The sequence below is a fragment of the Ornithodoros turicata genome, chromosome 1 (genome assembly GCF_037126465.1).
Source record: "Ornithodoros turicata isolate Travis chromosome 1, ASM3712646v1, whole genome shotgun sequence".
Taxonomy (NCBI): Eukaryota; Metazoa; Arthropoda; class Arachnida; order Ixodida; family Argasidae; genus Ornithodoros; species Ornithodoros turicata.
The window spans coordinates 1359500-1503678 of record NC_088201.1 but is presented as its reverse complement, the minus strand read 5'-3'; the positions used below and the strand labels follow the sequence as shown (position 1 = coordinate 1503678).

The following is a 144179-nucleotide window of genomic DNA, read 5'->3' as shown; positions in this document are numbered from 1 at the left end:
TCCCCAGATCAGTATGCAACGGAAAAGTAAGGAGTAAAATAGACAGTTATAGAGTAAGAGTTTAACACCTATTGGAAGAAGGTACCTGCGCTTGTTTATCATACCAGATACTTTGGGGGAGGGAAGTCGCCTCGAACGTGCCATGATTCGAGGAGTCAATACGGAGGATACGTCAATCGCGGCCCTCTTCCTGATGTCTATGCTGACGTCCTTAAGGAGTCCTTAAATAATCCGCCGTTTGCTGTCTTCCCTTATTCTGTTCCTGCACTGATCATGTCTCCCATATGGGGAATGAAACGTCGAAATGAAAAATTGTTATTTTGTTGCGTCGAGTCAGTGTACAGTTCTTTTCGTCACGACATCTCCTTGGCTTTTGGAACATCTTTGCATAGGCTATCACCTGGCAGAATCATACTTTTGTGCTTTTCCTGCAACAACCTGCATTTGTTCCACATAATCTCTTATTGGCATCATTCAACCATCAGTACCATTTTATGTGGGATCATTTCAAGTTCAAAATAGAAGGCCCAAGGAAATTTACTCGAGGAAATATGCTTACTAAAATCTACAATGTACTTGTCGTGGTACACCTCTCAAGCAGTGCGTGTGTCAGTCTCAACAGCCAATACGGAAGCAGAGCGAGTATGATGGATTACATTATCTCGTGGAGGAGCAAGCATCACCTCTCTGTGTCCAGCCATCGTATCTGCGGCGCAGTAATATTTTGAGAGCTGACCGACTAGATTTCTTTTCCGTCTTAAGTTGAACACTACTATAGTTATTGCGGCGGACACACCGACACAGAGGTTTTGAGATGCACCATTTTGGACATTGTACCTGTTGTTTGATAGCTTCATTTTCCTCTTGCAAGGCCTGCATTCTGTTGAGGTCCTCTTCGTAGCTCAACAGGATAGGCAAGGCTAAGAAGAAGCACCGTCATTATTTGCCCTACTTATTTTCACACGGCTAGTACCCATGCTCTGGTAGACAACGCTGAGGAAGTTGCGCAAGGAGACCATCGTCATGTCCTGCCAGTGACGCGTAAAAAACACCTGGAAAGTGGGATTGTCCTCTACGCCCTTCAGGAACGGGATGGCTGAAACACATTTCCCACAAGTCAAATAATTTCCCACACTGAATCCTCTCGGTTGTGTCCTCACCGAACCACTCTTTCCACTCTGCCTGACCATGGAGCTCAGGAGCCATTTTGTCGAAAAACTCCGTTACTTTGTCCTGGCGACCATTGGCAATGCAGGTGACCACATAGAGACGCAACAGGGCCATCTCCAGCTTGCGCACCGTGGGCAGAAATGTCTGTTCGAGACGTCGAAAGACATGGCTGTCCAGGTGGCACCACAAATCCCGCAGTCCAGCAAGGTCCATAGATTCCATACAGCCAGAGAAATGCTCCACAAGACGGTCGGGCTGGGGAGAAATATGCTTTCCTAATAACAACTCGTCGAAAAATAATTTTTCGGGAGAGGCAGAAAGAAAAAGATGGGAATACGGGATAAACTTTATTTCACTCCAACTCAACAAGCACCTGTCCTTCATCCACTGTTTGACCAGGTTTTACAAAGACTCCTTTCACCTTCCCCATGGCCATGGACACCAAACTATTCTGCATCTTCATGGCCTCCACGACGCATACCTCTTGGTTTTCGGCTACCATGTCGCCCACCCTGACAGCTACGCTCTTGACCAGACCTGGCATGGGTGCACCCACTACTTTACTAAGGTCTGCCTCGGGCTTCTCTGGCATTCGGGCCAAAAACTCTGCTGCCTCTTGGGTGAGTACGGTCACGTCCATCAGCGTCCCCTGGAAGAGAAGTTTCATCGTTCCCGCAAAATCCCTCTGCGGCAGCTGCACCGTGTACTTGCTTCCCTCGACAGACACCCCCAGAAGGGGACTGGAAAGATCGGCAGGAAGGGTCACTTGCAAGGCGTGACCATCCACCTCTGCACAGTACTTTCCTCCGTCCAGACTCTCTAGGATAACCGGGACTTTCTGGTCTTTGGTGGCTACTTGCACTTTCCACGAGGAATGCAACGTTTCTCCGCTGTCTAAAAACTTGCAAGCGTTCAGCTGGTCCTGCACGTAGATGGCAGCTGCAAGCACGACCAAGTGTCTCGTTTGGGTACACGTTAAAGGTATGCCAGAGAAGCCTTGAGGGAACACTTGGGGAAGGTAGCCCGTGTGGATATCACCCGAAACAAAATGGTCCTCCGTCATGATGGTACGCAGCAATGGAATGTTGTGTGTCACGCCACGGATGACGTAGGCGTCCAGAGCTTCCAGCATCGTGTGGCGAGCCTCGTCGCGGCTCTCGCCGTACGTCACCAGTTTGCAGATCATGGGATCATAATAGATGCTAATCTCGCTACCTTCCGTCACTCCGCTGTCGCAGCGCACCTTGGGAATGCGGCTGGGCTCAATGTAACGGTGCAGCCTGCCGATGGACGGCAGGCCAAAGTGCTTGTAAGGATCCTCGGCATAAACGCGTGCTTCGAAAGACCAGCCTCGAAGTGGAACGTCTGCCTGAGTCATCCGCAACTGATGGCCTTTTGCCACACGGAGCATCTGGTGAACCAGGTCAATGCCAGTGATGCACTCCGTTATGGGGTGTTCCACTTGTAACCGGGTGTTCATCTCCAGGAAGTAAAACTTTTTATGCTCATCAACGAGAAATTCCACTGTGCCAGCCGAATCGTAGCCCACCGCTTTGGCTAGTGCCACTGCTTGTTCACCCATGGCTCTTCGAGTGTCAGGGTCCATGAACGTGCTCGGGGCTTCTTCAATCACTTTCTGGTTGCGTCTCTGTATGGAACACTCTCTCTCGTTCAGGTAGATGCCATTGCCGTGTTTGTCGCAGACCACCTGCATTTCGATATGACGTGGCTTAGCTATAAATTTTTCCACCAAGAGTCGATCGTCTCCGAAGCTGGAACGGGCTTCCTCCGTCGAGATGCGAAAGCCTTCCACAGCTTCTTGGTCATTCCAGGCTATTCTCATTCCTTTGCCACCACCTCCTGCTGATGCCTTTATCATGACTGGATAACCAATTTCTCGCGCTATTTTCACGCAATCGTCGGGAGTCTTGACAACTCCGTCGAACCCTGGTATGCAGTTCACTTTGGCGGCGTTGGCCAATTTCTTGCTCTCAATTTTGTCACCCATCGCGTGGATTGCTTTAGAGTTTGGACCAACAAATACGACTCCCGCTTCAGTAAGCTTGGCTGCAAAGTCCATGTTTTCAGACAGAAAGCCATAGCCAGGATGCACTGCATCGGCACCCGTGCGCTTCACAACGTCCAGTATTGCGTCTATGCAAAGGTAACTCTGGCTGGATGGTGCAGGTCCGATACAGTATGCTTCGTCGGCTTCCAGAACGTGAACACTACGAGAGTCAACGTCGCTGTGCACGGCAACTGTTTTGATGCCCATGTATTTACAGGTACGGATCACTCGACACGCTATCTCACCTCGGTTTGCTATTAAAACTTTCTTGAACATGGGCTCGTTCGGGTCGTAGGGGTCTGTTGTGTAAATAGACGTTCTGCGTACAAATAAACTCAGTCCACATTGTGGCCGAAGGTGCCTCCGGAAAATACAGCGGAGAGCCATTTCTGAGATTCAGAGCAGCCAACGTTGCCGTCGCGTTTGCGCATGCGCCCGCAAACAGCGTAAACAACCCCGCAAAAAGAAAAGAATTTTTTTTTTCGCACATGAACAAATTCAAACTTCCTTCTTACATCAAACTGATTTGCACGTTCATATGCGTAACGTATGTTAAAGAAACATCACTTACACGAAAACCTTTGTCCTTGTCTGCTTTGAGCTCTGTGTCAAAAGCTTTGAGAGACGAAGGGAAACCTCGGTAACGCAGGTAATCACGGACGATATCGTCCGCGAACTGTAATGCTGACATGCCGCCTCCGCTACTCTCCTGTCATTTATCCTACCCTACGTGTTGTGCGAATTTTGAAATTGCGCTTTTACTGTGGTGTCGTCAAACCAACTTGTATGATGCTCAACAGCTGCTGTGGGTTTTTCAGTTTACAACGGGATTTTCACACGCAACACCGCCCGCTCCAACAGAGGCGATCCCTACTTTTTATGCCGGGTTATTCATCCAAGCTTGACACGGTTACGCAGGTTTATAGTTTATATCTCAACCGGAAGTACACCGGTTTCCCAGCATGACTCCTTTCTTCACTTCCGTGAATGACGTCACACAGAAAATGTTTGACGGGCTCCTCTGTCTCACGTTAACTCTTATTATCTGTGATGGCAAGTAGAGGACCGAAGATGAGGTGGTCCTACAATGCGTTATTGACACTCCTACCGCTTATACGTTTGTCGCTGTGTGTTTTAACAGGTTAGTAAGTATCATTCTCAGTATTGATAGAAAGATCATTCGCGGCTACTTTTGTAAAGTTGTATTTTGTAGACGTATTCGCGACGACCTATCTCAAAATCTCATGTAGCTAGTATGCATGTGTTACAGTCAAATGTATACGCCATTGATGGTGCCATGTAGTTGCGTTATAAAAAGAGCATCAAACTTAATAACGAGCTTCCGTGCATCAGTGTGCACTTGTTCATCCGTGCACATGTTCGTGTTATAAAACGGAACAAAACGGTGCAAACACGATGATATCTAGAGTTTCCGTTAGTTAACGAAAAGCACCGGGTTAACGTGCTCCGGTAATCCGCTCGAGTGGTCGGTGAAAATGGCTCAACTGCTGTAATGACACAACAACTCGCTGCTCGTGACTATGCAAGTTCGGTTAGATTTGTTTCGTTAGGTTAGGTTTCCCAGGAAGGGGGGGATATATACAATTACATAAGGGTGGCAAATAACCAAGTTGCCTCCCCAAATGGGGTAATAAAAGCTGAAAAAAAATAGGTGGATCTTGGTCCAAACGATTTTGACAGATGATCACTGTGTACTCTCTACGGACACGCGCCACCAGAAGCAGGTTCAGTTCTGTGAGCAATGACCTGCAGTGAGTAAAGAATGTACCGGCCTAAGTACGCAGACGACACAATCGCTTCCAACGACTACCCCGAGTGTCCAGGTTAGTCCCAGAGTGGCGAGTTCCTCAGCCATTCCATCTTCACCGATCAGGACTAATGTAGGGGAACACCACCTCCTCTACATTTGGGGACCCGAACAGCAAACGTCTCAGTCCAGTGAACAGTTCGGCCTTCTGCCATCGCTGTTCCAAATTTTGCACCGGCTTCGATACCGCGCTGCCGAGCATTGAACCCCGGAAGCCCCAATGCCGCAACAGTCATCAGCTGCAACAACCGATTGAGTTGCTCAAGTACTGGTCGCGGCACGGTCTTGATGGCATCCTGCGCATGACGAGTCAACCACTCACCCCGTACAACGAAGCACAATCCCCAACCGCTTCGTGAGTGTCACATTCATGGACCACACCTGTCCCCTAACTAGGGTTCCGCGTTTTCAGTTTTAATAAAAAAACACCGAATACAGATGGACATTCCAAGACATGAGAGGGGGAAATTGCTGCACATGGGGGGGGGGCCAGCAAGTTGTTGATGCAGATCAGAAAATCACACAGAAATACGATGGGTGCGAAAAATGTCCGTTTACTTTTTCGTTAACCGTAAAATGCCACGTTGAAGGAGTGCCGTGTGGGAACTACATCGTGATTTCGATTCGTCGATAACTTCCGGGTAAACCGTGTGCGCGCCAGGAAAAACGTCGAAAGACGCCGATCTTGTGAAAATCTATAAACATAGAAAAAAACATACGCAGAATCCGGCCAAAAATAAAAAGACGTGGAACCCTACCCATAACGTGATGCCGCCCGCCTACCGGTTGCGGTACAGCGCGATTTCTCCCACACTCCCGTGGGGGGCTAACGTTGCCCCTTTGGCTGCCGGTTGCAGCATCCCAGGTGGCGACTTGGACTGTACCTGAGCAACCTTGTCACGTTGGAAGCTGTGACATGTGCGTGTTACTGATGCCATCCTCGCTCACATACGACACAGTCTGACGTGGGTAGAGTAGTGTCCAACGTCCTGGTGCGAAGCACATCCGGGACATTCCATCGTGTAGAGGAACATCTCCTCAACACCTTCCGGTTGCAACTTGAAAAAGGAAAATGAGTAACACTGAAAGACGAAAGTCACTGAAACGGTTAGCCAGCTGTAGGACTCAAACCCAAATCTTCTGGATTACCGGTCCAGGGCTCTACCAATTGAATAAGCTAACACACCTCCCCAGCGACTTCCAAGGGTGCGTCATCTGAAGGGACACGTCAACCACTCTCTGTCTCACTCATCCTCCTTTCGCTCTTACATTTTTGCTTACTCATACACACACTCATACGACGGTATCAACGCAAGCGGCAACTGTTGAACATGAGAGAACTGATGTTCTGAGGCTGGAACAACATAGAAAGGACAAATACATACAAAGCCTCAAATTGCCTAAGAAATTAAGGATGAAAGTCACTGAAAAGGTTAGCCAGCTGTGGGACTCTTTCATCGTTAATTTCTTAGGCAATTTGATGCTTTGTATGTATTTCTCCTTTCTATGTTCCAGCCTCAGAACATCAGTTCTCTCTTGAGTAACACCATCAGGCTTGTTACATTAATACGGTTCTTAAAAAAGTCAAATAGAATAGCCTTCACGTAGATGACGGCGATGATTGGAGAGGCTTCTATAAGTGACAGTTTATGTGGCACTCGAAAACCAGATCCCTGTGGCTGTAACTCGTTAACATGGATAGGGAAAAGTAGTGCCTAAGACGGGGGAAAAGGTTGAAAATCGTTGCCTTCTGTTTGTTGCGTTTGAAGGTGCCATCCACAGACTCGCGCCACTCAAGTGCCATTGGCGTAGTTTATCCAGCACAAATACCGCGACTTACAAGAACGAGCGCTCGAAAATTACCGAGACATCCTTAAAGTTTTTCAATGTGTCATCCAGCGAGCTATCTCAACTCCGAGATGACCTGTTTGAGTTTCTCTTTCTAGCTTTTGGATGGCGAAACAGTGGTGCAACTCGGTCACTTTGGTTTCGCGTACATTGTCGTGGAATGTCTCAAAATTTAAAATATTACCGACGAAAGATGAAAGTCACTGAGAAGGTTAGCGAGCTGTGGGGAACCTTTCTATGTTGTTCCAGCCTCAGAACATCAGTCCTCTCTTGTTTAAAATATTTCCGCATATCTTTTGCGCAGCATCCACCTGTCTAAGCCCCTGTGGTGTCCGAAAAAGTAGTATTTATGCTCAGGTGGATACGAGACGACGTTCACTCATTTTGTTCCGTCTGTGATGATAAGCTGCCTCGTGTTGCAGGAAAAGGTGCTTCCTTCCTTCCTCCTTTTCCACCATCGTAATGATGCGCGTGTCGGAAATCCATTTTGCCCTTTGTACAACATTGCGTTGCCATTGATTTTGTGAGCTGTTTTCCCATCTGTGTAGAATGCTAATAACGGGTCCCATTTGTCCCAGATGAGAGCAACGGCGAGAAGATCTACCCCCAAATCCTCGGTCGCGACAGAAGAAAACGAGACTTGACATCCTCTAATGGAGCGGTACGTTGGCCTCTTTGGAGACTTGGCTACGTACAGGGTTAGTCTAGGGTTAGTCTAGCAGACGTTACACATTTCAATTGCATAGTAAAAATAGGGCTTACCCTACCCCAAGCTTTGAAGACTGATGGCCATTTGTCTCAAGTTTTGTTGGTATTTTTTGTAAACGCTGTGGTCACGTAGGACGAGAATAGAAAATCGAGCAAAATCTCGCCCCATGCGTTTTCAATGGCCAATCTCATGCAAACACCGCCTTTTTTTCTGCCGTTTGCCTCACGTTCACATCACACAGGCGGCGCTGGCTACAACGATGTCACATGCTCCATTCTGATGTTAGGCGCTAATCCTCTTCTTTTTTATGCTGGCACCACCTGTGTGTGGTGGAATGAAATTGAAATTCACGTGGGAGAAAATGGTGCCTTTTGACTGATATGGGCCATAGAAAATGCATAGAGGGAGATTTTGCTTGATTTTTAATTTTTGTCCTACAGGACCATAACACTCAGAAAAAATTCCGACAAAACTTGAGACAAATGGCTACCAGTCTGCGAAGTTTGGGGCTGGCTAAACCCTGTCTTCTATTTTTACGATGCATTTGAAATGTGTAACGTTTGCTAGACTAGCCCTGTAGAAAGAGAGCCTCATAGAACGCTTACCCTAGCTAACGTTGTAGAATGGGTACGTGACTACACATAAAACCTGGAGCAAGGAAAACGTTTTGGTCCTTGTCGTCTGCCTCGCTCCGGGTTTTATGTGTGTTCGGCTGTTACCGTTTGAGATACGTAACAGCTCGCCCTTTTACCGTCAGTGTAGAAAGATAACGTTGTTAAAGTTAAATAATAAAACGTCGTTCTTCTTCAGGACTTGGATCCCAGTGTGGAAATTTCATTCAGTGCATTTGGGGAGCATTACGTCCTGGACCTGCGGATGAAACAAGGCCTGCTTCCTTCTCGGTACTTTGAGAAACATCACCAGAATGATAGTTCTGTCATAATCTACCCCATGCAAAAGGTGTGTACCCCATTAGATTGCACAAATGGAATTCTTGTTGTCCCGCTATTCCCCAAAAACATTTCCACCAGGGATAAATGGGTAGGTTTCTTTCGGAAACTGTGTACCGTAATTGTGTTGTTTTACTGCTAGTAAATATGCCTTCTAGAGTTAATTTCAAAGAGAGCAATGCCACTATAGTTGCAGGAAATAGGAAATATAGAAAAGTGGGGTTGAGGAACTAAACGTTTTTCGCACGATTGTTGAGCAAGAATTAAACGAGACGCAAATAACTGCGAGGGCAGTGAGGCCCTCTAATATAGGTGAGAAATTCCCACTCTGAGAGTGAATTTGAATGGACGAGACCGTGTCTTTTCCAGAGTACGCGCCATTGCTACTATGGTGGCACAGTAAAAGGCTGGCCAAACTCATGGGTAGCAGTCAGCACCTGTAATGGACTCAGGTATTCTCTCACTTTCTCTGCTCTTTATGGCTTTAGTGGCAATGTTCATGCTTGTAGTGGAGTGATGCACGACGGCAAAGAGGCCCACTACATCCATCCAAGCTCCTCGGAGCACTGGCTCTTTAAGGCGTCGAAGCTCAAGGTGAAACCCTGGAAGTGTGGCTTCAACCACACCAGGGTGAGTAGCCAGAATAAACGACAAAGTACACGTTTCTAACCACACGGCTCTACAGGAAAGAAGGTCTGTTGTCATTCAACCCCCCTACAACAGTAACGTCAGGTCGCGCTACGTTGAAATGATCATTGTCAACGATTATAAAGAGGTGAGCTTTCTCAGTGGCTTCCAGTGTTGCGTGGTGCTCCGAGCGACTGAAATGAGAGCCAGGTGCGGTCCTTCCTCGTAACAGATATTGTGTGTTGATCCTTCGTTTTGTGTGCACTCCATAAAGTCTCACAAAGCAAATGCCTTTTGGGCATCTCAATGAAAGAACCCTTTCGGGGCCACAAATTCGACTCTGATGCCCACGTTCGTAATGCACTTGTGTAATGTGTAATCTGTCTTAGTCCGTTTCTCTGCGGATAAATTGTGAAAATTAAAAAAACGCCGCTGTCTAACTTTTCCAATTGGCTATACCCGTGTTTCAGCTCCTTCTGTCAGGCAACGAAACGGTTGAGCGCGGCGTTGCAGACGACATCGAAACCAAGCGAACAAGTGGAACTGAATGCAGAGTAGTCCTCTGCAATGCCGTGTTCAATCGTGTCGCCATCTGACGAAAAGGAGCTGAAACACAGGTATAGCTGATTGGAAATGTTAGGCAGAAAAGGTTTTCTATAATTTTCACGATTTATCCGCAGAGAAGCAGACCAAGTGGCAGTGTTGACATAAAATTTTGGGGCATAATACATCATATAACATTTACTTTAGCTTCCCGACACTGTTTCTATTTGTTTTATCGCCGTTCCAAGCCCCGAAGTTTATCTTGGCGAACCCTGTATACTGAAGAGGTAGTAAGATGTTGGTGCGTGTGAATGGCTGTCAGGGTACTTTGGAGATGCAGACATTGGGAATAATAACCGGAAAACCAGCAACCAACAGTTTTCTAGCCCCATCGATGTCCTTGTCATTTCTTTCTCTTTTTCAAGTACGTGAAAATGAAGAAAAATAAGGAAGCCGTCCTCGATCGCAGCAAACAAATTGCCAACATTGTAAACGCGGTAAGAAAAGAAGAAAAAAAAAAGTCGCTTCTTGAACATTCCTCCATTTACGAGGAATTGTGTGCAGCTGTACGCCCCCCTCAACATATTCATCGCGTTGGTGGGTGTCATCGTGTGGACAGAGCGGGACGAGATTGAGGTCTCCTCCAACGGCGACACGACCCTGACAAACTTCTTGACCTACAGGAAAGAACACCTGGCCCAGGAGCATCCAAATGATAACGCGCAGCTCATTACGTGAGTTTTAATCCAGAGACCAGGAAAAAAAATATTCACTTGACCCGCTTTCTCTCAGTGATACTGTTCTAGACAGCAGTGTAGTTGGGAAAGCCCTGAAGGGACCCATCTGCACTCACGAGTACTCGGGTGGAGTCAACATGGTGAGTCTCATTTTGCTGATTTGAGTTGGCCGAAATAGGTTGCAGTGCCAGAATCGAGTGTGTCTCGCCTTGCTCCTCGTTAGTCAAGCTGAGGCGCGAGAGTTCTCATACATTTTTTATATAGAATATATATCTATAAACCTTCATGGTTTAATTGACAACATGTCTACGCACAAATCGAACATTCCATATCCCAGTCGTCGGATCTTTGCAGTTTTCTCAGTGCATAAACTCTGGATAAAAAGTGTCGATGAACCTTCAACAGGTCTTGGCATGAAAGTGTTACGCTTTGCCATCTCTCAGAAGAGATTTGGTTGGAATTTGTGAAAAAGGCGTTTTGTTAGAAAGTTTTCTCCGTTGAGGCCGATCGCAATCTTCAAGAGCCGGCACACGGGAACAATTTATTTGAAAAGAAACCGGTTGGCATGGAATAGGGAGCTTTGAGGGAGGAATGAAAAGAGGCGTTACTTTGCAGGACCACCACCAGGTGGTGGGAGTGGTGGCAACCACCATGGCGCACGAACTGGGACACAATTTTGGAATGGAACACGACGACAAGGACGTCAAGTGCGTGTGCCCGGAGAAGAGGTGCATCATGGCATCCGCTTCCACGTTAGTGCCCACATGTAGTGTAGTATAGTGTAATTGTCACTCCTCATCGTAACTGGACATTGCAGCAGTCCTCCCAGCCCAAGCCAATGGTCCTCCTGCTCCAAGCATTACCTCCAACTAGCATTCGAGCAGGGCATGGACCAGTGCCTGTGGAACCTGCCTGAAGACATTGTAGGGCCGGTCTGCGGCAATGGCTTTCTCGAGGCGGGCGAGCAATGCGACTGTGGGCCTCCACAGGTTGGTTGCACGTACGAGTGGCTGCGCGGAAAAAAAATTAATGTTTACCGTGTCGTTGCAGATGTGCAACAACGATTGCTGCGACGGGACCACCTGTAAGCTCAAGCCCCACGCTCAGTGCGCCATGGGCGCTTGCTGCGATTTCACAACTTGTAAGGTTGGTATCCCTACAAATGAGTCTGGAACATACTTTTAAATGACATCCCTCGGCAGGTGAAAAAATCTGCCACATTGTGCCGAGACACCGTTACCGAGTGTGACCTACCAGAGTACTGCGATGGCCAGTCTGAGTTCTGTCCTGTCGATGTCTACTTGCAGGATGGAACTGAGTGTGGAAGGGTACGTGCTTCATTTTTCCCCATTCTTGCTCCTTAAAGGGTCCATCGAGAGATTCCCGGGCCTGTTATCTCAAAATATATCCTATCTTTGCCATATTGCATTCAGCATAGAGCGATCACCCGACACACCCCCTGCAAGCAGACTGCCGTCACTTCCATCCTTCGTGCGCTCCAAGGTTGCACCAAGCTAGCCCGCCAGTGGCCCAAGTGGCACGCTCGCAGCCTTTTTTGGTTAAAGGAGCAATGAGGTGACATTTAACGCCGCTCCCTATCCCGCTTCGTCTGTCAAGGTGTCCACCAGGGGTCACCATTGCGAAATAGCTGTGCAATGGAATTTACAAAAAAAAAAAGTCTGAGGAAGCAATTGTAGATGGCTGACACGATGCTCTCGCGACGCGGTCAAGGCTCTGTGCCTCGTTCTTGCTTGGCAGCTCTCGCGCAGCTTCTCCAGGCTTGAGCCTGGAGGGGAGTAGGAGAGGGAGAACATGAGGGGAGTAGCATATGTCCTCCCACTGTACTCTCTTGAAAGGTGTGCGGAACAGAGCCCTCACTCCGTACCGGAAAAGGGGGGTGGGGGTCACCTCAGTGCTTTAATATCTCCGTTGTTCTAACCACTCCACATGGGGAATGCATTCCATATGCTTGCAGAGGATCTCTTCGTGATCCCTTTACAGGGTGTCTACCAACCTGGAAAGCCTGGAAAACAGGGAGTTGTCAGGGAATTTATGTGTGACTGGAAAAGTCTGGGGATTGTCAGGGAACTTGGCCAAAAAGCAGCTGAAGTCAGGGAAAATCGCGCACAAGTGCCATGATGATGTGCGGCGAATCGCGAGTGCCAACCGGTGGTTGAGTGGCTATGCCGCAGCAATGTTACCGCGAGCAGCAGTTCGCCAGTACAAAAAGCTCTGAGGCAGGAAAGTAGAGTAGCCCCTCGCTGATACTTAATAAATGGTCTGTTTTATGAGGGGTCTGGTATCGAAACGTAGGAGCAGGCACCAAGTTCCCGTTTGTTTTTGTCAGGGAATTGGCTCGAAATAATCGGGGGTGAAACCTGGAAAAGTCGGGGAATTTCGAGGCTGCAGTTTGGTAGACAACCCTGCTTTAAAGGACCAATGAATACGTTCCTCCATAAGTATTGTGGTACGCAATGATCACGAAAAAAAGAGGATGTTATATCCTTTCATTCTAATGAGCGAGAAGGCTGTTACCCGTTTCCGTCCTTTGCACAAGCTCTTGCAAAGGACCAACGAATGACCCGCGAAAGAGGACTAGAAAGAGGGAAGTCGCTGGCCAATGGGAGCCATAAATTCCAGGCGCACAAAATATGGCTTCTTTGCTCCTTTACCAGACTGAAATTTTATTTGGGGGTATTCTCAAAATATGCCCATTGCAAAGTGTTTAGGCCCTAAAGGAATGGAGCTAGCCCCCCACCCCATGCCCTTAGACATTTGCCAATGGACCTTTTTCACATCCGCGTTGTATCCTAGCGGCTCTCCAACGAACCATGCTCGGAGGACTAGAACCGGTCCGGAGTGGGGCCTACGAGGTCCCCCCACTGGTCCCCACTTCTGTCGTTCCCATAGTGATAATCCTCTCCGGCGCCTCAAGGTCGTACGCATGCGCATAGGCCATTGTGAAAAAGGTCCATTGGAAACTCCTGGTAAGCTGTTATGGATTGAGTTGTTCTATTTAATAGGTAGAGTTCGTTGGAGTATGGTTGTGGATGGGCTGTATGTATGGGTAGAGGCCATTCTGCCATCCCCAAGAAGGTAATCCCTCTTGATGGTTCAACTCTCCTGCAGGCGCATTGCTTCCGTAAGCAGTGCAAGTCCCACGCGGATCAATGCCAGGTACTTTGGGGCCCCACGGGCCAGGTGGCCGACAGACAGTGTTTCAAACAAAACGAGCAGGGAAATGGTAACGGCAATTGTGGCTACAACCGCATCAATAAGAACTACACCAAGTGCCACAAAGAGTGAGTGCACACACCATCTCCTCGTTTGTGCATCCTTTGCGTGAACGCTGCCAATGCTTTGCAGCGACATCATGTGTGGAACGCTTCAGTGCTACCACTTGAACGAACGCTTGGAATTCGGCATGGAATCTGCAGCGATACAGGGAAAGGTGTACATCACAGACAGGGACAGGTCATACACGTGCCGGTCGGTCATCATCGACCTGGGCCTTTACACTTTTGATCCCGGACTCTCACCCAACGGAGCCAAGTGTGGCAACAACAAGGTATTCCATTAAAGAGACTCCAAATGGTTGTTTACCAGAATGCACCGCACCGACACTAATTGCTTTACCGTCGTACGCATCTTTTTCGTGACTGTCATTGTGATTGTGTCCCAGTTGCAAAAGTAATGCGTTTTACGTATCCCAGAAAACGTGCCATTGAATTAAAATTAAAAACTACGCCACCTAGTATCGTGCGGTCAACAGCACTTGTTCATACTAGGCTTTCGCTACCTCCTGATGTGCATGCGATGTAACCTAAGTGTAATTATGTACATTTTTGCCAAGTGAACTCGGAAATTTGCCAAGCAAAGGTCACTTTTTTACCCCAGCAACATGATGAGCGTGCGGAATTTACTCAGATCCTTGATAATTGACAGTGCTATTCAGGATCTATCCTATCGGGGGAAAAATAGGCGAACATCATGCTTCTTGGAGCACTTGAGTATAACGCGCGAGGACTTTTTGAGCGCAATCGCTGTCAGCCCGACGAAAGGAAACCCAGCCCACAGAGTGATAGTAGAAAAAGTAACAGTTCCTGAAATTGGGAGAGGGAAGGTATGGTCTCAGCCGAAGCCGGATGTGATAAGCTGTGTCTGTGTTATCTCTTTCTACCATGCCGGTATGGGCCAAGCTTCCAACCTCCTTTCGTCGGACTGACAATGATTGCGCTGAAAAATTCGTCGCGCGCTGTCCTCTGGGAGCTCCGTAGAGCGTGAGTTTCAGCTATTTTTTCCCATACGATAGCTCAATATTCCTGTCAATTATCATTAGTTTGAGTAAAATGGGCACGCTCTTCACATTGGTGGGGTAAAAAGGTGACCTTTACTTGCCAAATTTCTGAGTTCAGTTGGCAAAAATTTACGTAATTAAACTTAGGTTACATGACATGCGCACATCAGGAGGTGGCAAAAACCTAGTAAGAACAAATGCCGTTGACCGTATGATTCTATGCGGTGTAGTTTTTAATTTAAATTCAATAACACGTCTTCTGGGACACCTACAGGAGAAATGTACGAGGGGCGTTCAAGTCAAACCGAGACTTTTCATTTTTCGCAAAAGTAAAATGAACTTACAGGCGAGAAATTAGTTTTATTTTTCGACGTAATCTCCAGCTGCACTAATGCACTTGTCCCAGCGTTTCACGAGGGCTTGGATGCCAGCAGTGTAGAAATCATTACCGGGGCGTAGCAGCTATGATCGGACTGCATTCTTGACCTCGTCGTCGCATCTGAAGTGGCGGCCCCCAAGGAATGCCCTCAGTGTCCCATAGAGATAGAAATCGCTGGGAGCGAGGTCTGGACTGTAAGGGGGATGTGGCAGCAACTCCCAGCCAAGTTCCTGTAAGGTGCGTGTCGTGAGATGCGCGGTATGCCGGCGTGCATTGTCCTGTAGGAGGAGGACTCCTTTGGTGATGAGGCCCGGCCGTTTTTGCTTCAGCGCCTTATGCACATCTCTGAGAACCTGTCAGTAATATGCACTATTGATGGTGGTACCACTGGGCAGAAAATCAACATGAGCAACGCCAGCCTTGTCCCAGAAAACTGTGGAAAAATGTTGGATGTTCTCAGGAAGTCTGACACTGGGCTCTGAGCCGCCCCAGCCGGGATCGTCCTGCACTGATGTACGGCCGTCTTGGAACCGTTTGCACCACTCAAACGCTTTGCTGCGGCTAAGTGTATCGTGGCCATACTGAGCCTGAAGTCTTCTGTGAATTTCAGATGACTTTACGCCTTCATTCACGAGGAACTTGATGACTATTCGCTGTTCGATGTGCGCACTCACCTCGTTGTCGGCCATCTTGTCCAGCACGTGTCTTCTGTTTTGCACAAACTTTGAACCACCACGTGGTGAACGCGGATGCCTGTCACGTGTGGAAATGACGAAAAAGAAGTAGCGCGAGCCATTTGTACACTCAGGAGACAGAAAGTCCCGGTTTGACTTGAACACCCCTGGTGTGTTTACAAAATGTAGGGAAAATATTGTTTTTACGTGAGACAACCTAGCATAGCTCTGCTGCACATTGCACGGAGTGGAATTAAATGGGGCCATCATCTTTCAGGCCTGTCTCAACCAGAAGTGTGTGCCACTAGAAAAACTGTACGGAGCAAAATGTCCCTACAATTGCCACAACAATGGGGTGAGTTTGACAAGGGTGGGGACTAGTTAGAGTGTATGAGAGCACAGTGTATGAGATGGTGCAGGTGTGCAACAATTATGGCCACTGCCACTGCATGGTGGGTTTTGCTCCGCCGTACTGCGACTACCCAGGTCCCGGAGGCAGCGTGGATAGTGGGCCTGCGTCCGACCCTTCAGGTACAGCCCCAAGCACTGGGGTGTCAATCACCAGTGTGCCTTTTTTTTTTTCCAGCTGGATACGGCTTCATGGTTGCCATGTACATAATATTTTTGTGCATCATACCCATGGCCGCCATCGCTACGTTTTCCATCTACTACTTTCGGAACCACCTGAAAATGTGGTGGGTGACCAAAGCACGCAAGGCAGCGATCAAGTAAGGCACAAAGTATTTGTCTCCAAAATGCTTTGCTCTTGAAACTCATGCAGTGGGGGATAAAACTGCAGTAAAAGCTGCATATAACTATGGCGGTGGCTAGCGAACTCAAGAGGGGTATCGCTGTAAGAGTACACAGCTCACACACACAACCTGTGAGAGACGCTACAAAAAGAGGCTGGAAACAACAATATGTAGATATTTTGTTTCAAACAGCTGGTTAGTTTTGACTGCTTCTGGTAGCTGCTGAGCTACACAGCACCGTGCTCAAGTGCATACACTGAGAGTCCTAAGTTGGGGAAGTCGGTACATGACAAGTTCACACCACTGCAGCCACGAACACAGACAAAAGGCACACACAAGACAGGACGAATTGCAGTTCGTCCTGTCTTGTGTGTGCCTTTTGTCTGTGTTCGTGGCTGCGACGGTGTGAACTTGTCAAGTGCTTCCAGCTGTGTAATGGACTGTAGAAAGAGGCTGTGTTCTGTAATGAAATCCTTCGAAGCATCGATTGCACATTTAATGGATAGAGAAAAGTCCTCTCCTTCATCAGATGTATCAACCTCGTGAACAATGGTGTCGTGTCATCAGTCACTGCTTATTCTCACCTGCTGTGTTTGAGTCCATGGCATATTTCTACTGCATCAGGTTCTGTCGTCAGTAAATTGAGTGTCATCTTCCTGTATCACTGCGCTGAGATTGGGTGCATCACCGTCCTTGGGCACTGGCAGAACAAACCTGCTTTCAGGAACCATGTTGCGATGGTCGTCTGAACCACCTCGTACCACACCGCATAGAAAAACTGTACAGCCACCAGCAGCATTACTCTAGAATCAAGGACTTGCTGCTGTCGATGTTGAAGATCATTCGGTTGACGACACGCCACTCATACACGCGCGCTTCCAGATTATCTTGCGTTTCACACTTTCCACCATCATCGGCAGCCTCGAAGTTTCTCTTCAACCTCCAGAATCGTCGGAAGTGTCGACTGGATTAAGTTCATCAGCTATTACGAGTTTGATGTCCAGGGCTATTGCGCTTTACGTTTCTTTGGTTGAGATGTTTATTGTTGACTTAAAGCTGACACGCCGAACTAGAATGGTTGGACCACCCGTAGCCAGAGCACAAAGTGATCAGCTCCAAAGAAAACAAAGTATCCAAACAAAGGTTACGTTGACTTAACATTCCCACGACGTCCTAGCATTTGCAGAAACTGGAAACGCATTGGAGCCACCCCAAAGCAATATGCACGCAGCTGTATGTCGGGCATCGCTATCTGAGGACTCAAAATGGCGTGTTCCTTTGTTATCCACTGGTCCTTTCCCTGTAGAAACGATGCATATTTTGATAGTTAAAGTAAAATGGGTCATTGCATGAGTGTTGTCATGAGCAGGTTTGACTGTATTGGCAAACATGTTGAGGAAATAATTTTTCTAGGATTTTCCTAGTGTTTTTTTTTTTTTTTTTTTCAAAATGTCTTTGAACAAAGTATTCTGAGAATCTCAAAAATCTATTATGTTGTGATGCAGCTAATCCTGTGATAAGATAGGTAGTGAAAAACAAATAAAAACAAACAAGAACCAGAGTTTATGCGGGGACCTAACCTAGCAATTTGACTCCAGGACCCGTGCACAGCAGTTATCCACTGGCCAAGGCTACCATCCGGCACCAAATAAAGACTCGCTCAGTGCAGCCCCCCTGCATCGTAGCAGTTTTCGAGACGTCGAAATTTCTCGTCCCGTCCTCCAGAGCACAAGTAACGCTCGCGCTGCACCACGGCCCACACGGCCGGCGCCGCCGAGACCAACGGCCCCGAAGTCTGTCTCTCGTTCGGCTAGTCAACGTAGCACGGGAGCATCCAGGCCTGTGCAGCCTCCTCCTGGCCCACCCTCCCTCTACGACGACTGTGCCGTGCCGCCTGAACCGCAGTACGCGACACTCGCGATGCCCGGACCCACTGTGTCGGCCCTGGCTCGACGCTTTGAGCAGTCTGCGGTCAGACTAGAGAGGAGACCGTACGATGCCCCAGCTTCGTGAAGCGCTCAACGTGTGCGCAGAAAAGCATCACCACGAAGAACAGAGTGCCCCTCGTTATAAGAGGGACAGCAACAACAACAAGCAAGAGTGCATGGCTGGAAAAATCATTTTATTTATTTGCATTCTTCATTCTTGGCCACAGTTTTTGTACTCTGTTAATGTAACCAACAACTCTGCTTCAATGAGGCCAAGAGACATTGACGAATGACATTCTCCGCGTGACTATGAAACGAGAGGATCTTTGATTTTCTGTAGCATGTTGTAAGGTGGAAATTTTTTGTGGAAGGCTTTTTAATGAGACAAGCACAAAATAATGTTCAAATTAATTGAAATTCGTTCCTCGAACAAAGAGTTGCATTAACTTAGTTGAGTACCACTACCTTTTATATGTGATGGCCAATGTTTATTTGTCAATGCCCCTAGTGGATGTATGTGTGGCCAGCACGCTTCAATGCAGATGTGCTTTCACTACCTGCCTGAGACTAGCCAATTGGGATATACCTCACTGTGCCTCATAGGAAATACAGTATGTGATTTGTTTTTTCTCTAGCTGTGTCATGCATGTACATACAAGAGGCGTCAACTATCGTGAAAGTGAAAACTAAATTTAGTTCTTGCCCTGCTAGGAAAGTATTGGAACGTATCAGAGAGCAAATAAATCTGCTTCGTTGATCACGCTAGTGAAACTACTCTTCCACTTGTTCCAAATGAATGCTGTGGTTGGAATAGAAATTTGAATATGTTTGGCAAGCTGGTTGATTCCAATGAGATTCCCGCATGCTTTGAAAGTTGCTTCGATTGTCTCTTTACACAAAGATTAGATTGTTCTAAACGTAGAATGCCGACAACTGGAGCAGTGAAAAGTTGTAACTTGCATCACATTGCGGAAATGTGCGTCATTACGTATATGGTCTCAGTTGGCCAAATGTTCAATGTAGCTTCCGGGGTCTTATTGTTTTGCGGGGTTTGAATCAGGGGCGCCGTCACGAGGGTGGCAGTTTCTTTCCCCCCCACCCCACCCCTGGATTCACCAAGCAAACACTGCCATTGCAACACAGTCACAAATGATGCCTTTCTTCCCTCTACGTTCTTGAAGCGTAGGGTGTCTGAGACAAGACAATGTAGTTGCGGGCACAGTCGATGTCCAGAATTAGATCCCGTACCGTGCAAACCCCAAACGTCCTTGCTTCTCTCCCCTCAAACGGAGACCACCCCATACCAAGTGCCATTCTTTCAACTCCTCTCTCTTGCGTATCCATGAAGGACAAGATGCCCGTGTTTGGACAGATTACTGCATTTCTAAATGTCAAGCCTAGAATAATTGCCCTGTTCCAAATCAGCCTCATACCTGTTGTACGCTCAGAGCTCCTTACATTCCATTATTGCTCAATTATATCTGGTCTTAGTTGCTACCTGTATTGAACCGGACCCCTACGTATTTCGATTTAGAGACTGAATCGGCTGTTTTGCATGGTATACAGGGTGTCCCAACTAAATGCGGACATATTAAAAAAAACATATGTATGTATATATATATATATATATATATATATATATATATATATATCACATTTTTCGAGATAGTCAGTTGCAATGTAATATATGCTGAAGGGCACTGCTTAAGAGGGCACCAGCAAACTCCTAGGGCAATGTCCTAATTAACTTTCAATAATTTTTAATTATAAAAGCTACGAAGTTGTCCCAGTGAACATCTGGTCCCTTTGGTCACCTGATACCGTAGCCGTTTTCAGAACAAAAATCCGTTCGATAGATCGTCCGCAAAAAAATTCGTGAAAGAACAACATTGTTTGCTTTATTTTGTTCATTGCGCATCTTCGGAGACGCGTCTTTCCTTCACGCCTAATGTGGGAGGGTGAAAGAGCACACTACAGCCCTCTTAAGGAGTGCCCTTCAGCATATGCTATGTTGCAACTGACTTGATCTCGAAAAAAGTGATATATATATATATATATATTATAAAAAAATCTGTTCGCATTTAGCTGAAACACCCTGTATAGAGAGGTTATTCCGGTTAGAGATTATGAAAAACCATGCACCCCGATTTCTTACCGCTCAACTCGAATTTTAGTGCCTCCCGGATTGTGCCAAGATATCCATGACGGTAAAATCCAGAGACTGCATAGGTCAGCATTTTCCTAAGACAACAACCCCCGCACCGGCTCCGCTGTCTGGGGTTTTTCCTGGGTTTTCTGGCAAACCTTCCAGACGAATGTTGGCACAGTTGCTCTGAAGTCTGCCCAGGACGCATACTAGTACCCCGCTCCTTCCTCTCTCCATCTGTCCGCGTCTGTACGCCGCTCAGAACCATGGTTGCTTCTCGGCACTAACGCAGGATTTGAATAAATTTAAATTCATTCAACATCACGTCATGATCGTATTCCACACAGCCCATCACTGCCATCACCATCTTAAACCGTCACATCATAACTCATCATTCAACTTCAGATCCCATCACCGTTTTGAAGTTGAATGATGGATTCTGAAGATGAAATACCGATGATGGGTTCTGCAGCAGTGGGCAGAGTGTCTCAAAATTGTACTTGAAGTAAAGTACCAAGTACCTAGCACCTGTTGTACTTTAAATACAGTACAAAGTCGTTTGCAAAGTAAAATCAAGTTATATCCTTTCATAATGCGTCAGAAACAAAATCTTTGAGATGGCTTCCTGTGCTCCTTTAATACTGCCGTGGGCACCTGCAAATCAGACCCATAGCAGATACCTTTATATCAGTAGCAGTACACATTTATCGTTTAGTCCACATACGCCTTCGCATAAGTAACACCCACGGCACATACGCGAACATCATGCACCGGATAACTTTGTCAACATCAAAACTTTTTATAAGGACCTCAAGACCCATCACATCAACTCATAGCCCTTCAGTGAATCTCATATTCTTCTCCATGATGTGATAGTGAGTGAGGTCGGTGAAGGCCTTCATGAATGAAGGCGCCGACCTATGGACCACGGACGACGAGAACAGGAACACACAGACGAAATCTCACTATCAGCTGAAGTTTAGTACAAAACCGAGCGTAAGGAGTGGCCAAAAAGCTATACTATACTAATTGAGGAACGTATCCATGTGGGTCTCTTTGAAGGACAGTTTTTCCAAGACGTGCATCGTCTCTAGGCGACAGTTGTCCTCATGGTGTCTTTATACAACGATGCCATTCTTCAGAACCTTTTTAGCAGCAGTGTAGGCTTGATCATGCAAAAACAATCTTAAGGAATCCACTGATAGCGCTCAAGAAGGCGAGGGATACGTAGAGCGACAGTTGTCCTCGTGGTGTCTTTATACAACGATGCCATTCTTCAGAACCTTTTTAGCAGCAGTGTAGGCTTGATCATGCAAAAACAATCTTAAGGAATCCACTGATAGCGCTCAAGAAGGCGAGGGATACGTAGAGCGACAGTTGTCCTCATGGTGTCTTTATACAACGATGCCATTCTTCAGAACCTTTTTAGCAGCAGTGTAGGCTTGATCATGCAAAAACAATCTTAAGGAATCCACTGATAGCGCTCAAGAAGGCGAGGGATACGTAGAGCGACAGTTGTCCTCGTGGTGTCTTTATACAACGATGCCATTCTTCAGAACCTTTTTAGCAGCAGTGTAGGCTTGATCATGCAAAAACAATCTTAAGGAATCCACTGATAGCGCTCAAGAAGGCGAGGGATACGTAGAGCGACAGTTGTCCTCATGGTGTCTTTATACAACGATGCCATTCTTCAGAACCTTTTTAGCAGCAGTGTAGGCTTGATCATGCAAAAACAATCTTAAGGAATCCACTGATAGCGCTCAAGAAGGCGAGGGATACGTAGAGCGACAGTTGTCCTCGTGGTGTCTTTATACAACGATGCCATTCTTCAGAACCTTTTTAGCAGCAGTGTAGGCTTGATCATGCAAAAACAATCTTAAGGAATCCACTGATAGCGCTCAAGAAGGCGAGGGATACGTAGAGCGACAGTTGTCCTCGTGGTGTCTTTATACAACGATGCCATTCTTCAGAACCTTTTTAGCAGCAGTGTAGGCTTGATCATGCAAAAACAATCTTAAGGAATCCACTGATAGCGCTCAAGAAGGCGAGGGATACGTAGAGCGACAGTTGTCCTCGTGGTGTCTTTATACAACGATGCCATTCTTCAGAACCTTTTTAGCAGCAGTGTAGGCTTGATCATGCAAAAACAATCTTAAGGAATCCACTGATAGCGCTCAAGAAGGCGAGGGATACGTAGAGCGACAGTTGTCCTCGTGGTGTCTTTATACAACGATGCCATTCTTCAGAACCTTTTTAGCAGCAGTGTAGGCTTGATCATGCAAAAACAATCTTAAGGAATCCACTGATAGCGCTCAAGAAGGCGAGGGATACGTAGAGCGACAGTTGTCCTCGTGGTGTCTTTATACAACGATGCCATTCTTCAGAACCTTTTTAGCAGCAGTGTAGGCTTGATCATGCAAAAACAATCTTAAGGAATCCACTGATAGCGCTCAAGAAGGCGAGGGATACGTAGAGCGACAGTTGTCCTCGTGGTGTCTTTATACAACGATGCCATTCTTCAGAACCTTTTTAGCAGCAGTGTAGGCTTGATCATGCAAAAACAATCTTAAGGAATCCACTGATAGCGCTCAAGAAGGCGAGGGATACGTAGAGCGACAGTTGTCCTCGTGGTGTCTTTATACAACGATGCCATTCTTCAGAACCTTTTTAGCAGCAGTGTAGGCTTGATCATGCAAAAACAATCTTAAGGAATCCACTGATAGCGCTCAAGAAGGCGAGGGATACGTAGAGCGACAGTTGTCCTCGTGGTGTCTTTATACAACGATGCCATTCTTCAGAACCTTTTTAGCAGCAGTGTAGGCTTGATCATGCAAAAACAATCTTAAGGAATCCACTGATAGCGCTCAAGAAGGCGAGGGATACGTAGAGCGACAGTTGTCCTCGTGGTGTCTTTATACAACGATGCCATTCTTCAGAACCTTTTTAGCAGCAGTGTAGGCTTGATCATGCAAAAACAATCTTAAGGAATCCACTGATAGCGCTCAAGAAGGCGAGGGATACGTAGAGCGACAGTTGTCCTCGTGGTGTCTTTATACAACGATGCCATTCTTCAGAACCTTTTTAGCAGCAGTGTAGGCTTGATCATGCAAAAACAATCTTAAGGAATCCACTGATAGCGCTCAAGAAGGCGAGGGATACGTAGAGCGACAGTTGTCCTCGTGGTGTCTTTATACAACGATGCCATTCTTCAGAACCTTTTTAGCAGCAGTGTAGGCTTGATCATGCAAAAACAATCTTAAGGAATCCACTGATAGCGCTCAAGAAGGCGAGGGATACGTAGAGCGACAGTTGTCCTCGTGGTGTCTTTATACAACGATGCCATTCTTCAGAACCTTTTTAGCAGCAGTGTAGGCTTGATCATGCAAAAACAATCTTAAGGAATCCACTGATAGCGCTCAAGAAGGCGAGGGATACGTAGAGCGACAGTTGTCCTCGTGGTGTCTTTATACAACGATGCCATTCTTGAGAACCTTTTTAGCAGCAGTGTAGGCTTGATCATGCAAAAACAATCTTAAGGAATCCACTGATAGCGCTCAAGAAGGCGAGGGATACGTAGAGCGACAGTTGTCCTCGTGGTGTCTTTATACAACGATGCCATTCTTCAGAACCTTTTTAGCAGCAGTGTAGACTTGATCATGCAAAAACAATCTTAAGGAATCCACTGATAGCGCTCAAGAAGGCGAGGGATACGTAGAGCGACAGTTGTCCTCGTGGTGTCTTTATACAACGATGCCATTCTTGAGAACCTTTTTAGCAGCAGTGTAGGCTTGATCATGCAAAAACAATCTTAAGGAATCCACTGATAGCGCTCAAGAAGGCGAGGGATACGTAGAGCGACAGTTGTCCTCGTGGTGTCTTTATACAACGATGCCATTCTTCAGAACCTTTTTAGCAGCAGTGTAGGCTTGATCATGCAAAAACAATCTTAAGGAATCCACTGATAGCGCTCAAGAAGGCGAGGGATACGTAGAGCGACAGTTGTCCTCGTGGTGTCTTTATACAACGATGCCATTCTTGAGAACCTTTTTAGCAGCAGTGTAGGCTTGATCATGCAAAAACAACCTTAAGGATGACACTGATAGCGCTCAAGAAGGCGAGGGATACGTAGAGCGACAGTTGTCCTCGTGGTGTCTTTATACAACGATGCCATTCTTGAGAACCTTTTTAGCAGCAGTGTAGGCTTGATCATGCAAAAACAACCTTAAGGATGCCACTGATAGCGCTCGAGAAGGCGAGGGATACGTAGAGCGACAGTTGTCCTGATGGTGTCTTTATACAACGATGCCATTCTTGAGATCCTTTTTAGCAGCAGTGTATACAGTTGTCCTCATGATGTCTCCCGGGGGATACTCATAGCGACACAGGTTGATGAACGTATCCATGTGTTTTGGAAAGAGAGTTTTTAGAAGACGTGGCGTCTTAGAGCGACAGTTATCGCTAGACAACAATTCAACTATTGAGAAGCTTGATAGGACATTGGGTTGTTGTACATGTCGTTGTAAAGGCAGACCCATGAACAGCGTCATGTGAAGCACGCGCATTGGAACAGCATCTGTCGGCAGGCGGGCGATCACCATCTAGCCCAGCCATGTCCAAGGGAAGTGCTGAAAAGACCAAAAAAGCCGACGATAAAAAGAGTCCCGTCAAAAGTGGCGAAAAGACACCGGAAAAGGTCGAAAGCCCGGACGGCGAAAAATCCGAAAAAGGCTCCTCGGAGGAGAAAACTGGATCAAAGATCGAGAAAAGTGGCGAGAAGACAGGATCCAAGATCGAGAAAAGTGGCGAGAAGTCAGGATCCAAGATCTTGAAAAGTGGCGAGAAGACAGGATCCAAGATCGAGAAAAGTGGCGAGAAATCTGGCTCGAAGATCGAGAAAAGCGGCGAGAAGAGTGGATCGAAGATCGAGAAAAGTGCCGAGAAATCTGGCTCCAAGACCGAGAAAAGCGGCGAGAAATCTGGGTCGAAAATTGAGAAGAGCGGCGAGAGATCTGGATCCAAGACCGAGAAAAGCGGTGAGAAATCTGGATCCAAGATCGAGAAAAGTGGTGAGAAATCTGGATCCAAGATCGAGAAAAGCGGTGAGAAATCTGGATCCAAAATCGAGAAAAGTGGCGAGAAATCTGGATCCAAAATCGAGAAAAGCGGCGAGAAGACAGGATCCAAGATCGAGAAAAGTGGTGAGAAATCTGGATCCAAGATCGAGAAAAGCGGTGAGAAATCTGGATCTAAAATCGAGAAAAGTGGCGAGAAATCTGGATCCAAGATCGAGAAAAGCGGCGAGAAGACTGGATCCAAGATCGAGAAAAGCGGCGAGAAGACTGGATCCAAGATCGAGAAAAGCGGCGAAAAAAGTGGCTCCAAGACCGAGAAGAGTGGCTCCAAGACCGAGAAGAGTGGCTCCAAGACCGAGAAGAGTGGTTCCAAAACAGAGAGGAGTGGTGAAAAGACAGAGAAAACTGAGAGGAGTGGTGAGAAGACTGAGAAAACTGAAAGGAGTGGTGAGAAGACTGAGAAAACTGAAAGGAGTGGTGAGAAAACAGAGAAAACTGAGAGGAGTGGTGAGAAGACTGAGAAAACTGAAAGGAGTGGTGAGAAGACTGAGGAGAAATCCGAGAAGAGTGCTGAGAAAAGTGCCGGTGATGGGGCTAAAGTGCGGTGAGTTATATTTATTTACTGTTTGTGTGCGAGCATCTGTTGGCGAAAAATGACCACTTGCTCCGTGCAGGCAGGACTCTGGTCTGGAAGGCCTTGCGGCCCTCCCGGAAATGCACGCTCTTAGGCTCATGTACGACAACGCTATGCTACACGTGAAAAACCGTCAACTCCAATGGCTGATGTCGGAGCTGAAACAGGAGCACCTTGTCACTCTCCAACTGGTTGCTCAACTGCGGAAACGTCGTGGCGTCGGTGCAATGAAGGTGAACACCGCCGACAAAGCTGTTTCGGCCACATTGCTGGTGGGTGATACAGAAGCTCACTTGGACGCGGATTCCCGTTATGCGAATCTGCCCTCCGTCACTGTGAATATTGAAGATAAAGGAGTCACTGCAGACAGCATCTACGGCAGGCCATCCACCAAATCCACACAGAAGAAATGTAAACATATTGTAAGTAGGCGATCATCTTTTAGCGTCTTTTTCAAGAGCCTTTTTTTCCACAGATGGCAGGAGTTCAGGACGACGTCAACTGGGAAGAACTGCAGTCCTGTCTTCTACCTGCATTCTATACTTTTTAAAGCTTTTGATTTATCCACCGCAATATCTCTTTTGATCAATGGATTTATATGAATTCCCTTTGTTTTTGACAATTTCAATAACCATTTGAGACGGAACATTGAATAAATAATACTCTTTAGAAAGACGCCACCGTCAACGTCCAGCGGTAGAGCACGCTTTACGGAAGCGCTTTTAAAGCGTCTTGTGATGAAGACAACCCAATAAATTTTCTTTCAACTTGCCTGTTTATTGATTTTATTTATATAATACTGCCAGCCCTTGACAGGCTGAAACAGGGTGGTACCAGTTATAAGAACAGAGGACAAAATCCAAATATTTGCTTCTGTCTAATATCTAGTATTCCAATCTAATAACATACCAATCACATCTAGATTCAGTGTACAAACGACAGCAACCCAGATCGTCATAACGCTAATTTATCCGTCGAAAACGTACTGGTCACAACTAAATAAGCTAGGTAAAAGAACAACAAACACCGAACTAGGTCACTACTTCATCATCTTGTAATAAAGTTGTTGTTCAATACAAATCGCACAAACATAGCAGTCGCCCTTCTGGATAAGACTCAACCAGATGGTCAATCAGAGCCCGAACAAATCCCTCTAGTGAACTACAATTGATTACATGCTCTGGAAGCCCATTCCAATCAATGATGCTTCGAGGCAATAAGGAAGATTTGTACTTGAAAACATTGGCGTTACCTACTTAGAGTGTTTTGTTCGCAGAGGAAAGGAAGACAGCATAATAACTTGAGTAAGGCTCGAAGGTGAATTGTGCATTAATACTGTTATAGCTTTACAGTTGAATTCGCGGCTTTTAATCCGCAAGTGTGCTCAACCACAGCTGTGGGCATTTTACGTTGTTAGCTGATTCCTTTGTGTGACCAGCGTTACATTTTTAAGCGGATGAAAGTTTATTTAACTGAGGATTACATGTGCACAGATTACAGACCCATGCCGTACACGTATTGTTTTTTATCCTTTCTTTGTGATTGCGACTGCGACAGTGCAGCTGGCTGTGTCGATGTCTGTTGCGCTGACACGGTCGCTTGGGTAAACTTGATTTGCCCTCAAATCAATTCCACGTCGTATTCCTGACGGTGCCGAGGTGGACGACGCTGTTTTCCTGGTGGGCGGCTTGCCGAGGGACTTTGTATGAGGAGGTCGTCATCGGGGAGGAAGTTGGCATGAGTGTCATCAGACGATGCGGTCCCCTTCGTGATACCAACGCTGGAGGACTGAGTACAGAATGCTGTCGCTAACCTCCGGGACGTCGTCCTTTCGTGGATAATGGCGTCCAAGTTGTTCAATATTAGCTACTCTAAATTTTATTTTGCCTCTTATGGACTTCACACTCTCGATTTTATGTAGAATGGGTCGAGAAAGGACGATCGGGCACCAATTGTGCAGTAGACTGTCTTGGACTGGGGTTCTTTTCTCGCTGAGTTATACCTTTTGCTTTTGATACGTCTCACTGTTCTCGAGGTATTCTTTTCTCCACTCGACGTCAGCTCGTGCAGTGTCTGCGCTTCGTCGGGCTGGTCTGAGACGACTCCAATGCGTCGGTTCATACCCATGCATCAGAAAGAAGGGACACTTCTTTGTCACCTTGTGCCTTGAAGCATTCAATGTGAGCGCTGTCTCGTGCAGTGTCTCATCCGAGTTTCGCTGTGTGTCTATGAGTTTTCTTACGACGGTCTTCATAGCATCGTTCGGAATTGGCAAACCAGGGGTCGCGCAGCGAGCGATATACACCTGGGAGGGTGCCTGAGCACTCCTCAGTGCCACAGTGCAAGCCAGTGAATTATAATCAGATGGAAAAAAGCCATTAAAGAAACAAGTAAATGATACTAGACGTGTTTGAAATTCAAAATTACAGATTAAGATGGCTTCTATGGCTGCACGCAGAGAAACAGATAGTCATGGAAGGATGCGACAGCACCAGAGGACACGTGTTTCGCCGTGTTTGCGGCTCGTCAGCTCTGGGTAGCTGCGCATCGTTCGGAATTGGCAAACCAGGTGTCGCTCAGCGAGCGATATACACCTGGGAGGGTGACTGAGCACTCCGCAATGCCACAGTGCAAGCCAGTGAATTATAATCAGACGAAAAAAAGCCATTAAAGAGACAAGTAAATGGCACTAGACGTGTTTGAAATTCAAAATTACAGATTAAGATGCCTTCTATGGCTGCACGCAGAGAAATAGATAGTCATGGAAGGATGCGACAGCACCAGAGGACACGTGTTTCGCCGTGTTTGCGGCTCGTCAGCTCTGGGTAGCTGCGCAAAGTTCGGAATTGGCAAACCAGGTGTCGCTCAGCGAGCGATATACACCTGGGAGGGTGACTGAGCACTCCGCAATGCCACAGTGAAAGCCAGTGAATTATAATCAGATGGAAAAAAGCCATTAAAGACACAAGTAAATGGCACTAGACGTGTTTGAAATTCAAAATTACATATTAAGATGGCTTCTATGGCTGCACGCAGAGAAACAGATAGTCATGGAACGATGCGACAGCACCAGAGGACACGTGTTTAGCCGTGTTTGCGGCTCGTCAGCTCTGGGTAGCTGCGCATCGTTCGGAATTGGCAAACCAGGGGTCGCTCAGCGAGCGATATACACCTGGGAGGGTGACTGAGCACTCCGCAATGCCACAGTGAAAGCCAGTGAATTATAATCAGATGGAAAAAAGCCATTAAAGACACAAGTAAATGGCACTAGACGTGTTTGAAATTCAAAATTACAGATTAAGATGGCTTCTATGGCTGCACGCAGAGAAACATATAGTCATGGAACGATGCGACAGCACCAGAGGACACGTGTTTCGCCGTGTTTGCGGCTCGTCAGCTCTGGGTAGCTGCGCAAAGTTCGGAATTGGCAAACCAGGGGTCGCTCTGTGAGGGATATACACCTGGGAGGGTGACTGAGCACTCCTAACTGCCACAGTGCAAGCCAGTGAATTATAATCAGATGGGAAAAAAGCCATTAAAGAGACAAGTAAATGGCACTAGACGTGTTTGAAATTCAAAATTACAGATTAAGATGCCTTCTATGGCTGCACGCAGAGAAATAGATAGTCATGGAAGGATGCGACAGCACCAGAGGACACGTGTTTCGCCGTGTTTGCGGCTCGTCAGCTCTGGGTAGCTGCGCAAAGTTCGGAATTGGCAAACCAGGTGTCGCTCAGCGAGCGATATACACCTGGGAGGGTGACTGAGCACTCCGCAATGCCACAGTGAAAGCCAGTGAATTATAATCAGATGGAAAAAAGCCGTTAAAGACACAAGTAAATGGCACTAGACGTGTTTGAAATTCAAAATTACAGATTAAGATGGCTTCTATGGCTGCACGCAAAGAAACAGATAGTCATGGAAGGATGCGACAGCACCAGAGGACACGTGAGAGGACACGTGTTTCGCCGTGTTTGCGGCTCGTCAGCTCTGGGTAGCTGCGCATCGTTCGGAATTGGCAAACCAGGGGTCGCTCAGCGAGCTATATACACCTGGGAGGGTGACTGAGCACTCCGCAATGCCACAGTGAAAGCCAGTGAATTATAATCAGATGGAAAAAAGCCATTAAAGACACAAGTAAATGGCACTAGACGTGTTTGAAATTCAAAATTACAGATTAAGATGGCTTCTATGGCTGCACGCAGAGAAACAGATAGTCATGGAAGGATGCGACAGCACCGGAGGACACGTGAGAGGACACGTGTTTCGCCGTGTTTGCGGCTCGTCAGCTCTGGGTAGCTGCGCATCGTTCGGAATTGGCAAACCAGGGGTCGCTCAGCGAGCGATATACACCTGGGAGGGTGACTGAGCACTCCGCAATGCCACAGTGAAAGCCAGTGAATTATAATCAGATGGAAAAAAGCCATTAAAGACACAAGTAAATGGCACTAGACGTGTTTGAAATTCAAAATTACAGATTAAGATGGCTTCTATGGCTGCACGCAGAGAAACAGATAGTCATGGAAGGATGCGACAGCACCAGAGGACACGTGAGAGGACACGTGTTTCGCCGTGTTTGCGGCTCGTCAGCTCTGGGTAGCTGCGCATTGTTCGGAATTGGCAAACCAGGGGTCGCTCAGCGAGCGATATACACCTGGGAGGGTGACTGAGCACTCCGCAATGCCACAGTGAAAGCCAGTGAATTATAATCAGATGGAAAAAAGCCATTAAAGACACAAGTAAATGGCACTAGACGTGTTTGAAATTCAAAATTACAGATTAAGATGGCTTCTATGGCTGCACGCAGAGAAACAGATAGTCATGGAAGGATGCGACAGCACCAGAGGACACGTGAGAGGACACGTGTTTCGCCGTGTTTGCGGCTCGTCAGCTCTGGGTAGCTGCGCATCGTTCGGAATTGGCAAACCAGGGGTCTCTCAGCTAGCGATATACACCTGGGAGGGTGACTGAGCACTCCGCAATGCCACAGTGAAAGCCAGTGAATTATAATCAGATGGAAAAAAGCCATTAAAGACACAAGTAAATGGCACTAGACGTGTTTGAAATTCAAAATTACAGATTAAGATGGCTTCTATGGCTGCACGCAGAGAAACAGATAGTCATGGAAGGATGCGACAGCACCAGAGGACACGTGAGAGGACACGTGTTTCGCCGTGTTTGCGGCTCGTCAGCTCTGGGTAGCTGCGCATCGTTCGGAATTGGCAAACCAGGGGTCTCTCAGCTAGCGATATACACCTGGGAGGGTGACTGAGCACTCCGCAATGCCACAGTGAAAGCCAGTGAATTATAATCAGATGGAAAAAAGCCATTAAAGACACAAGTAAATGGCACTAGACGTGTTTGAAATTCAAAATTACAGATTAAGATGGCTTCTATGGCTGCACGCAGAGAAACAGATAGTCATGGAAGGATGCGACAGCACCAGAGGACACGTGAGAGGACACGTGTTTCGCCGTGTTTGCGGCTCGTCAGCTCTGGGTAGCTGCGCATCGTTCGGAATTGGCAAACCAGGGGTCTCTCAGCTAGCGATATACACCTGGGAGGGTGACTGAGCACTCCGCAATGCCACAGTGAAAGCCAGTGAATTATAATCAGATGGAAAAAAGCCATTAAAGACACAAGTAAATGGCACTAGACGTGTTTGAAATTCAAAATTACAGATTAAGATGGCTTCTATGGCTGCACGCAGAGAAACAGATAGTCATGGAAGGATGCGACAGCACCAGAGGACACGTGAGAGGACACGTGTTTCGCCGTGTTTGCGGCTCGTCAGCTCTGGGTAGCTGCGCATCGTTCGGAATTGGCAAACCAGGGGTCTCTCAGCTAGCGATATACACCTGGGAGGGTGACTGAGCACTCCGCAATGCCACAGTGAAAGCCAGTGAATTATAATCAGATGGAAAAAAGCCATTAAAGACACAAGTAAATGGCACTAGACGTGTTTGAAATTCAAAATTACAGATTAAGATGGCTTCTATGGCTGCACGCAGAGAAACAGATAGTCATGGAAGGATGCGACAGCACCAGAGGACACGTGAGAGGACACGTGTTTCGCCGTGTTTGCGGCTCGTCAGCTCTGGGTAGCTGCGCATCGTTCGGAATTGGCAAACCAGGGGTCGCTCAGCGAGCGATATACACCTGGGAGGGTGACTGAGCACTCCGCAATGCCACAGTGAAAGCCAGTGAATTATAATCAGATGGAAAAAAGCCATTAAAGACACAAGTAAATGGCACTAGACGTGTTTGAAATTCAAAATTACAGATTAAGATGGCTTCTATGGCTGCACGCAGAGAAACAGATAGTCATGGAAGGATGCGACAGCACCAGAGGACACGTGAGAGGACACGTGTTTCGCCGTGTTTGCGGCTCGTCAGCTCTGGGTAGCTGCGCATCGTTCGGAATTGGCAAACCAGGGGTCGCTCAGCGAGCGATATACACCTGGGAGGGTGACTGAGCACTCCGCAATGCCACAGTGAAAGCCAGTGAATTATAATCAGATGGAAAAAAGCCATTAAAGACACAAGTAAATGGCACTAGACGTGTTTGAAATTCAAAATTACAGATTAAGATGGCTTCTATGGCTGCACGCAGAGAAACAGATAGTCATGGAAGGATGCGACAGCACCAGAGGACACGTGAGAGGACACGTGTTTCGCCGTGTTTGCGGCTCGTCAGCTCTGGGTAGCTGCGCATCGTTCGGAATTGGCAAACCAGGGGTCGCTCAGCGAGCGATATACACCTGGGAGGGTGACTGAGCACTCCGCAATGCCACAGTGAAAGCCAGTGAATTATAATCAGATGGAAAAAAGCCATTAAAGACACAAGTAAATGGCACTAGACGTGTTTGAAATTCAAAATTACAGATTAAGATGGCTTCTATGGCTGCACGCAGAGAAACAGATAGTCATGGAAGGATGCGACAGCACCAGAGGACACGTGTTTCGCCGTGTTTGCGGCTCGTCAGCTCTGGGTAGCTGCGCATCGTTCGGAATTGGCAAACCAGGGGTCGCTCAGCGAGCGATATACACCTGGGAGGGTGACTGAGCACTCCGCAATGCCACAGTGAAAGCCAGTGAATTATAATCAGATGGAAAAAAGCCATTAAAGAGACAAGTAAATGGCACTAGACGTGTTTGAAATTCAAAATTACAGATTAAGATGGCTTCTATGGCTGCACGCAGAGAAACAGATAGTCATGGAAGGATGCGACAGCACCAGAGGACACGTGAGAGGACACGTGTTTCGCCGTGTTTGCGGCTCGTCAGCTCTGGGTAGCTGCGCATCGTTCGGAATTGGCAAACCAGGGGTCTCTCAGCGAGCGATATACACCTGGGAGGGTGACTGAGCACTCCGCAATGCCACAGTGAAAGCCAGTGAATTATAATCAGATGGAAAAAAGCCATTAAAGACACAAGTAAATGGCACTAGACGTGTTTGAAATTCAAAATTACAGATTAAGATGGCTTCTATGGCTGCACGCAGAGAAACAGATAGTCATGGAAGGATGCGACAGCACCAGAGGACACGTGAGAGGACACGTGTTTCGCCGTGTTTGCGGCTCGTCAGCTCTGGGTAGCTGCGCATCGTTCGGAATTGGCAAACCAGGGGTCGCTCAGCGAGCGATATACACTTGGGAGGGTGACTGAGCACTCCGCAATGCCACAGTGAAAGCCAGTGAATTATAATCAGATGGAAAAAAGCCATTAAAGACACAAGTAAATGGCACTAGACGTGTTTGAAATTCAAAATTACAGATTAAGATGGCTTCTATGGCTGCACGCAGAGAAACAGATAGTCATGGAAGGATGCGACAGCACCAGAGGACACGTGAGAGGACACGTGTTTCGCCGTGTTTGCGGCTCGTCAGCTCTGGGTAGCTGCGCATCGTTCGGAATTGGCAAACCAGGGGTCGCTCAGCGAGCGATATACACCTGGGAGGGTGACTGAGCACTCCGCAATGCCACAGTGAAAGCCAGTGAATTATAATCAGATGGAAAAAAGCCATTAAAGACACAAGTAAATGGCACTAGACGTGTTTGAAATTCAAAATTACAGATTAAGATGGCTTCTATGGCTGCACGCAGAGAAACAGATAGTCATGGAAGGATGCGACAGCACCAGAGGACACGTGAGAGGACACGTGTTTCGCCGTGTTTGCGGCTCGTCAGCTCTGGGTAGCTGCGCATCGTTCGGAATTGGCAAACCAGGGGTCTCTCAGCTAGCGATATACACCTGGGAGGGTGACTGAGCACTCCGCAATGCCACAGTGAAAGCCAGTGAATTATAATCAGATGGAAAAAAGCCATTAAAGACACAAGTAAATGGCACTAGACGTGTTTGAAATTCAAAATTACAGATTAAGATGGCTTCTATGGCTGCACGCAGAGAAACAGATAGTCATGGAAGGATGCGACAGCACCAGAGGACACGTGAGAGGACACGTGTTTCGCCGTGTTTGCGGCTCGTCAGCTCTGGGTAGCTGCGCATCGTTCGGAATTGGCAAACCAGGGGTCTCTCAGCTAGCGATATACACCTGGGAGGGTGACTGAGCACTCCGCAATGCCACAGTGAAAGCCAGTGAATTATAATCAGATGGAAAAAAGCCATTAAAGACACAAGTAAATGGCACTAGACGTGTTTGAAATTCAAAATTACAGATTAAGATGGCTTCTATGGCTGCACGCAGAGAAACAGATAGTCATGGAAGGATGCGACAGCACCAGAGGACACGTGAGAGGACACGTGTTTCGCCGTGTTTGCGGCTCGTCAGCTCTGGGTAGCTGCGCATCGTTCGGAATTGGCAAACCAGGGGTCGCTCAGCGAGCGATATACACCTGGGAGGGTGACTGAGCACTCCGCAATGCCACAGTGAAAGCCAGTGAATTATAATCAGATGGAAAAAAGCCATTAAAGACACAAGTAAATGGCACTAGACGTGTTTGAAATTCAAAATTACAGATTAAGATGGCTTCTATGGCTGCACGCAGAGAAACAGATAGTCATGGAAGGATGCGACAGCACCAGAGGACACGTGAGAGGACACGTGTTTCGCCGTGTTTGCGGCTCGTCAGCTCTGGGTAGCTGCGCATCGTTCGGAATTGGCAAACCAGGGGTCGCTCAGCGAGCGATATACACCTGGGAGGGTGACTGAGCACTCCGCAATGCCACAGTGAAAGCCAGTGAATTATAATCAGATGGAAAAAAGCCATTAAAGACACAAGTAAATGGCACTAGACGTGTTTGAAATTCAAAATTACATATTAAGATGGCTTCTATGGCTGCACGCAGAGAAACAGATAGTCATGGAACGATGCGACAGCACCAGAGGACACGTGTTTAGCCGTGTTTGCGGCTCGTCAGCTCTGGGTAGCTGCGCATCGTTCGGAATTGGCAAACCAGGGGTCGCTCAGCGAGCGATATACACCTGGGAGGGTGACTGAGCACTCCGCAATGCCACAGTGAAAGCCAGTGAATTATAATCAGATGGAAAAAAGCCATTAAAGACACAAGTAAATGGCACTAGACGTGTTTGAAATTCAAAATTACAGATTAAGATGGCTTCTATGGCTGCACGCAGAGAAACATATAGTCATGGAACGATGCGACAGCACCAGAGGACACGTGTTTCGCCGTGTTTGCGGCTCGTCAGCTCTGGGTAGCTGCGCAAAGTTCGGAATTGGCAAACCAGGGGTCGCTCTGTGAGGGATATACACCTGGGAGGGTGACTGAGCACTCCTAACTGCCACAGTGCAAGCCAGTGAATTATAATCAGATGGAAAAAAGCCATTAAAGAGACAAGTAAATGGCACTAGACGTGTTTGAAATTCAAAATTACAGATTAAGATGGATTCTATGGCTGCACGCAGAGAAACAGATAGTCATGGAACGATGCGACAGCACCAGAGGACACGTGTTTCGCCGTGTTTGCGGCTCGTCAGCTCTGGGTAGCTGCGGAAAGTTCGGAATTGGCAAACCAGGGGTCGCTCTGTGAGGGATATACACCTGGGAGGGTGACTGAGCACTCCTAACTGCCACAGTGCAAGCCAGTGAATTATAATCAGATGGGAAAAAAGCCATTAAAGAGACAAGTAAATGGCACTAGACGTGTTTGAAATTCAAAATTACAGATTAAGATGGATTCTATGGCTGCACGCAGAGAAACAGATAGTCATGGAACGATGCGACAGCACCAGAGGACACGTGTTTCGCCGTGTTTGCGGCTCGTCAGCTCTGGGTAGCTGCGCATCGTTCGGAATTGGCAAACCAGGGGTCGCTCAGCGAGCGATATACACCTGGGAGGGTGACTGATCACTCCGCAATGCCACAGTGAAAGCCAGTGAATTATAATCAGATGGAAAAAAGCCATTAAAGACACAAGTAAATGGCACTAGACGTGTTTGAAATTCAAAATTACAGATTAAGATGGCTTCTATGGCTGCACGCAGAGAAACAGATAGTCATGGAACGATGCGACAGCACCAGAGGACACGTGTTTAGCCGTGTTTGCGGCTCGTCAGCTCTGGGTAGCTGCGCATCGTTCGGAATTGGCAAACCAGGGGTCGCTCAGCGAGCGATATACACCTGGGAGGGTGACTGAGCACTCCGCAATGCCACAGTGAAAGCCAGTGAATTATAATCAGATGGAAAAAAGCCATTAAAGACACAAGTAAATGGCACTAGACGTGTTTGAAATTCAAAATTACAGATTAAGATGGCTTCTATGGCTGCACGCAGAGAAACAGACAGTCATGGAACGATGCGACAGCACCAGAGGACACGTGTTTCGCCGTGTTTGCGGCTCGTCAGCTCTGGGTAGCTGCGCAAAGTTCGGAATTGGCAAACCAGGGGTCGCTCAGCGAGCGATATACACCTGGGAGGGTGACTGAGCACTCCTAACTGCCACAGTGCAAGCCAGTGAATTATAATCAGATGGGAAAAAAGCCATTAAAGAGACAAGTAAATGGCACTAGACGTGTTTGAAATTCAAAATTACAGATTAAGATGGATTCTATGGCTGCACGCAGAGAAACAGATAGTCATGGAACGATGCGACAGCACCAGAGGACACGTGTTTCGCCGTGTTTGCGGCTCGTCAGCTCTGGGTAGCTGCGCAAAGTTCGGAATTGGCAAACCAGGGGTCGCTCTGTGAGGGATATACACCTGGGAGGGTGACTGAGCACTCCTAACTGCCACAGTGCAAGCCAGTGAATTATAATCAGATGGGAAAAAAGCCATTAAAGAGACAAGTAAATGGCACTAGACGTGTTTGAAATTCAAAATTACAGATTAAGATGGATTCTATGGCTGCACGCAGAGAAACAGATAGTCATGGAACGATGCGACAGCACCAGAGGACACGTGTTTCGCCGTGTTTGCGGCTCGTCAGCTCTGGGTAGCTGCGCAAAGTTCGGAATTGGCAAACCAGGGGTCGCTCTGTGAGGGATATACACCTGGGAGGGTGACTGAGCACTCCTAACTGCCACAGTGCAAGCCAGTGAATTATAATCAGATGGGAAAAAAGCCATTAAAGAGACAAGTAAATGGCACTAGACGTGTTTGAAATTCAAAATTACAGATTAAGATGGCTTCTATGGCTGCACGCAGAGAAATAGATAGTCATGGAAGGATGCGACAGCACCAGAGGACACGTGTTTCGCCGTGTTTGCGGCTCGTTAGCTCTGGGTAGCTGCGCATCGTTCGGAATTGGCAAACCAGGTGTCGCTCAGCGAGCGATATACACCTGGGAGGGTGACTGAGCACTCCGCAATGCCACAGTGAAAGCCAGTGAATTATAATCAGATGGAAAAAAGCCATTAAAGACACAAGTAAATGGCACTAGACGTGTTTGAAATTCAAAATTACAGATTAAGATGGCTTCTATGGCTGCACGCAGAGAAACAGATAGTCATGGAAGGATGCGACAGCACCAGAGGACACGTGAGAGGACACGTGTTTCGCCGTGTTTGCGGCTCGTCAGCTCTGGGTAGCTGCGCATCGTTCGGAATTGGCAAACCAGGGGTCGCTCAGCGAGCGATATACACCTGGGAGGGTGACTGAGCACTCCGCAATGCCACAGTGAAAGCCAGTGAATTATAATCAGATGGAAAAAAGCCATTAAAGACACAAGTAAATGGCACTAGACGTGTTTGAAATTCAAAATTACAGATTAAGATGGCTTCTATGGCTGCACGCAGAGAAACAGATAGTCATGGAAGGATGCGACAGCACCAGAGGACACGTGAGAGGACACGTGTTTCGCCGTGTTTGCGGCTCGTCAGCTCTGGGTAGCTGCGCATCGTTCGGAATTGGCAAACCAGGGGTCGCTCAGCGAGCGATATACACCTGGGAGGGTGACTGAGCACTCCGCAATGCCACAGTGAAAGCCAGTGAATTATAATCAGATGGAAAAAAGCCATTAAAGACACAAGTAAATGGCACTAGACATGTTTGAAATTCAAAATTACAGATTAAGATGGCTTCTATGGCTGCACGCAGAGAAACAGATAGTCATGGAAGGATGCGACAGCACCAGAGGACACGTGAGAGGACACGTGTTTCGCCGTGTTTGCGGCTCGTCAGCTCTGGGTAGCTGCGCATCGTTCGGAATTGGCAAACCAGGGGTCGCTCAGCGAGCGATATACACCTGGGAGGGTGACTGAGCACTCCGCAATGCCACAGTGAAAGCCAGTGAATTATAATCAGATGGAAAAAAGCCATTAAAGACACAAGTAAATGGCACTAGACGTGTTTGAAATTCAAAATTACAGATTAAGATGGCTTCTATGGCTGCACGCAGAGAAATAGATAGTCATGGAAGGATGCGACAGCACCAGAGGACACGTGTTTCGCCGTGTTTGCGGCTCGTTAGCTCTGGGTAGCTGCGCATCGTTCGGAATTGGCAAACCAGGTGTCGCTCAGCGAGCGATATACACCTGGGAGGGTGACTGAGCACTCCGCAATGCCACAGTGCAAGCCAGTGAATTATAATCAGATGGAAAAAAGCCATTAAAGAGATAAGTAAATGGCACTAGACGTGTTTGAAATTCAAAATTACAGATTAAGATGGCTTCTATGGCTGCACGCAGAGAAATAGATAGTCATGGAAGGATGCGACAGCACCAGAGGACACGTGTTTCGCCGTGTTTGCGGCTCGTTAGCTCTGGGTAGCTGCGCATCGTTCGGAATTGGCAAACCAGGTGTCGCTCAGCGAGCGATATACACCTGGGAGGGTGACTGAGCACTCCGCAATGCCACAGTGCAAGCCAGTGAATTATAATCAGATGGAAAAAAGCAATTAAAGAGATAAGTAAATGGCACTAGACGTGTTTGAAATTCAAAATTACAGATTAAGATGGATTCTATGGCTGCACGCAGAGAAACAGATAGTCATGGAACAATGCGACAGCACCAGAGGACATGTGTTTCGCCGTGTTTGCGGCTCGTCAGCTTTGGGTAGCTGCGCAAAGTTCGGAATTGGCAAACCAGGGGTCGCTCAGCGAGCGATATACACCTGGGAGGGTGACTGAGCACTCCGCAATGCCACAGTGCAAGCCAGTGAATTATAATCAGATGGAAAAAAGCCATTAAAGAGATAAGTAAATGGCACTAGACGTGTTTGAAATTCAAAATTACAGATTAAGATGGATTCTATGGCTGCACGCAGAGAAACATATATTCATGGAACGATGCGACAGCACCAGAGGACACGTGTTTCGCCGTGTTTGCGGCTCGTCAGCTCTGGGTAGCTGCGCATCGTTCGGAATTGGCAAACCAGGGGTCGCTCAGCGAGCGATATACACCTGGGAGGGTGACTGAGCACTCCTCAATGCCACAGTGCAAGCCAGTGAATTATAATCAGATGGAAAAAAGTCATTAAAGAGACAAGTAAACGACACTAGACGTGTTTGAAATTCAAAATTACAGGTTAAGATGGCTTCTATGGCTGCACGCAGAGAAACAGATAGTCATGGAACGATGCGACAGGACCAAAGGACACGTGTTTCGCCGTGTTTGCGACTCGTCAGCTCTAGGTAGCTTCGCATCGTTCGGAATTGGCAAACCAGGGGTCGCTCAGCGAGCGATATACCCCTGGGAGGGTGACTGAGCACTCCTCAGTGCCACAGTGCAAGCCAGTGAATTATAATCAGATGGAAAAAAGCCATTAAAGCGACAAGTAAATGACACTAGACGTGTTTGAAATTCAAAATTACAGATTAAGATGGCTTCTATGGCTGCACGCAGAGAAACAGATAGTCATGGAACGATGCGACAGGACCAAAGGACACGTGTTTCGCCGTGTTTGCGACTCGTCAGCTCTAGGTAGCTGCGCATCGTTCGGAATTGGCAAACCAGGGGTCGCTCAGCGAGCGATATACCCCTGGGAGGGTGACTGAGCACTCCTCAGTGCCACAGTGCAAGCCAGTGAATTATAATCAGATGGAAAAAAGCCATTAAAGCGACAAGTAAATGACACTAGACGTGTTTGAAATTCAAAATTACAGATTAAGATGGCTTCTATGGCTGCACGCAGAGAAACAGATAGTCATGGAACGATGCGACAGGACCAAAGGACACGTGTTTCGCCGTGTTTGCGACTCGTCAGCTCTAGGTAGCTGCGCATCGTTCGGAATTGGCAAACCAGGGGTCGCTCAGCAAGCGATATACCCCTGGGAGGGTGACTGAGCACTCCTCAGTGCCACAGTGCAAGCCAGTGAATTATAATCAGATGAAAAAAAAACATTAAAGAGACAAGTAAATGACACTAGACGTGTTTGAAATTCAAAATTACAGATTAAGATGGCTTCTATGGCTGCACGCAGAGAAACAGATAGTCATGGAACAATGCGACAGGACCAAAGGACACGTGTTTCGCCGTGTTTGCGACTCGTCAGCTCTAGGTAGCTGCGCATCGTTCGGAATTGGCAAACCAGGGGTCGCTCAGCGAGCGATATACCCCTGGGAGGGTGACTGAGCACTCCTCAGTGCCACAGTGCAAGCCAGTGAATTATAATCAGATGGAAAAAAAGCCATTAAAGCGACAAGTAAATGACACTAGACGTGTTTGAAATTCAAAATTACAGATTAAGATGGCTTCTATGGCTGCACGCAGAGAAACAGATAGTCATGGAACGATGCGACAGGACCAAAGGACACGTGTTTCGCCGTGTTTGCGACTCGTCAGCTCTAGGTAGCTGCGCATCGTTCGGAATTGGCAAACCAGGGGTCGCTCAGCAAGCGATATACCCCTGGGAGGGTGACTGAGCACTCCTCAGTGCCACAGTGCAAGCCAGTGAATTATAATCAGATGAAAAAAAAACATTAAAGAGACAAGTAAATGACACTAGACGTGTTTGAAATTCAAAATTACAGATTAAGATGGCTTCTATGGCTGCACGCAGAGAAACAGATAGTCATGGAACGATGCGACAGGACCAAAGGACACGTGTTTCGCCGTGTTTGCGACTCGTCAGCTCTAGGTAGCTGCGCATCGTTCGGAATTGGCAAACCAGGGGTCGCTCAGCAAGCGATATACCCCTGGGAGGGTGACTGAGCACTCCTCAGTGCCACAGTGCAAGCCAGTGAATTATAATCAGATGAAAAAAAAACATTAAAGAGACAAGTAAATGACACTAGACGTGTTTGAAATTCAAAATTACAGATTAAGATGGCTTCTATGGCTGCACGCAGAGAAACAGATAGTCATGGAACGATGCGACAGGACCAAAGGACACGTGTTTCGCCGTGTTTGCGACTCGTCAGCTCTAGGTAGCTGCGCGTCGTTCGGAATTGGCAAACCAGGGGTCGCTCAGCAAGCGATATACCCCTGGGAGGGTGACTGAGCACTCCTCAGTGCCACAGTGCAAGCCAGTGAATTATAATCAGATGAAAAAAAAATATTAAAGAGACAAGTAAATGACACTAGACGTGTTTGAAATTCAAAATTACAGATTAAGATGGCTTCTATGGCTGCACGCAGAGAAACAGATAGTCATGGAACGATGCGACAGGACCAAAGGACACGTGTTTCGCCGTGTTTGCGACTCGTCAGCTCTAGGTAGCTGCGCATCGTTCGGAATTGGCAAACCAGGGGTCGCTCAGCAAGCGATATACCCCTGGGAGGGTGACTGAGCACTCCTCAGTGCCACAGTGCAAGCCAGTGAATTATAATCAGATGAAAAAAAAAACATTAAAGAGACAAGTAAATGACACTAGACGTGTTTGAAATTCAAAATTACAGATTAAGATGGCTTCTATGGCTGCACGCAGAGAAACAGATAGTCATGGAACGATGCGACAGGACCAAAGGACACGTGTTTCGCCGTGTTTGCGACTCGTCAGCTCTAGGTAGCTGCGCATCGTTCGGAATTGGCAAACCAGGGGTCGCTCAGCAAGCGATATACCCCTGGGAGGGTGACTGAGCACTCCTCAGTGCCACAGTGCAAGCCAGTGAATTATAATCAGATGAAAAAAAAACATTAAAGAGACAAGTAAATGACACTAGACGTGTTTGAAATTCAAAATTACAGATTAAGATGGCTTCTATGGCTGCACGCAGAGAAACAGATAGTCATGGAACGATGCGACAGGACCAAAGGACACGTGTTTCGCCGTGTTTGCGACTCGTCAGCTCTAGGTAGCTGCGCATCGTTCGGAATTGGCAAACCAGGGGTCGCTCAGCAAGCGATATACCCCTGGGAGGGTGACTGAGCACTCCTCAGTGCCACAGTGCAAGCCAGTGAATTATAATCAGATGAAAAAAAAACATTAAAGAGACAAGTAAATGACACTAGACGTGTTTGAAATTCAAAATTACAGATTAAGATGGCTTCTATGGCTGCACGCAGAGAAACAGATATTCATGGAACGATGCGACAGCACCAGAGGACACGTGTTATATATATATATAAAATATGTTCGTATTTAGCTGAGACACCCTGTATAGAGAGGTTATTCCGGTTAGAGCTTATGAAAAACCATGCACCCCGACTTCTGCTGGCTTACTTAGCTTGGACACCCTGTATAATTTCCATCGTTTTAGGCCACAATTGCGTGCCTTCACAGTCTGACATTTCCTAGTCCGCTCTTTGTATCGAAACAACGGAAATATGTGATGGTAAAAGTTATTGGGGAGGATGCATAGAATGGCTTGGCCTGGGCTTGGTTCTCCCGGGCTCGAATCCTGGCGCGAAGCTCTTTACGCAGACGAATGTGCACACTCTCTACAAAAACCACACACGGGCGCATTAGCAAATAACGCAGAAGAGCACGTTAAGTATAAAGTAGTGAGAAATGTACTTGAAGTATTTCTTAAGTAGGTACCTTCAACCACAATATGCTGTTTTCATACCATGCCTTTTAGCTCTTCGCGCAGACTAATATGCACATACATACTCTCTACACAAACCACACACGGGCGCATTAGCAAATAACGCAGAAGAGCACGTTAAGTATAAAGTAGTGAGAAATGTACTTGAAGTATTTCTTAAGTAGGTACCTTCAACCACAATATGCTGTTTTCATACCATGCCTTTTAGCTCTTTCGCGCAGACTAATATGCACATACATACTCTCTACACAAACCACACACGGGCGCATTAGCAAATAACGCAGAAGAGCACGTTAAGTATAAAGTAGTGAGAAATGTACTTGAAGTATTTCTTAAGTAGGTACCTTCAACCACAATATGCTGTTTTCATACCATGCCTTTTAGCTCTTCGCGCAGACTAATATGCACATACATACTCTCTACACAAACCACACACGGGCGCATTAGCAAATAACGCAGAAGAGCACGTTAAGTATAAAGTAGTGAGAAATGTACTTGAAGTATTTCTTAAGTAGGTACCTTCAACCACAATATGCTGTTTTCATACCATGCCTTTTAGCTCTTCGCGCAGACTAATATGCACATACATACTCTCTACACAAACCACACACGGGCGCATTAGCAAATAACGCAGAAGAGCACGTTAAGTATAAAGTAGTGAGAAATGTACTTGAAGTATTTATTAAGTAGGTACCTTCAACCACAATATGCTGTTTTCATGCCATGCCTTTTAGCTCTTTACGCAGACTAATATGCACATACATGCTCTCAGGCAAACCACACAGGGACGCATTAGGAAACAGCGCGGGAGAGCACGTTTGACTCCGATCGGATTACGAACTGGCTAAAATAGGCCGAGGCGCAGTACTGTGAACACCACAATGAACATGACAATGGACAGCGCGGAGGCGGGCCGGCTGTCGTGCAACGAGCTAGTAAGGCCTCACAGAATACTCTAAGTACTTCAATGGAAAGCTCAGCAAAATGTACTAGCTTCAAGCAAAGTAGAAATTATTATTTGGCAGAATTACTTGAAGTAAAGTAAAAGTACCCCCCAAAGGACTTTAAGTGCTACTTAACTATACAGAGTACTTAAAGTACTACCCATCACTGGATTCGATGAACGTCTCAGTTAGAGTGAGCATGTACGCCTTGTTAGAAGCGGTGCAAACACTTCAGGCTGCGGGGTAATCCTCCCCCTACTTTTTTTATTTTATTTAATTCTTCTTATTTCATTTATTTTTATATTTTATTTATTTACCGGGCAGGGTGTCCGGAATTCTGTGTTATGAGGAAAAGTTTTTCGGAACTTGCATGTTCACGAGCATGAAGCACGTGATTCTTATGATATCCCTCGAAACGTTCATCTTGAGTGCCACTTGGGGGACTTCTCGAGACCCCGAAGGCCTGCACATGAACCACAATTTCATTGTACCGTGATTAAAAAAATATTGAAGGTGACGAGTATTTTGATTACGAACTGTTATCCACGATTTTCATGGGTCTCAGAAACAAGGATGACTCGTTTATCCAGTCATCCTACGCTTTATTCTCTTCAGGAAGACGTGGCTATATATAGTTGCATCACTTTTCAAAATTTATTTTTTGAGCGAAATGTTTATTTACAGAAACGTACAAAATGAATTGCTTTCGAAACGGCTGCCCTTCACTGTGGCAGAGAGAGAGAGTTTACCAAAGTACTAGATACCCAGAGTGCGAGGCAAAGTATGCAAGGGGTAAGATGCAACTTTTGCATTAGTCTCATTTGAAACACTGAAGCACGCGTGTGCCAGTGAGCTCCCATTCTGAATCCAGCTCTCTCTCCTCGCATATACAAATCGTCTGAGGCTTCCACGACTGCCGCAGGCTCTTCGCCAACTGAGAAGCGCAGTCCCAGTGCTAGAGTGTGTGGATCTTTTTGGGAAGCCACCGGCGGTCAGACCTGACCTGGTCTTTTGAAGAAGGGATAAATCCCGCTTTTTTTGTCTTCTCTGACAAAGTACCATTGCAGTAATCAAGTGCCCGGATGAGAGGGCTCGGTGGCTCAAAAGGACGTTCCATAAACGAAAGGAAATACTTCCGATATGTGCGTCGGAGTCCAACTTTCTCCCGCTCCAAGTGAAAGTTGCTCGCCCAAGGGGAGGTCACATCCGTACCGGCCCGCACCAGGCACCGCGGGGCCCCGGAACCAGCATAACCTATCCATCGCCGTGGGAACACGTGGGAACGTTGAAAAAGGTGGCTCTGCCGGGTGACGTCACAGTGACGTCGCCGTCGGAGGTGGTTGCATCAATTCACAAGAAGGGATTTCCCAGATATTTCTTGGAATAGACAACGAGGAACCTCCTGAAAATATGAACACCGTGTTGTGGGAAGACACCCTCGGTTCAATCCCGAATTCGAAAGGTTCATTGGAAGTGACCCGATTAAATGCAAACTTGTTTCGTAATTTTAAAACGTGTCCCATTAAATAAACCGATCCAATTTCCAACGTATGAATGGAATTTTTGAGAATTTCCGTCGAAATTGTGGAAACTTACTTTGGTTCCAATGGAGAGATTTCCGGGTCTTGGAGAACGTTCTCCAGATTGACGAAGGAATCTGATTTTCTTACGAAAATTAATGAATCTTCCTCAATGTGATTACTCGCAAAATGGTAGAAAAGCCCCGTGCCACCCTCAACTGAAGTCGAGCAGAGCATTCATGGTGAAAAAGAAATTCCGTTAAAGGGGTGAGGCATCTGCGTTTCTTCTGAGCAAGCAAGGGACGAAAAACCCGACGGGATGTCATGCGGGAAATAAAAGCGAATTTGTACATCGGGTTATGGACCGAAAATGTCCGCAATACCATTTAGTCACCCCCGTCGACATGCCGGCATTCCAAGTGGCTCTACCTGCCGCGCCGGGCTGCTACTACTACTACTACTACGGTCAATGTGCGCATGCGTACAACAAGCGCAGGCGCATCACCTTTACGGTAGCCTCTCAGTGTTCACCATCGGCTGTAGGATGAGCTAATGTGTTGAAATGGGCATTTCGGATAAACGCCTAGTACTCGGTACAGTTTGCCTTTTGCTATGTGCTGCGTGTGCATCCAGATCTGCAGAAGTCGGTAAGTCGGTTGGGACACGTTGCTGTCACTGGCAGCGACCTGTCAAAATCCAACGTGGCACGGGTTAATCTCTCATGGCGTCTGCCGGTCAGTGACGTTTCGGCACCATCTCGGGGTTGTCGACAGGTGTTGGGAAGCAGGTGATGATTTTCGGTTGATACGTGACGAGGTTGAGCACAGTTGACCTCAACTCACCCTCGTCACAACTTTTTACTGCTTGTTTTATACGACGTTCGCGATTATTCGTAGAAAAAAACTTTTCGTGTATTTATTTATTTATTTTTTCAACTCCGCTTCATAAAACCATTTTCAAGGGCTCGGACATTGCGGAACAATTTGATCAAAAACTTTCCTCGTTCTTGTTGTTTGATTGCCTTTGAATGGCTGCGATCCAACAAGGCGGCGATTTATCCAGACCCCCCCGAACTTTTTTTCCCATGCACTCTAGAGTGGGCCCAGTGCAATTTCAACTTTAGACATGTCGGCAATAATACATATAGAGCTGTAATGATGACAACCTAATTTTTTGCAACGCCCCCTCATGGTTGACATTGTGGATAAACAGCGAGGTGGTGGAAATATTTGGTTGCCGCCCCCTTTACGAATAGCAATCAGTGAGCTCGATCTCCACACAATTACAAGTGAAAACTTTGTTCTAGCAGAGTGCTAAAAACCGGGGGGGGTCCAGCCTTGAACAGCATACGACATGGGGGTAATGAAGCACTATGTGACTGACGACAAAATGAGGGCAGAGAGGGATTTGATGTGTTTTTGTGGCCTTGAGTTACCCGTTTTTGCACGCATACATCTCAAGACGAAAAGACATTCTCCCGGTCACCTTTCTCTGTCTGTATCCATCTTTCAATCGATAACATGCATTTTGCTGGAGTATGTAAACACGGATTCTTCCAAACAGATTTTGAGCGGCACTCACTTATATTTTGTTAGGATATATTGTAATGCCTTTTATTTAAAGTAATAATAATACTAATAAAACAAATAAATTGGATGAAATCACGAAATAATGCACTGTGCGGCTCTGCTTGGGCTGTCGAAAGTGTGATTTCCTCATGCAGTGCTTCACTCACGCTTTGATTACGTCGTTGTATTGTATTTCATCAGGCTAAAGTCAAAGGAGCATCCTAATTTATATGGGAGAGCCAACTCTTTGTAAAGTTTGCGGCCGAAAATAGCGTGCGTCACGAGGCCAAAATGGCTTTCCTTTAAAAACTAGCGTTAGCCTTAGTGTGTTTCCGAAATGTCTTCTCTCCGATAGGACTGAAGGCAAAGAAGCGTGGGAGGGGTTGTGCAAACATGCTAAATTGAGCAAAGCAAACAGGTTTTCCCGGCGATTTTAATCCAAGTTCCAGCTAAATTAATCCATGCCCCATAAAGTTTGCATGACACGTGGATTAATTTCGATGGCACTTGGATTAAAATCACCGGGAAAACCTGTAGTTTAGGCGCCATTTTCACCTGATTATACCTGAACGTAATTATACAAGGTGTATCGTATTAGTATGCGGCAGACTGTTCCACTTAATAGACCACAAATCCCACCAGGGACTAGTTTCCAGGGGCACTGCCCCCCTGAACTTTCGCTCTCAGGGTTCCAGCAGCCCATTTTCATGTGTACCTGTCGCCCGAGACAGACTCACTTTCATCTCTGTTACCGCAGAGTGAAAACGAACACAAGACGAAATTCACCCACCCAATCATTCCCTGTGGGATATGCGGACTCTCTACGCGAACGGTAGCCATTCAGACGCAGATTTCGCTCCAGCAAAGGATTTTCATATCTGCTGTCTTATTTGCCTGAGCCATGGCAGGAAGAGCCTTTTTGGTGACACCCTTTGCAGACGATACCATATTGCGCTTTTGACGGGAACACGCCACCGCTCGCTTTGTCTTATAGCACTTCATGAAACAATTAGCCAGAGGATAGAAAGGTAGCAAGCGAGCTGCTGGTATGCATCCATAACATAAAAACCCGAGACTGGGGACGAAAAAAAAAAAACCTGCGACCTTGTCTGTGTTGTCGTTTTTTGTCCCCCCAGTCTCGGGTTTTTATGTTATGAATCAGTATTTCAGTTTGTGCTGCGCAAACGCCAATTTCGTTTTCGCCTGAAGGTAATGACGAACGCGAGGGGGCCTCCCCATATGCGTTACATCCTCCACCGTCATTGGATTGTATAGACGAGTCGTTTATAATAAGCACACCAATGGTTAGGTTAGGTTGGGTTGGGTTGGGTCAAGCCTCGCATGCTGTGAGGGACTTCCGACGCCACTTCTAACGGCGGTCATGTCATCTCCATGCGCCCATGTTTACCTAGGAGTACACCACAGATAGCGTTGGGAATTCCGGGCCACTCTTACGGTCCCGGGACGTCTGGACTTTCCCCGACTAATCCCAGGACGGGGTTAATGTAAAACCGAAACAGCACGCTTTTACGCAGTCCTTGTCTAGTAACGCAAATGTCTCCTGTGTGCGTTTTGTCTCCTCGGCGTTCTGTCGCTGCGTATTAATCGAAACATAATGCATAATGTAAAACCCCGAGACTAGGGAACACGAAAGGACAGACAGAAAGGAACACGAAAGGACAGACACGAAGTGAGACTTCGTGTTTGTGTCTGTCCTTTCGTGTTCCCTAGTCTCGGGGTTTTACATTATGTATCATCTTCACCAGCTCGCTTGCTTCCTAACCATTTTTTCATAACCGAAACATTCATTTTTAATATGCGACACGTTTTATGTTCTCCTCAAATAAAAGGCTCGTTTTTATTCGCAGTTGTCACGCCTACCGATTTATTTCATACTGTCTATAATGAATACGGAACAAAGATTCCACTTCCAAAAAAATTCTATTTACAACCTTTTTTAACAAACACCAAAACCGTATTTATACCAGCAGATCAGTGGGCAGTTACGTGGCAACTTACTTTACAGTTTACTCTTACCATCTTGTATTTGCATTCTTTCTTGCACCACGTGTTGTTTCTTTTTTTTAAAATAAATTTATGTTGTGTTGTTGTGTACTTTTTTTTTTATATCGTAACATTGTTCGCTGCTCTGCCTAGACGGGGGTTCGGTCCGCCTTTGCAAGGGAAATGAGCGAAAGAAAACCCAAACTCCATCTGTGAACGCACGGAGTACCGTATTTTCCTGTATATAACGTGCACCCCTAAAAACGGGCCGAATTTGAAAAATGTTGGATGTATAACGCGCACCGCAATGGTGCTTCTGTACTGCCACCAGTATACACGATAAACCAAAGCGGTGTATCATATATGCATATGCTGTATTTGAAACGCTACAGCTTCGGAGCGACGCGAGCGCCACGCTGTGGCGGGAGCTCGCATAAATCTACTGTCGCGCGGCGGCAGCTTGTTAGCTATCACATTCTCTGTTTGTCGAATTCTTCGCACGTTGTGCCATGGAAAACGAAAGTCCTAATCGATGGTCGTCGAGAGGCAACTATTGCTGCGATGATATCCACGCCTCGTGTAACCCGCTTCTCGGGAAGGATAGGAGAGAACGTTGGATGACAACAGTTCATTGAATTGAATAAGTTCATCTACGCGTTCATTTACAATGTGCGGCACATTTTATTTTACGGTGAGGAGAGTACTAACCTTTAAACGCGTGTTGCAGCCAAGAGAAAAGTGGGTACCAACGAAGAGAACTGTCGTATGTCGGTGACAAGACGAGCGATTTTTGTATATCCACGGCCTCTCCTGATGCCGACGTGGACGCGGCTGGCATGCTACGGTGGCTGGGCTACATATTTCTCAATCATTGGCAACTCTGGCTTCCTGAAGCATGCGCAAAAAAGGCCATGGAGTTCTCATTGACGAGGATTTCCGGGGACAGTCAATGAACGCCGTGTTAGTCATGCCACCCTTCTTAGTGGGGCACCTAGCTCAATTTAGTGAAGATAACATGGACCTGGCGTGCCATATATCACGAGTAATGATACCTATATAAATAAAAATACGTAAAATACACGGAATACTCGAATTCTGGTCACACTTGTGCCCTACATGGGTGTAGGAAAAATCGTCCCCGGAGAAAACGTCTCCCGGAGAAAATGTCCCCCGGAAATCGTCCCCGCAAGAAAAGTATCAAGAAAAGTAGTTTTCGTCAAACGTCTCCGGGGACGATTTTTCCGGATCCCGCCCTACATGGGCGACATATTCCACATGTGTTCTGTGCTGGTGAATTTGCTTAGCCGTGTGCTAAAGCCCCCCCCCCCCCCCCATACCTATGCGCAAACACAACACACTCGCCTCGTCACTCTACAGCATGACTATGCGCGCGCTTTCCGCGAGTGGCGCTGTAGCACAATAACTAGTGGCGCCAGTGTTGCTAGGTCTACTGAAATTTCAGTAGATCTACTTGACTTCGAATCGGTCTACTGAAATACTGGAAAAACATATCAGAACGCGCTTAAATCTACTACCTTTTTTTTTTTTTTTTTGCCTCAAGCCTGGTTTTACATAGCGACTCCAATTCATGTTTGCTGACACTGTCTGGTTGCATCATAGTCCGCGTACGAGCGAGAAAACAATGTCGTTTTGACATAGTGAGGGGTCTACGCGTTATGTGGCATCTGCGAATAGCCACCTTTAAAAGAGCGAGCGGCTGCGCAAGTAAATCAATTTCTAACACATAGATTGCAGAAGTATGCATATTCCACGGGACACCCGCGGAAACATAGCAAACATGAAGACACGTTCCGTCGTTAGGAAGTTTCGTTATGAACCTCCTCTGCTAGCAGCGTTCGAGCACGTGCGTGGAACGGATATTTCCTTATGTCAGCCTCATGAAAAATGAAAAAGCTTTCACTGGACTGCTGCACATCAAGCGACTGATAGGAGACAAGAACTTCTATACTACGCCGTGACTTAGTAGAAAGTGACCGTACATATGTATGAGCGACAGTACATGATCGAATGACGATGTGCAAGCACGTCTTGACTCTGTGCAACAAATAAGGCGTATATTTTCCTTATTCTATCGCCTATATTGTGATAGTTTCTGTTTATTTATCATATGGCCTACTATAGTTAGGTCGCCGTGGAGCGTTTTACCCTTGTTTATAGTACATATACTGAATTCTACTGATTTTTCTGATGCCGACCTCCTGAATTTTCGCCTAAGTGACCTGGCAACACTGAGTGGCCTCTGGCGAAACGCAGGTCGCCTATACTTGAGTCTCCTCTCTGCTTTCCGTTTCGCGTCCCTTCTCAATCACGCCATTCTTCTGAAATGAATTCAAAATTATTGACTGCTGAATAGCACCATCATTAACCTTTATGAAGTCCAGTGCCATTTAGCCGGTTTTGTCAACTGACTCTAAGAGATATGGGAGAGAGCCACAGCACACTCTGGAAGTGGCTAGAAGTTGTACGTCACCGACCTGAAAAGGAACTCTGCAGGCACCGTTAGGTCACACGCATGACCTCTTCAGAACGCTTTTTTTACTTATAACGCGCGCGTTATACACCGGAAAATACGGTATGGTGGTTAGTATGCATAGGGTTCTTCGTTTTCGGGTTAGACCCGATTTTTCACGATAGTTCCCCCCCCCCCCCCCCGAACAAATTTTCAAGAATTCGGGTAACACTCGGTATCAGTGTTGTACGTAGCGGCGCTACCGTATCCGTTACTTTTTTCGGTAGCGGAGTAGAGATCGCGCTACTTTTTTAAATTGGTAACGAAAGAAGTACTTCCGCTGCATGTACTACCGCTACTTTCCGAGCTGGGGTGCGCGACAACACGACTTCGACCTATCATCAAACCTCCACTCTGCCTGCCTTCGATCAAGCTGCCCGATATCACAACTCATTCTGGGAAGAGCGGGCAAATAGCCGAAAGGAGGGCACAGAGGCCGTTATCTTACAAAGAGGATGTGTCCTCCACGTGTTCCCTATTTGGGATGAACCTTCTTGAAGATTTGGTGCATTGTCAGAGTTGTCTGCAAACTGACGTCACTCCATTCTGGAGCCGTCCTCCCTAGCTATGAGTCATGACATTCCACATGACATTGCACCACGTACGCTTAGGTGCTTGACAGTTGCCATTTCTTGTCCGCTGCAATGGAGGGACCATGGCCTGCTACAGTACAAAACAGTAGCGTGGTGTTCAGATGTCTACTATGCGCCTCGGTGGGAAAGCTTTATCTGTGCGTCAAGGAAGTCAACGTCCAATTTGAAAAAGCACACCATGGTATGTTTACCAACTTCTCGTTCCGGGCAATCCGAGTTCTTTTTGTGACAAAGCTGTTGGGCCTTTTATCGGTAGACTTGCTTTGTGCTTTATTTGCTTCAGAGGAAGAGAAAAAGATATGCAGGATACCGAGTAGGCTTTAGTAAATCTGTAAAAAAACGGTTTTCAAAATTTTAGCCTTCAGGCAACCTACGTGTAACCTCCATTGGACGTCGATTTATTATTTTGAGATATTGTTTTATTTTATTATTTATTATTTTAAGACGTTTGAAGTACGTCATCAACGATAATGTTTGTTTCTTTCCTAAAAAGTAGCGCATGAAGTATCGCGTTACTTTTTACGGGTAATGGTAGCGGTATTCCGCTACTTTTAGGTACGTGTAACGATATCGGGATTTCGTTACTTTTTGCTCAAGTAGCGCGTATCGGTATAGCGCTACCTTTTTCGGGTAGCGGGTACAACACTGCTCGGTATCTACCCGAAATCGTTGCTGTCCTTCAACTTGTCGATCTAGGTAAACCGTCGGAAAAGTGAATCATAATATCAGCAAAGAGAGATATTTTATGACAACCTCCTCCTTCCTGTTTGCCCTCCGTTTGTAATCCCCTCCTACAGGAGTCAAAGACCAACTTCTGTGGAGCTCGGGCAAGTGTTTGAATACCGTGGTCATTCACTATCCCCGAGCGGAAATATAAAGATTATTGTCGCAGCAGCGGCATGTTTCATATGCCTCTCGTTTCACCCGAAAATTCCCAGATGACATATCAAACAGAGATCGTAGCGGCCGATTTCTCCCCGAATTCTCGTGCGTAAATATAGCCATCCGATTTTTCCCTCCCGAATTTGAAGAACCCTGAGTATGCACCATGGTGTAAAGGTCACAACAGGGACACGGAAATGGACATTTCAAAACTTGCCAAGCAACATGATGTGAATACCTCCACCTGCTTACAATGTCCAGGAAAATTGGGGTTTCCGAAAAGACTCTCTTTTTTCCCCTTCCTTTGCGCTGTTATTACTCCTCAAACGATACGGAGAGAGTGCTTGCGCTAAGGACACAGTATTGGCATTCAATATGTGGGCTCCAAATGAAATAACTCGTAATTGTTACGCCAGTATTCACCGCAAATACCGGAACAGACCTCTGAGTGTCCGGAGTGCCATCGTAAGTCGTTCTATCCTCACAACAGTAATGAAAACGTGGGGGAGTTTCGGTACTGAAAAATAACTAAAAAATCACATTTATTTGGAGGGAACTTTTGCCGTGTACTGCGAGTAATTTTATCGAGTTTTAATTGAAATAAACTTAATTCCTCGAATTGAACACATCAATTGCCTCTTGGTCATGTGTGTTTTGCAAGTCAGAGCTTGGTTTGGTGCCAGCCTGAAATAAATTGTGACTGCGAATTAAATTACTGTCGTTATTCGAGGTTGCGTATTAAAACAGAATGGAAAACATCAAGTCATTAGGAATGATTTGATTGACCTGTAGAGGCAGAGCGCCAATGAGAGAGACACGAAATTCACACACACGAATAATCAGAGCATACTCAAAGGCTGCATTTGGGTGCTGTCTCTGTTTTGTATCAATCCCGGAATCCCATCCCGGGATTCGTCAGGAAAAAATCCCTAAATCCTGGGACTGCAAAAATTGCCCGGGATTCCCCAACACTAGATGTGAACCAGCAGATGGCCTCTTGCCGGTAATAGCGACATACGGTCCCTAGAAAATCTTCATTGCGGATTACATATTAAGAAAAATATTACTTATTGACATTATCTACTTATTTAAAATAGTTCTCGTTAAGAACCCACGAAATAAGCAGGAGCAAATGCAGTTTGAGTTTGAAAAAGGGAAGAAATGGAATCCGTCACGTGGCGAATTCTGCTACTCCCATAAAGAAAAAAAAAAAGCCTCCCAGAAAGGGAGAGAAAAACATGAACCCTCCCGGCCATTCCCTAGAAGCAGTGTTGTACGTAGCGCCGTTTCCATACTTTTTTCCGTATCGCGATACATTGTTAAATCGGTATCTGGAAAAGTATTTCCGTTACAAATTTATGGTAACGCGATCTCCGTATCTTTACGGATACTGCTACTTGTTTAGTGCCCCACCCTTTCGTCGCCGACCGTATTTCTTACTCTTATTCATTGTCAATGGCCCGCCTAGCCTTCGACAAGAAGCCTGTGGAAACGCCTACGTGCTCCCGTAACAGGAATTAAGGAATTATACCGAATGCATGTTCACTTTGTCTTTGAACCTTGTGGAGATAACCTCGCTGTGATCACCAAAAGGGTTGAGGTCAACGAACAGGGGTCAAGTCCTTGAGAGTACGCTCTGGATTCCACTGCTGAGCTGCCGTGTCGCACCGAGTCATGCTGACACGTGGCATTGTTAACTTCGGAGAGGTTTCCTTCGTCACTGGACTCCGAGACTAAGGTAATTGTCATACTGGCCTCTGTCAGCTGCCGGAGACCACGGCCAGCTAGGATGGCTGAAGAAGACGCTATTGATAAAAGTCAAGCAAGGTGTCCGAGCTACATAATAAATATGCTGTTCTTTTACTGCAAAACTGTCTTCTCCCAATTTGCTATTACAATAAATGGGGTGTTCACGTAAGCGATCTTTCTAAGTTGCATCATCTTCGCATTTCAAACACAAGTATCGGGTAGAGTATCGCGTTACTTTTTTCTATTAACGGTAGCGGTACTCCGTACCAGTGTTGTACGTAGCGCCGTTACTAGTAGCGGCGCTACTGTATCCGTTACTTTTCTCGGTAGCGGAGTAGAGATCGCGCTACTTTTTAAAACTGGTAACGAAAGAAGTACTTCCGCTACAAATTTGCGGTAGCGCAATCTTTGAGCGCTACCGCTACTTTCCGAGCTGGGGTTCGCGACAACTCGACTTCGACCTATCATCAAACCTCCACTCTGCCTGCCTTCGATCAAGCTGCCCGATATCACAACTCATTCTGGGAAGACCGGGCAAATAGCCGAAAGGAGGGCACAGAGGCCGTTATCTTACAAAGAGGGTGTGTCCTCCACGTGTTCCCTATTTGGGATGAACCTTCTTGAAGATTTGGTGCATTGTCGGAGTTGTCTGCAAACTGACGTCACTCCATTCTGGAGCCGTCCTCGCTAGCTATGAGTCATGACATTCCACCACGTGCGCTCAGGTGCTTGACAGTTGCCATTTCTTGTCCGCTGCAATGGAGGGACCATGGCCTGCTACAGTACACAACAGTAGCGTGGTGTTGCGCCTCGGTGGGAAAGCTTTATCTGTGCGTCAAGGAAGTCAACGTCCAATTTGAAAAAGCACACCATGGTATGTTTACTAACTTCTCCTTCCGGGCAATCAGAGTTCTTTTTGTGACAAAGCTGTTGAGCCTTTTGTCGGTAGACTTGCTTTGTGCTTTATTTGCTTTAGAGGAAGAGAAAAAGATATGCAGGATACCGAGTAGGCCTTAGTAAATCTGTAAAAAAAACGGTTATCAAAATTTTAGCCTTCAGGCAACCTACGTGTAACCTCCATTGGACGTCGATTTATTATTTTGAGATAGTTTTATTTTATTGTTTTAAGACGTTTGAAGTACGTCATCAATGACACTTTGTTTCTTTCCTAAAAAGTAGCGCATGAAGTATCGCGTTACTTTTTACGGGTAACGGTAGCGGTATTGCGCTACCTTTTTCGGGTAGCGGGTACAATACTGAAAAGAGCACTTCAACAAACGAGCCAGCCAGTCTGGCTTCATCCGTCAACTGAAACGATGTCTGGTTCAGTGGGCAATGTACGGGGAATGTGCGTCCTGGGCCGACTTCTAAGGGAACTGTGCCGACATATGCCGTCTGAGGAAAACCCAGGCACCGGGATTAGGTCGGTTGACGGGCGTCCATAGCAGCCAATCAGAGAGCCATTTCTGCCTCAAAGGAGAATCCTCTCACGAAATATAAAAAATGTATATTTGAATGCGATGCTGTGGAAAGAAGCGGAAGAGGCAGACTTTCTGTTGCCGGTATTCCGCACCGTGTGAATGTGTCACTCGAATCTTCCGTGAGGATATCGCGGTGGAAGCCAAATCTGCGGTTGGACACGCGTTCTTCCATGAAATACTCACCAGGCGGGTCGGCCTTTTCAGTGGATCGGATGCGCTTGGCTTGGTCACTAGCTTCGTATGTCTACATGCAGCCACTGTACTGTAGCTACGGTTTCAGTTTCGGAATGTAATGTCTTGCTCTTCTCCCGTGTCGCACAGGATGCACAGCGGGGTACCTTGTCCTCGTTAGCAATCTTCCTGTCTCTAGCCTGGGAAATGAGGCCTCTACATAATTTCTCCTTTTCTATTATTGCTGAATAGCAGATATCTTGTTCTATTTCTACTAGATATCTCTTTTCTTGTTATGCCGTTGTTTGACTGTCCGGTGGTGTCTTTGCTAGGTTCCAGTCCGTATATGGAAGGTAACGGACTTGCATCGATCGCTCCTTGGATGGCGAAGGCTCGTTCATGGTTCTCTCTTCACGTACGAATCGCTGGAGGGGTGAAGCGTTTCCTATGTTCCAGGGCGCTTTATTCTTTCCGTGGGCAGGACTCCTTTCCTCGAGTGACGACGAGACCATTGAGTCCAACGTTTCCTAATGTGATATTCTCTGGTGTATATTTATCGCATCTGGAATTCGGCATCGTAGGCTTTCTTTATAGATCTCACGTAGAGGTATTCGTTGGCCTGGTCACTGAATGAATGCGACAGTTCGATCGTTGAGGCGCAACCAACTAAGAAGCTCCCAAAAAGCAATTGAATGGATTTTGTTTGCGACGTGTTGTTGTTGAATTAGTGACCAAACAGCGGCGGTTTGAACTCACGCCTTTCGGTTCTCCTGTTGGACTTTTGGAAGGACTCTCTGATTGGTGGACGGCCGAAGCCCCCACCGTCCGCCTCGAAAAATACATTTCGAAATTTACGGTCTCGAAGCAGAGAAAATCCCGAGATGATATGCCGTGCTTAAAAATCCGATATCACTAATTAGCCGCTCAGCTTCACGAGTTTTCCATGTCCGTGAAGGTCGTTCTATTCGCTATTCCTGTATTCGCCTTGTACACTTTTAAGCTGGATATGTCGATTTTCCAGCTCTTGACATGTTAAAAAGAATGGAGATGCGAGACCCGATGTACTCCATGCTTATTAGAAGACACATCATAAAAACGGTTGAATAGACCTCTAGCGAAGAAACCTCACCGTGATGTAATCATGCCGTTGGTGCGGACGGGGAACGCCGCCGGTCGACGCTTGTGGAAGAAAGATCCAAAGGGAAAGAAGAACCACCAGTGGATCTTTCTTCCCTATGGATCATTTTTCCTGAAATCGAAGGTCGACCGACAAATGAGGTGACGTTTTTAGTCCCTTTGGTGTCGCATAATCGCATTCCCCAGAGCTCTGGCGTTCCCAGTCCATGTCCACCTCGGAAACAAAAGGATCCACCCAAGGGTTCGTCTCGAAAGTCAATGTCATAATCCTGTGCGGAATGTGCTTTGTAGAAATGAGTCACGACACCATTGCACTACTAGTCAGCAGAACTGCTTTTACTTTTCAAACCACCGTTCTCCTTATCCACAACTCCATTCTAGAGTCACTAAATAGCAGTGTTGTACGTAGCGCCGCTACTAGTAACGGCGCTACCGTATCCGTTACTTTTTTCGGTAGCGGAGTAGAGATCGCGCTACTTTTTTAAACGGGTAACGAAAGAAGTACTTCCGCTACAAATTTGCGGTAGCGCAATCTTTGAGCGCTACCGCTACTTTCCGAGCTGGGGTTCGCGACAACTCGACTTCGACCTATCATGAAACCTCCACTCTGCCTGCCTTCGATCAAGCTGGCCGATATCACAACTCATTCTGGAAAGACCGGACAAATAGCCGAAAGGAGGGCACAGAGGCCGTTATCTTACAAAGAGGATGTGTCCTCCACGTGTTCCCTATTTGGGATGAACCTTCAAGATTTGGTGCATTGTCGGAGTTGTCTGCAACTGACGTCACTCCATTCTGGAGCCGTCCTCGATAGCTATGAGTCATGACATTCCACATGACATTGCAGCACGTGCGCTCAGGTGCTTGACAGTTGCCATTTCTTGTCCGCTGCAATGGAGGGACCATGGCCTGCTACAGTACAAAACAGTAGCGTGGTGTTCAGATGTCTACTATGCGCCTCGGTGGGAAAGCTTTATCTGTGCGTCAAGGAAGTCAACGTTCAATTTGAAAAAGCACACCATGGTATGTTTACCAACTTCTCGTTCCGGGCAATCCGAGTTCTTTTTGTGACAAAGCTGTTGAGCCTTTTATCGGTAGACTTGCTTTGTGCTTTATTTGCTTTAGAGGAAGAGAAAAAGATATGCAGGATACCGAGTAGGCTTTAGTAAATCTGTAAAAAAAAACGGTTTTCAAAATTTTAGCCTTCAGGCAACCTACGTGTAACCTCCATTGGACGTCGATTTATTATTTTGAGATATTGTTTTATTTATTATTTTAAGACGTTTGAAGTACGTCATCAACGATACTGTTTGTTTCTTTCCTAAAAAGTAGCGCATGAAGTATCGCGTTACTTTTTACGGGTAACGGTAGCGGTATTCCGCTACTTTTAGGTACGTATAACGATATCGGGATTTCGTTACTTTTTGCTCAGGTAGCGCGTATCGGTATTGCGCTACCTTTTTCGGGTAGCGGGTACAACACTGCTAAATAGTGGCTCCCTATTTTTCTCCCTTCATTCGTGCGCATGAGCGTGGAGCGCTAGCCGTCCTCGTTTCACTTCTAGGTGTGAAGTCCGTCATTGAGAGCCAACTCTTATGCTGACTTCTTTTATGTCCGAACCGCTATTATTTTTTTGCGGTTCTGCTCAGGTTCGGGTTCAACAGTGTCGAGAAAATTGCAGTTCGGGTTCGGTTCCGTAACAATAACGGTTAGGGTGCGGTTCGAGTTTGGTTCGACACCCTGCTCTACAGGTTGTTTCACATAACGTGATAAAAAACTGGCGACGTACTCGCCGGTGGGACTTTCGGCAATTACCTCCTGGAAACTTTTGCCACCATTGAGGAAGGCTTTGGGTAATTTTCAATTGTGGGAAATTCATTTTTTTCAATTCAACTTGGAAAATTGCCGAGCGAACCTCACTTTTTTTCTTCCAGAAATATCGAGTCCTCCACGGCTAACCACAGACCCAACATAAACTATGCAGAGTATCTCTGAGAGAGTATGACGCAGAGTATGACAGAGTATGACGTGACATGTGCCTCTCGAGGAGGAATCCCCGCCTCTTGTTATCACTGTAGGTGAAACACCCTGTATATACCGTCTGTGTCTGTCAGTACCTAGCAACCCTAGGAAAATATTATTATTACAAAAACAGCTACTATTGAATTCTAAATCGAAATGCTTCTACATGTGGAATAGAACAATCAGTAAAAAGTGACGAAGAAGCGTTCAAACTCTCGTCCAAACAGAGTATCCAGTCACGACCCGGTACTCTTTCTCAAAGTTTCTTCTTTGCATTGTGTTACTATATACTGATAGCTGACGCGAGACTGGAAAAACCAAGGGCGCGTTGCTGGCATCGCCTAAAGATCGCAGCATCGTAGCGCCCAAATACACAGCTCTGGCCCCAAGCAGCACAATGTACTGAAAGTCGAGTGCATTGGGGGATGGACGGTATGTGTCTTATCAGTGTTCTTTAGTTTCACGGGTCTGTTCAGGGCCTCTCACCTATCCGTCCTCCCCCATTGCACTCTACTTTCAGTACATTGTGCTGCATGGGGCCAGAACCGTGCTCGTGCAATGAGCAGCGTTACGATGCTGCGATCTTCAGGCAATGCCAGCAACGCCCCCCAAGGCAGGTACGAAATTGTCGAGAGCCAAATCTAGCACACACACACACACACAAAAGAAAGAAAATACGACGTTACTATCCATACTCTACTACCGTAAGGCTATTGATAGTTTTTCTGCACTATCGATATATCGATAGTTTTGCCTCACTACCATAACACCGTCATGTTCAGGCGAGAGCAGTCATCGCGACACTTACGTTCGGAGTCATAAAATGCACTGACTCACTGCGGTTCTTATCGCTGAGCCTGTTCGGTGTGATGCCCGTCGCATAAATTTGTCTTCAATAAATGGGAGACTCCCAGGCGAAGAAGTATTGCCATGTGATATCCCGAAAGAAGGCACGTACATTGAACTGACCCACCGCCAAATATACACAAATTATAGTACTGATGCAAAAATTGACGTTTTGCTGAAGGTCATGGTTTTGTAGACAGAAGACATAAAATAAATGATCGTAGTGGAGCTGAACTGCCACAGGTAATATGTTGCAGTAGGTTGCACGTTATTGCGTTGTTTACATGGCAGAACCCCATTCACATCATGCAAAGCTCTAAAGTCCTGCACAGATACAGAATAGCCTCATGGTATCTTTCTTCATTCAGCAACGACACGTAAATAATGATGATGATGTGATGTTTCGAAGAAACGAACAACAACAATTTGTATGCATCTATACGCATCACGGAATTCATCGTATAGCTTGCTTCATTCCTCGATGTCATGTTTCCACCCTTGGATAGACAAGTTCTGGTAGTAGGTATTCCAAGTGGAACTTGTTCAGCTACGCAAGTGTCTTTACTCGGAAGTCTTTATCCCAATGAATTTCGAAGACTTTGAGGTCTGATGGTGACCTGCACACGGCAAGCGTGCAGAACCGTCACTCAGTTATGTTCAGCCGAGTCTGTATCTGATAAAAATGTTTGAGACGTCGGTAGTTGCAAGCTTCCTTTGTGGAGTTTAACTCCGATGATGTCTCGATGCTTCCTACGTGGTGTTATATTCTCGGCTCACGAAGGAGACTTGATTTCTAAAATTCCATCATCATTTATCTGCCTGTCGGCGCTTGTTCATACAAATGGCAACTCCGCAGGATCGACAACCAGTTCGCATTTCTTCACCTTGAGATGCGAGTATTTTAGCTGGAATGTTTCAGCCGCATCATTTTCGTGGTCTAGTTCATATTGCATGTGAGGACTGTTTCTCAAGCGTTTCGGATGCAGTATTTCGTTCACAATGCGGACTGTACCTGACAGATACGCTTGATGCGGCAGACAAATACTGTACATCCTAATCCTTCTTTGTTCGCGCCATAGTTTTGTTTCGCTTTGCTCTGCAGTATAGCCTCATCAAGGTCCTCAGCTTCCTGTATAGTTATCCTTGTGCCACCATTCCGCAGGTCGGCTTCACCTAACGCCTGCGTGCTTTAGGTGAAGCTCGCATTACGACACTGTCGCGTCACTCGCGGCAGGACTGCACGTGCTGGGTCTTGGCGAATTTCGGCAGCGTTGGCCACAACGAAGACGCAAAAGCGCTGCGACAGGCCTTCTTCACTCAGATTAATGGAAAACGAACAGTCGCAGCCTATTTTCTTGCCTCAATATTTATATTTGGTTTAATTCTTTTCGTACGAATTTCAGATGACAGGAATATTCTTCGGCTTCCCGAGAGACTCGTACGATCGCGATTCTACTAACGACGGCGATTCGACGTTATGATAGTTTCGGCGTCTGAGATGAAGTGAACGCACCACACGAGACGCCATTAGGAAGTGAAACTGTGGGGCACGATCGCTATTGGTGCAGCGGTTGCCCATTTCCCGACGTGGAAAGGGGGACATGGTCCCCTTTCGACCTATTTCACTTCTTATTCCAGGTCCAGGAAGAAATGAGTAATGCGTAGTTCCTTGACATTCGCATTATGCCATGCGCACGTGGTGAGCTGGCGAATGTTCGGGACTAGTGGACATAGACTTGGATCAAACGGCTTCGTCACCTACAGATATTTGCCAACATGTTTGCCCTCCATGTTTGCCATCAACATACAGGATGTGTGCGGAAAAACGTAACCCGCATTTTTATATCTAAACTCGTCTACTTACCCAAGGAACTTCCGGTGGCGTACGATGGCGTATTTATATGCGTGCGAAAGCTACAAAAAAATTCTGGAAGCCATACCCAAATGTAAAAAAATAAACAGAGCGCGAAAACATCGGCTTCCATGCATTAGAATAGTGCGGTCATGACAGTGCATGGTAGTGCATGGCGGTCTCAGGAGAGATATCTGCAGGCAGGCACAGGCGGCACCATGGAGGAAGGAAACACAGGAGCGCGGCCGTTTCGAACAGAATACCGTGGTACCCCTCTGGCGGTCGCTCCTTTCAAAACAGCCATTACTTCCTGTCCATCACGTGATCCTCTTTAAGGTTTCGGTTTGGCAACGCTTTGTTGCTCGCGCTGCTTTCCGTGCTTTTATGCTTTTCCGAAGTAATTTACTCTTAAAATGTGAGCACCATTGCAGAAACAACGTGTTCTTACCGCGGTTGCGGCTGTCGTTCAACAGAAAGCAGCTCGCAGCTCTGTCACGGGAATAATGTTTCATTCGTAAGTACGTACTTGATCGGTTGTTTCGTACTCCTGTCTGTGAGAGGGTCATCTTGAATCGTTTAACACGGTGACTTTCATCTTTCATTGAATCGTTTGTTTGCAAGCTGGTGTCTGATTTCCTTCATTGTTGTACAAGTTTGATTACTGGCATGTTTTACCACTTCAGCAACAAACACAAAACGTGGCCACGCCGTCACCCAAGCGTCGCTGCTACGGATGATGTTTGTAGTCCTGCGTGCTTGTCCTGCAGACTCTGACCGGTCTTGTAACAGAAGGGTAAACCAAGAGTAAACCTCCGAACACACAAATAAAACTGGAAGCGCGGCGTTCCGATGGAGTTGAGTGGAGTGCTGGGCATGATAGCAGGATGTGCCTCACATCCTCCTCCTCCTCGTCGGTGCCGCACAGGAGGCATTTCGCAGTATCCTTTCCGAAGAGTTCGAACAGTCTCTCCGCGTTAGTAAGGACCCCGTGCGGGCCTGAAACAGGGGTCCGCTGGCTCTGTCGCCATTATATAAAGTCTCTGGAGCTGGTGCCACCTTGTATTCGTTGTATAATTGCATACTTTTATTCTTTGATGCTGTAGAGTGCCAGATTTCTTCTTCGATGGCATTCATTTCTATCTTTGTAATTCGATTCCGCTCGCGTTCGTTCTTTGTTGATTGTCTGGTCGTACCTTTGCTGTATGTACGGTCGACTTGTGTAATTCTTTTAACCAGTTGGTGCGGAAGCCCATAGCGGAGGTGGCGGAATGGCAGGCACCGCTAGGGGCACTACCAGTGAACATCCATGTGGGACATAGTTTCGATTTCTGCACCGACAGAGCCGTTTAGCCCTATAAACGGCTCTGTGCACCGATAGCCGATAGCTCCCCTAGCGGTACCTAAACACAACTCTCGTGCGTCCGCCATGTTGCCCTATTCTGATGCACGGAGGCCGACGTTTTCGTTGCTCTGTTTATTTTTTAAGCTGTGTATGGCTTCCACGATTTTTTTGCAGATTTCGCACGCATAAATGCGCCATCGTGGGCCACCGAAAGTTCGTTAGTTTGGTAGACAACAAGCTCAGTGCCTAAATGTGGTTTACGTTTTTCTGCACACACCCTGTATAATTCTTCAAGCAAAATCTGAGACCACATCCGGACCAACCTGCCTGATCTTACATGGAATCACCCTGTCATGGAACACGGACGAACAAGGGACGCGTTTTTCTGTACATTTCCCACGGCTCTACCCCAGCTCAGAGCAGCATCCGGTGTCACTGATGTTACGTTAGGCGATTCTGTGTTGCACATGTCGAAGAGTGGGTCCATGTAGAATGAGCATTTGGTGTGACTGAGGTTAGGCTAGGCTAAGTGATTGCATATTGCACGTGTCGAAGAGTGGGTCCATGTAGAATGAGCATTTGGCGTGACTGAGGTTAGGTTAGGCAAGGTGATTACGTATTGCACATGTCGAAGAGTGGGTCCATGTAGAATGAGCATTTGGTGTGACTGAGGTTAGGCTAGGCTAAGTGATTACATATTGCACGTGTCGAAGAGTGGGTCCATGTAGAATGAGCATTCAGCATGACTGAGGTTAGGTTATGTTAGGTGATGACGTATTGCACATATCGAAGAGTGGGTCCATTTAGAATGAGCATTCAGCAAGACTGAGGTTAGGGTAGGCTAGGTGATTACGTATTGCACATGTCGAAGAGTGGGCCCCATGTACAATGTGCATGCGGCGTGACTGAGGTCAGGGGCTAGGTGATTACGTATCGCACATGTCGAAGAGTGGGCCCGTGTACAATGTGCATCCGACGTGACTGAGGTTAGGTTTGACTAGGTGATTCCGTATTGCACATGTCGAAGAGTTGGTCCATGTAGAATGAGCATTCAGCATGACTGAGGTTAGGTTATGTTAGGTGATTACGTATTGCACATGTCGAAGAGTGGGTCCATTTAGAATGACCATTCAGCAAGACTGAGGTTAGGTTAGGCGATTACATATTGCACATGTCGAAGAGTGGGCCCCATGTACAATGTGCATCCTACATGACAGAGGTAGGTTAGGCTAGGTGATTACGTATTGCACATGCCGAAGAGTGGGTCCATGTAGAATGAGCATTCAGCATGACTGAGGTTAGGTTAGGCTTGGTGATTCCGTATTGCACATGTCGAAGGTGGGTCCATGTAGAATGTGCATCCGGCATGACTGAGGTTAGGGGCTAGGTGATTACACATTTCGAAGAGTGGGTCCATGTAGAATGCATCAGGCATGACTGAGGTTAGAGGCTAGGTGATTACGTATTACACATGTCGAACCGTGGGTCCATGTAGAATGTGCATCCGGCGTGACTGAGGCTAGGGGCTTGGTGATTACGTATTACACCTGTCAAAGAGTGGGTCCATGTAGAAAATTCATCCGGCGTGACTGAGGTTAGGGGCTACGTGATTCCGTATTGCACATGTTGAAGAGTGGGTGCATGTAGAATGAGCATTTGGCGTGACTGAGGTTAGGTTAGGCTAGGTGATTCTGTATTGCACATGTTGAAGAGTAGGTCCATGTAGAATGAGCATTCAGCATGACTGAGGTTAGGTTATGTTAGGTGATTACGTATTGCACATGTCAAAGAGTGGGCCCCATGCACAATGTGCATCCGATGTGACTGAGGTTAGGTTAGGCTATGTGGTTACGTATTGCACATGTCTAAGAGTGGGCACCATGTGCAATGTGCATCCGGCGTGACTGAGGTCAGGGGCTAGGTGATTACGTATTGCACATGTCGAAGAGTGGGTCCATGTAGAATGAGCATTCAGCATGACTGAGGTAGGTTAGGCTAGGTGATTCCGTATTGCACATATCGAAGAGTGGGTCCATGTAGAATGAGCATTCAGCATGACTGAGGTTAGATTATGTTAGGTGATTACGTATTTCACATGTCGAAGAGTGGGCTCCATGTACAATGTGCATCCAACGTGACTGAGGTTAGGTTAGGCTAGGTGATTCTGTATTGCACATGTCGAAGAGTGGGTCCATGTAGAATGTGCATCCGGCGTGACTGAGGTTAGAGGCTAGGTGATTACGTATTACACATGTCGAACCGTGGGTCCATGTAGAATGTGCATCCGGCGTGACTGAGGTTAGGGGCTAGGTGATTACGTATTACACATGTCAAAGAGTGGGTCCATGTAGAATGTTCATCCGGCGTGACTGAGGTTAGGTTATGTTAGGTGATTACGTATTGCACATGTCGAAGAGTGGGTCCATTTAGAATGACCATTCAGCAAGACTGAGGCTAGGTTAGGCGATTACGTATTGCACATGTCGAAGAGTGGGCACCATGTACAATGTGCATCCGACTTGACAGAGGTAGGTTAGGCTAGGTGATTCCGTATTGCACATGCCGAAGAGTGGGTCCATGTAGAATGAGCATTCAGCATGACTGAGGTTAGGTTAGGCTTGGTGATTCCGTATTGCACATGTCGAAGGTGGGTCCATGTAGAATGTGCATCCGGCATGACTGAGGTTAGAGGCTAGGTGATTACGTATTACACATGTCGAACTGTGGGTCCATGTAGAATGTGCATCCGCAGTGACTGAGGCTAGGGGCTAGGTGATTACGTATTACACCTGTCAAAGAGTGGGTCCATGTAGAACATTCATCCGGCGTGACTGAGGTTAGGGGCTACGTGATTCCATATTGCACATGTTGAAGAGTGGGTCCATGTAGAATGTGCATCCAGCATGACTGAGGTTAGGGGCTATGTGATTACGTATTACACATGTCGAACCGTGGGTCCATGGATAATGTGCATCCGGCATGACTGAGGTTAGGGGCTAGGTGATTACATATTACACATGTCGAAGAGTGGGCACCATGTGCAATGTGCATCCGGCGTGACTGAGGTTAGGGGCTAGGTGATTCCGTATTGCACATGTTGAAGAGTGGGGCCCCATGTAGAATGTGCATCTGACGTGACTGAGGTTAGGTTAGGCTAGGTGATTCCGTATTGCACATGTCGAAGAGTGGGTCCATGTAGAATGTGCATCCGGCATCACTGAGGTTAGAGGCTAGGTGATTACGTATTACACGTGTTGAACAGTGGGTCCATGTAGAATGTGCATCCGGCATGACTGAGGTTAGGGGCTAGGTGATTACGTATTACACATGTCGAAGAGTGGGTCCATGTAGATTGTGGATCTGGCATGACTGAGGTTAGGGGCTAGGTGATTCCGTATTGCACATGCCGAAGAGTGGGTCCATGTAGAATGAGCATTCAGCATGACTGAGGTTAGGTTAGGCTTGGTGATTCCGTATTGCACATGTCGAAGGTGGGTCCATGTAGAATGTGCATCCGGCATGACTGAGGTTAGGTGCTAGGTGATTACACATTTCGAAGAGTGGGTCCATGTAGAATGCATCAGGCATTACTGAGGTTAGAGGCTAGGTGATTACGTATTACACATGTCGAACTGTGGGTCCATGTAGAATGTGCATCTGCCGTGACTGAGGCTAGAGGCTAGGTGATTACGTATTACACCTGTCAAAGAGTGGGTCCATGTAGAACATTCATCCGGCGTGACTGAGGTTAGGGGCTACGTGATTCCGTATTGCACATGTTGAAGAGTGGGTCCATGTAGAATGTGCATCCAGCATGACTGAGGTTAGGGGCTAGGTGATTACGTATTACACATGTCGAACCGTGGGTCCATGGATAATGTGCATCCGGCGTGACTGAGGTTAGGGGCTAGGTGATTCCGTATTGCACATGTCGAAGAGTGGGGCCCCATGTAGAATGTGCATCTGACGTGACTGAGGTTAGGTTAGGCTAGGTGATTCCGTATTGCACATGTTGAAGAGTGGGGCCCCATGTAGAATGTGCATCTGACGTGACTGAGGTTAGGTTAGGCTAGGTGATTCCGTATTGCACATGTTGAAGAGTGGGTCCATGTAGAATGTGCATCCGGCATCACTGAGGTTAGAGGCTAGGTGATTACGTATTACACGTGTTGAACAGTGGGTCCATGGAGAATGTGCATCCGGCATGACTGAGGTTAGGGGCTAGGTGATTACATATTACACATGTCGAAGAGTGGGTCCATGTAGAATCTGCATCCGTCATGACTAAGGTTAGAGGCTAGGTGATTACGTATTGCACATGTCGAACCGTGGGTCCATGGAGAATGTGCATCTGGCGGGACTGAGGTTAGGGGCTAGGTGATTACGTATTACACATGTCGAAGAGTGGGTCCATGTAGATTGTGCATCTGGCATGACTGAGGTTAGGGGCTAGGTGATTCCGTATTGCACATGTCGAAGAGTGGGCCCCATGTAGAATGTGCATCTGACGTGACTGAGGTTAGGTTAGGCTAGGTGATTCCGTATTGCACATGTCGAAGAGTGGGTCCATGTAGAATGTGCATCCGGCATCACTGAGGTTAGAGGCTAGGTGATTACGTATTACACGTGTTGAATAGTGGGTCCATGGAGAATGTGCATCCGGCATGACTGAGGTTAGGGGCTAGGTGATTACATATTACACATGTCGAAGAGTGGGTCCATGTAGAATGTGCATCCGTCATGACTGAGGTTAGGGGCTACGTGATTCCGTATTGCACATGTTGAAGAGTGGGTGCATGTAGAATGAGCATTTGGCGTGACTGAGGTTAGGTTAGGCTAGGTGATTCTGTATTGCACATGTTGAAGAGTAGGTCCATGTAGAATGAGCATTCAGCATGACTGAGGTTAGGTTATGTTAGGTGATTACGTATTGCACATGTCAAAGAGTGGGCCCCATGCACAATGTGCATCCGATGTGACTGAGGTTAGGTTAGGCTATGTGGTTCCGTATTGCACATGTCTAAGAGTGGGCACCATGTGCAATGTGCATCCGGCGTGACTGAGGTCAGGGGCTAGGTGATTACGTATCACACATGTCGAAGAGTGGGTCCATGTAGAATGAGCATTCAGCATGACTGAGGTTAGGTTATGTTAGGTGATTACGTATTGCACATGTCGAAGAGTGGGTCCATGTAGAATGAGCATTCAGCATGACTGAGGTAGGTTAGGCTAGGTGATTCCGTATTGCACATATCGAAGAGTGGGTCCATGTAGAATGAGCATTCAGCATGACTGAGGTTAGATTATGTTAGGTGATTACGTATTTCACATGTCGAAGAGTGGGCTCCATGTACAATGTGCATCCAATGTGACTGAGGTTAGGTTAGGCTAGGTGATTACGTATTACACATGTCGAACCGGGGGTCCATGTAGAATGTGCATCCGGCGTGACTGAGGTTAGGGGCTAGGTGATTACGTATTACACATGTCAAAGAGTGGGTCCATGTAGAATGTTCATCCGGTGTGACTGAGGTTAGGTTATGTTAGGTGATTACGTATTGCACATGTCGAAGAGTGGGTCCATTTAGAATGACCATTCAGCAAGACTGAGGTTAGGTTAGGCGATTACGTATTGCACATGTCGAAGAGTGGGCCCCATGTACAATGTGCATCCGACATGACAGAGGTAGGTTAGGCTAGGTGATTCCGTATTGCACATGCCGAAGAGTGGGTCCATGTAGAATGAGCATTCAGCATGACTGAGGTTAGGTTAGGCTTGGTGATTCCGTATTGCACATGTCGAAGAGTGGGCCCCATGTAGAATGTGCATCTGACGTGACTGAGGTTAGGTTAGGCTAGGTGATTCCGTATTGCACATGTCGAAGAGTGGGTCCATGTAGAATGTGCATCCGGCATCACTGAGGTTAGAGGCTAGGTGATTACGTATTACACGTGTTGAACAGTGGGTCCATGGAGAATGTGCATTCGGCATGACTGAGGTTAGGGGCTAGGTGATTACATATTACACATGTCGAAGAGTGGGTCCATGTAGAATGTGCATCCGTCATGACTGAGGTTAGAGGCTAGGTGATTACGTATTGCACATGTCGAACCGTGGGTCCATGGAGAATGTGCATCTGGCGGGACTGAGGTTAGGGGCTAGGTGATTACGTATTACACATGTCGAAGAGTGGGTCCATGTAGATTGTGCATCTGGCATGACTGAGGTTAGGGGCTAGGTGATTCCGTATTGCACATGTTGAAGAGTGGGCCCCATGTAGAATATGCATCCGATGTGGCTGCGGTTAGGTTAGGCTAGGTGATTCAGTGTTGCACATATTGAAGAGCTTGTGGGAGCATGTGTTTAGCTGTGGGAAGAGTACATCGTTGGTTAAACATTCTCGCAAACTACTGGTACAAGATCGAGTATCGTAAAGGAAGTACCCTAGCAAATGGTGATGGTCCGCGTGGCGCCTCCTCTCTGAGGAGAAGATGCCGCTTCGTGTGCGTGGGGCGCTAGCCGCAGCGCTCACATACGACAACTGCGCTTCGACGTGTTAAAAGACACTGAAAGCATACTTACTATATGTGCTCGTTCGACTGCTAGGTGAAAATTTGCAAAATCCGTGATATGAAGACCGGTGTGGCCTCGTTCGGGGATTGAGAGCCACTCCAACTCTTATGCTGACATCTTTCATGTCTGAACCATTTCGTTGCAAACTGGTTACTGCTATTATTTTTTCCGGTTCTGCTCCAGTTCGGGTTCAACAGTGTCGTGGAAATTTTAGTTCAGGTTCGGTTCGACACCTTGCCCATGACATCGACCTTCCTTCACAGGTCATTTATTGAATGTTTTTTTAAGCTTATTGCTACTGAAATTCTTGTAATTTCTTTGGAGAACCACCAGTATTTTCTACAAGCTCCTTCGATCGCTGATCCAGGTTCAAGGAGAAATGATCCATGTTGCAATGAAATGATGTTTTTATTTCATTGCAATCACTACATAATGCATTTGAAGTGTGACGAGTGTACAAATCGGCACGGGTCCACGCTGGGTAAAACACACGAGAGACTGAAGTGCCAAGACAAACATCACTTAATCTACCGTGACACCTAGTTACACGACAGTGGCCGCGACAGAACGACAAGGTTTCTGCTTACAGTCTGGCGGGGTGTGGTGACCTCCTTTCTTTGCTTTCTGCTTCTTGAAAGCTTTGCTTTCTTGGAGTTCTTGCTTCTCTGGGCGTCAGTGAATCCTCTTTTGTTCACTGGGGGGCTTGAGTCATCACCACTGTGCGGGCACGTCGGCGGGCACCTCCACGGAACGCATCTCCACTGCGAGGCAGTGGTTGGAATCGCTGGGACGGCTCCAGAACTTCCGTTACCACTCTTGTACGAACATCGGCAACTCGACTGGCAAAGATTCCCTGGTGCTTCTTTTTTCCCTTTTTTTCCGTGGACACTTTTAAGGGTTCTCCAAGGTCTCGGCCTTGCTCGTGACCCAGAATGGCCGGTCGCTAGGCGCATTCCTGTGTATTGTGAGGACGCCTTGGGCAAGGAAACTCTCACACAGTGTTCGTCGTGGAGGTTTCCATAGATGAAATCGAGTGCGATATTAGCAGCGCATACGCCCTTCACAGAAGAAACAGAATGAATTGGCACTGGGAGGCTAGAAAATGTCTCTAAGGGCAGTATGAAGTGATGAGGCGGCCTCCACAACTTAGCAGTACAAATGAGATACGTACAGGGTGTTTCACGAAACTTCTCACAAAAGTATAGTAAGAGATCTACTTGTCTGAAAATTATGGGATCACTCTTCAGTCGCAAACTCGGAATTTATCAAAGTTCTTTGCCGTAAGCTGTGTGTGGGTGTTTTATTTACCCCATATCCTACTGCAGTGGTAACAGCTGAAAAAGAAAAAAAGATTTGTAAGTACCTTCGTTTCGAGAGGTGGAAATGTCAGCCATGTTCAGTTCTCCACCAGGTTAATGCAAGAAGTGGGGTGACTCTTTCTATTTCTGCCTCACTCAGATAACTGTGGCGTTTGAACCTTGCTGCTGTTGTCAGCAGAAGCATCGAAAAGGAAATTAAAGTCGTGGGTCATCGTTTTCTTCTACAACTACTCTCTTTAATTCTATCAAGAACTGAGCGCGGCCAACAATTTGCTCATCTCAAAACTACAATTGTCACTCATTTCCTATCTATTACCATTGTAATAGGAAATGTATTTTGTGATGGGATGAGGCAAATACAACATGCACTTTTTTTATCAAAGTGCTCGTATGTGATGATGAAAGTTTGGCAAAGGTAAAACACCTATATGGCTGCCGGGTATAAATAAGTGTAAGTATCTCTTTGCAGAAGAAACCAGTACCTGTTCCACAGATAACTTTCGTTGTAATAATGGCCGATGCATTCCATTACGCTGGGTCTGTGACTACCAGAGGGACTGTGAAGAGGGTGAAGATGAACACCAGTCCTGTGGTATGATACTTTTTGCTCCCTTCTTGCAGATACTGTAAATTCAGTCACGACTACGAGCCTCTTTCACAAAAGTTTTGCTGTCCTAGAATTTCAAGTGCATTGGGTGATGCCTGCTTTGACAAAAACAGAAATTTGGCGCAACCGTTAGAATTGTCGGAACTTATTGGGAATGGCATTCATGAATGGACAACTAATAAAGGCCATTGCAGATCGCCACTTTGGGGTGTACATTTCACGGGAGTTTGTGCCAAAAATGGCACAGAGGCTGATTTACATCTGAATGATTCCCAAATCGAGCAGGTTGGTCAGGTTTTATTTTCATTCCAACGTGCATGGAAGCATATATCAGTAGTGGAAGTATTTCAAAATCATCCAGAGTTATTTTTCGAAAAACATAATACTCACAAATGAACATTTTGAATACTATATTTGTTCTCAGTGAAGTGCAGAAAAGGTGAAACAACACAAATACTACATAGGAAATGATCTGCTCCATGCCTTTAATGGTTATGAGCAGGGATATGTGCCAACCGAATCCACGAATCCCATTGCCCAAAACAGCGAATCGAATCTTTCGAATCCGCCAACCACGTTTGTTTGTTTCTTTTTAAAACCTGCGCCTCCAAGCCTGATTGGCCGGCGTCCCCCGGAGCGCGCCAAAACTGCAAGATAAAGCTCCGATATTAGTTTTATGGAGGTAATTCAGACTCTTGAGTTTATGTATTTCCTGTAGTCGATGAACAACATGTCAAATAAGTTATACTTAGGAAGATGTATATGATGGGTATGTATTCTCCCGAAATTTGTTTTTTATTAAACAAATATATCAAATTCTGCTTCAAAATACCTTTCAGTAGAAGAGTTTTTTTCTCTGGCTTTTTAAACTCTTTTCGAAGAAAGGGTTCGAAAGATTCGAGATTCGTAAGATTCGTGGATTCGCAGAACCTTCCTTGGATTCGGATTCGAGAGATCACTGATTCGTCCCCTCTCTAGTTATGAGGATAAAAGGCTTGTAAGTTGGGTACAAGTGCAGTACTCAGAATCTTCATTTTTGAGTTTTATTTTGTCTTAAAAATAATTGACAATGATTTTCAGACATCTCCACTACTGTTAGCTTCCTAGATGCTTCCATATATGTTTGAAAACAGTACTGTAATCAAAGAGGTGGACTTCACCAACCCGCCCTATCTGACATCGGATCATACCGCTCTGGGGGCGAACACATGCGTGCGTGTGTTTGCCCCCAGACCGGCACACACCGCACACGCACAAAATGTAGGCAGCAATGCTGCTTCCTCAAACATTTTAAATTTTAGCAATGCAATAAGTTTTGAAAAATGTCGCATAGCTCAGGGCTAAATACTTGTGCATAAACTGAACTTTGGGTGTCGCATGCAGAGAGTAACTAGCTTTGAGAGTCCCGAGAAACAAAATTGTTCCCGCGTGGCTGAGGCGGTTAAAGGAATGACCCGAGTTGGGACTGTCAACCAGTGTAGTTGACCTGGAAATATTTGGGACGACTCCGAACGACCCCACTCTTATGAAAGGCACATCCGGTTGGGGGGATCACGCCCCTTAATTTCACCTGTGAAATGGCCCCCACTACCTTGCTGAAGAGTGGACGGAATTTGCAATGACCTTTGCTATTTTGTCTAGTTGCAGACACAGGTCAGAAACACACAAAGCTTCTAATGCATTGAAAGATTAAGTAGTTAGAGAGTTGGTAATTGGAGCAGCTTGGGTAATTAGTGAGTTAATGAGAGATTTTATTTGCCACGATTAACTTCCTTTGAAAAAAAAAAATGTCTGGTTGTGGTGGCGACACAGTTTGACGGTTCTTTACAGCCCCTCCTCAGTGCAATGGCAGTCAGTTCTCCTGTGGTCAGTATGTATTTAATCAGTCTTACTGCATACCAAAGCATTGGAAGTGCGACAACGTAGTTGACTGTGTGGATGGAACGGATGAAAGTGGGGATTGTAGTAAGTATTCACTTTTTATACCAAAGTGATTAGCAAACAAGGGCTTGTTTCCATCTTTTCTTTATTGATTGCTTTTCATTTTCTCAACATGTTTCCAAGAAGAAAAAAAACTGCACGTATTACACACGTGGCTCTAGGCATGCAGGATAATACCAGTTTGACATTGGAGTTTTACAGCACTTGATCATACCTAGCATGTGTGTAGAACCATAGTCTGTGTCAGACTAAATAGCATCATGAAGTCATCACATGTTATCATATATCATATAAAAATCAATATACAATTTGTGTTTCAATTTTAAAAAATTATAAAAAGCACACAGTGGAAAAATATGCGATCAACGACGTTTATCTGCAGGAAAATTTTGCCACATGCAAGTAGGTATATAAAATTTCCTTTTAAATAAATTTAATAAACTTGAATTGAACTATGAAATTTGCCTAGCCAACCTCATGTTTTTTTCTTTTTTTTTGCGAGAAACTGAAAGCACACGTGGGGGGGGGGGGATATTTCCCCCCATTCCATCGCAAAATGCACGCCCTAAAATAATGGTAATAGCTGTGATTGTTGTTTGGTAGTGCACAAATTCTTTGTCCTGTTAATGTCTATTCTCGTATCCCTCTGTTGCTTGAAATAACTGTGGTGTTCTAACCTTGGCTGCCATTCTCAGCAAAAGCATTGAAAAGGAATCTAAAGAGGCATGTCGTCCTCACCCCTTTTTGCTGGGCTTCTTGATGAGGAAGTGGAAGACAATTTCCACATCTAGAACAACAGTTTTTGCAACATTTTGAGATATAACCAGTGTAGGAGGAATGTATTTTGTAGTAGTGTGGGCTAAATCTAACATGCGCTTTCATTTTCCCGGCAAAAAAAGAGAAAAATGTTACATTGACTAGGCAGTTTCAAAGTTCAGTTCTGGAAATTAAATTTACTTACATTAAAACTTGCTAAGATTGCTTGTAGTATGCTGCAAAAATTCCCTACAAATACGTGTCATGATGGCATATTTATTCGTAGCGTGCTTTTTTGGTTACTGAAACACCCTGTATAAAGTCAATAAAGTCATCGACTGATATTAATCAAATGATCCTTCATGGCACAATTTGCATAGTACTTGATTTATGCGAGTCACTAAAGGATTGTTCAGCCTACGGACACCTTGCTTTCTCCAATAATCCCATTTGTTTTTGTCATATCTTGTACGCCTATAAGACTATTTTTCTGTTGAGCATGAGTAGTAAGGCTCAGAAAAGGTCGCAATAATAAACGCAAAGCGTTGCCTTCCTTAAATGTGGTAAACAAGAGCTATATCATGGAGCCAAAATGGACACGATTATGTGGTTTAGAAATGAGCCAATGAGGAACCTTTCTACTAGAATATCGTACGTGCGAAGAAGGGGACCACAAGTGCGGCAGTGGCCTGTGTTTGCAGTCATCCAGGAAGTGTGACGGCTATTATGACTGCAGGGACGAGAGTGACGAAGTGGCCTGTGCAACGAGTAAGTGACTCCTGATCAGTGGGGTGGGTCAAGTAGGTGCCCCTCTTTTGGCGTACCCAAACGGGGAGTATGAGACACCTGGAGCGGCCACTTAACAGTGAAAACCAGCTTTGGGGTATCGCACTGCTCTCTCGGTGATGCCGCTCCCTGTTGTCTGCTCGTGCAGTGCACAGACTCGGGGAGGTGGCCTTGAGGACATTTTCTCTCAATAGCAAGTGGGATGTAAACAATGGAAATTTGTAATAGATGCCATAGGAACAAGTTCAATTCAATGAAGGCGTCTACTTGGCATTAGAATGACCTGTGAATTCCCGCGAGTCTGCGTGAGACATGGAACATTCGCGTGGAAGTTGCCCAGTAATAGGAAAACATGAAGCAGGGAAAAAAAAATAAAAAATTTCCAAAATAGGAGGGTAATACAGTACGTCTGTACTTTGCTGCCAAGCGTACCATTCAATTTAATTAGAAATACTTTTCTGCCGGTGCCAGTCGCTTGCGCCCGGCGGATCACGTGCTCAACAGGAAGTATGTCGCACCAAAGTTTCAAGCTCCACGCGCTTCTCGTCTGCCACCCATTTGAGCGTGAAAAACTCGTTGGTGTGTGCCGATAGCGCACGTGTTGCATTAAGCGAGTGCCCCGTGGTTCCTACTTAATGTACTCAATGAAAGCTTAATTTTTCCTAGATGGGACGTCCTGTCGGCTGAACGAGTTTAGGTGTCAGCATGGGAACAAATGCATCGACGAAAACAAGAAGTGTGACCACTGGGACGACTGTGGCGACAATTCGGACGAAGACAACTGCGGTAATATTCTCTCTCTCTCAAGTGCTGAACTCTGGACTTTGTTTTCAAAGACAGCATATTGTTATAAATGTGGTGCGCGTTTTACTGCTGATCAAGTGCATTGATGTCTTTCAGATTTTCCTCCGTGCAATGATGGCCAGTTTCGTTGCAGCAACGCCATCTGCATCCCGATTCGATGGCACTGCGATGGTCACTCGGACTGCTCGGACCAGTCGGATGAAAAGAACTGCAGTAAGGACCAATTTAAAGCACACGCTAATGTTGAATACCAATGGCAAATTTGGAGCTGACTCTATGGGGGAGAGCAGCGCTCCTGTGAAGAGCACACGGTCTGTATCTGCGATTGGAACATTCGTGCACCCATTAGAGCAAGGGGGTGGACACGGACTGGACACGGACCGGATAAGAAAGTCGAGGAAAGTAGCAACCTAGTCTCGTCGTTAAAGCGCTAGCACGCGAGGCAAAACACCAGCAATGCCTGCAGGTATTTTGGTTTTTGTGCGACATCTGCGGCAGGAGCTTCTGCCATGTTAGCGAAAGCGAAGGGAGGGAAGCGCCAGGGAACTGGAAGCACAAACCAAGTGATGTGAGGCTTCCTGTCAAATCTGCTAATTTTGTCGGCCGGGCTCCAATGCTGCGCGATCATTGCCATGGCAAGACTCGGACACTGCTCCCAATCTGCCAAGAACGGAATTGCTCCAGACGGAGCAGCCAGACTTGTTCCGGAAGGGCTCCCAATCCGTCATTGGGATTCAACATAATTGTTACCATCTCTGCTTTTGCTTTGGCGGCACCTTAAATATTCCAAGCGTACATGGTGCACCTTTGAACTCCTAAGATGAGGGCCCAAAATATCTATCTACCCATACGTAGGTTGCCAACTGAAAATTTTGCAACCAGAATATTCGTTGAAATGCAGATATTGAAAAATTCAACATTTCTGCATGCCGTATTCTCCCACATCAGCAGGAATGCTACGTGCAATCGGGGGAGACCAGCGTGCCGCAAAACCCTGTATTTTGCGGTATGCTGTAAAATCTGAGGTGAATTTCCTTTGGTGATAACTGATAAAGTAGCAAGCACCACAGAATGTTCCTTCCGAAGAGGATTATCCCGACGAATGGCTATGTGTGATGGCGAGGTGATATGTCACAGTTGCTCGCATACTGTGACAGACATTTGCTACAGCATAAATAAAATTTCTATACTGGCACTGACCTAAATTATCTAATAGAGAATAGTTTACTGGGATTTGACACGGGACAAGATTCACATAATGCGTCACTCTATATTGCAGCATCGGTGACGTGTCCGGACACCAAGTTCCTGTGCCCTTCAGAAAAGAAGTGCATTGACAAAGCCAAACTATGTGATGGAAACCCAGACTGCGATGATGGAGCTGATGAGAAGAAAAACTGCTGTATGTGGCATTCTTTTTCTTTTTTCGTGGACTCTCAGACACTCATGTGGTTTTCGTTGTGGCCAGCATCTAGCTTGTGCCCGAGCCTCTCTTGCGACTTTGGCTGCAAGGCCTCCCTGGACGGTGGTGACTGCTACTGTGCTTCAGGGATGACAGTCAATCCCAGGGACAAGAGGACCTGTGTTGGTAAGAACGTCTCTGCTTGGAAGGAAAACTTTCAATATCTGTACTTTGAACAAGCTCTAATGCTCAAACAGTACCGGCCATTTGTTGTTTTTGTGCTTTATTTTACGACCAGGGACTGTGACGGATAAGAGAGATACATATTACAGGAATTGAGCTGGTACATGTACGACATGGAATACTAAAAAATCTACGTGTTTTCTCTCTATATAACAGATTTGAACGAGTGCTCTGAATGGGGTTACTGTGACCAACTTTGCACCAACAGTCCGGGGAGCTTCCAGTGTCTTTGTGTGCGGGGCTACACTCTTGATCCTCCACGTCACTGCAAGGCAGAAAACAGTAAGGGCATTTTTACGTGGACACGTTTGCACTGCTTTCATGACGCGCTTGACTGTGGCTGCAGTTAGTTTCGACCAGTCGTGGGTAAGGTCTAAGTTCCAGTTCCAGTTAGTCTGCACAAATAGTAATTAAGCTACAGTTATCCTTTTCCAAATGTAACTAGTTACAGTTACTACATTAAAGTAACTTAGTTATTTGACGAAGACACGACCCTGGGGTGGAGAAACAATGGACGACACATAAGTGGACAGGGTCATCCCTTCCTCAAATACCTTGTTCTAACTTAGTTACTTTACCATTTTTGAGATAAGAAAGCAGAATAAATTCGACTCTCAGAAAAATTCGCGGGACTGCTGTAGAACGCGAATTTCAGCGCCAGCTGTTGCGAGTGAATGTTGACACTTTTATTGCCCATGTATACTATGTATGTATTTTAGAGTAACGATTACTACCTTGTGGTCTGTCAAGTGAGCGGCGACGTAGTCGATATTCTTGACAAGGTCTCTGTTTTGGAATACCAAATCAATGCAGTTCTTCCTCGAGGTGGTTACGGCCCATATTCTGGTGGTGAGTTGCAATATCAGTGCTTCTTGTAGACAGGCGATCAAGTTGGTGGTCTTTGCGTCGATGTTAAAGTCCCCCAGTGTAGGCAATGGCATGTGGGCTGTTAAGGCGTAGGCGAGGTATGTTATGACTCACAAAACTGTTGCGGTGGGGGGCAAAGTAGGCGGCCACGATGATGAGTCCACTCTCAAATTGCATCGCACACATCTCACTCACGTCTTTGCAGTCAGCAAAGAAGTCTAGCGTTTTCCCTCATGTAGATGGCCACTCCGGCCGCGCGGTTCTTGCAGTCACGTCGAGAGGCACAGCTATACTGAAAGCCCCTTTACTTGCAACCATGTGCACTGACTGGAGACACGATGCGCACAAGGGGGATGTGGTGAGGTCGGCAGTTTAAAATTCTAGTCAAAGCAGCGCGTAGCAAATGAATGACAGTACCGTGAGATCATTCTTGAACCACAAGCGATCGCGCACCGAGCAACTCTCCCTGAGTTGCCTAGTGAAGCCCTCCGTGGCTACTTTGGCTTCTGTTTGCCTCTGAAGCCTCTTTTGCCTCCACTTTGGTGGCGCATACTGGAGATCCTTGCGACTGAGCCAGCCTTGCCTCAGCGTCTCCGGCATGTACGTTGGATTTCTGGACATCACACTCTCTTGTTTGCGGCCTCGGCTGTAATGTCTGGGCAGCTGGGTCTTCACGAGCTCTGCACTTCCATTCGTGTTCTCATGCCCTCCGCAAAGCTTGTGCATCAGCAAGGACCCGGTATCTCCATGGCGTCTGAAGCAGAATCACTCTAAGGGTGTTTTCGGTAAACTTTTTTGTCGTCGGGCTAACACTGTCCTCATCGTCGTCGTTACTAATATGGTGTTTCCTTCTAAATAATGATGTAATGAAGGATACAAAGTGCCCTCTACGCCAAACGTGAAGCACCACTGAATGAATGAGGAGGCAAATGTCCTTCCTTCTGTGGAGGCCGCAATCCTGGGGAAACTAGGCACTTACAGGCTGTAAAACTGTGCTTTAGCACTTGTAGTGTCCTAGCGTAGTTCTACTGTGTTATAAACTGAGGATTTCTTCCGGGTCTTAACAGCATGATGGGAGTTAATCTAAGGCCATCTTGGCTGCGTACGATAATTCCTGGGTGGGAAAAACGGCCTTTCTGTACTTGAGGCCTCGACAAGACGACGCTAGGAAATTGCCGCGATTAAAATATACCATTCCCATACCTGAGTATCTTTGTGACATTTACATTTCACGGTACTTTAAACAAAAAAAAGTGGTAACTAGTTAGTTATACTACCCAAGACTGGTGTTTGTCTCGATGACCTTTTGAAAGACCCCTGAAGCAGTGACTGATATATGCTTTTTAACAGGCTCTGCAATGCGGCTCATGTTCACTCGGCATAACGCTGTGTACTCGGTCAGTGCCGATGGTTCGGATCTGAATGTTGTAGCAAACTCAACTTCAGCTAGCGGTCTCGACTATCACTATGAAAGGAACCTTCTCTTCTGGACCGATACTGAAACCAAGAAGGTGGGTTTTTGTCTCCCATTGGATTCCCTTCAACCATGGTGCATCATCAACCCACTTTGTTTTATGTGGGTCATCACAATTGTTATCTAACATCAAAGATCATGTATGAAGGGAAGTGCCTCAGGACAAGAGGCGCTGATATTTTCAACGGAGACTGTTCTTCTTCTTCTGTTCTGAGAGGGAGTCTCTGTTGGAAATATCGCCGGTTCTCGTCCCGAGGCACTTCCCTTCATGTTTTCTTACTGGTTCGCTGGGTTTTCTACCCTTCTACGAGTGCAGTAGGAGGCCCAATAATGGCTATTACGTACAGTTTCACGACTATTTCTCGCCAGACATTGTCCCAGGAACAGAGCTGGAAAATGCTATCATCGTCCTTTTGTTTTTCCCACGTTCTTATCGTAAGACCCAGGTGGCGGAAAGTATTTGTAACCTCGGAGTCATGGTATGAACGCAGCAAAAACGAAGGCAGTTTTATTTGTGAAGAAAATTGCGACGAAGAAACACATCTATGTTCGAGTAGACAGTGCATGCTTTCGTTATTTATGGAAATAGAATGAGTGAATGCCGCAGGAAAAAATATATCCCTGTTAGAATGCAACGGTTTCATCACTCGTGATGCCATTTTTTGAAATGAAATGAAATTTGTTGAGGAAATGTGCCCATTAAACTGCAGATTCATTCGGTGCGCTTGGACGGGGAAGAACAGGCACCCATCACAGTCATCTTTTCTTGGAACCCAGTCTCTATGGCTGTCGACTGGGTGGGAAACAAGCTCTACGTGTGTGATTCTCTCGGACAGAAAATTGATCTCCTCGAGATGGACGGCTTCCGTCACGCCATTGTTCTCAGTCGAAATCTCTCCAACCCACAAGACATTGCCTTGGATCCTACAGTGGGGTATGTCTGCAGTAATATTGTTTATGGTTGCGTATTAGGCGGGTCAGACGCACAGTTTCCACAGACAATATGTTGTCTTATGCTGTGAATAGTCCCGGTCATGCTTTAACATTTACAAATCCTCAGTCACAACTTGCGAACAGATCAATATTGCACAACCCCCATGTATTTTGTCGTGGGATACTTGTAACTTAGAAATATTTATGGCCCCATGGGTGTTGGCAGGATTTTGTTTTGAGGGTGTTTGGAGTAGGGCTCAGATCCCGGGATCCCGAAATCCCTGGATTTCAGCACAATTTCATGTCCCAAATTCTGAGATTTTGCAAGGCCAAATCCCGGGATTTCGAGATTATAAATTTTGGCTTTTTTGACAACAAATATTTGGTGGTACGAGTGAAAAGGAAAGAACGGTGTCCAATTGACTTTTTGTTTCAAGCGTCCCTTCCCCGAAAAATATCATTTGCAATCCGAAACCGAACCTACCTTGTCGTCCACAACACATTACAGCACCGTTAGCTGCTGACTCATGTGCGACTATATACGCAAGCCATAGCGGAGAACAGCCCTCAATTAAGTAGCATAAAACTCCCATGAAATCAGAAGGAGTCTTCCGATCCTCTACAACAAGAAATATTGCAGAAACTCTCTCTCTCTCTCTCTGCAGAATCTATCTTTTTGTTCTTTTGATCCTCACGAATACGTATATTTGAAACGTCAATATATATATATATATATATCTTGAAAAGTTGGAGTTGGATCGGACGGCTACGTACCGTAATTTCACGCGTATAAGCCGCACCGCAGATAAGCCGCAGGACGCGTTTTTTGGGGCGTTTTGAAAATTTTCTGGCAGATAAGCCGCACCCGCAGATAAGCCGCGGGCAATACGAGACGACTGATTTGTGCGACAAAGGAGACCATAGAGAAGGCCATAAACCCTGTGGTTCATACTCTGGGATCGGCACAGTGTACAACAGAGGAGGTCAGTTCTGGAGTTCTACCAAGATCGGATTGTGCCCTTGTCGGGTGTTTTTTGTGGACCGATGGGTCAGTGATCTTCCAGAAGACGTGAATCACTGTCACCACTTTCCTTAAAGCTGCTTGGGGGAATGCACCAGGAAGATCAATCTACTCGAATGTGGACCCGTCCCTGTTACGCACTGTTCGTGCATCGGCAGGGCAGTGCTGTTCCAGAGACACTGTCGGCCCTTTCGTTAAAATCGGCGTATGCGGAAAATACCAGGAAAAAATAGTCATCAGATAAGCCGCACCGGTGGATAAGCCGCAGGGCGCCCGTGAGAAAAATAAATCGCGCATAAGCCGCGGCTAATACGCGTGAAAATACGGTAATTATAGTTGAAATAAATGGGAGACAGAAGACGAAAGTAGAGGAAGTAACAAAAAAGGGGTTTATTAAAACTTAAAAATTATAAAATTTAGGGGGGATGTCTACGTTACGGCGGAAGCTCCGCCTTCTTCGGGACGAAAGAGCTAAATGTGGCCACGAGGCTGATAAGGGGCTTGAGAATGACGTGGTCGGTTAGGGGAAATTCCCACTACCCGGTGGTTGTCAATTGGGGAAATTCCAGAGTGCTTTTGTGTCAGGTCCAGGAGTGGGGTCATCGTCCTTGTGGGTCAGTGGGGATTTTGATCTGGCTGAAACGAAAAAAGGCAACAGGGTCTTATCTAGGTTGTGAAACTTCTTATTGTTGACAGCATGCCAGGGTCCTCGTTAACGAGGACCCTGGCATGCTGTCAACAATAAGAAGTGGCCACATTTAGCTCTTTTGTCCCGAAGAAGGCGGAGCTTCCGCCATAACGTAGACATCCTCCCTAAATTTTATAATTTTTAAGTTTTAATAAACCCCTTATTTGTTACTTCCCCTACTTTCGTCTTCTGTCTCCCATTTATTTCAACTATATATAGTAAAGAGAGTAAAAAGAGCAAATGGAGACAGCCTTTTCAGAAAATGATAGACATATAATTTTCCAGAGTATTGTCGGCACAGTTCCCCCTGAAGTCTGCCCAAGACGCATACTAACCCCCCCTGTCCTCTCTTTATCTGTCCACGTCTGTATGCTGTTCGTGGCCACAGTTGCTTCATTGCACAAACGTGGAAATGTAAAAAAAAAAAAGACATTCGGCCTTGCACCTCATATCCCGATACCTCATTAACCCCCACAAAAAATGTACCGTTCAGACTGGTGCGACTTTTGATGGTGGAAGTGACAGCAGAAATAAGGTATTCTCCCCCTCCCTCCCTGAGCAGGTAATTCGTGGGACGTGGGAGTTTGAGACGTTCCCAAAGGCACTTTGTTATCTCCCTGTGTGCCAATTGTGTGATAAAGACAGAGTGGGAAATGGAAGCATGTGAAGGTGCAGTGACATGCCTCCACCTTCCGACACCACTCAGTGAAATGGAATTTCTATTAAAGGTTGTTGAGCCACTTGTAGGTGACATTTTTGCAACGACTCAGTCTTGCATTTCAAGCTCTATTTCCTAGCAAGTGTCTGCATTTTTAAGGGATCATTGCAAAACTGTCTTTGGAAAAGAAATGCGAGAGAGAGTTTTGTCATCTGCTCTCTTTTGTCGACATTAGGATTTCATACCTCAACTGCATATTCTCTTTTAGATACATGTTCTTTAGTGATGGGGATCACATTGATCGAGCTCACATGGATGGATCTCACAGGATTACTGTTGTGACTGCCATTTATAAAGCTACTGGTCTCACTGTTGACTATGTAACTAAGTTTATGGTCTGGTGTGATTCTCAACTGGACCAGATTGTTGCTGTGGATTACACGGGAAGCAACCGGTAGGTGGGACTTTATTTTATGCGTATATTTTATTGGCGTTGCGGTTGCGAGCAAATGGGAAGGTATTTGAGATAAATGACTCAAAAGCAATATATATACGTAGTGTTTGATTGCTAGTCTCTCACTTTCCCCATATCACTCATCGCCCACGTTTTATGATCCAGGAATGAGCTTATCAAGGTTGCCATTTTTTTTTCAGGAATATCATTATACGGGGAAGTACACGAGTGCCCTCTCCCAACAAGATGACCTTGTTTGAGGACAAAGTGTACTGGACGGACGGCACTCGGCAAGGTGTCCTCAAGGCAAACATATTCAACAACAACGACACTGTTGACATTGTGCACAGGGACAGGCAACTTTCCAAGGAACCTGGGGCCATCAAGGCTTTTCATGTTCTACGGCAGCCCATTGGTGAGACATGGCATTGTCAAAATAGGGCTTAGTCAGTGCCAATGGATCTAGCTACGATGATGACGAAAGTAATCATCATCATGGGATAGTAGCTAGGTAATGACACTGGAAGAATTGGGGGGTTTTATAAGGTAAAAATCTGCCGATATCATGCAAACCAATTTTTGGGTGTAATCCAGTTAATTGAAACTTCCAAGTAATTGGAACTGATGATCGGGTCTCATCCAAGTAGTGTGTGTTTCATTGGGGAAAAATGCTCAATAATTCCAAAGCATTAACATGTGCAACAGGTTATTCGAAGGAGAATTGATTGAGAAAGATACCGTGACGTCTCCCGGCATTGTCGTCTGCTACGAAGCTTGCATTCTTCCATGCAGGATGGCGTCGGCGATGCCAGCGCCCTCTTGCTTCATAGAGGCAGAGCGCTCACTTCGTAGTAATTCGTTTGAATAAAATCTGTAAAACCTGCACACTTTGGGAATGCGATATTTCATACGTATGTTCCCGACACCGCAAGGGTTACTGCTACGTCACAATCGTGGTGGTGATTACGCTGCAGAGTCCCACTTTAACGAAACTTTGAATGTCCCATTGTATGTGGAGTAATCTCTGGAAACTTGTCCTCAGTTGCCAACCCGTGCGGGGCAAACAACGGTGGATGCCAGCACATGTGCATCGTCACACGAGGCTCGGGAGGATTTGGACTGGTCGGATATCGCTGCGTGTGCCACATCGGCTTTCAACTGGCAGCCAACGGCAGGGAGTGCACACGTACGTTGAGCGGTGGAGGAGAGGATGACCGCGTAATTTTTGCCTCTCTCTCTCTCACTCTCTCTCTCTCTCTAGGCGTTTCGACCTTCCTGCTGTACTCTCAGCAAAAATTTGTGCGTGGCACACTCGTGAACCTCACCAGGCAAGAAGGCTTCACAGATGCCATGGTCCCCATCGTGAGCAAATCTGCTCGTTTTGTGGGCCTTGACTTTGATGCGCGGGACAGTCTGATATACTACTCCGATGTCATCCTCGACGTCATTTATCGCGTCAGCATTGACGGCTCTGGTAAGCTGCAACAAATGCTGTAGGAGATGTTCCTCATGAAGCACTTTTTTCAGGCAAAGAAAATGTGCTTGCATCCCAGAATGAAGGTGTGGAAGGCTTAGCCTTGGATTGGGTCTCCCACAACCTCTACTACATTGACAGTCGGAAGGGAACTCTCAACGTAATTAGTGTGAAAAACTTCCAGTATCGAAGGACCCTCTTAAAGAACCTGAAACGTCCTCGAGCCATCGTGGTTCACCCAAATAAAGGGTAAATTTGAGCACACACACACACTCTCTTATTACGAACCAAGCATGGTGTTACCTTGAAAACTGTGTCTCAGATACGACATTCTGAGCAAACTCGCTTGTGGAGATGCGGGAAGCGGTGCTAGGCCCAAGCAGGAGGGGCCAAGCCCAATTTGAACCAACAAGACAACAAAAGTGGGGCAGTGAAAGAGCATTGGGAACAACTTTTTCAAAAAATTTAACTCTACAGCCACTTTGCCATACAATAATCAACAAAAGATAGGTTCAAACTCATTGGCAAAACTTCCCGAATGGAAAACTTGAGATGGAAGCGAGTTCCATTCATCTATGGTCCTAGGAAAAAAAAAACTTGTCTTGTAGGCACAGATCCTCGCAAAAAGTGGAGTAAGCAACCACTCGTGCTGGCTATGACGAGTACGCCTAGTTGAGATACTATACTTGAGTTGCTATAGCTCGCAAGAGCACTAGACCCCCGGTAGCCAAGTGCAAAAGAGCATGAAAGCAGGGTAGTCTCCCACATCTGCTGTGCATAGCTTTTTTGCTCATAGCAACAAATGTAACTCTGGTGTAAATGCAAAAGTAGAAGTATGGTTTGTCATTGGTCTCATTGATCGTACCAGCTCCCATGGCATAGTGGTTAGGATGATCGCTTTCCACGCCGAGACTGGGAAGTGACACGGGTTCGAATCCTGTCACCGGCTGTGCTGTCTCAGGTTTTCCCTGGGTTTTCCCAAGACTTTCGACTTCTTATAGTGTTTTCTAGTTTCTTCTGGGAGAATTCTGATTGCCATACTCGAGCAAGCGCTTTCGCAGGACGATGGTTACATCCCAGTCTTGTTTACATGTATTCGAATGGTTGAACTGACGGGAACCAGGGGGGCCAGTTTGGTTGCAGAAGTCAGAATTATCGTTATATTGGAGACTGTAATACAGGCTCGACTCTATTACTCTTGGCTTTACTATGAGTGTAGTTATTGTGATTGTAATGAATAGGTTTGTAATATGTGGGCTGTTGACACCATTTATGTCTACGTTTGTGAGGTTTTTTTCTTTAATAAAGCTTTTTTTTTTTCTAGCTACGTGTTCTATTCGGAGTGGGATAGGCCTGCCAACATCAGCCGTGCTTACTTGGACGGCAGTAACGTAATGGTGTTCCGTGGAGTGTTGCTGGGCTGGCCGAATGGGCTCAGCATTGACTTCCAGACAGACCGTCTGTATTGGTGCGATGCCCTTCTTGATCATGTACAACATGCCAACCTGGATGGAACTGATGTGCAGACCATAAACTCGCCTCGCATCAAACACCCTTTTTCACTTGTCATTCACGGAGGTGAGGCTTAATTCTCTTCTATGTTTTTGGTGTTGAAGACAGTGTAGTAGTAGTGCTGTGGAGGATATGCAACCTGATCTTCCAAAGGGAATTCAACATTCTCTATATAGGCATCAAAAATGTGTGTTTTTTTTTTTTTTGCTTTGCACTTGTTGGGCTAAGAAAAAGAGATGTTTGGTCGATAATTGTGTTTTTCAGATTGGCTCTTTGTAACAGACTGGAGACTAGACGCCATTTTGAAAATGCATAAGTTGACAGGAGCGGATGAGAGGATAGTGACCACTGTAGAAGAAGGCAGTCGTCTGTATGGCATCAAGGTTTACAGCAAGGAAAACCAGAAAGTGGACAGTAGGTGTCATTTTTATTCTTTCTTTATATGAGCGAGTCTTTACACAGGTGTCTCTTCATTAGAGGTGTGAAAATATCACATGACGGGATAAAGGTTTTGAGTAGTAATAGTATTTAGCAAAATAGTAAAACAATGCTGCGACCACGGCTGCTATGGCTGCGGTGTGACACCATGCCCAAGTACGAGACACTCGCAATAAAAGAAAAGGTCGAAAAATATGCCTGGCACATCAGTTTGACGTCTTGCGAGAAGTTGTGGCAACAAGCTACTGCACCGGTCCCCACTGGTGCTCGCAGTGATGGCCACTAACTACTTCTACAGTAGTTTAACTATAACTACTAACTACTTTGTGATTGAGTAGTTTAACTAGTAGTTCAACTACTTTTCAGGGGAGTAATTAAAACTACTTTTTTAACTACTACAATGAAGTTTAACTACATCTATAACTACTTAACGTTGTCCACCAACACCAGTCCCTTGTAGTGTTCTTGGACACCTAAATATGAATCACAAGCAATAATAAACTTTGTCTCAAGCCATTGCTACGATCGTCAAATACAAAGCTTGCAGCGGGATTCTCTTTGTGCCTACGCGATAAACTAAGTTGCAGAATTATTTCACAGGCTTCACTAGACAAACATTAACGGTGAAGATTTAGTACACATGCACGACACAATTGCTCTGCACCTCCGTTCTCATCGAACAAGTAGCTCAAGGTAAAAATCGGAAGCACAATCGTGCCGTAAAGCTTGCGGTAAAATCGGGAGTAGTTGGCGCCTTCAGTAACCTAACTACTGTAGTTAACTACTTAAAATAGTAGTTTAACTAGTAGTTGCCAGTACATTTCTGCAAGTAGTTGATAACTACTTTTTAACTACAATCAGGTAGTTTAACTAGTAGTTTAACTACATGTAGTTAACTACTGGCCATCACTGGGTGCTCGTGGCTGTCAAGACTGTTTTTGTGTCTTTTGAAAGGTACGGTGGACTGGAAGGCAACGAGGGGGCAAACATGGTGCTGCAACTGTTATGGAGCACATAGTTCACAAACTGTAATAGGGCTTACCATGCTGAGGATGATGGTGATGATAACCAGCCGCCGTTTTAGATTCGATTAATGTTGTACGCAACTTCGTAGAAGTGAACGGTACGCACAGCAACTTGACGATCCTGACCTCGAGGCGCATGAGGCCATTCAAAACACGCTCAACAGCATAGACCCTCAAACCTGGGTTTCCACGTGTGTGTTGCGCACCATGCACGTGGTATTTGATTTCATTAGCTTGGTGCACTGTACTAGTTTTGGTTTTGGTTAGTGAACATGTAGCTTTGCATTCACGCATGAACTTAACAACTTGAAAACATTTCTTTGTAGCTGTTGTACGATCCACGTTCGTTGCGGTTACCACTATGCACAAACGCAAGCGTGCAATCCGCAATAGCTTGGTATTAGAAAAAGCTCGAATATTGGAAACATTCCAATTTGAATTTGGCAAATATGAATTGAACATAAAAAAAAAATTTTATATTGGAACTTTTGAACGTTGACACACCTCTAGTTTGCATTCTTTATTTAACAAAATGGCAAGTAAAGTAGGCAGCCCCGAATAAGACATTGAAGCAGATTGCTATTTTTTTTTTTTTTTTTCATCGCTCACGAAATGGCTCATTGAAGACATGAAATAAAGCTTTCGACAACTCCTCTTAGCGCAAGAATTGTCTAACTGAAAGATCCCGCACAGGTCGACACCCATGTCAGTACAACAATGGAGGATGTCAGAAGCTCTGCTTTCCAGTACCTTCCAATGGCAGTCAGGGCCCAGATTTGACCGTCAGTTGCGGCTGCCCATACGGTGAGCAGTTGTCGATGGATGGCCGCACGTGTGTCGCAGATCCGAGTGCAGAGCCTCCTGTACAGGCTTGTCCCAACACTTGGGACTTCACGTGCGACAACCAGCGCTGCATTCCAAAGACGTGGGTATGCGACGGCGATGACGACTGCCTCGACAATTCGGACGAGATGAACAACTGCACACGTGAGTTTCTTTTTTTTTTTCACTCGATGGATTTTTGTCGTGTCCGAAGCGATCTAGCGGACCAGCAATGTCGACACCGCGTTGAATGCAGCACGTAGTAACTAGAGGATGGAGAAGTAGCAAGCGAGCTGGTGGTAGAGATCCATAACTTAAAAACCCGAGACTAGGGGACAAAAAAAGGGGGGTGGGGGACCTTGTCTGTGTTGTTGTCCCCTAGTCTCGGGCTTTTTAGTGATGGTAGTAACTAGGAGAGGCAACGGGTGACGAGTTATTGTAATAATACAGCTTGTCTTGTGAGCTGTATACAAGAATGCGCTTCTTCCATGGGATGTAGTGATGGAACCAGAATCATCCAAACCAGGGTTCAATTCAATTCAATTTAACTTTATTGCAATGCAAGTGTAGGAGTTACATAGGGGGTGGCCAAAAAACAGCATCATGCTGTTTGACGAGGGCGCATCCTCCTGATTCAGTGCAGCAACTGCGAGCAATATATAGTAATTGCGATCATCAATCTTAAGCGTGAAAATACTACAGGGTTGTGATGAGAAGTATAACTTTGATTGAATGAAAACGGATTTATTCGGTTTCAATAAGTTCGTTTGGATGACGAGCACGAGGCTTGCAAAACTTTGCGCGTAAAGTGTGGTGGGATAGATGGAACAGAGGCGACTTTTGTGCTTGACACAGGGCTGGAGAGACGCGTAAAAGACACTATTAGGGACCAAAAGCCATCATCCATCACTCTTGATAAACTAACCTATTGTGCAACTCAGATAGTAAGTAAAACCTGAATGGAGCTGGTTGGTACATAGCTAGCAGACCTTTTGGCACTGCAGAGAAAGGAACGTCTTAGACACGTGGCTCTCTTCCTGTGTCGTTGTTTGATGTTGATATCGGCCTGTATGTAGTGAGAGGTTTTAGACCTCTACAGTTAACCCTTAAAACTATGGTCATATTATATGATGTTCGTATCTTTACTGTATCTTCGATGGCTTTGTTGCGTTAATCCCTATAGATGTGCATTGTGCAGCTCCTGCAATATAATGGGGTGGCATTTTGTGGGAATCGCCACACGGTTGCCCATCATTATAATGGTCCTCCTTTCATTGAGAATTCTAACCTTGTTCTTCAAAAAGGCTTGAGGGCTTTCTAGTCGTCCTTATCTTTTGACCCTGTTCAGCCATGACACCATGACTAGAATGGGGTCCTTCCCTGTGAGATCTTCGATTTGTTTCCGGCATAGGGGTCCGTCGTCTAGTGTTTGCAGTGCTCCTATGGTGGTTTCCCCATTTCCTTTGGTTTGTCCAGCTTTGTATTCCAGATTGTATGAATAGGTGAGCCCAGCGGCGTTGCATGTCAAAATGTTGGATGAGGTCAAAACGGACCAACACGTTTGAGTTGTACAAGGCCTTCTTTGCTTTTGCAAATGTCTGTTCTTCCTCGGGCCTCCAAGTCCGCTGAACTCCTCTCTTTAGTAGTCGACAGAGTGGAGCCAGAAGGGGGGCGACATATGAGGCAGGAAACATCTGTAGTATGGGAGGAATCAAAGGAACAAACGCAGCTCCGAGATGTTCTTAGGCGAGGGTGCACTTGTTATGGTGCCCATCTTATTTTCCTGCAAGGATTCTGCAGTTCTGCTGGATTACAGCATCTGCAGGAGACGTGGCCATATTTGTCGCTTGGATTGGTGTAATCGGTGAAGTTGCTAGGTGGAATGCATCTTTCTTATGCAGTGCAGGAACAAAAACAAAGTTTTAAATCCTTTGAAGCAAGGCGTGCTTACATAACTGACATTGTACCTTAAGTACGATTTTCGGAAAATTTATTGATTGCGACCACTGTTGGAATGGTGTTTACTCATCAGGTATATTTCTGAGCCTGTGCTGCAGCTTCTTTCCAATTTTTTGCATGATTTTTTTTTCCTATGAAGACCACTGTTTGGGTGCTGATTTAAATTATGAAAGTCTGAATTAAAATCAAGTATTTGTATGGGAACGATTTAAATAGGTACATACAATGCTTGTTTTCACCTTGTACATATTTGTAGATGACCATTTGTGGTTTCAGGAAATACTTGCAGCCCACGTGAATTCCAATGTAGCAGCGGAAGGTGCATTCCTTTGTCTTTCAAGTGCGACTCTGACAATGACTGTGGTGATTTCTCTGATGAAACTGGATGCAGTAAGTGCTGTTTTCCAGAGGAATATTTTGCTTCAGAACTGTTTCAGATAATGATATTTTTGGAAAGCCAGAGCTGACAATTTGTAGGTCACAAGAAGAGGACCACAGATGTAGCTTAGATGTCTTTTTCAATTATAAGCGTTAACATAAAATTTGGTATGACATATAATCCAAAAATGTCAAGTGTTGAGGAAACATACAAGGTGTCCCAGGAAACATGTGATTGAATTATAAGAAGACTATGCCACCTAGAATCTGCGGTCAACAGCATTTGTTTTTACTAGGTTTTTCCCACCACCTGATGTGACCACCTGATGTGTGTATAAAGTGACCTTTACTTGGCAAATTTCCGACTTCACTTCGTAAAAATTTACATATTTAAACTCGGGTTATATGACATGCACATTAGGAGGTGGCAAAAACCTCGTAAGAATAAATGCCGTTGACCGCATGATTCTGTGCGGCGTAGTTTTTTTACTAAAATTCAATAACACGTTTTCTGAGACACCCTGTATATTGACTAGATTGTTCAACTAAGATCTTGCGTATTTGTGCACAAAATGCGATAGTATGAAGAAAAGGTTCCAAAAAATTGTTTGTTTTTCAGCCAATGTTACATGTGACAACTCTGAATTTTCGTGCGAAAACGGAAGATGCATTCCTCAGTCTTGGAAGTGTGACTCTGAAAATGACTGTGGTGATGGCTCAGATGAGGGAGACTTTTGTAGTGAGTATGCTTCGATTGAGTGAAGTACATGGCCAGATGACTTGAGCATTTTTTTATTATGCTCCAGAGGAGAAGACCTGCGCTTACTACCAGTTCACGTGCCCTGGATCTGGTCACTGTATTCCGAGGAGCTGGGTCTGCGATGGCGACAATGACTGCTTTGACCATGCTGACGAGAGCAATTGTCCTCCAGCTGTCTGCAGCTCAGCCCAGTTTCAATGTGCCAACAAGAAGCAGTGTATCCATGAGAGCTATCGGTGTGATGGCGTCAGCGACTGTCCTGATAGTTCAGATGAACAGGACTGTCGTAAGTGACTTTCTTGCATTGCTTTGATGGGAAATATAAGTCTATAAAAATCTCGTAGCATCATTGGCTCCGGACCAATGCGACCAGGAGAAGTCATTCCAGTGTAAAATGTCCCGTGTTTGTATTCCCAAATCGTGGTACTGTGACGGGAATGCGGACTGTGAGGACAAAAGTGACGAACCTTCTTCCTGCGGTGAGAAAGCTCGAAAAAGTGTCTTCATTTGCATGACGGCAGGATTGTTTGGCAGGGCAAGTGGAATGCCCGCAAAATCATTTCAAGTGCAACAACTCAAAGTGTATATTCAAGTCATGGATTTGTGACGGAGAAGATGACTGCGGGGACAATTCTGATGAGGATCACAGGCACGCCTGCGGTAAGTGGACTTGCGCAAGGGGCAGCAGCAGGGAGGATAATAAGTCTTCTGGTGTAATTCAGGTGCTCCTGCATTCCAGTGCAGTCATGGCCAATGGCTGTGTCCAGGCGTAACAGAGCGCTGTGTAAACATCTCTTCTGTGTGTGATGGAAAAACAGACTGTCCCAATGGCGCGGACGAAGGACCCACATGCTGTAAGTGTCGTTCCCTTTTTTGGGCCCAGAATAAAATGGTCCCTGGCTTTCAGCGTCTGCACCCTGCAAGGACAACAAAGCTGGCTGCACGCATGACTGTCACGTGACGCCTGTGGGGCCACTCTGTCTTTGCCCCAAGGGACAAGTACTCAATGATACAACCACCTGCATTGGTAGGCAAGCTTTTAGGATTGGATAGAAAGAGAGAGACTTGAGACTCATTGTTGGGATTGATTGATTGACAGACTTGGATGAGTGCAAGATGGTGGGTACCTGCAGCCAGCATTGTATGAACACTAAGGGATCCTACACTTGCCTTTGCGATAGCGGCTACCAGTTGGAGCTAAAGCACAAGTGCAAAGCCTTGAGTAAGTACAACTTGTTATGGAAAGGCTGTTTGGAGTGAGATTTTATAAGAATCACCTCTCACAACTTTGTCACATTTTGTTGGATGGTACCAAGGAAAATGGTACCCCTAAAAAGAATACACAGCCCTGTGGCACAAAGGAGACTCATAAAAATTTTGAGCGTGACAACCATGTGCACTCAAATTATGTGATAACTGATGGTAACCTTGATTCAGGCTTCACGAGGGCCTTGGAACGCTTGATAACCATTGAAACTGAAAGTTCGCATTTCAAGTCCTCCGAAGCCCTTAAAACCCCTCGAATTCTGGTTGCCTCAAGCGGTCTCGCCTTTTTTTGACAACTGCCATATTTGAGACCTTCATGTTCTTAGGTAGCTTATATTTGTCAGTTACTTTTTATTATGTTTACCAGATGCCCTGTGTTGTGTGTATGAGAGAGTGTGTGGCTGTTGAATGAAGGCCGTCTGTAAACCATGTGATGGTGAGTGACCAGTAATGAACACGACCTACTAGATTATAACAACCGTGTCATAATCGGCAACCCCTATGAGGACCCCGTCCGCACGATCCGCTAGGGGCGCTACTCATCGGCACGCGAGATCTGCACCAAGATTGGACGACAGAAATTTGAATTCTGAACGCGCAGAAGTGTACGTACGACTACCATAGCAGACGACAGCAATAGCTCCTATGGAAACGCGTAGAATGATGATGGTAGTCAACTTTAGAATGAAACATTTTCCGTGGAATATCCACCGCATGTACAGAAATACTAAGGTAAGCTGAGCTACAAATTATTGTAGATGTTGAGGAAGCAATAAGTGGAACGATGAGTAGTGCCACCACTAGCTTCCAAAAATGCAGCGCTGAGAAGGGATGCCATGACCACGACCTACTAGGTTATAACGACCATGTCGTAGGCACCCCTTCCCAGCGCCGCATTTCTGGAAGCTAGCGGTGGTGCTACTCATCGTCCCAGTTATTGCTTCATCAACTTCTACAATACTTTGTACTTCAGCTTACCTTAGTATTTCTGTACAAGCGGTGGATATCCCATGGAAGATGTTTCATTTTAAAGTTGATTATCATCATCGTTCTACGCGTTTTCATAGGAGCTGTTGCTGTCGTCTGCTACGGTAGTCGTACATATGCTTCTGCGTGTTGAGAATTCAAATTTCCATCGTCCAATCGTGGTGCGGATGGGCACCTCATTATGACATGGTCGTTATATTCTAGTAGGTTGTGGTAATGAAGAGGCTCAATACCAGTACGTTAGTTTCACTCCAAAAAATTTTCTCTTCCCCTAAAGACAGGTCCGAAGCGTTCCTGGTGATCTCCAACAGACGGTCTATTCTCGTGGCCAATCTGGACACCACCTTCCTGGAGCGTGTTCCCGTCAAAGTGGAGAACGTGGTGGCCACCGCGTCGGACATGGCGACTAATACCATCTACTGGTCCGACATGAGTGTCAAGAAGGTCTTCCGCCTGACCAGGGGTGGAGAGCCTCAAGTGGTACGGACATCAAGTGGATGAAATTCTTTTTTTGTTAAGTGAATGCGTGTCTTTTCAGGTAATCTCCAGTGGATTGGACTTGGTTGAAGGTCTCGCAATTGACTGGGTTGCTCGCAATTTGTATTGGGTGGACTCTCGCTTGAAGACAATCCAAGTGTCCACTTTGGATGGAAAAAATCATATTGTTCTGCTCAAAGAAAATATTAGTCAGCCGAGAGGATTATCGCTGGATCCGAGAGAAGGGTATGCCATGAATATAAATTCCCCAGCAAGTCATCTCCCTATACTTAGGGAGTGACTTTCGGGTTAAACCCGATTCCGCCCGGTTATTCCCCTCCTAACTGACCCCTGACAAATTCGGGTTGAACCCGATTTCTCCCTGAATTCCAGTCACTATGGAATCCTCAAGTGACGTTTCCACTGAAGACGAACAAAGGTCGCCACGTGTAACGCATGTAAGAATGGGTCACATACATTCCCAGCGATACACCCATGTGTGTCTATGCCTTCGGGGATAACCACTGGAAAGTCACGATCTCGAGACAAAAAAAAAAGAACAGGAAATGACTTAATAGACAAGAGGAGAAACAAAAACGCCTGTTAACACCCGAAGGCACAATTATCGCCAGATTTTTAACCCCCGAATCTGATGAAGGCTCATCTCAAAAAGTCACTCCCTACCTATACTTAAGGGAGGAGTGGGACGGTTTTCACGTTTGAATTTTTTTCTTATTTTATTTGCAACATAGAGCTGTGCTGTTCTCTAAATGTAAGGCAGAACCTCTATCGCAGACTATGAAAATCACGCGCTAGGCTTACTTTTAGGAAGCTTTGAAAAAATTGTTTGTAAACACCTAACTCTCCCACACCACCCTTCCCTGCGGGAGGAGTTTGACGTTGTTTGGAAGGACTGGGACACAATGTTCACTGTCCAAAAGTCGCTTACAAAAATAAAACTAAAAATGACAAGCGATGGTGTATTGCTGAATCTTACAAGGACAAGGTCTTGTCTTTCAACCTTAAGTGGACCTCCAGAGCTGTCCATTTGACATCTTCTTGAGATCACTTTTGCCATGGCATGCATCACTATCACTAAAGATATCAGTAAAATCAATGCAGTAAAACTGCAATAATTCGACCTAAGCTAAGTTGGTTTTTGAAGCGAAATTCGATTTTTTGGACCGCTCGATTATTCAGACTTTTGCGCAATCCCCGCAGAGTCCGAAAAAATCGGACGGTGACTGTACTTAGTAACACTTTTATTTAACGAACAACACCACAGCTTGAACTGTCCCCTCTGTCTGCTTCCTAAACGAGCGAGTCATTCCGTGTGAATGTGTTCACCTGCCAAACCAAATGCAGACTGACGTTTCTCCTTTGTTTGGCCGCACAAAATGTTACGAATCCTTTAGATGTGGCCCGATATATTTTCAGGGTTCGTCTCATGTTCTGGACTGACTGGGGGGAGAACCCACGAGTAGAGAGTGTGGGCTTGGATGGCACCATGAGGAAAACCATTATTCACACCAAGATCTACTGGCCCAATGGTCTCACCCTGGACCTGCCAAATAAACGCGTCTATTTTGCAGACAGTAAGCTGGACTACATCGACTTCTGTAACTATGACGGCTCGGGTAGGCAGCAAGTACTAGCGCACAATCACGTAAGTTATACCAGAATTTTTTAAATAAAAAATGCTACGAGAGCCGCATAGATCAATGTCGTTTTTGCCATTGAGTTATACGGCCAGACGGACATTCTATCCAAGAGGGCATGCGACTACAATGCGACTAATAACCTAAAATTGATTAACACTCGAAAAAGGCAATTTGGTGCAAAAGCGAGATAGCAGAATGGGAGACAGTTCCTGTTGAAAGGCATTCTATTTAAAAAAAAAATCCTGCAATGTGCACATGTCTTGAAATATCCATCACCAAATTTTCTGCTGCCAGTGATCAAATTTGCTGGAATATTTGATGACTTCCTTTCTAAGCGTTTGGAACCTACTTGCCTACCGTATCCATGCAATATGTACAGCTCCAAGTTTATGACTAAAATATATACCGGTACAGCTATATTGGTTACAGATAACCATAAGTAACGAGACTGGAAATCTGGGAATAGAATGCCTTACGAAATTCGGAAACTCAACTGTAACCGAACCCATATTTGCTTCGGGTTGAGTTCCTGACAATGAGCCCTGAACGGCACGCGCACTCCCCGTGGCCACCTCATAGCACTCCACACGGCTGCCGGTTTTCTTTTTTTTTTTCATCCGCTCTCAGACAGATAAAATGTTACAGACCATGATGCTGTGACATTGACAGAAGTTCCGTCATACGACTGTCGCTGTAAAAACGAACAAAAACTGGAAAACGCTGCGTACACCACATTCCGTGTGTAGCCCATTATATTGTGACTCCCTCGTGCAGTACCTGCTCCATCCTCACTCTCTGACCATCTTCGAAGACACGTTGTACTGGACGGACCGGCAACTCAACCGAGTGCTTTCCTGTCAAAAGTTTCGAGGTCACAACCAAACTGTCGTGTCCCACCTCGTGAGTCAGCCACTCGGCATTCACATCAACCACCCGGTCCTGCAGCCGCCTTGTGAGTGGACTTAAATATGTCTGTACAAGTTGTTCAAACAAAAACCTTGAGAAGAGCGAGAATACTATGCCTTTTCGTAATCTGGTTACTTTATTTTGATGGCTTCTTAAATCTATCATCGGGAGTCCTTCTAATGCCTGCCTCTAAAAAGCAGAGCTGTGCAGATATTCAAAACTTGAAATTCAAATCAAATACTAGGTAATGTTATTTGAACAGTATTTGCGGGTGATTTTGAGTATTTGCAGTTTAGGAGTATTTTTCTAGTATTACTGACACCACGTGTAGCGCCTTCATTGGTGCACTCTCGCATGAGCATTGTGAACGAGACAAAGGCAGCCCCTACATTCGCCTATAGTGGAATGTGTTGTTCAACACATTGCATTTTATGCCAACCTGAAACTTAATCTGCTCTGTCGTCATAGTCATCACGTTTCGGATGGCAGCAGCACGCCTCTTATTTGTCTTTGTCACTGTTGCCAGATCTACTGAAATTTCACATCTACTGTGTTCCTAGTCAGTCTACTGAAATACTGGAAATAGCTGAAAAATATTGTCATATCTACTGAATTTTTTTGCTGAAAGATGGTTATGTGTATCACATACATGTGTGTTATGTGTATCGGGTATCACAACTAGGAGAGGACTAGTGAGGTTCTCAAAGCGTACCATATTTTACAAATGAGGCAACTTTGCGATTTTTTGTCTCCTCAAAGGCAAACCTTAGAATCTTCGGAACTTAGGAGGCAATGCTATCCACCCTTGATAATACGTGAAAAGAAATTCAGCTGAATATGTCAAATAGTTACAAAGATACGTGGCGTCAAACTTCGTAGGAAGCGCAATGCTCGAAACGCCCACATCTGAATGATAATTCATTCAAAAATAACCACCAATTATTTTAGACTATTTTCGGCGCCAATATGCCTCCTAGGAACAAGGCTTTAATATATGTTTGAAAGAAAAAAATTGGGGAGGTCGACTGGACCACCCTGCCTGATTCAGTGTGAAGTCACCCAATAAAAGTCCTATTATGTGACTAAAAGGACAAACTAGCCCATGGAAAGAGGAAAAGCCTCGAGTATGAGTTGTAACTTTCTTGACTCTTTCTTAAACAGATTCCGAAAGCGTCCGAAGTAAAATCTAAAAGTTGGTAGTTTTATTTAATTAATTAATTCGTATGGAAAGGAGTCGCTCACTGCTCAGTTCTTGGCCGATGTCTCCGGGATGCTCACTGAAAAGGAAGCAAATTATTCAGCTGGGGGGGCCTTCGTGAAACACCTGGTATAGAAAACTTGCCCAGTTGTAGCAGGATAACTTTAGGGTCTGACTTTTCCGGGTTAAACCCGATTCTGCCCGATTTTTCCGTCCCCAAACAGTTTCGGACTATAGTGGAATCTGTTTAAACCCTCAAGGGACCCGGAAAATCTGTTCCGTTGATCAGGAGTTCCATTTACTGAGTTGTGTGTGAGATGTTACATGGTGTAATTTCCAGGAGTGCAGAAGCTGTAAGCAGCCTTTATGCACATTACTGCATCAAAGACAAGGAATACACACACAATTTAACTTTATTCTAGTCTTCATTGAGATGTTCCACCTTCACATTCATTGGGATATTCTGACATTGGGCATGCTTTATCCACAGTAGCGAGCATTTTTCAAGCTCTTCGTAGTCACCGAGTTCAAGTCTTTTGCTTTGCGGTCCAAACTATGAAGCACTAAAGGCGTCGCACAGCTTGTCCTTTTCGCTAAAGCTCTTGCTAGCGTACTTTTTGGCACCCCTTACTTCATCGCGATGTCTTTGCGTAACAACCACTCTCAAAATTGTTGACAGCTTCGACCTTGCTTTGAAGATCAAGAGCATGATGTGCACGCTGTCCACGATGCTGTACGAAATGGTATTTACAACTGTTAAAGTAACTCATCCTAATCATGGCCATACCGGCAGCGGAGAGCTCAAGCTGCGATGTATAGCAACGATGCTTTGAAATGTTAAGTCAGTTCCATTTTCTGTTCCGTTTAACCAGTGGCGTAAAAAATTTCATTCCGTTTAATGGGAAAATTTTTGAACTGCATAAATAGGAATCCAAACAACTTTGCAGCTGCTGTTCCCTTAAAAACAGTAATTCCGTTTAAGGAATTTTCGTTTAGTGAGATTCCACTGCAACTGGAGTCGATTTCTCCCTGAATTCTAACCACGTGTCACGTAGTGTCATTGAGTTCCTTAGCTGTGTTTGTCTCCTAAATATTCCCCCAAAGTCAGGGATATGTCGCCTCCATACATACACCAGCTGGCTTGCCTTTCGTTCCTTTCTTCATGACTTATTATTTGCGCTATTTGGTGGCAGTTTGCGTGCGTGTTTGATGCAAATAATATTCCAATGCGACAGCAGGCTATGCGAAGCGCACTTGATGTAACATGTAACGATGTCACTGTAAATTGCAACGTGTGCACGTTTGGCACGCATTAACTGTGGGCGGCTCGATGGACAGAAACCTCCGAAATGTATCAGTAGCACCCGATGTTTCCTTCCCCCGGGCAAGGGACTTAAGCTGAAAAAGTCACTCTAGATACCTTGCAGAAGGTGCGCTAGAATTAAGAGGATTTTTTTTTCTATTTATTTATTTTCATCAGGTAATGGGTGGAGCTGGGCTAAAAGCTCATTAGAGCTTTGAAAGGGTGCCATGGCTCCACATTGCAGTAACAGCAGCAACTATACAGAAATAACTAGTGTGAGTTAAATATAAATGGTAGTCAGCACATTGAGTAACATAATGGTAAGATATAGTACAGCTTGTCTAGCCAAGCACATCGATTTCGAACATATACATGTTTTTAGTTCACGAAAGGAAATGTTTGAAATATCCATCTTGTGATGGTGCAAGCAATTCAGATCTGGAGTAGAAATTGGATTTACCCTAATTGTTGATTGTAGCCAGCAACCCCTGTGCCAAAGCTCCCTGCTCTCACCTGTGCCTGTTGTCACCGTCTCGGCAGTATTCTTGCCGCTGTCCCCCCGGCTATACCCAGGACAGGGCGTCAGCTGCTGGCTCTTGCATTCCAGGTAAATCGTTGCTTCATTTTTTGGCCCCTTTCTAAAACGTGGTGTTTCAGTGGATAGCCCATTCCTGATGGTCATGAAGAGCAACCAACTCATTGACATGGGGCTGACTCCCAACGAAAAGTCCATCGGACAGATAGTGCCCGTTATAGGCATCGAAAATGGGTACGACTTTGACTACGATAAAAAAGAAGGTGTCATTTATTGGGTACAGCTGGAAGAAGATGACAAGGAAAATGTAAGACCTTTTCCAATGTTGAAATGGTTTTTGGTCAAAGGGACATGAAATTATGAAACAAGACAGCACTACAAGACTACAGCTTGAAATCCAGCACACTGTAAAACCCGCATTGTTCATGTGCCTCTAATTTTTGCGAATTTTGCGAATTGAAAAATTTGCTAAATTTGCTAATGGGCATGCGAAAATTTTGAGCGAAAATTGGCGTGATACAATCGGAAACTGTATTTTCGCCTGTGGTTGCTAAGTTAAAGTAGTAAGCATTTGAACTGCTTTAATGCACGAGCGTGCACAATACCACCTTAATTGAATAAATAGTTAAGGCAGTTTAAGTTTGGTCACAAAGTGAGGGAACCAAGCCATAAACTTTAGCATCTACTCAATTTTTAGCAAAATTTAGTCCCTGCAAATGTGTCCTGTGCCTGATTCACAAAAAATTTGTCGCGAAATTAAAGGATGATTGCATGATGATCCATTACCTTCTACACGGATAATGGGTCATAATGCCCATCATGACCATGGTTGCTTTGATTTTAGGGAACAATCTTCACCGTGAGCTTGAAGGGTGGCAACGTGACGAAATTCCTTGCTGACGGCATCATTGGTGCTCCGTACACGATATGTTTTGACTGGGTGGGCCGTAACATGTACGTGGGCAACCGGAAGGCATCGAACATTGAGATTGTGAAAGTGGATGGCGAGCGCAAGTTTCGCCGGGTGCTCCTCGCAAATGATGGCACTGAAAAGGGAGTCGGGAAGCCCAAGGCCATCGTGGTGGATCCAGAGCAGGGGTTAGTGTCAACAACGTAGTGCATGCAATTTCACTCGGCTCGTGGACATTTGAAAAATGAATTTCTTTTCTCTTAGAAAATTGTTCTGGCTCGATGAAGGAGGTGTGGGAGTTCCACGGAAATTGGCTCGCGTCTCCATGGACGGCAAGAACCCTATGATCCTTATTCGGGAAAACTTGGGACGTTTGGAAGCACTCACCATGGATCTCACGGGGAAACGTGTTTATTGGAGTCAGAGCTTCCAAGGCATTGTAAGCACCACTACCAGAAGCGTACATTGTGTGATTGCATGTACAGTGGAATCTTGTTAAAATTGCAAATTCTTGGCTCTTGGACAGAACTTTACCTGTCCTCCTTGAGCGTGTCGATATTGCACACTCGAAGCACATTCTAGCATCACAGTGGCAATGTTCCTAAATGAGAGTCATATCGTTTCATACGAGTTGTAGTGTGCAGTGCGGTTGTAATTTGTTCTCGTACAGCCACACGTGCACACTGCACATACTGGCCTAAATGTATTTGATAGTGATCTTGTCGATGCGAGGCCACAGCATACCCAAAAGAGATTTCTGTCATTCAGCAGCATGGAAACTGCCCACTCTGGATTCTTCCTTCTCACTTTTCCCTCTGGGTGGGCAGCCATTTTGGGGGAGGGGGTGCTGGGTATGTTAATCATTTGACAGTGACCTCTAGGCTCGGATTCACAGTGAGCTGCTTTGGACGCTGTTTGGTGAATGACCATGTACAATTTTGTGATCCTAAAAACTCGAAAGCAGCTACCTTGCCTACTCCTGTTACGTAAATCAAAAGCAGTGTTCGTGCTACGCTTGGAATGTTATAGATCTCAATAAAAGAGAAAATATTATGTTAAAAAAATTGTCGCCTTTTCGCAGCCGCGTGCGAAGAAGTGACAGCGATAGCTGTATCTGTTGTCCATGCGCAATAACGACTAGATGTGGCTCACTGTTCTGTTCAGGTTTTCTCCTCGGCTTTGTCTCATTTATTTCTATTTATTTATTTTCTTTGTACATACTGCAGCCTTAAAAAGGCTATAGCAGGAGTAGGCGTGCATTGCTGGTGAAATCACTAAGAGATTACTAGTTCCCTAATCATACCAGGAATAGAGTTCTATTGAACAATCGAGCGAGGAAAGAAGCTATACTTGAACACATGAATGCGCGAAAAGAAAGGTACAATGTTCAAGGGATGCGCACTACGTAGTGATGAGGGCTGTGCAAAACTAAAATAGGAAGAATAAGGAAAGCTCATGAACTATTAGGTACAGATATGTGAGTCTTTCCAAAGTTCACCTGTTGCTAAGGAAGCTAGATTTAGGGAGTCACGGGAAGATGATGGAGAGAAATGTCTATCATAGCATTTCATGATGAATCTAGCGGCCCTTGATTGAACTGTTTTAGCATCCCTGTCGATTTGAGGATCCCAAACAACTCAAGCATATAATCCAGAATTGGGAGCACAAGAGTTTTGTAGGCTGAGAGCTTGGTGTCTGCGGACGCCAGTTTGAGGGTGTGCTTCTGGAAACCAAGCTGTAGAAGATATGGCATTGATATGTGCCTTCCACTTGAGTTCAGGAGAGAAGTGGGCATCCAGATATCTGTACCTATCAACTCTATTAATTACACTGTTGCCAACACCGCAAGAGAATAGACAGGGATTTTTGCTGTTTGTGAACAACATGACTGCACATTTTGCGAAATTCACCTCCAGTTGCCACACCTTACACCAGTCAAGAAATCTTACAAACGAGTGGTTCAGCGCCATCTGATCAATTTCTGATTGAACGCTTGCATACAGAACACAGTCGTCTGTGTATAGTCTCATCTCAGAAGAAACATCCTTAACAAATAGCACGAACAGCAGTGGCCGCAGGACAGTTTGAGCCCTGAGAGCGGTTTGAAAGGTGTCCACCCCACAATGCACTCGTTTTTAAGAATCGTTTTTAATTTCAAAAGAAGTTTAACATGCTAGACCTTGCACCTTTTTCTTGTTCTCGTGGAGCAGCAGTGCAAATTCTGCTTATCCAGAGTCACGACTATAACCAGTTGAAAAGCACAGGAGTTGGAACTCATTGCCATGACAGTCAGTAACAGAAACCAGAAATGCGAGAAATGAACAGCTTCCTTTGGCTGTATTCATGAGCCTTTCTTTCTAACCTGTAATCTTTAACATTCCGGTGAACAGAATTTGTGCAGTCCCCATGTATGCTGTCGTGTGGTACCTGTACCTTATAAATGTTTTTGTGAAATATTGAAGTCTTGGCCATAAATCATGTTTTACATCCTGGGCAAAATGGCAACAAAGCCCCCTTGAATTTTTGTTCCAAAATTGAGTGAGTGCATTAGTCATTTTCTTTTAAGCTATCCTACCAGTTTGATATACTTTTCAGTACACTTAACAATGTTCCGCTGTACAGGCAAATGTGTTGATCCTTTCTTGTTGCTTGTCCAATCAAGCGCCACCATAGGCCTTGGTATAGCATGGTAGTACCGAGGGGTCTGTCATCATCTTGTTACAGTTATGAGTGGAGAACTTGTTTTCATTTACAGATTGAGAGCATTGACCTCGATGGTAAGGACCGCAAGACACTGGTGGACAGCAGTACCGGTCTGGCCAAGCCTCAGGGTTTGACGGTCTTTAGCAATAAGCTTTATTATTTGGACTCTGTGCATGAGAAGGTGGCTCGTGTTGACCTTCCCTCTGGTACTAATCAAGTGGTTCTTGAGGACAACACGCCGGGACTGGTATCTCTCAAAGTGTATGGCAAGAAGCCTGGTTAGTATGTTTTTTCTCGAGGTGTGCGAATATTGGAAATTTCTGATAGGTACAATTTGTATTTGTATTGGAAAATTTTATATTGGAATATTCCAACTATTTTGAATGTCATACAAGCTTACGGATTGCATGCTTAAATTTGTACGTCGAATGTCAAATGTACGTCACAGTTCCCCCTGAAGTCTGCCCTGGGCGCATACTAACCCCCCCCTGTCCCCCACCCTTTCCTGTTGTCCTCTCTCCATCTGTCCACGTCTGTACGCCGCTCATAGCCACAGTTGCTTCGCGGCGCTAACAGGGAATAGAATAGAAATTTGTACGTTGTGGTAATAGCACGGAACAGTAATGGAAACAGAAACAGTATGCTATTACCAAAATTGGAGATTGGAAACGCCACCACAGTGCTCCATTACCGGAAACGAAAATGATCCTGTATTGAATCCGGGTAATGGCTGTTCTTGTTGTTAATGACATGAGGGACTTTTCATATTATTTCGTATTTTCTCTATTTTCAATAATATAAGCCCTGAATGCCGTATTTACTGTCTTGTAGAACATGCTCGCGTATAGAACGCACCCCTAACTTGAGTGCCCAAATTTTGGTGCTCCCCCCTCTCTCCTGCATACAGAACGTGCCCCGAGTTTAGTGGCACGGACGGATTGTATCGCGCAACACGAAGCAATGTAGGGAGCGTCTGCGTGACAGGAATGAAATAGAGAATGAGGAGGTGTAGGGTCGAAGCAAAGCCGCAGTTGACAACCAGTGAGGTGGACACATTAAATATGTATGAGGAGGAGAGGGACCGTTAACCACGTGATTGAATTTTCCAAGCAGCATGCTTGTAGTTGTCAGTTCAGGTTTTACCCAGCGGTGGTGAAACCGGTGCAAGTTCAAGCTCACGGCAATCAGCCATGCCGAGCAGCGTGGAAATCGGGACGGTGCTCGGCGTTTTTCGGTGAGCGAAGCGCAGCTGAGCTACAGAAACACACACAAACAGAAAGAGAGCCTTGTGTCCGCAAAGAAGACCCACACGGTGTTTTAGGGACCGAAGCGCAGTGCGGCTCCAGAAATTGAAAGTGCCGTTCTGACCTAGGTGCGCAAACTTAGGCGGAGGGGCCTGGCAGTGTTGTACGAAATAATACGGGTGGGGTTGATGTATCTCAAGTGTGGTGTTTCAGTTTTTTGCCCGCATATTGCACACACGCTCAAGTGGCGCTATGATTTTTGGGAAAAAAAAAGTGCAGCTTATACATGAGTAAATATAGTACCACACAGGAGCATGGAAAGGAGAAATATTAAATCTGGAGGGTACATCCGTCGCTTACTTCTACCTGTCCTCGTAACTTATGACATCACACGCATGTGACCTATGCAACAGATTCCGTGACACAAGGACGAAAGTCTATGATTTTTCCTTTTTTTTCGTTTCACCATGGCTATGGCAGTATTGTTAACTACTGAGAGCGTCCGCCTATGAATGTGAAATTAGGAGGAGGTCTGGTCACGCCCATCTTGAGTTCCTGGACTCTGAGCTCGAGCAAGACACTCTATGGGATGAAGACATGTTCCTGTTGCATGAAAAAAAAAAAAAAAAAAAAGTCCCATGAGTTCTAAGGATCGAGATATTTCACATCTGTTCTCTGATCATGTAAGTGATCGTAGAAATATAATACACGCTTGAAATCGATTTAGTTGCCAAGTCTTCTTGTAATACATATTCCTTTTATATGCCTTTTTTTAGGGTATTTTTCTGAGGCTCAGCAACGTACAACTGTGATCATGCTTGTTTCCAATGTTCAACTGTTGCAAGTTAACGCTATTACAAACTTTATCCTATGCCCTTAGCCTTTATCCTATGATGTGATATTGGATATTGGAAAATAAATTTAGCGGATATTCGTATTCTATTCCTATTAGAAAATTTCAATATTTGCACACTTGTAATTTTTTTTTTTTTCGTTTTAGATAAATATACGTATATATGTTTTGGATACATAGCAGTGCATGGACCTGATATTAAACAATTTTCTAACTGATGGCAGGTGATAGCCATCCTTGCCGGAGCAACAATGGAGGCTGTGAACAGCTCTGTATTCCTGTGTCAAACAACCAAAGGCAATGCATGTGCAGCACAGGTTACAAGGGCAGTGGAGATACTGTGTGTGTCCCCTATACTTCCTTCCTGGTTGTATCTGAACTCGATAAGGCTCGTGGCTACAGTCTGGAGGACGATGGCGAAGCCATGCAACCCATTGCTGGCTCAGGTGAGGTGCCTTTTCATTGTGATGTGAAAGGTTGAATTCTACGATTGGTTGGGAGTCAGACACACTCGAGGGCACTGGAATAGTTTGTGGTACGAACTTTGTCGCAGGGCACAACATTCTCCACTTGGACGTCCACATTGCAATGAAGCACATCTATTGGATTGAATTTAACCAGGGAGAGAGAAACGGCATCTACCGCATGAAGCCCGACGGGACGGATCTCAAGCACGTGATATTTGACGGCATCGGAAGCAACGGAATCAGAGGAGTAGCCATTGACTGGGTTGCAGGTAAGAGGCCCCCTCATCGTCATCGTCATCATCCTGTGGTATAAGAATGGCCACTGCATACAGTAAAACCCGCGGATAGCGATATCGCGTATAACGATATCACTCGTACAACAATGGTTCATGATTTTACCGTCAAAATATACATTGGTTCTACGGGGAAACGACCCTCGTATAGCGATGGAGACTGCGGTTCCGAGTACTCGTATAACGATGTTGGACGCTGTCCCGTGCGCGTAAACTCGCGTCGATTTTCGCCGCGATAAGATACAGTAGAATCTCAGTGCTATGAATCTCACGGGGATAGCGGAAAAAATTCGTATCATCCGAAATTCACGTCAAAAGAATTAAACCAAATAAAAATTGAGGCAAGAAAATAGAGAGCGACTGTTCATTTTCTGATACTGTCAGTGAAAGGGTAGGTGGTAACGCTTTTGTGTCTCCGTATTTGGCCAATGCTGCTCAAATTCGCGAAATGATTAGCACTAGCACGTGCTTTCCACCCGCGAGTTGCGCGACAGTGTTCTAAAGCAAGCTTCTCCTAAAGCACGCACGCGTTAGGTGAAGCCGACTTGCAGAATGGTGACGTGTAATGTTGCCAGAAGTTGTCCCGCTATGTTCTCTGGTTCCCTCCACGAGTTCTGATCGCGGTTTTCCGAAGCCAGTGCGCTGTCACACGGCTTCACGTTTTCTTAAGCATCTGTTTCTTTTTCTTTTGCTACACGCGGGGTGGCGCGCGACTTTTCAGGGACGCGCTATTTAGGTCAGCCCTCGTTTAACGATATACCTCGTATAACGATGGAATTCGCGATTACCGTCAATATCGTTATACGCGGGTTTCACTGTATTCAGTGCAGCTGCGTCGTCCTCATCCATGCTCTATTTTCCACCCCATGTTGTCTGCCAGTTTTACGGTTTCTAAGTAAATCCCACTTTCAAAAAAACATCCCCCTTTTTATGCCCCTCTGCTGCTGTTGAGAAAGCTGAGTATGGCAGTAGTGCCATAAATGGCTGCATTTTCATTTTCCTGTATCAGTCGTCAGTAAGGTAGCAAGAAAAGTGTTGCTTTTTTGTGTTCGAAGAACTTTGTTTTTAACGCAGTCGAGCCTGTTTTTAGGATAGCGACGGGAAGATGAAATCCTATTGTTGTACGAGGGCACCGTTATACATCAACCTTTGTGAAAGCATCACATTATCGAAGGGATCACGTTAACAAAGTCGAAAGGTACAAGCAGAATGCCGCTAAGCATGCACGATTGTTGAGAGCATGCAAACGTTTTATCTAACTCTAGATTGAGACAGCTTTTTGCCACATGCCATGAAAGCTTTTCCTACAACAATATAACCACTGATACAGGGCAATCCCATTAATTGCAACTCGAAGGGGACTGCAAATTTGTTAGAATAAAGCAGAATTGGAGCTAAAGGGACCTGCCCTGAATGAATGCTTGATGTCTTGGCAGCATGTACCAGCTGAATCGGAGACGCATCATAGCTTGCCACACAGCCACGCAATTCACAGTCACGTCACAGTTCACAGTCACGCTATGCCAATAATATGTATAAGAGGCTCATTCATTCCAAAATATTTATTTACGGGCAAGCATCAGAATGCCTCAGAGTAGAAAATAATTAAGGCCTGGTGTTTTAGGATTAAACCTGGGGAAAGTAGGTTTTAACCCCCCTGATCTGCATCATTGTCACTAACGCTAAAATCTGAAAAGCCCCGGAAACTAATTTGGCCGATTTAGCCACCAATATGGGCAGTGGAGAACGCTCTGCACCACAAATCCAGCACGGATGTTCCACATCTTGTGGCCATCTAAAATGGACTCCTTTTTTTTCATCCCAAAAATCTGCTTTACCACCTGTCTGATTATACCCTGCTTCCCGGCTCCAGAAATAAAACTTGCTCACGAGGCAGCATTTTGCGTACCTTCATGTTTTGGATTAGTGTGAGTCAGCAGCGAAGTGGATCCACATAATACTGGTGTGAAAATATTCTAGAAATAACATCTCACCTGCTCATTATGACTGATTTTGATGATGAAAGATGGGAGTCACTGAAAAGGTTAGCCAGCTGTAGGACTCAAACCCACATCTTCTGGATTGCTGGTCCAGGGCTCTACCAATTGAGACCTATCCGTGTCGTAGCCTCCCCTAAATGCAGATTTTCGCATGTACTATAAGATAATTTTACTGCTGTAGTATGGTCTAGTAATTGATTTTGGCCTGGATACCAGATTTCTCACTGACTTTTGACTTTGCAAGCACACACTAAAAAGACGCAAGAAACATTATAGCTTCTGCAATGCAAACAGGAATTTCTGTAGAGCAGTGGTCCGGAAATATGAAGTAAAGAAAGAAAAATGCTTCTTTCACCCAAATTGTAACCCAAGCCTAGTTGTACATTTGTTTGATATTTCTTTCTAGGTAGCATCTACTTCACCAACGTGTTCCCACATGAGACATACATGGAAGTATGCCAGTTGGACGGTTCCAATCGGGTGATCCTTCTCAAGACGACCACCGATTCACCGCGCGAGATCGCTGTGAACCCCGTTAAACGATTTCTCTACTGGATTGACCACGGCCAGTATCCCAAGATCGAAAAGGCCTACTTAGACGGCACCAATCGAGTGGCCATCGTAGTCACCGGAATCAGCAACCCTCGGGATCTCACCATAGATATCGTAACTCACGATGTTTATTGGGTGGATTCCAGAGAGGACGCCCTTCAGGTACATTCCTAAGTGCTCTGAAAATGTTGCCTTTGGTTGGTTCTGCGACAAGCTTTTCTAGCACATATCATAGGGGTTATGAGATACAGTGGACTCTTTTGAAACGCAACTCTGAGTGAATTTTTTTTTTTTTTCATTTAAGCCAAGTACATAGATTTGATTTATTTTGCTACTTTATTGCATCTCACATCTGTGGGTGAGTAGGAATAAGAGTTAATATATGGCATTTTACAAAATTGCTTTTTTGCAAAATCGGCACACATGCATGCCTGAGAGGCTTGGTAGAAATTTCATGCGCCTCTCGATTGTCCGTTACTGCAGCCAGATCTCCGAGCGAACTTCCTGTCTTGACAGCACCTTTGAATCCCTTCTTTGTCATTCAAAATCTTTGAAAACATTGACTTGGGGTATCGAAATTCTTCTTGATTTTGGTTTTTTAGTTTCTGCCGGGATCATGTTCCTAAATTATGTATGTGCAACTTTGTTGCAAGCAGAAGTGCTTTATATGGCCATTTCTTCACTTGTTCCATCTAGACAATGCAAATGTAAGCCTAATGTAGTAGGATATGGCATTGGCATGTTGTGATACAGGTTGCTGGTGAATTGGATTGTGCTGGCTGTGGGTCGGTTAAGTAGGTGCCCTGGAGTGCGAGTGTTTCACACTCCACTTACTTAACGCGACACATGCACCATCGGCACACTCTGGAGTGTCAGACACTGAGTTTTTCGAGCTCCCATCTCAAATGGGTGCACCGAAGGCTCCAATGACAAGCGCTTGGGGCATGGAACAATTGGCTTTCCTGTTGAGTGCACGATCCACCGGGCACAAGCTTTCTGGAGCTGGCAGAAAAGTACTCGTAATTGGTTTGAATGGTGTGCTTGGAAGCAGAATATAGACTTATACTATGTTACAGAATTCTCCCATTTCTGGAAACTATCATTCTCTTTTCAACTGCCATCATGCTTTCCTATCGCTGGGCAACTTCCATACGAATATCGGCGATTATTCGCGGGTGATGTTCACGCCAAGCAGTTGCCTTATTTGAAAATTGCTCCCATGCCATCGATTAAAAATTTTCATCGTTTGTGTCTCATTTGCTATTGTCCTCAAAACCTTTGTTGTGCAAACAAAGCCACTGTATCCACAGTCTGTGCACTGCATGAGCAGACAGTAGGAAGAACAGTGTAATGCCCCAAAGCTGTTTTTCGCTGTTAAGTAGCCATCCCGGGTCTCTCATACTCCCCCTTATGGGTTTTCATTTAAAAAGGGGCACCTGCTTAACGCACCCCATGACTTACACCACTGTTGTGCCTCCCGAAGGGCAGTTTTTCATTTCCATTGGTATCCGGGTGCTTCCACTTAGTCCTGTTTAACCAAAGTACACAGAACGAGTGGTTTCAGCTGTCTCAAGGTTTTTATCATTGTGCACGTAGCAACGGTGTCAACCAGTAAAAAGAACATCAACAAGATCCGTGGTGGTCGAGCAACCCGATGGAATCGCTTCATGTGGAACAGCCCAGGTGATGCGCGATAATAACGGCATCATGTCGCACAGGGGGAAAAAAAAGACTCTCTCGCCAAGGGCTTCCATATTGGTTTTGGCATCATTGTGGCACAGAGAAAGACAGGAAACTGCGGTGTGTCACATCACTTAGTGACACCACAGTGCCCATGTATCCTAACAATGACATTTGCCCAGTTGTTAGCACGTAGGTTACATAATTGTTGAAATTGTTTGTGCTTGCAGAAAGTATCTTTCTCTGGAGGAAAGCGTGAGTATGTGCGCAGGAACCTTCCTAACCCAATGGGAGTGGCCGTGTCGGGTGAGTACGTCTACTGGGCGGACAGGAATTTGCGCACAATATACAAGGCGAGCAAGTTCCAAAGCAACAACAGCGCTCCTCCTCAACCGATCAAGTCGGATCTCAACATGCTACGGGACATTGTTGTTTACGATAGCGCCAATCAGCCAGTAGGTAAGATCTTTTCATCTTTACGGTCCGTGTAGTGTTTCTGTAACGTTGATCGTGTACAGGTAGGGCCAGATGTTTTTGGGTCTTATTTGTTTGAAACGTCGGTGGTGTAAATATCGGGCGTAATCGGGTACAGTAGAACCTCGTTATAGTAACTCCGCTTATAGTAAAAGAAAACTGAGGTCCCTACTGAATTTCTATAGACCCAATGGTTTATTTTTCTGATATAGCAAACAGAAAAATTCTAGGATATTGCTTATACTGTAGTAAGGAACGGACACCCAGAATGTGGGTTTCCGCACGTCAGATCCTGCCATCGTGTCATGTCGATAATGCTGGGGATGTTGCAACACTGCAGTCAGCTGGAAAGGGAACAGCCAATAGTGTCCATCCTGGTTCATCTACTGAATGTGAGGCGGAAATGCGGGTAGCGGCATAGGGCGAGGTAGCTTCCTAGTTTTTGCCGGATTTTGCACCCCCAGCACGCGTTTCGCAGTTCTCAGTTTGGCGACGTGGTGTGTGTGACGTGAAGTTTGGGACATGGCAGACCGGCAGAAAACGCAAAGTGTTGACACTGCTTCAAAAGACTATGTTACCGCAACTGACGGACAGCAACGAACTGAAGCATAAGCAAATCACCGAGAAATTTGCCATTTTGCAATCGACAGTTTCCGTTTTGGTGAAGAATAGGGGCATTTTTCTAACACCAAAGAGTTCCTATTTGTGCATAGCAGCGTAATAAATCTTGGAATGACTTTTCGTGCACCATTGACTTTTTTTAAAGTCACACCCGATAGAACTCCCGATATGGTAAAGTTATCCACATGTCCCGGCCAGTTTACTATAAAGAGGTGCTACTGTATAATCCTAAAGAGTCAGGCCCTAAGTATAAGTTGGGTTCTCTGACAATTCCCAGTTTTCCTGGGAATTGTCGGGGAATTTTGATGCGGATTGAAAAGTTAGGGGGTTGTCAGGGAATTTGGCTAAAAAGCAGCTGTAGTCAGGGAAAATCGCAGGCAAGTGCCGCGATGATGCGCAGTGAACCCCGAGTGCCCATGGACTTGGTGCTCTTTGGCCAAAGTAGCCCTGGCACCATAAAACCTTCAACCGCACACGCATGCACGCACGCACGTGCACGCAGACAAGACAGACACTTGAGCGACCATGCTGCAGAAAGGTTGCCGTGAGCAACAGTGTGCCAATATGACAAGATCACAGGCAGAAAAGTAGGGCAGCCTCACTAATAATAAATGGTTTGTTTTATGAGGGGTCTTGGTATCAAAATGTAGCAGAAGGCACCAAGTTCTCTTTTGTTTTGGTCAGGGAATTTGAAGGCTGCAATTTGGTAGACACCCTGACTTACAAAAACATGAAAAAGATAATCTTTATGAAAATTAATGTTTGTCATATGACTTGCGACTTTTGACCAATGCAATTTGAACTTCTCTTAACAGTGTCTTCACCGTGTTCCACAAAGCCATGTGGCCAGCTGTGCTTCTCAATGCCCGAATCATTGAATGGCACGAAATGGAAGTGTGGCTGTGCATCTGGCCAACTGTCTGCCGATGGACGCACGTGCGACTGTATGTCACTTTTCTGTGTCACTGTCCTAACAGCTTTCAAGTAACAGCCGTTTCCTTAGTGTCCAAAGAGTACTTGGTTTTCACCACTCGCCGGGAAATTCGAAGCCTCTTCCTGGACCCCCACAAGATGAGTGTACCCTTCCAGGCACTGGGAAATCTCACAAACGTTGTGGGCCTGGACTTTGACTACGCGGACAGCAGAATGTATTTTACTCGTAAGATTTTACACATTTTTTCGGAGGGTCCTTTGAACTAAGTCCCACTTTCGGTAATCATAATCATGGGAAAAATTGATCCTCTTGCAGGCCTTCTGTCTGAGAGGCATTGCTCCCATTTTAATAGGCTTTGATACGTGAGAGTTGTCATGAGGGATGTGAGTACTGTCATGGAAGTGCACAATACAGTAAAACCCACGTAAAACGATATCATATGAGGGAAGTCTGTGCCCTGCTATGGAGACTGCTGGGAGAACCAATATTTGATTTGGAACAACTTTTTTAGTTGTCACTGCATCTGGTACTGAAGTGCATCCAGCTGCGTAATGTACTGCGTGGAGTCCGTGTTCCGTAATGAAGCTCTCCCAAACATTGATTGCGCAAAATGTGGCAGCAAACACCCTGACGGTCATCAAATGTGTCATTAGAAGCTAGTGATGTTGCATCACCCACTGAGGTCATAATGGTCATCCGGCGCGCACACGCTGTATACACAAACTATACAGGTTGTCTTTTTTGTTTTCGATACATATTTTTCATTAAAAAACTATAAGGGCTATAGTCGTCCTGTTTTCACTTCGATCACCTCTGGGCCGGTGGACGTTCTTGGCCATCTGTTGCTCAACTGTCGAATGACTGATTACCGAAAAACCATTAATTAACTCAAATTATAAAAGCTATGAAGTTGTCCTAATGAGAACATTTGTTTCTTTCGGTGACCTGATATCGTTATCAAAACAAAAATCCGTTCAATAGATCGTCTGCAAAAAATTCATGAAGGAACACCATTTTCTTCGTTATTTTGTTCATTGCGCATCTTCGGAGACGCATATTTCCTTCATCCCCAATGTGAGAGGGTGAAGGAACACAGTGCCACCTCAGTCATCGAAGATGAACTTTAACTTGCGGAAGCAAAACAAAAACAAATGCATCGAGTGACGCTATCGGAACTGCCCTTATCTTGGGTTGCATTTTCTGTTTTCTTTTAATCTTTTTCCAGTACGCACGAGGCGGCACTGTGCTCCTTCACCCTCTCACATTGGGAGTGTAGGGAAGACGCGTCTCTGGAGATGTGCAATGAAGAAAATAAAGAAAAAAAAGGTGTTCCTTCATGAATTTTTTTGTGGACGATCTATTGAACAGATTTTTGTTCTGAAAATGGCTATGGTATCAGGTGACCAACACAGGTGGCACACACGCACGCACACACACGCACGCACACACACACACACACACACACACACACACACATATGCATGCTTAAAAAATCTGTTCGCATTTAGCTGGGACACCCTGTATTTGTACTTATTCCATTTGAATAACATTTCATCCAATAGTACTTTGAACATATATACTTAAAACGATAACACTTGAAATATATTTCCGTTGTCACTTTGTGTAAGAACCAAAACATAGGTTGAGATTTTCTTTAAGAAAAAGGTGGGTGTGAAAACCTGCCCTTGTATTTTGCGAAGATCAAGGTTGCCATCTATGTTTTTGAAAGAAGTGCCCCTTTGCATTGTCTTGGTGTCGGGAAACGGGCACTTTTGGCTCACCTGAATGGCATGGTTATGTGGAAAAGCTCTGCATTTCAAGTTAAGACGGGAGCAATATAGAAGGCTAAATTTCCTCTGTTGGAAGTAATATTGAAGAGTGTTTGAACGATGCAGTAGAGTGTGAGATACGAGGTCAATTGGTTGGCGCAGAAATTCGTCCCGACGGAAGCATATCCTGGGTGAAGCCAGACAAGATGGAGATCCACGTGGTCCTGAACAAGACTATTAATCCCGAGGGCATAGCTTTCGACTGGACCACCAAAAAGATCTACTGGACAGATTCTGCCAACCGTAGTATTTATGCCATGAACCGCGATGGCAGTCAACTCGTCATGATCGCCCACGTGGAGAGACCTCGAGCTATAGTGCTCGACCCCTGTCAAGGGTAAGCCAACATTCTTAGACAGGAGTTTATTATGGCCTTCCTCCTACTCTGTAAGGAAAAAAAGGAGTACTTCTGCTCCTTTTGGGGACTAAATGCATTGCCACAAAAAAAAAACAGTCCCTTTCGAGATTAATGCACGGGAGTATATGAATGTCACAGAGTGGAGACTGCATTTCACGCGTTGTTGTAAGAGTCCCAGGTACATAATTCGTGCTCATGCATGAAAATACGTTGAAGCAAACAGTCAACCGTGATATATCGCGTGATATAAAATCTTGCGCCATACATAGGGCACAATTTGCGAAGAAAGATGCGCTAACTGTTTCTTACTCTGTGTGGCTGGACAATTGCTACGTTGTCTGAGTTATACAGCCTTATGCCATCAAATTGACCAAGGGCACATATTTACATAGACTGTTGCATTCAGGAGGCCATTCGCGAAGTTCAGTGACAATTTGCAGTCCTGCGGAGTAAATGTCGGGTTAGGGGACTAAAATGGGGAGTAATTGCTGTCCAGGGGAGTAGAAGCTGCAATTACTCCCCGTTTTACTCCTTTTTTTTTTTCTTAGAGTGTAGCATACGTTGTTTGCTCAACGAGCAAAGGTTTTATAATAACTAACGGTTGGATATTTTTCAGCTACATGTATTACACCGACTGGGGTCGCTATGGCAATACTGGCAAGATCTATCGGGCAACCATGGCGGGAAACAACAAGGAGGCCATTGTCGAAGAGAACTTGACTCAGCCGAGCGGTCTCTCCATCGATTACACGGACAGAAAGCTCTATTGGACAGACGCGCTTCGGTAATTTGGGGAAAAAGAAACCCCCATATCGACTAACTGCTTTATTTGTTCAGGGAGAAAATTGAGCGAGCTGACCTGGATGGTAAAAATAGAGAGACGCTTGTGTCTGCCACCATTTATCCCTTTGCAATAACGGTTTTCGGAAATTACATTTACTGGACGGACCTACAGCTCCGTAAGTCTCAATGTCCTTGTTGCAAATTGTTGTTTTTCCACGGGGCCTTTGTGCTGAACCAATTCAGGCGGAGTGTATCGTGCTGAGAAGCATACGGGAGCCGGTATGACTGAAATGGTGAAACGACTGGAGGAATCTCCACGAGACATTCACATCTATTCACCCGAAAGGCAGCAGTGTGAGTTTCATGACCTTCAGTGGGAATGTCACTTACTTTCTCCACTATCTTTCAGGTGACAAAAACCCATGTGGCTTGCACAACGGTGGCTGCTCTCACTCTTGTCACCAGGCTCCTAATGGTACTGTCGAATGTCTTTGTAATGCCACATTGAAGGTTGCCAACGAGGGAAGAATGTGTGTCCGTGAGTACTTTTATGAAACAACATGCACAATGGGTCTTTATCATCATGTTTTCTTGTAGCTGAAAATGTGAGCTGCGACGAGTCGCGATTTTCCTGCGGAAATGGGAAGTGCATCCCCCGCCTGTGGGCGTGTGATGGCGACGACGACTGTGGCGATAACTATGACGAAGATAAAGGCTTCTGTGGTAAGTGCTAGGGTAAATGATTTTTGCAGGAATGTGTTTGTACCCAAATTTTCATCCCTTTAGCGCTGCATACGTGCGGACCAACCGAGTTCAGGTGTGCCAATGGTCGTTGCATCTTTAAGACGTGGAAGTGTGATCACGAGAATGATTGTGGCGATGGTACGGACGAAGAGGAGTGTGGTGAGTAACAAATTATTAGATTGCCAGTATGCATTAGAAATTCATTTATTCCAAATGGTCACATTCCCATTGACCTAGGTGTACAACCATTATCTCAGGTAGAGAAAAACTAAGGAAAGCTATTGAGAAAACCAAGGCCATATTTTTGTCCAACTTAGCATGGAAAACCCTGTCAGAAATGGGAGTATAGCTATTTTCAGTAGGAGCTTGCCAGTGCAACAACGTCCAAAGTTGGGAGGGGTTTACTGTCCTTGCAAAGTTTCATGTACAGAATTCACCTGGTGTAAGTTGTACATGCCATCTCTACGTGTCTTCTACAAGTGTAGCAAAACAGCTGACCTGAATTCAGTGGACTTTTGTGATTCAGATAACTTTGTGATCATTCTTTTGTCTGGACTTTGAGGAATATTCTTAACTTGTTGCTCGCTGTTTTGCAGCTGCTTTAGCCTCCATATCATGCGTGATTATGAAAGCTGATTGGTGCTCACTTAACAGTCCTCCCACAACATGAATGGCCTGGTTTCTCTGTGCGGCAAATCTCAAATCCTGCGGTAGGGAATGGGCAGTTCTGCAGTTTTCCGTGGCAAGTGCTTGCACGTCTAGGCTGGCAGAGACATACAAAGACAAAATCCTTATTAACCTAGCATGATGTAAAAGTAAAGTGTCTGCAAATCCAAAATACAGTTGTTGTTTTGCATCACATGGTACTTTGTGCTGTTTTAACAGTACCACAACACAGCTAACACAGTAACAGCGGGAAAAAAAATTGGCCATTTTTGTAGAATTCCTCGGTACCGTACTAACCTCTGTACGCTCGTTGTGCTCCCCAAATGGGAGTGTGTCACCATTGCATGCTTCACCGTGAGTTAGATGGCATATCGCCCTATGGGAGAACAACACAAGTGGTAAAGACGGGATGGATGTGAACGCAACCAGTGTGGCCTACATGAGATGTGTGGAACACATTTGTTTTCCTCTCAGTTAGGTGGTGCGGGAAAGGGTGTCATGGGTACATCCATCGCGGGCACCAAAGCTGTATTTCTTAGTAAAGATTAGTAGTTACGTGAAATTCCATATCAAACCCCAGATTCTGTGATACATACTAAATACTGGGCATGTTCATGGATTCGTGGAAAAGTCAGGGCCTTAAACATGACATGGGTTGTTGTGTGGAACACAGTGGAGACAGGAATACAGTAGAACCTTGTTAAACCGTACCCACTTAAGCCGTTGTTCCAGTTTGACAGAACTTGAATTGGATCTCCGAGCTAATTACCATAAAGCTTAATGTATCTTAGGTCCACTTAAACTGCAGTGGCTTTTCGCATACCTGTCTGATAATGCATATAGTGTTTTCACGATCAGTCCAGCATGAGCGCAAAGTTGCCAGCGTTTCTGGTATCATTCCTGTCCTCCCTGAGATAACCATCTGTGAACTCTGTCAATGAAAAAGGCAGAGGAGCCAACCAAGAGGTGGCTGAAACACATTGCCACTCTGTTGACATGGTCTGCCCGGAAAATTCCTCCCATAGCCCATCCTATGAGGGGCTATGGGAGCAAGTTTCCTCCAGAAACAAGAGAAAGGGAATGCTAACAGGGCTGTACTGTAATACGCAAGCGCCACTCGCAGCCCACAATCTCTGTGATCATCTGAAGGAACCGCAAACAAGCCATGCCATGCCAAGGCAACAGGTGAAGCACCGCGTTTTGAACGTAAAGGAGAACCTGGAATTAGTTCAAGCTGTTGAGCGAAGAGCAAAGCAGGCAGCACTAGCTCACAAGAAACGTTTCAAGTTACGGTTCTCTCTGTGAGGTTGGTGCACCGACAAGCAAAGATTTACGCATTTCTGTCCATCTCGGTGAATTAAGGCATTGTGTGTTTTTTTCTTTAAAAAACACTGTTGAATTAGTGTTCTCCCATCTTTAGTACAAAGGTAGGTGTGTATTTTCAGATATGCCGTAGTACTGCTTTGTACATACTTTTTCCGTGTTACTGTCAGGTACGGTTTAACGGGGTTTTACTGTAGCTGCCGTTGTATTATGGGCATTGGCAACTCATGTTGTTGATGGTGTGACAACATGCTGAGAACATCAGTCTGTTAATGTCAACATAGTCTTGGATGGACTCCCTTTGCTGTTGATCCCTTCTGTAGAAGCAAAATGGAACTTGCATCTGCAGAAGGATGATGCCACACAACATCTCATAGATTCCTTCCTTGCAGAATGAAAGGTCTTTTCATGACTCTGGATGTTGCTTTCCTCACAGCAGAACCTTGATGAAACAATTTTTTTTTTTCTTCTCGCGTTTACTATGTCCCCAGTATGATGGTTCTAGTTGACCCCTGGCGCACACAGTCATATGCATGAGAGAAATTGAGTCGAGGAATATTTTGAGTGAAGTGAAGATAATCTACTAAATTGAAGTGATATGTGCAGAGTACCCGCCCTGCCCTGAGGGAGAATTCACATGCCTCAACTACCGCTGCATACCAAAGAGCCAGCTGTGCAACGGAGTCAATGACTGTAAAGACAACAAGACTTCAGACGAAAGCCACGACCACTGTCCCAACAATCGTACCTGTCCAGGGAAGCATCTGAAGTGTGAGACAACTAACATATGCGTGGAACCTTATTGGCTCTGCGACGGTGATAACGACTGTGGAGATAACTCTGACGAGGTGGCGCTTCTGTGCTCCCAGCGGACCTGCCCTCCCAACAGCTTCAGGCAAGAGGTAGCAAATGTTTTTTTCTCAACAAACAGCGATGTCGTTTTCTGCAGGTGTCCAAATCATCGTTGCATTCCAGCAACATGGCACTGTGACGGGGACGACGACTGCGGCGACGGAGCCGACGAACCTGAAGACTACTGCAAGAGTGAGAAGCGCACCTGTTTTGGAGATCTGTTTACGTGCGACAATGGCAACTGTGTTCCACGGATCTACATTTGTGATGGAGACAATGACTGTCACGATAACTCTGATGAAGATGCCCGCCATCAGTGTGGTAAGCGCTTATTCACTGGCATTGTTTGCTCAGCTTAATACGAGCAGTCATACCCACTCTGAAAAGACGTCTCATATTGAAATCTGTAATAAATATTGTTTAGGAAATTAAATTAAATTGCAGATTCCCGCGAATGTGATCCGGAACGTGAATTCAAGTGCTCGCAGAATAAGCAGTGGGGACGTGCAACATGCATTCCAAAGCGATGGGTGTGCGACGGTGACCCCGATTGTGTTGATGGTGCTGACGAAAGCTCTGCTGTGCACAATTGTCCTGCACCTGAACCGTGTGATCCCGAAAAGCAGTTCCAGTGCAAGAACCAGCGTTGCATCAATAAAGACTGGCTTTGCGACCATGACAACGACTGCGGTGACGGCTCGGATGAACCGCGCAACTGCAGTGAGTATGGATTTGTTTATCTTAAGCAAAGTAAATGTGTATAAAAATTGACCAACTATCCAACATTGTTGACTTATGACTCAAGGAAGACTAGCTGGTGCTCGTATGAAAATGTTTTACTCAAAGCAAAAACCTCAGTTGTAAAGTGGATCTTCCAAATACTGTACATGAGGAGTGGCCTGAAAAAGGCAGTTTTGTTAGCGTGTCTTAGAAAACCTTGCCATCTTGAGCAAATTCTAGGAGTGTGCGAATCCGAATATGTTAAATCGAATCGAATATCGAATCGAATGGGGGAAGAAATTCCGAATACCGAATCAAATATCGAATATCCTGCAAAATTTACAATATGTGACTTTTGCACTAAAAGTTTCCATTTTGTACCCCATGGCTTTAGTGTAATTTTTCTGGCATTAACTGTCACAAGAGAGACATGCAATTCTTCTGCTAAAAGCCCCCCTACTCTTTATTTTTACATGAGAGCACTTCCTGCTTTTCAGGTGAGCCTACACTTGCTGTAGTACTGGAGTGGTTACCTTCATTCCAAAATTTTATGTCGGGCAATGGGATGTTATACGGATGAGGCTATAATCGTTTCAGACAACCACAGGCCACTTGTGAAACAAACGAATTGATATCCTGCCTCAGCTTTGCCATGAACACCCTTTAGTTTCTTTGCTCTCGCCTAAGGAAGTTGCACTCCTGAAATTTTAGACATAAAGGACGTCTTTAAGACACCCTTCTTGTTTGTGGGCTGTAGTCATTACTCGAGAGTCCTAACTTTTTAAAGGAAACCTCACAGACATCATATCAAAGTCCCCCATCGGCACCGCTAAACTGCACGTGGGAGGGGCGCTACCCCTTCCACAGACGATGTCTACAAAACTAAACATCCCACCTGTGTTGGTCTTGCAACTAGGGCAATTTCGTAAAGCAGGCTTCACCTCATGCTTACGTGCATGAGGTGAAGCCCACTTTCAGGTTGTGTCTTTCATATTCGTGGAGTAGTCGAATATTCGAACAATCAAATATTGGATATTCGATTCGCGAATCGAATAATTCGAGTGCTTGATATTCGATTTGAATTCGAGAACTCAAATATTGGCACACCCCTACCAAATTCTCTTACATTCCCTGTATCTTTTCAGCATTCCGTAACTGTACTTCAGAAGAGTTCACGTGCCGCAATGCAAAGTGCATTCGTAAATCTTACCACTGTGATGGTGAGGATGATTGTGGTGACAGCAGCGACGAACTCGAGAAGGACTGCAAGAAAGAAGAGACAACTTGTTCGGGAGCCCAGTTCCGCTGCAAGTCTGGTCAGTGCATTGCTTATGAAAAGGTGTGCAACAAGCAACAAGACTGCACGGATGGCTCTGACGAACCGTCACATTGCCACGTTGATGAATGTACAAAGGTGGAGTTGAACCAGTGCGAACATAAATGTGTCAACACTCTGACCAGCTTTTACTGTGAATGCAATGAGGGCTACGAGCTCCTCAAAGACGGCAAGGCATGTGCAGACGTGAACGAGTGCAAAGTGAAGCCATCTGTTTGCAGCCAGTATTGTGTTAACACGCCAGGCTCGTATTTCTGCAAGTGCAATCAGACCTACTACGAGAGAGAAATGGATGGGCACACCTGCAAGAGAAAAGACGGTGGGTGTCCAATGTTGTATTGTACTCTGCTTTGCTTCATGACAGCCACCATTTGTATATAGCTCTGTTTGAGAGATCTTGAAAACTGCTGTAAGCATATGTAATGCACTCCTGGTTGCTAGTACATTCACCATGCAGAGTATGAACCAAAAAAGGTGTCTGCTGCGATCGTTACCGCCACGGTGGAGAAACTTGATGTCACATTCCCCGCTGGAAACCTTGGAGTGGGCAAATGATGTCAGGCCGCTTGTAGGGGGTGTGTCGGGCGGTCATTCTACGTTTTTCTTATGCATGAACTGTACCTGTATTGAATGCAATATACATATTTCAGATAAGCGTCATCTTTGAGAGCTATTCTCCACCGATAACTATTCATGGGGTCCCTTTAAGCCTCCAATATGCAATAAAGCGTTTCCCATAAAGTCCTTTGAACCCCAGACACTAGTGGGCACTCTTAATTTCTACGATTCTAGTTTCTGGGATCAGTTTCCGAGGCATTGCAGAGAGTTGCATAAGGTACATTCAATGATGATGGCTGCATGACAAATCAAGTTTCTAATCCTCTTGCCTTTTACTGCCAGTACTTGTTCATTGTAAGGCTGTGGTCATGAAAGACATTCCTTGCATGATAGTTTGAGCGTACCACATTTAAGATGGGGTACAAGAAATACTGTGAGTGATGGACACGTGGCTTTATTGCAGCGATGACCCCGTGGCTAATTTTCAGCAACCGCTACTACCTAAGGAACACCAGTCTGGATGGCACGCAGTACAACCTCGTGAAAATGAACTTGCGTAACGTGGTAGCCATTGACTTTGACATCCGAGAGGAAAGAATATATTTTGCCGACGTTGGAAACAAGACAATCCAGAGAGTGTTTGCAAACGGAACGGGAGAAGAGGTGCTTGTTCGACACGACGTGCATGGCTTGGAGGGATTGGCCATTGATTGGATTGGAAGGTAATGGCTGAATTCACAGGTTGCATCTGCAAGTAGAGAAGATAAATGAACTTTGTTGATGACAGGAAAATGTAGTGCAACATGAAACCTTGAGAATTGAATGCCTCTTTTGCATCTTTGCCGACCCTTGTATACTTGTATAGGAAAATGTACTGGTTGGACCGAACCAGCAAGCAGATGTATGTAACAGAATTGGACGGAACCAGCCGCAAAACCTTGCTGCCCAAGGGGATCTCTGACCCGAGAGCAATAGCAGTCCACCCTGGTATTGGGTGAGTTGGCTTCATAATCAAATATTTGTTACCTAGTATAATATTTTCTGTCTCGTTTGTTTGTTTTATTTGCTCGATGTGCTGCAGTTTGACTTTGCTTATGTATTCTTTTTTGAAAATAGGTTGATGGTGTACTTAATACTTAAATTATGACACGAAATGATGTCCTTACTGACCTGTTGTTTGTCCCTAGCTATCTGTATTTTACTGACTGGGGACACCATGCTTTTATCGGTCGCATTGGACTTGATGGAACAAACTTAACGAGGATCGTCCTGTACGACAACAAACTTGTGTGGCCAAATGCCCTCACCATCGACTACTTCAGTGACAAGTTGTTCTGGGCTGATGCCCACTTGGACTACATAGAGTAAGTGATGTGAAGAAGGAAATACTGTTAGCAAGTGTTATGAGTCTTTAACAATAGTCTTTAAATCCGTACATACAGTAGACTTCCGTTAATACGACTTCCGATAATTCATTTTTTAACTTAATTCGATCGAATTCGAAGGTCACATAAATGCCCATGTGTTTCTGTTGATAAATAGTCAATGCAATGCTGCAGTAGATTTAGGTCATTGATCATGTCTTGTCCACACAAGGATGGTCAGCCATAGTTATAAGTGCAAAAGGCATGGACAGAAGGAATTGGACATAGACGAGCACTAATTTCCAACTACCAACTAGTAATTGTTATTAAGTGAAAACCTTGCTTATAAATGTCTTGGAACACTCCCCCTAAAGCACATCTAATCTTATCTAATTCTCTGCCTGTGATCAGACCTGTAAAGTAATTAATTGCAAGTAATTGAGTTACTATAATTAATTACTTAGTAGTTAATTAATTCCAGAATGACATTAGGATTTGTGTAATTGTAACTGTAATTGAATTACTTTTACAAGTAATGCATTTTGAATTACTTTTGGAATTACTTTGAAAGCTTTCTGGGAAGGCCCAATGTTTAAAGTTTTGGTCAGTTCCACACCTTTTTTTTTTTTTTTTCCACAGTGATTACCCAAAGACTCGATTCAGATCAGTACATTTTTCAGTACAGATTTTTTACATTTGAATGTGGAAGGAGAAAAACTCTTGCATCATGGGAACAGGAGTACGAATTGTGGGTATCGACCCGCACTTCAGAGTCGTTAGAGTGCTTGAAAGATCTTCCTTGTGTGCTCGGGGTGTTCATGAAGTGCAATGTTGGGCTGCCCAGCAGTGCACCAGTGGAGCGTCTGTTTTCGGTTGGTGGTCTTGTTATGACAAGGAGACATGGCAGCCTTACAGACAAGAACTTTGAGAATACCTTACTCTTGAAAGTCAATGGACGTTACAAGCTGCACTCATGATCTGCACTTTGTTCACATACCTGAAGAAAGAAAGCCTTTTGACTGTGGTGTTCAGATTTCCTTTAACATTGCAAGAGACTTGTGCTTGTGTGAGACTTCTCTAACTTGTTTTTCTACCACAAGCACAACTACCACCATCTTTCAGAACATGTGCACTAAATGTGTACATCAAATCTTGCAGTTTGCACGTCGTTTGCCCGTTGCTGTCAACTTTTTGAATGTAATTCAGTGTAATGCAATTATGTTTCTCAGTAATTGTAATCTTAATTGAATTACAATAGAAAGTGAGTAATTGTAACTGTAATTTAATTACTTTTGTGAACATGTAATTGGAATCATAACTTTGGAAAAATAATTTTTACAGGTCTGCCTGTGATACACCCCCTAATGCTCCACAGGCTTAGGGGGCGTGTTTCCAGACACTTATAAGCAAGGTTTTTACTAGGGCTGTGTGAGTAGCAAAATTTTCAAGCTCGAGTCAAGTTCGAGTAATACCAAATCACTGTTTTGAGCATCGAGTCGAGTTCGAGTAGTTGGCGTTCCATTAAATGATAGGTAATGTGTAGAAGCAGGAAGTAGATATAAAATTTCAAGCGATTTTTATCACCGCTTTTTAGCCAACTCCCCTTAAAAATGTTCTTTTGTGCTACAGTTGACAATAAAAAATGAAATTAAACGAATGAAAATTATAAAAGCTTTGTGAAAACAATGTGCCACCTGAGGACAACATTGCTAAATGAATATTGCAACTATAAAAGATTTAAAAGTTATGGGTAGGAAAAGTGGTCTTTCTACAAGGTGCGGTTTAACTCATACCTTACCGCTGCAAAAATGGCCATATATTTTTAGGGTGACAGTATCACTTCAAAATATGTTGCTATATAGGAAAATGCAGCCAAATGTCTGTCCACAGCTGTACACTGCTCACGTGGAACTAAAAAAAAAACCCACAATATGCGTGCCCCCAACTTTTTTGAGGGGAGAAAAAGAACGGAGAATTATGCGAGTAAATATGGCACTCGCTCGTGGACTACTTTCAGATTTTCTGACCTGGACGGGTCCAATAGGCACACTGTGCTGCAGGGGCGCCAAGTGCCCCACGTGTTTGCACTGACAGTCTTCGACGATTGGCTCTTCTGGACCGACTGGAATATGAAAGGCGTTTACAGAGCTCACAAACTTACGGGAGAAAACCTTCAAGTATTGAGAAACACGTCTCATCGGCCATACGACATCCACGTCTATCATCCCCTCCGCCAGCTTCCCTGTGAGTTGTCGTTGCTGTTAAAGGCAGACAGCGGACTGAAATGAAATCTGATTGCAGATCCCAATCCGTGTGGCACAAATAATGGTGGATGTTCTCACTTGTGCCTGATTTCACCTGGAGCCCAGGACTTCAGCTGTGCCTGCCCAGACAACTTCGTGCTACTGGCTGATAAGAAAACGTGCATTGCAAACTGCACCGAAGGTCAGTTTCGCTGTGGTGGTAAAGATGATGGCTGCATCTCTGTGTTCTGGAAATGCGACGGAGAGAAGGACTGCCGTGACGGTTCCGACGAAGTGGGATGTCGTAAGTGATCCTTTATAGAGAGAAAACGACCGTAACAACACTTGCATCATCTTTTTAGCACCATTTTCGTGCAAGAAAGGGCAATTTCAGTGCCACAATAATGCAACGTGTGTTCCAAGGATTAAGATTTGCGATGGTAACAATGATTGTGGAGATCGGAGCGACGAGAAGTATTGTGGTGAGTCTCGCACTTTACGTACCGTATTTGTCTGCATATAATGCGATTTTGTTTACCTCAGAAATGAGTAATCAAAAATGAGTTTGTGTTATGCGTGGGCTCGCATTATACGCCCCGTGCAGCGCCTATAGGGGCGCCACAAGCGAATCTCCTAGCGGGAGAGACGCGCATTTCTTCCGGGAATCGTAGCAGTGTGTCATTGCCATGCTGACCGTATAGTGACCGCTGACATTGTGCACATTAAATTTAAAGACAAGTTTATATGCAGAAACAACAGTGAAAAGGGCTTCAATCTTTATAAAAGTGAGCACATGATCGACGTGACAGAACGCTGGAACGACATGTGGCGCATACGATGGAAATTACTTGAAAACAACATTTCTCGCAATTTTTCTCAGCTACTATAAACACTGCAGATGCTGAAAGATTTTTCAGCAGGTATAAAATGATTGCAGGTGACAGACATTTGTCTTTGTCAGAGGAGAACACAGGATATCATGTATGTGATGCTGAGCCACAACAGTGCTTTCAATCTAATTTTACAAAATATTTTTGTTCCCACATTATTCAAGAAAATAAAGTGTTTCCTATTTCAAGCAGCCATTGACTGCTTGCCGCGGAAAAGAAGGAAAGAGGTTGCGGAAGAAGTTATGGAAAGAAAAGAGGTTGCGTATGGAGAACATAAAGAAAAGAAAAGAGAAATGCAGCTTTTCTGGATTGTTCTGGGTGGCGACCAGCAGCCTATCGTTGGGTGCGTGCTTCGTAATATGCGGCTCTCCTCAGACTTGGACTAATCTGATTGGAAATACATGGAAATGCACGGGGATTTCACCATACTTTGAATAAAGCGGCTTCGATACAACGAGGGTTTACCTTACAAAATTCATGGAGCGCGTACGTTCAACTTCGGGTCGAGCCACGTGCCTTTCCTCGTCGAAACGCGTTCCGGAACCACCATGGAGACTCCATCATGGGACGCAGCAAACCAGCAGAAAACTTTATGGTGAGAGAATAATGTGGAGAGGGAACCTACTTCTCGAGGGCCCCTTCGAATTCGTGCGCCTTGCATCTGATCCTCGGCAGTCATATGCGGACAAAGGCACTGCGTTCTCACTTTAATGCTCACGGAGGCTAAGCCTCTTGAAAATGACACTGCAATTTTTTGGCGAAAAGGTGGAATTTCTTTTTTTTTTCATTTGTTTTACCGACCACCAGGAGAATTCTGATCACTATACGTGAGCAAACGCTTTCACAGTGACTGTTATATTGATGTCTTGTTTACATGTACTTCAATGGGAGAGCTGGTGGGAACCACCAATCTGGCCGTAATGCCGGAGTTATCGTTATATCGAAGATGGTAATAAATTTGCTTGACTGTATAACGAACGTCATTGAGGGTGTCAGTTACTTGTTTCTTTACGAGGAGCCTAGCGACAAGGAGTCAGACAGCGATAGCAACGAGGAAAATATGTGTTAACTGATGTCTTTTTTTACTCAATACATTATTTGGAGACCATTAGCATTCTATCCACTTGTGTCGCATGTGCAGTTGTAACTGCTATCATCGTAGGGGAATACAAAAATTCTCATCGCATTATTTGCGGTTCGAAGTAGCTTTTCTCCCGTGGGGCAGTGAAAATGGAACTCGCCATTATATGCAGGTCAAATACTGTAATGATTTTCTCACTTTCTGTGCTGGATGTAAAGCTCTCTCGCTGTGGTGGAAATTTGTATCTTCTATCTTGTGCTTGAAAAAGGGCGTCCATGTGGAGAACACAACTTCAAGTGCCGAAACACTGGCCGCTGTGTTCCCGTCTCTTGGCAGTGTGATGGCGATAACGATTGCTCGGATGGATCAGACGAAGACCCAGCTGTCTGCCGTGAGTTTTTTCTAACATTTGAGGGAAGTCACTTTTTTAGATGAATGGTCATTTCAGACCACCAAGAGTGCAGCACAGACACCCAATTCAAATGCAACAATGGGAAATGCATTCCGAAGCTGTGGTATTGCGATTTTGATGACGACTGTGGAGATAGCTCAGACGAACCAGCTCACAAGTGCCGTAAGTGTCTTTTCCAACAAGCCACATTGAATGAGCCCAAATGCACTCGAGTAGCAAGGCCGGCCTCAGGGTGACCAACATGGAGTAGCGGCCAGCCAGTGAGAGGTGTTGACATTTTGTGAGCGTAATTGCGGACACGGTTTGTTCTCATCGGCAACCGATGGATGCAAGCAGATATAAGCTCATGGTAATGGTAAGATGAAGAGGCATTTTTTTTTGTGAATGTACAGCATCTTGGACAAAAAATAGCTGCGAAACAATCCAGAGAGATAAAGGGCTCGTAAGGTAGCAACAGATGTTCACTTGATGTGTCCACTAATGCTTTCAAGGCGACATCCCTCAAGGTCTCTGCAGAGTGGAAATGCCCATGGAACACATCTTTGACACCCTGGTGAACAAAGGCAGATAAGCTCATGATAGTGGAGCTCCCCAGCCCAGGAGCTCAGCTACACCTACCTGGTGGACGTTACTACCAACAAACCACTCAAAGGGATCACAAAGTGACTAAAGCTGGGAAAGTGTAGCATTGTTATACCTCCCTATATCGTAATGAAAAGCTTCAGGATGACTGACGATTTAGTATTGGAGGATGGACCAGAAACTGGAATTCCAGGAAAACAGACTCTGTTCAGTGTACCTCGAGTATTTTCTTCCTGCTTGTTAAACCTTCCCTCAATGTTGTTTTGGGGTAAAAGGTGCGCCTTCCCAGTGCTAAAAATGATGATGATGATCTCTTGGTGCACCTGCTTTGCCATTCCATTAGACTCAGTCTCTCGTTGTCGTTCTTAACTCTACAGTTGGTGACCTAGTGTGGTATGTTCATGTCCAGAGCACTGCTGTCCATTTTGGCACAAAGCATGGCATGGCTTAATTTTCCAGTCACCTATATGTATTTTGGTTAACTTAAACATGGTGTACAGCAAATCAGTCAGTCATGTTGCTGAGTAGAGACATCATCTTTTTTTTTTCTTTTCACGAGAGTTTGGCTGTTTTATTTCAGGGAACCGCAATTGCACGATAGGTTGGCAGAAATGTCCGTCGCCCAACAACTACCGCTGCATTCCAACCTGGCTCTTCTGCGATGGCAAAGACGACTGCCGCGACAACTCGGACGAGTCCAGTCCCGAGTATTGCCCAAAATGTCACGAGGCCGGAGACTTGAAATGTCGCAACAACCGCTGTATACCATTGCGATGGAGGTGTGACTTTGAGGATGACTGTGGTGACAACTCGGACGAGGACAGTGCCATGTGTGGTATGTGTATTCCTGGAGGCCTTAATTAGGCTGCAAAAGAAACACACTTAGAAGTGTTCTCTAAGTACAGTTACTCTAATTTGCGAGGGCACACCACAAGAAAAAGTCGATTGAGTATTGGATGTAACCTTGTTTCTTTGCAGCTCAACTTTATCGAGACTGTTCCGAGAGCGAGTTCCAGTGTACAAACAAAAAATGTATCCCGTCCAGGTGGCGCTGCGATCATGACAACGATTGCGATGATGGAAGCGATGAGAAAGATTGTCTCAGCTATGAATGCAAGGTGAATTTCTGAAAGCCTTTGGAATGCTTTGGCAGTGTGAGAATTTTGTTTTCTCAGGAGGACCAGTTCAAGTGCACCAGTGGACACTGTATTTTGAGAAAGTTGCTTTGTGACGGCAATAAGGATTGCCATGATGTTTCGGATGAAATGAATTGTGCAACCCGCTACCCTGGGGGCCGCTACTGCCAAGAGAGCATGTTTCAGTGCAACAACACGGTAAGTTAGAGAACTTTCCAGCCAAAACGGCTCTCACGTTGAGTAGAGTGGGACAAGCATGACACGACCAGGAAGAGGCATTGCAAAGATGGTACATGAATTGAAACAGTGGAGGTCAAAAAGTGTGCACAAAGTATGGACGTTCTCTTTATGTTGGTCTTGTGTAAGATCTTTGTGCACGTAATGCCTCTTGGCGCTCGTGACAATCAGCCCCCCCCCCCCCTATTTTTACCTTGTTCACAATGGTCTTGTTACCGAAAGAGACAGATGTACGTGATATATTCGCAGGAATAAATTTTCTCAGTTTTCTCTCTGCTTGAAAATGTCATCTCTCTCGCAACCAGAAGGTGTCTGTTTTATAAAAAATGTTCCAGGTTTGCATACGACCGGACTTCTTGTGTGATGGCGACGACGACTGTGGAGATTCTTCGGATGAGTCTGACAACATTTGCAGTGAGTTTTTAATGGCTGTGTTCTCCACGTTTTATGCTCAGCTGTATGGTAGAATGGTGGGAAAGAAATATTACCATGAAAGGCTCAACGAAGTTGTAATTTTCTTGCAAAAAATTTTTTTTGCGCAGAAGAGCACAAGTGTGATGTGACCCGCAAGTTCCAGTGCACCAACAACAAGTGCATCCACCTGTGGCAGCTGTGCAATGGGCAGGATGACTGTGGCGACGGCAGTGACGAGAATAATCACGAGCTGTGCGACAAGTTGGCTCCATCGCCCTGTATGGAGTTCAAGTGCACCAACGACAAGTGCATACCACGCGATCAGGTCTGCAATCACCAAGATGACTGCGGAGACCTCTCGGACGAGAAAGGCTGCCGTACGTGCTTCCTTGTTGAACTATGATGGAAGGCTATTTATAGTAATCAGTGGCCAACTGAATGGTCTTCTGTTACTCCCACGCAGCTGATTTTTGTCAATAACAGACTTTGATCTGTGGCATTTCTCCATTTATAGCAGTTGCAGTTGGCAACATGTTAGGCATAGTCTGTGGCTTTCGCGACTTTAGAGATTCCAGCCATATAAGTCACTTTTAGGTGTCTTCTTTGTACAGTAAAACCTCATTAATTCGCATGGCACGGGACCGACGAAAATGTCAGAATTATCCGAATGTCAAATTATCCAACGGGCAACAAAATACAAGGTGAACTTGCCGTTATGAACGTATATCTTTACCAGCGGCATGAACGAGCGGGTTAAGGTGTCCCGCTCGCTTGTGGTAGCCAAGGTCGTGCTCAAGACTGGGAAATGGTGGCTTCGAATCCTACCACTGGCTGTGCTGTCTCAGGTTTTCCCAAGACTTTCCAGACAAATGTCGGCACAGTTTTCTATGAAGTTGGCCCAAGATGCATATTAACCCCCTCATGTCCCCCCACTCCTTCCTGCTGTCCTCTCTCCATTTGTCCACGTCTGTACGCTGCTCATAGCCACAGTTGCTTCGCGGCACCAAGAAATCAAACAGAATAAAAAGAAAAGAAGAAAAGGAACGTACCTTTAGTCTGAAAAGAACTGCGAGAGTGTCGTTTGCTTTGTACGGGAGATCTGAGCCTCCAGCACAGCAAAGGCTTCCGCCGCCTCTGTAACTCCACTGTGATGATCTGTGCCACATCCTTCACGTAGGTTGCCAAAGTGCTCCTTTTCGCATTGTATTTTTTCGTTACTTCCTGTCTTGGGACACCATCCTTCACCACTTCAGGTATCTCGAATTTTGTTGCAAGGTCCTCGGTTTCGTGCTTGGCACGCTTTGCAGGAGAAGCCACGTCCAAACAGCATGCAGGTAGCACAAAGGTTGACTGATACACACGGTTTAAAACGAGATTTTGCTTCAAGATGGCGCCTGATGTCACCACGCACTTTGCCGTTTTTTTTTTTTCTGCCGTGATTGTTCAAATTATCCGGTGCGCACGCAACTGATGTCGCATTAACGAGCGTTTATTCCTGTGGGCTTGTGCAGGTGGTTGCCGGGACCACGCGGGTCGTCCAAATTTCGGAATTAACGGGGGGTCGAATTATCTAAGTTTTACTGTACTTGCATACTGTTGAACAAACAGTTTGGGAAAATCCTATTGATCCGCAGTTTGGGACAATGTGTGAACATTCACGTGAAAGACATTTTAAAGATGCAATGAGGTATACGTTCTTGCAGATGAGGGGACATGCAATTCTGCTACCAGGGGAGGTTGCCAACATAACTGCACAGCTGTTGGTGAAGGTTACATTTGTACCTGTGCCTCTGGCTACAAGATCAAGGACGACAATCCCAAGATGTGCGAAGGTACGTTTAATGCGCCATTCTTAACTTTGACTTTTGACGCAATACTTACTTTTCTAGATATCGACGAGTGTTCAGCTTTCGGTCACAACTGCTCTCAGATCTGCGAGAATCTGATGGGAGACTACGGCTGCCATTGCAGAGAAGGTTTTGAGATGTACTATTCGCACTGCCACGCGAAAGGTACACTTTTTTTTTGCCCCATGCAGAAAAAGAAACGTAGAGGACTGTTAAAACGTTTTTGTCAGGTCCTGCTCCCGTAATCCTGTATACAAATGGCCCAGACATTCGAGCACTGGACATGAAGGACGAGATCCAAGGCAGCGTCATTACGGGTGAAAGTCGTGTCCAGGCGCTGGACTTTGATCCCCGAGAGAGTGGGTTTCCTTCTCCTACTTTTCTCTTTCTGCTCTACATGGAAGAGCTTTCATTTCAGATGTATTATACTGGACCGACTCTTACGAAAAGACCATCAAACGGTCCTTCTTGCCCAACGTGACTGACTCTAGTGCAGGGGTTGGATTTCCGCAGAACCTTGAGTTGAAAGGTCTGACCAAACCCAATGCCATTGCCATTGACTGGGTTGCACGGTGAGGGAACTCCCTTTGTAGGTTCCCTTTGTAGGTTCCCTTTGTAGGTTCCCTTTGTAGGTTCCCTTTGTAGGTTCCCTTTGTAGGTTCCCTTTGTAGGTTCCCTTTGTAGGTTCCCTTTGTAGGTTCCCTTTGTAGGTGTAGTTTCTCATTCAATTAATTCCTCTAGGTGCATCTATTGGATGGACACAGACTTGTCGAGTGCTCGTCCGCGAGGAAGGATCCTTGTCAGTCTCATTGATGGCCGCTATCGAAGAACACTTTTCTCTTCCAACATGGAGAGGCCGGCATCCTTGGTGTTGGATCCAGAAAGGGGGTAAGTTGACTGATTTGCAGCACCTCGTCCACTTTGTTGTATTTTTTCTCACCTGCTTTGGAAATTGTATTGTGTTGGCAACACTTTAAAGGAGCATGGAAGGCAAGAACATCGATTTTACTGTGTGATACGAACATACTCAGTGAACCCTCGGTGCAGGGAAAGACGAGGACACTTTTTTTGTGTTCCATCATCGTCTTCCTCTGCACTGAGGGCCTTATCCATTTTAACTCTGAACATACTACTTTCAGGAACCGTCATGCAAAATATTTAGTTTGGGAAGTGCCAGTTTCCTGAGAAAATTAGTTTACAAATGCATGCAGCAGTCATGCCCGTGTTACTCCTGGTGTGTGGTGACATGAAGGTTGTCAGTACTTTTTATTGGCTGCCGAGAATCGTCTGCTAATGAAAGCAACCAGTCAAGGCACGAGATGCAACTGCAAAAAGAAAGCAAAGAGGTGGCTCACTATTGGGTGATTGGTTTGTGGGTGATAAAAATCAAATCAAATCAAAAGGGTGATTGCGTTTTGCTGACCACAGCTACGACACCGCCAACTGCGCTTGGAAATACTCTAATAGATTAGACATTTATGAGGTCTTTTGATGCGAGTAGAATGCCTTACCTAAGTTACTTCAGTTACCATCGCCCGGTGCTACACAAGCTGGTGTCGAGTTAAGTGAGTGTAGTGCAGCTCGTTCGCAGATGGGATTATAACTGTGATGTGTTAGCTGTTTCACATTCTGTTGTCTGTGAGTGTTGATTTTAACATCAGCTTCTAAGAGATCATCATGATATATCTGTGAAATAAGTGCGCACTTGTGAACCGATGTCTGTCATTTCAGTCTCTCATGCGAAACCCTAGTGGTAATAGCCAGACTACTACCTGCCCTGATTGTTATCTGCTAATATACAGAGTGTCCCGGAAAACGTGTCATTGAATTATTATAATAAACTTTTCCACCCATGTGGTCAACGGCATTTGTTTTTACTGGGTTTTTGCCACGTCCAGATGTGAATGTCATATATTGTAAGTATATAGGGCTGTGCTGATAGTGATTTTTGGGTTCGGATCAAGTACAAATCGAATAGTAAAATCTTCGAATAGTAGCGAATCGAATAATATCGAATACCACGCACAAGTGTGCGCTTATTGCTGAATAGTAAGCAAAAGTTCGCATCGAAGCCACATGCTCAGTTGCAGTTTGTGAGACTCTGATTGCAAACTTTCCTGGCTAGCTTTGCTACACCAGGAACCTCAAGCCTCAAACTTGCCATCACTTGTAAGTGCAAACGTTTGCACATCCCCTCTAAATGTTACTTTTAATTTGAGTTTCACATATTTCATTGATGAATACATTTGTGCTAGAATTGTCCTGAAAATTGTAATTCTGGATGGAACCTAGTACCCAGACATAAAGTAGTAGACTGTGTCATGAAATCCCTCTTTCTTTGGTGTCATAGCTTGTCCAGCTAAAGCTCAAAATAATTAAACTAGCTTAAACTTCCCTGCCAACATTTGCTAAAATATTCCTCAAAAGTAGCAATTTTCAGTGATCCCTCAAATCGCGCTTTTAAACCATACCTGCAATCCTGCGACCCTGCAGCACTGGCAGAAGTGCAAACTAGGCTAGGCTTCACCTGACATTTGGAGACATTAGGTGAAGCCAAGTTGCAGGATATATTAAAGTCTGCACACGCAAAAGTGTAAAGTAAGCTTCACCTAACACTAATAGGCATTAGGTGAATCCACTTTGCAGAATATATTTGAGTCTCAGAAATGTAAAGTAGCTTCGTCAAATGCCCAGAGGCATGACTTGCAGCCAGCTGGCACAATTTGGAATATATTTGAGTATTCGGTTCGAATATGAATAGCGTGGTACCGTTATTTGGTACAAATATGGAATATTTTGAATATTTGCATAGCCCTAAGTTGAAAAAGTAGATGCTGGCCCTTCCTTCCGTGCTCCTTTAGTCCTAAAAAAAAAAGTACTGTGAGTGTAACTTTTTTGAGTAAAATGAGTAAAACGAGGAGGGTTCAATATCCAGGTGGATGTTCTGGTCTGATGCGGGCTCCACCCCGAAAGTGGAAAGTGCATGGATGGATGGTTCCAAGCGACGTGTTCTCATAGGAGATAGGCTGGGCTATCCCACTGGGCTCACCATTGATTATGCTGCCGACCATCGTATTTACTGGTGTGATAGCAAACTGAACACAATTGAGTCTGTCAAGCAAGATGGATCTAATCGAGTTGTCATCGTCAGTGGAGAAGGTGAGTTTACACATACCATACTTACCCTTTATTAGGGTGTTCTAAGACAGGGTGGGGCCTCCAAGAAGTCCCCATGTGCAAAAATATTGGCAACTGAAAAGGTGTCGTTATGAAAAGCTGCCTATTCAAAACACAGCATGTATTCTTGAGATGAAACCATTGAATATGAGGAGCAATAGTCTATGTCTGGTAGTGTGGTTTTCCACAATGAGAGTTGAATCACCGTGCCTGACACCACATTTGTGCTGATACGATCTCATAAAATCTCATGGTCTGCTGGAAGAAGTCTGTAAACCCAGTGTATCCGAAAAAAAAAAAGTATGTAAACGGATAAAAAAACCCACTAAATTTGGCAATGAAATTGCTAATGTGGCTGCACTGTCTCCCAACCACTGCGAATGGAATTCCAATTTGTTTCCATTTCAAATTGGCCAGATGTGATGCATCCATTTGCAATGGACCTGTTTGAGGACAGCATCTTCTGGGTGACGCGAGATTCTGGCGACATGTACCGCCAGGACAAACATGGCCGTGGTGTCCGTGTGCGGGTCAAGAGAAACGTCGAACAGCCAACTGGAGTGAAAATTTTCCACCCTTTGAAGTATAATCTCTCAGGTATGTCAGCGTGGATAACCTTATGCTTTGATATTCAGAAACTGAGCTCGTTGCAGTGGCCAACCGGTGCCCAACGTCTGCCTGCTCCCACCTGTGTCTATTGGTGCCACAGGGCTTCCGATGTGCTTGTCCGGATGGATCGGCGCTTCACATCCTTAATTTTGGTAGCTGCGATGCAGGTAGCTTTAAAACGCTCGTTTAATACTAAGAGCCCAAAAATGACGAGTAAGATTTCTCACATTTGAAACTTGTACAGGTTTTGAGGTTCCGAAGCCCCAGCCGTATCGTTGCCCATGTCTCAATGGTGGTCATTGCGAGGGCGTTCAAGAAGACAAGATTGTTTGTCTATGTTCCAGCGAATTTGAAGGCATGCACTGCGAGAACTCGATCTCTCGAAGGCGTATATCCTCCCTGAGTGGGGCAGATGGTGAGTTGAACATTTGGATGGAATGACGAGAGCACTCATGTTTTGCCGGCAGGAAGCGTGCAGAATTTTGCACTTAGAATGCTAGTAGAGTGTGTCATAAAGGGGATGAACCATTTCACCATTTTACAACAGTGAAATGTCTATGTGCTAATGTGGAAATCCAATGTGGCTTGCTCGTAAGTAGAGCCTCAAGTTTTAGGGTGAAACCCGATTTTTACCCACGTTGTCCTTACTGAGACATCTGTCAGAATACGCACTAAAACTTGTTTGGCGTAAAACACAGTTACATCACAGTTTAGACCAAACCAGTACAGTTAGTTTGAGTAATTAAGGTGCTGATGCCAGGAATTAAACCTGGGTCTTCTGATTTCTGGTCAGATATGTATATCTGACCAGAAATCAGAAGACCCAGGTTCGATTCCTGGGATCTCTTTTCCCTGAGTTGTTTGAATTCGTTAATTAATTAGTAACTTTTTAATCGTTGGTTCTACGGTAGAGACGTGAATTATAATGTTGTAGAGCGTGTCGAGAAATACCCATCGCAAATGTTTCCTACAGCGTACACCTTGCATGAAGTTTTTTCCTGGCCCCACGAAACCCGAAAGTGTAGCACGTGTCATGAGGTGAGCGCAACAACGCCTCGATTTCAGAGCTCTTAAGCGTACCGAAGAATGCTTACATTCCTTATCTGTCGAGAAGCAACCCTCAGGTGAGCTCTGACCTGAAGTTGGCCTCTCGGCAGATAACGGATGTAGTTAATTTTTTTGTATGTGTGAGAGCTTTGAAATGGAGGTGCACTCGTTGTTGAACTCGCTTCATGTCACGTGGTACACTTTCGCGTTTTGCGGGAAGAAAGTCCACACAAGGCATTCGCTGTAGGAAACATTTGCGATGGGTATCTCTCGACACGCCCTACAACTAATGTAACTAGAACGAACGATGCAAAAGTTCACTAATTGGTCACCATGAAAAAATGCAGGCGACCAGAACACACAATTCTGCACAATATTCTGCAGTTTTCATTCTCCTATGACGCACCATGTTCTCTTTTCTTTTTTTAGACCCTGGTGCATGTTAGCTTGGACACCTTGTATACAAGTTATGTGCATATAGGTCTTTGTATGATATATCACTCACTTTTTTACATACATTCCCTTGTGATGAACAGAAGCATTTTTGCAACTATTCCAATATATTCGGCTTGGAAGAGATTGCTTTGGTTTAAAATGTCAAAATATAGTTGCATATTTGGTTTGTAATTAGAGTGGAATATGTTGTTAATATTGGCATAAGTATATTGCTTGGTGCCACCAGGGTAGGGGAACAAATATACAGTAGTTGCACCATTATGTATTTGATAGACTGTTACGAGGTGAAAGTATACAGAGAATTTGTTGTGCTTGAGTATTGCTATATATTTTAACAGGTGTCGCAGCCATCTTGGTTCCCGTCATCATTGTGCTCATCATCATGATTGTGGCCGCTACCCTTTTTGTCTGCGTTCGTAGAAGGCACTTGTAAGTAATGTTTAATAATGGCATTTTTGTCTCTATATAAAGAAAATGTGTATCTGGCAGCAAGCAAAATGGACTGGCTGGCAGCACGCAGAGCGTCTCCTTCCGCAGTGGGACCAATGTGGAATTTTCGCCAAACTTTATGAGAAACCCAACTGTGGAAGCTAACAGTGGGGTAAGTAGCAACTTCCAAGTTCTGTCTAGAAAATGTCAAGTTTTTTTTTTTCTTGGAAAATGTTGTTTACACACGGTGAAAGAATGCAATAAAATGCCTCATCCAAACTGCAACGATTTCCAAACTTTGCAAATGACGTAAATCAGCCAACTGATTAATCTCTGACATCAACTGCTGTCCTTGGATAGCATTGAAATCTGATAAAATTACCTCGGTTTGTGCATCTGGATGTCAGTGGTGTTGTGTATTGTGTATGCGGGGTGCAATAGCACAGCTTTGGCGTGAGAAGATCATGTATCATGTGGAAGCGCGTGTTCTCTGGTTTCGGGATCGCACGATGTGCTCACTCGGGCGGCTCCTCTCATGTAGTCCAGTCATGCATGGACTCACTCTGGGTATCCAATAAAGCCTGAACACATGTTCAGTCTTCCCCGATTCAACAAGTGGAACGAAATGTAAGCAAGAATGTAGCACGAGGAAATATTAGAGGGTATATTGTGCGTTCTTTTACTGTGGATGGCGAACTTAGTTTGCCAGGAAGTGAATACTTTTGTACTCTTTATAGGAACCACTGGATGCAGACTTTAGCCTGAATGATGTGAATAAACCAACAGATTTCAGCAACCCCATGTACGAGGCATTAGGCAACCTAGACACGGGAGGCCCTGCAAAGGGAAGCCTCTACGAAGGGGATGACAAAAAATATGACACTACTGCTCCAGCCGTTTTGCATCCCTCAACAGTGTTGCACAGGTCGCGGCAGACGGACCCAACGACGGTGGACACAGATAAGGATACGCAAAATTTAGTGGAAGAAGACAAATCTGAATGCTAAGGAGGGACTCTAGTAGAGCATTCTTTTTGGGAGAGTGTACATAGAATGTATAGGGAGCAATTTTTTAAAGCTTACTTTCGATTACCTCTACTAAGACTTTAATTTATGGCTCTCTCAATAGGCTTTATTTTGCATACAAATCATCTCATTTGGAAACATCTTTTAAGTATGGTGGCACATTAGTCAAAGTGTAGTGGGGCAAAACCTATTGCCTTGCTGGATACACAAGAAATGGTTGGTATATAAAATACTGCCTATCCTGCAGGAGCTACTTTTATCTTCCAAGGTCGAAAGACTATCATCTCAGGTGTCTCCTTCCATTGCTCCCACTCGTGTGATATTCTCTGCATCATTCCACAAGTTCATTCCACTGTTGGCAGACATGTGATATTATATACGACAATTTCTACAAAAATGAAGAAATGTTATACAAAGACAATCGTCTGCATTATTTTTTTACAAAACGGCTGCTTGTACGGAAGCATCTTCGCTGTTCCTCACATGAAACAATAAAATTTAAGTAAAGCTTTTCTACTCATCAAGTGGCTGTGGTGTATTTGTTGAGCTATGCTCCATAAAGTTTTGTATTTGGAAAACTATGGAATTGCAATGTTTACGGCCTGGGTCACAGCTAGTGTTGGGATCCCAGCTGTTTTTCACATCCCGGGATTGCTTGAAAAAATACCAGTAAATTCATGGTTTTTTACTGCATTCGGCACTTGCAGTACGGGAGTAATCTCCGCATGTTTTCGGGAAAAAAACGGAAGTAGCCTACATACCTACAAAACATATATACGTATGTTAATTAATGAACGTAAACGTGTTTAAAGGTGCTCTCACCCTAACAATAAGAGCAATCCCCCATTGTGCGTCTACCAAAACGGTATATGGAGTTTCCATCGACACAACAACGAAAGCACCTGCAGTTTCCCCGATCAAAGACTACTCTAAAAGTGCGCAGGGAAACAATTGGCTTGTCAGGTAAAGGACCGCCAATATAGAATCGGGTGAAAGACCATCATGAGCAATCTGCCAATTGAGTAGACAAACCCCAGGTTAACATGACGAGAAAAAAATGAGCGCGTCTACCAAAGCGGTATATGGAGTTTCCATCGACACAACAACGAAAGCACCTGCCGTTTCCCTGAACAAAGACTACGCTAAAAGTGCGCAGGGAAACAATTGGCTTGTCTACTAAAGGACCGCCAATATAGAATCGGGTGAAAGACCATCATGAGCAATCTGCCAATTGAGTAGACAAACCCCAGGTTAACATGACGAGAAAAGATGAGCGCGTCTACCAAAGCGGTATATGGAGTTTCCATCGACACAACAACGAAAGCACCTGCCGTTTCCCTGAACAAAGACTAGGCTAAAAGTGCGGAGGGAAACAATTGGCTTGTCTACTAAAGGACCGCCAATATAGAATCGGGTGAAAGACCAGCATGAGCAATCTGCCAGACAAACCCCAGGTTAACATGACGAGAAACGATGAGCGCGTCTACCAAAGCGGTATATGGAGTTTCCATCGACACAACGAAAGCACCTGCCGTTTCCCTGAACAAAGACTACTCTAAAAGTGCGCAGGGAAACAATTGGCTTGTCTACTAAAGGACCGCCAATATAGAATCGGGTGAAAGACCATCATGAGCAATCTGCCAATTGAGTAGACAAACCCCAGGTTAACATGACGAGAAAAGATGAGCGCGTCTACCAAAGCGGTATATGGAGTTTCCATCGACACAACAACGAAAGCACCTGCCGTTTCCCTGAACAAAGACTAGGCTAAAAGTGCGCAGGGAAACAATTGGCTTGTCTACTAAAGGACCGCCAATATAGAATCGGGTGAAAGACCAGCATGAGCAATCTGCCAGACAAACCCCAGGTTAACATGACGAGAAACGATGAGCGCGTCTACCAAAGCGGTATATGGAGTTTCCATCGACACAACGAAAGCACCTGCCGTTTCCCTGAACAAAGACTACTCTAAAAGTGCGCAGGGAAACAATTGGCTTGTCTACTAAAGGACCGCCAATATAGAATCGGGTGAAAGACCAGCATGAGCAATCTGCCAATTGAGTAGACAAACCCCAGGTTAACATGACGAGAAAAGATGAGCGCGTCTACCAAAGCGGTATATGGAGTTTCCATCGACACAACAATGGAAGCACCTGCCGTTTCCCTGAACAAAGACCAAGCTAAAAGCGCGCAGGGAAACAATTGGCTTGTCAGGTAAAGGACCGCCAATATAGAATCGGGTGAAAGACCATCATGAGCAATCTGCCAATTGAGTAGACAAACCCCAGGTTAACATGACGAGAAAAGATGAGCGCGTCTACCAAAGCCGTATATGGAGTTTCCATCGACACAACAACGAAATCACCTGTCGTTTCCCTGAACAAAGACCACGCTAAAAGCGCGCAGGGAAACAATTGGCTTGTACACTAAAGGACCGCCGATATAAAATCGGGTGAAAGACCAGCATGAGCAATCTGCCAATTGAGTAGACAAACCCCAGGTTAACATGACGAGAAAAGATGAGCGCGTCTACCAAAGCGGTATATGGAGTTTCCATCGACACAACAACGAAAGCACCTGCCGTTTCCCTGAACAAAGACCAGGCTAAAAGCGCGCAGGGAAACAATTGGCTTGTCTACTAAAGGACCGCCGATATAGAATCGGGTGAAAGACCAGCATGAGCAATCTGCCAACTGAGTAGAGAAACCCCAGGTTAACATGACGAGAAAAGATGAGCGCGTCTACCAAAGCCGTATATGGAGTTTCCATCGACACAACAACGAAAGCACCTGTCGTTTCCCTGAACAAAGACCACACTAAAAGCGCGCAGGGAAACAATTGGCTTGTCTACTAAAGGACCGCCGATATAAAATCGGGTGAAAGACCAGCATGAGCAATCTGCCAATTGAGTAGACAAACCCCAGGTTAACATGACGAGAAAAGATGAGCGCGTCTACCAAAGCGGTATATGGAGTTTCCATCGACACAACAACGAAAGCACATGCCGTTTCCCTGAACAAAGACCACACTAAAAGCGCGCAGGGAAACAATTGGCTTGTCTACTAAAGGACCGCTAATATAGAATCGGGTGAAAGACCAGCATGAGCAATCTGCCAGTTGAGTAGACAAACCCCAGGTTAACATGACGAGAAAAGATGAGCGCCTCTACCAAAGCGGTATATGGAGTTGCCATCGACACAACAACGAAAGCACCTGCCGTTTCCCTCAACAAAGACTAGGCTAAAAGTGCGCAGGGAAACAATTGGCTTGTCTACTAAAGGACCGCCAATATAGAATCGGGTGAAAGACCAGCATGAGCAATCTGCCAATTGAGTAGACAAACCCCAGGTTAACATGACGAGAAAAGATGAGCGCGTCTACCAAAGCGGTATATGGAGTTTCCATCGACACAACAACGAAAGCACCTGCCGTTTCCCTGAACAAAGACCAGGCTAAAAGCGCGCAGGGAAACAATTGGCTTGTCTACTAAAGGACCGCCGATATAGAATCGGGTGAAAGACCAGCATGAGCAATCTGCCAACTGAGTAGAGAAACCCCAGGTTAACATGACGAGAAAAGATGAGCGCGTCTACCAAAGCCGTATATGGAGTTTCCATCGACACAACAACGAAAGCACCTGTCGTTTCCCTGAACAAAGACCACACTAAAAGCGCGCAGGGAAACAATTGGCTTGTCTACTAAAGGACCGCCGATATAAAATCGGGTGAAAGACCAGCATGAGCAATCTGCC

The 144179-nt window shown here is 45.4% G+C and overlaps 5 protein-coding genes across 5 annotated transcripts in view; 3 read left to right on the top strand and 2 right to left on the bottom strand.

Moving 5' to 3' along the window:
* The window catches only part of LOC135377261 (WD repeat-containing protein 91-like), a 9650-nt gene extending 5461 nt beyond the window's left edge, over positions 1 to 4189 (bottom strand). Inside the window, exons 1-4 of the mRNA XM_064609569.1 lie at positions 3810 to 4189; positions 1161 to 1425; positions 974 to 1096; positions 838 to 920 (exon numbers count right to left, since the gene is read on the bottom strand). Coding sequence (XP_064465639.1) covers positions 838 to 920; positions 974 to 1096; positions 1161 to 1425; positions 3810 to 3929 — 591 coding nt within the window. The 5' untranslated portion in view covers positions 3930 to 4189. The remainder of the gene's footprint in view (positions 1 to 837; positions 921 to 973; positions 1097 to 1160; positions 1426 to 3809) is intronic.
* On the bottom strand, positions 1505 to 3785 carry LOC135377260 (propionyl-CoA carboxylase alpha chain, mitochondrial-like). Its single transcript, XM_064609568.1, has one exon. The coding sequence runs from the start codon at positions 3623 to 3625 to the stop codon at positions 1523 to 1525; it is 2103 nt and encodes a 700-aa protein (XP_064465638.1). The 5' UTR covers positions 3626 to 3785; the 3' UTR covers positions 1505 to 1522.
* A 12-nt stretch (positions 4190 to 4201) lies between the features above and the next one.
* LOC135377259 (zinc metalloproteinase-disintegrin-like EoMP06) lies at positions 4202 to 19275 on the top strand. Its single transcript, XM_064609567.1, has 19 exons — positions 4202 to 4379; positions 7493 to 7575; positions 8434 to 8583; positions 8943 to 9025; positions 9083 to 9203; positions 9259 to 9348; positions 10169 to 10240; positions 10308 to 10477; positions 10536 to 10620; positions 11096 to 11232; positions 11298 to 11469; positions 11531 to 11626; positions 11683 to 11808; positions 13610 to 13782; positions 13847 to 14048; positions 16108 to 16185; positions 16250 to 16361; positions 16417 to 16558; positions 18181 to 19275. Exons 1-19 carry the CDS (start codon positions 4289 to 4291, stop codon positions 18593 to 18595), a joined length of 2598 nt encoding a protein of 865 aa, XP_064465637.1. The 5' UTR covers positions 4202 to 4288; the 3' UTR covers positions 18596 to 19275.
* Positions 19276 to 25186: 5911 nt separating this feature from the next.
* Positions 25187 to 27135, top strand: LOC135396509 (neurofilament heavy polypeptide-like). The gene is made up of 3 exons (XM_064627524.1): positions 25187 to 26332; positions 26403 to 26784; positions 26838 to 27135. Exons 1-3 carry the CDS (start codon positions 25266 to 25268, stop codon positions 26910 to 26912), a joined length of 1524 nt encoding a protein of 507 aa, XP_064483594.1. The 5' UTR covers positions 25187 to 25265; the 3' UTR covers positions 26913 to 27135.
* A 19535-nt stretch (positions 27136 to 46670) lies between these two features.
* LOC135377258 (low-density lipoprotein receptor-related protein 2-like) lies at positions 46671 to 140948 on the top strand. The gene is made up of 78 exons (XM_064609566.1): positions 46671 to 46821; positions 72714 to 72836; positions 74682 to 74816; positions 76194 to 76316; positions 77001 to 77120; positions 77235 to 77351; positions 78418 to 78540; positions 78607 to 78726; positions 78940 to 79065; positions 81001 to 81161; positions 81835 to 82058; positions 84693 to 84878; positions 85079 to 85293; positions 85921 to 86064; positions 86140 to 86352; positions 86406 to 86601; positions 87677 to 87930; positions 88129 to 88278; positions 90021 to 90314; positions 92385 to 92498; positions 93106 to 93225; positions 93293 to 93532; positions 93591 to 93725; positions 93781 to 93906; positions 93969 to 94100; positions 94154 to 94273; positions 94346 to 94468; positions 95777 to 95979; positions 96038 to 96222; positions 97414 to 97642; positions 98412 to 98589; positions 101523 to 101651; positions 101702 to 101886; positions 102424 to 102677; positions 102754 to 102928; positions 105245 to 105470; positions 107514 to 107735; positions 107843 to 108025; positions 110456 to 110763; positions 112512 to 112740; positions 114192 to 114320; positions 114380 to 114535; positions 116242 to 116476; positions 117114 to 117281; positions 117335 to 117456; positions 117524 to 117634; positions 117690 to 117818; positions 117878 to 118003; positions 118067 to 118183; positions 120620 to 120908; positions 120963 to 121186; positions 121310 to 121585; positions 122731 to 123240; positions 123943 to 124201; positions 124345 to 124473; positions 124667 to 124843; positions 126861 to 127087; positions 127145 to 127390; positions 127449 to 127568; positions 129326 to 129448; positions 129506 to 129631; positions 130632 to 130886; positions 131030 to 131169; positions 131227 to 131385; positions 131760 to 131838; positions 131967 to 132215; positions 133542 to 133670; positions 133728 to 133850; positions 133916 to 134044; positions 134104 to 134257; positions 134427 to 134573; positions 136621 to 136844; positions 137280 to 137459; positions 137516 to 137638; positions 137716 to 137886; positions 139313 to 139403; positions 139464 to 139575; positions 140141 to 140948. Exons 1-78 carry the CDS (start codon positions 46737 to 46739, stop codon positions 140408 to 140410), a joined length of 13659 nt encoding a protein of 4552 aa, XP_064465636.1. The 5' UTR covers positions 46671 to 46736; the 3' UTR covers positions 140411 to 140948.
* The last annotated feature ends 3231 nt before the right edge of the window (positions 140949 to 144179 follow it).

Coding starts and splice junctions, on each gene's coding strand:
- LOC135377260 (XM_064609568.1), bottom strand. CDS start 3,625: ATGGCTCTCCGCTGTATTTTCCGGAGGCACCTTCGGCCACAATGTGGA.
- LOC135377259 (XM_064609567.1), top strand. CDS start 4,289: ATGGCAAGTAGAGGACCGAAGATGAGGTGGTCCTACAATGCGTTATTG. Junction 11,809..13,609: donor ATGGAACTGAGTGTGGAAGG/GTACGTGCTTCA, acceptor ACTCTCCTGCAG/GCGCATTGCTTCCGTAAGCA. Junction 16,559..18,180: donor GCACGCAAGGCAGCGATCAA/GTAAGGCACAAA, acceptor ATTTGACTCCAG/GACCCGTGCACAGCAGTTAT.
- LOC135396509 (XM_064627524.1), top strand. CDS start 25,266: ATGTCCAAGGGAAGTGCTGAAAAGACCAAAAAAGCCGACGATAAAAAG. Junction 26,333..26,402: donor GGTGATGGGGCTAAAGTGCG/GTGAGTTATATT, acceptor TGCTCCGTGCAG/GCAGGACTCTGGTCTGGAAG. Junction 26,785..26,837: donor AGAAGAAATGTAAACATATT/GTAAGTAGGCGA, acceptor TTTTTTCCACAG/ATGGCAGGAGTTCAGGACGA.
- LOC135377258 (XM_064609566.1), top strand. CDS start 46,737: ATGGGCATTTCGGATAAACGCCTAGTACTCGGTACAGTTTGCCTTTTG. Junction 95,980..96,037: donor GGGGTGGAGAGCCTCAAGTG/GTACGGACATCA, acceptor GTGTCTTTTCAG/GTAATCTCCAGTGGATTGGA. Junction 131,386..131,759: donor TGTTTCAGTGCAACAACACG/GTAAGTTAGAGA, acceptor AAAATGTTCCAG/GTTTGCATACGACCGGACTT.